Genomic DNA, 113,085 nt, shown 5'->3' with positions numbered 1-113,085 from the left:
TCTTCCTTTGTGTACAGAAGAGGTAAAAAATGTATACAGGTTTGACAGGTTTTATACAGCCTTTAAATGTAAAACTACGAATTGCAGATGAGAACATGCACATTAGTAAATTATTAAATGTGACTTTTATCCACTAGATGGCAGTGGTTTTCAAGCACCATTCTATAACTTAAAAGGGACATATCATGAAAATCTGACTTTTTTCATGTTTAAGTGCTATAACTGGGTCCCCAGTGCTTCTATCAACCTAGAAAATGTTAAAAAAACAACCCAGTAACTTAGTTTTCTCTGCAAGTATGTGAAAAAATAGGTCATTGAAATTTGGCTCCCCTTGTGATGTCAGAAGGGGATAATACCTCCTCTTAATCTGCACTATCCAACCACAGCACTGACATTTAGTGCAGAGATCAGCTCATTTGCATTTTAAAGGACACACCCAAAAATGCCAAATTTTTGCTCACACCTACAAAGTGTCAATTTTAACATGTTATAATAAATTATCTATATGGTATTTTGAGCTAAAACTTCGCATACGCACGCTGGGGACACCAAAGATTTATTTGACATCTTAAAAAAGTCTCCATCAGACACATCACATTTCCACGTCAAAGACTTGAAAAACACAAACACAAATTAATTTACAGATCTTGTTTAATTCCAGTTTTCCCATTTGTTTGTACATATATGTATATATTTATATATTACCTTCAATGACAGTTATGGTAAACGGGGTGAACAGAAGTTAAAAATTGTACTGTAACAGTACATCTAAACAAGTCATTATCATCTCTGCTTACAATTAAATATGCACAAGGCAAAGTCTACTTTTATTTACACATACAGAAGGCGACCAGTTGCCATTTATATACAGTCAACTGAACAATGCTGGATAATTACATCCCTTCGCTGCCCGAGTTACGGGTCATTCTGGTCCAAACTTCATCAGTACTAACATTAGTTTCATTAAAAGTTACATAAGTTGCTCTGCAACCACATCAAACATACGTCACATAAAACGCTCTGCTGTGTTACTGCCGCAGTAATAACTCTATTGACCGGTTAAACATTTCAATGCCTTAGAAACGGTTAGTAAAAGTTAAGGAACGTGACTGACAATGATGAATGGTTTTAATTTAACAATACACACTAAAGAGAGAGAGAGAAGTATTACTGTTAGAGGGAAGACTCATCTGGATAACAGCAGGGAAATAACCCTAGAAACATTTTGATGGGTAAAAAAAACAGTTTGCAGATGCTCAAGGTGACATCACACACATGTTAAAGGAAAACACCACCGTTTTTCAATATTTTACTATGTTCTTACCTCAATTTAGATGAATTAATACATACCTATCTTTTTTCAATGCGTACACTTAATCTTTGTACAGCGCTTCTTAAATGTGTTAGCATTTAGCCTAGCCCCATTCATTCCTATGGATCCAAACAAAAGTTTTATTTTGTGCCACCATACTTACTCAACTTTAAATAGGGGAAACATGGAAGTGTTTGGTGGCTTCTAAATTCATCCCTGTTTGGATCCTAAGGAATGAATGGCGCTAGGCTAAATGCTAACACATTCACGACGTGCTGTACAAAGATTAAGTGCATGCATTAATTAAAGATAGGTATGTATTAATTCATCCAAATTGAGGTATAAGAACATAGTAAAATATTGAAAAACGGTGCTGTTTTCCTTTAAGCTTCTTGGCAATTATGTTAAATATAATTGATTAGGTTTAGAAATGAAACCCACACATACCTCACAAGGTAAAAGTCCATTCAGTATATTCCTGCACACTAAATGAAGTATGAAATAGCTCTCCAAAATCAAAATATCAATCGAAGACAGTTCAGACTAATAAATATCTATAACTTGAGGCTCTTTAATAGTTCCTGTAATCTCCCTGTAGGTCACCAAATATTCACCGACCCTCATGGTGCACAAAACTCTTCAACACAACACAAATACAGTTACTCTGTATCCTCTTTTGTGCTGATTTCTCTCATTCGAGCAGTGCATTTTCCAGGTGTGAGTAATAGAAGGCCTACGTATATATGCAGCGCTGGGGCAGGTAGTGAAAACTAGGGGATTGAAGCTCCCCTCAAAGGCAAGACAGCGCTCTCATAGCATATTTCTGGTTTAGCACCATTACAATGCCGTCCTTGGAAATCATACATACAAAGCCAAACATATACATCCTTCTTTTTTTCCAAAATTCCATGCCAGACATAGAATGTGGCTGATACAAGACAGATGCGTGTACAAATCTCAGAGTTTAGTGTGAACAGCTCTTCTCATCACCATTGTGACTGTTACAAATAAGTCAAAAGTGCATTTATTGCATCACAGTAACACAGACATCATATGGAATCGTATCTGGTTCACAAACCAAATAAAAATGAACCTCAATCTCCAAACTTGCATGTTGTGTTTAGGTGTTACGAGACCGTAAAGCCATTGGATCATAGCAGTAAGGGCCAGGGATCCACAATAGCTCGCCGGTGAAGGAAACTCATGGATGATGCCGCACGAAAGGGTGGTGATGTCATCAACCGTCAGTCCATGATGAAATGTACAAATGAGACTGGAAATGCTCCTCTTCTCATTGGCTCTCCTTCAATGTGGCCCAGCTACAGAACAAAAGAAAGATGTTATAATCAGGGTTCCCACGGGTTCTTGAAATCCTTGAAAGTTGGTGAAAATTCAAGGAAGTTTTTAAAAAAATACATACACAGATACAGGACATTGAAAGTGCTTGAATCTATTTTGTGCAATAATTTTTCTGGAAAAATCCATATTCCCTGTTGTGTAGGATATTATCATAAAAATTCTAGACTTTTTAAGCACACGTGCTAAACTGTTCGCTTTAAATGCTTCTTCTGTATGCAAATGTTGATTCATACCAAAATGCTTTTTTGCATAGTTGTGTTTGACAAATGAAAACGTCTCGGGTTACGTATGTAACTGTTGTTTCCCGAGAAGGGAACGAGACGCTGCGTCTCCCTTGGCATACTTCCTGCGTCCCTGTAACGCCGTCTTTGGCAATATTTCAGATAGCGATATACTTCCTGGCTCCCGCGTCACCCTGTCTTTGTCGTTAAGCCTCACCATTGGTTGAATTTGATATACACATTCAGACACACTTACCCCTGGAGGCGTCCCCAAAGTATCACCGCAGTGACGCAGCGCGAGTTCCCTTAAAAGGGAACTGTAACAATGTATCTTAAAAGGTAACACGATGTAACCTTGCTCTCACTTGAAATGTGTCCCCACATTTAGTTCTTGAATTTGAGGGTATTGGACCTGGAAAGTCCTTGAAAGGTCCTTGAATTTGAAGTTAACTAAGGTTACATAATAATGTTGCCATGATGTTCATTCAGTCAGAAAAGATGCATTTTTCTATCTTATTTTATTATTAACAAGTATCATGTGTTCCAAAAAGGGTAGAGAACTTTTGATGGACACTGATGGAGACTTAAATAATTGAGGTCCATGGTTGTGTCATGCTGAGATCACAGGAGCTCTCTGCAACCCTCAGTAAGGATTAAAAATGTTAAAGCACTTTATAAACAATTCATCAACTTGGAAGCCCGTCTGTGAGACTATCAATCATTTGAAGTCTATTTTAGGCAACATCGGCATACCATATTTAGACAAAGACCAGACCGGGAAGTCTCACACTGGTTAGTCTAAAAAACATCCAGAATTGCCTTTCGAGAATCTTAAGGGATACTCCTGCCAAAAATCTAAATTAGCCCATGACCCTCAAGCAATACAAGATACACATGTCCAATCATCTTTCAGACAAACACATTTGGAGTTACTTTACTAAATGTCCTTGCCTTTCCAAGCTTTATAATGGTAGAAAACAGGGATCAGAGAACAACTTCTGACTTTAAACCTCCCATAAAGTGCATTCTTCGTTCACAGAGGTAATCCACACGGCTCCAAGGGGTTAAAAAAGTTATTTTTTGTGTAATTGATGTGATTTTGTAAGAAAAATGGTTGCACTTTATTTTACAGTACGTGTACTTACCTTGTACATATATGGTAAATAAGTTGTACTACTTACCGACAAATGTGTGGTACTTACTTTTAGGTATCTACATGGTAATTAATTGGTATCATTACTGTACTTACCAGTAGTACATACTTGGTAGTTATTATGTAACTCTAGGTAAGTACTGGGTAATAACATATACATACTTATAGTGTAGGTGTACTGTAACTAACGAGAAACACTAGTGTACTTACAAATTGTATATACACGATAAGTGTGTGGTACCTGCAGGCAAGTGTAAGTTATACTTATACCATACGTATATGATAACTAAGAACAAACATTACTGATGTGCCATTTTGGTACTCAGACTCAGTATTTTTGTCCTTTAAACCAACCATTGACTATCATATGCATTAACTACTGGGTACATTCACTAGTACGTCCATGGTTACTGCATGGAAACAGGACTGTAAAATAAAGTGTTGCTTTTTACACAGTTATTACATAGGACCTAACACCTAAGATACAGCATCATATACATGTCACTGTGAGGCAAACCCAACCATTGACTAGCATACGCATTAACTACTGGGTACATTCACTAGTACACACTTATTGTGTATATACAATTTGTAAGTACAGAAGTGTTTGATATTAGTTATCATATATGTACACTATAAATACTTGTTATTTACCCTAACTTGCCTGTAAATACTAAATACTTATATTGTACATTTATTTGTAAGTACAGTAATGTTTCTCGTTAGTTACAGTATACCTACACTATAAGTATGTATCTGTTATTACCCAGTACTTATCTAGAGTTACATAATAACTACCAAGTATGTACCACTGGTAAGTACAGTAATGATACCAGTTATATACCATGTAGATACCTAAAAGTAAGTACCACGCATTTGTCGGTAAGTACCATTTATTTACCATATATGTACAAGGTAAGTACACGTACTGTAAAATAAAGTGTAACCGAAAAAATTATCTTTAACTCTTTCCCCGCCAGCGTTTTTAAAAAACAGTTGCCAGCCAGCGCCAGCATTTTTCACGATTTTCACAAAAGTTTAATGCCTTCCAGAAAATGTTCTTCTTTAAATATATAAACAAACAATATATCAGATGAAAGAACAGCCCCTTTGCTTTCAAACAAAAAAAAACTTTTCATCCTACCTTCATTAGTTCTCTTGTAATCACCTCTCAAACATGGGTAGGTTTCTTCAAAAACACCCAATTTTGAGCAAAAAGCTGAGATAATTCCATTTTTGCGAAGGACTTTTGATAGAGATCAGATGCAGATCGATCATTAAAACATACACAGAGTTCTTCCTCTTTCACGTGAGGCGCTACTTCCGGGTTGTATAAGTTGCGGAAGTAATAGCGGTATTGCGAAAAGACGGAAAATCTCGTCATTGGCGGGGAAGCGTTTTCTCTTAATTGATGAGATATCTCGTCAATGGCGGTGAAAGAGTTAAGTTTTATACTTTATAAACTATAATAACTAGCTACCCTAAAAAGACCTGTATTAACCCCTTGGAGCCGTGTGGATTACTTTTGTGAAGGATGGATCCACTTTTTGGCCTTCAAAGTCAGACGTTGTTCCCTGATCCGTGTTTTTTAGCGTTATAAGCTTGGAAAAGCAAGGACATTTACTAAATTAACTCCAAATGTGTTTGTCTGAAAGATGATAGACATGTGTATCACGGATTGCTTGAGGGGGTGTAATCATGGGGTCATTTTGATATTTGGTTGGAGTATCGCTTTAAGGGGTACCTCGATTATAAAAACTTGTATGCTTTAATACTTTATGGGGCAGAGTTTAGATTAATCCAGGACTAGGCTTTAGTTATATAAGGACATTTAAGTAGTTTCTACAAACAAACTTTATAAGAAACAATACTGGTGTGCACCTTGAGACAAAACAATCACATTAATATATACATTAAAGGGACACTCCACTTTTTTGAAAATATTCTTATTTTCCAGCTCCCCTACAGTTAAACATTTGATTTTTACCTTTTTGGAATCCATTCAGCTGATCTCTGGGTCTGGCGGTACCACTTTTAGCATAGCTTAGCATAATCCATTAAATCTGATAAGACCATTTAGCATCGCGCTCAAAAATAACCAAAGAGTTTAGATATTTTTCCTATTTAAAACTTGACTTTTCTGTAGTTACATCGTGTACTAAGACCGACAGAAAATTGAAAGTTGTCATTTTCTAGGCAGATACGGCTAAGAACTATACTCTCATTCCGGCGTAATAATCAAGGACTTTGCTGATGTAACATGGCTGCAGCAGGCATAGTGATATCGCGCAGTGCCTAAAATAGTCCCCTTAGTAACTTTCAATAGTGGGGGACTATAGTATAGTTCCTAGCCATATCCAGGGTTTAAATTGGGCCGGGGCCGTCCGGGGCTAAGCTCCGGCACATAGGCTGAAGGTCTCGCTCTGCTCGTGCCAGTGTACCCGCTGCGCTTGTGCGTGTGTACTCGCTGCGCTGGTGCGAGTGCACTGACGCGAAGGGAACAATGTGTTTCCATTCATTATGGGGCATACTCACCAACGCAAGTTCAACGATTTGCGCGAGTAGATTACATACAAAGTCAATGCAAAGACGCAATCAGACGCGTCCTCGCACGGGGCGATGCAAATGACGCGAATTGGGCGGCGCAATTGCCGCGGAAACACGCGCTTCTCCTTTTAAACGCGTCTTCGCGCAAGTTATGCAACTCGAGCGAAAAAACTCAGGAACTTCAAGAACGCGCTTTCACACAGGATCATTTGACAATGTAGAGACGAGAGAGAGAGAGAGAGAGAGAGAGAGAGAGAGAGAGGTAATAATGGTGCCCACGTCGAGGAAACTTAATAGAAGACTAGAAACATTTTAAGGACTAAAGTATGTATGTCACTCATCTAATTACAGTATGTTAACTGGATAACACTTCATATAACTCATTGTATAGTTTAATACATTTATGTATTTTGATTACACAAATCAAACCTTACGATTGTTTTAGCTGCTGACCAGCATAGGGAATCTCTATTGCTAATTTATTAGACATGTTGATGATACAGTACTGTGTGTTGTACCTTTTCTTGTTAATTGAGTCTTTTTGGGTAGCCTATCTTATGCATATAGAATTATTCAAGGGGGTTGATTCCTTTTACTTCATTTAAAGTTTGATCAATTGTGCATAATGACATGTGCAACAAATGGATATAGGGTGTCAAACTCATAGATTTGCATAATTTAAAATTCAGACACTCTTTATAAAATATTTGTGGTCAATCTCTGGCACAGATTTAAAGTTGAAACTTATCAAATCCTATCAGAGGTCCAGAATGTCATTAAAACACACCAGTGGCGTTGCTGTCATCAGTATTAAACATGTTACCCCTTAAAGTACCCTCCCCGCAGAGCCCCCCCACATAACAAATCCCAATTTAACCCCTGGCCATATCTGCTTAGAAAATCGCAACTTTTAATTTTCCGTCGGTCTTAGTACACAGTGTAACTACAGAAGAGTCAAGTTTTAAATAGGAAAAATATCAAAACTCTTTGGTTATTTTTAGCGCGATGCTAACGGTCTAATCAGATTCAATGGATTATGCTAAGCTATGCTAAAAGTGGTAGTGCCAGACCCAGAGATCAGCTCAATGGATTGCAAAACGGTAAACATCAAATGTTTAACTCTAGGGGAGCTGGAAAATGAGCATATTTAATAAAAATAAGATCCGTCAGAACACAGTGTTTTTTAAATGAAGGCAGCTCAAGTCTGGGAAATGTTACATGCATATTTTTTCTATAAGGACAGGAAAAGACTAAGTGCGCTCTCCAGCTATTGTCAATTAAAGAAACATCAAAACTGTAAGTGTGTTGGAGATGCAGTGAAGCGCATCCACATGTAAATAGCATTGCAGTCATGCAGACGGAAGACTGAGCTTTGGGGATTTGGCTGGGCTGCTCAAAAGCGTCCTGTGAGAGTCAAAGACTAAATACAGCCAGTAGAAATCAAGGAGATTTGGTGGAAAACAAGATGCAGCTGGTCTGCATTCAGCCAGAAGGACACTGAACCAGGCCGACAGCCAAATGAACCCAAATATGATGAAAAAGAAATGCTCTTTTCCTGTGGTTCCCCCACTCTCAGTATTTATGTTTAAAGGGGCATTGTGTAACTTTTAAAAGGATCTCTTGTCAGAAGGGCAACTTTATAATCAGTGGTGTATAAAGACCTTACATAATGAACTGTATTGTTTTTATTACCTTAGAATGAGCCGTTTTTATCTACATTAAAAACACTGCCGGTCTCCTTCCATGGAAGTCGCCGCCAGGTTTCTACAGTAGTCCTAAATGGACAAACTGTTCTACAGAGTGCGTTTCGTCCCTACGCCACCTCAGACGACGACATGTTTGTCTTGTTGCAGCCACCGTGTGCGTTTCAAAATTTAGGGGTGAGCTCAGCTGTGGAATGAGCTGTTGATTGCAATTTGCTATCTCACCACTAGATGCCACTAAAAACACACTACTACTTTAAAGGCGAATTGTGTCATTTCTTTGTCACAATATGGAATCATTTGGTTCACCAAATGCTCCCCATGTTTGCCAATCTCATGGAGTTGCATGCATTCAGTTTAATAAGGTAAAGATTTGGTGTACAGCCGTGAAGATACTCACCCACCACTCCTGGTCCTCCTCACCATCTACCACAATGATTTCTCCCTCGGAAAAGGTCAGCTCATCCGGGTTATCAGCTACACAGTTATACACGGCCTTCACACGCTTTGGCTTCTGCTCGTGACACACATGGATCAGATTTGGAAACACAAGATTGTCAGTTGGTATGTTATACCCTGCTAGTCCAGCCTTGCTCATAGTTCACTTTCACAATAAGCACTGTACCAAATGTTGAAAAGAGATTTGCTTTTTGTTTAAATGGTGCCTTTGCTATACTGGACATTATCCATTAAAAAAAGGTTTTCTTGAAGGTGAACGTACCAGGTAGGTTTTCCTGGACATGTGGGTGGGGGGCAGAGACTGGCCAATGGTGATTTGCGGACATCCGGGAACTTCTTTAGCTTTTCAGAATTAAAGAAAAACAGGAAATGACCTCTTAATAATAGGGCTGATGAATTGACAATATTCAGTAATAAAAGTAGTGTTCAAACAATGTCATTATCAACTAGTTTGGTCTGTGATGTCACATAGTGCCCCACTGCAACAGTATGAGCTGTGCCTGAAGGAAAATTATGTCATTATTTACTCACCAAACCTGTGTAAATTTCTCTGATTTTCTGAACACAAAGAAATAAATTTTGAGCAATGACTGTAACTAAACCTGTTTCTTACTTGATTACAAATGAAGAGTTTCGTTGCAAAACGAGATAACCACCATTTTTTTAATTGTTCAGAAATCTCGTTTTTTGGTTGTGCATTCCAATTAATTTCAATGCAACTGCAGTTGGTTTGTTTTGATTTAAACCTTCATAACTTAAAAAATACAGCTAAGTAGCACCATAAAACAAAATAATAACATGATAACATAATAATTAACATGTTTTGACAAAATGTTAAAAAATGGATTTATCTCGTTTTGCAACGAAACTCTTCAAATGTCTTCGTTCGTGTTCAGCAAAGCACAGACATTTATACAGGTTTTTAACACCCAATTCTTGGGTGAGCTATCAATTTAACTCTTTCCCCGCCAGCATTTTTTATGATTTTCACAAAAGTTTAATACCTTACAGAAAATGTTCTTCTTTCACTCTTTTCCTGCCATTGACTAGTTAACTCGTCAATGAAGAAAAAATGCTGTCCTGCCAATGACGAGTATTTCCGGCTTTCCGCAATACCGCTATTATACTTATAAAACTCGGAAAATACTTATAAAACGTGGAAGTATCGCCCTAGGGCAAACAGCTTTATGTCCGTGTATGTTTTGAGGATCGCTCTGAATCTGATCTCTATCAAAAGTCCTTCACAAAAATGGAATTATCTCAGCTTTTTGCTCAAAATTTTGTGTTTTTGAAGAAGCCTACCCAGATTTGAGAGGTGATAAGAAGAAAACTAATCAAGTCAGGATTAAACTTTTTTTTAAACAGAGGGTCTGTGATTTAATTTGATATATTGCATGTTTATATATTAACTCTTTCCCCGCCATTGACGAGATATCTCGTCAATCAAGAGAAAACGCTTCCCACGCCAATGACGAGTATTTCCGTCTTTCCGCAATACCGCTATTATCAACTTTTTAAACCCGGAAGTATTGCCCTATGGCAAGCGGCTGCATGTCCGTGTCTGTTTTAAAGATCGCTCTGAATGGGATCTCTATGAAAAGTCCGTCACAAAAATGGAATTATCTCTGCTTTTTGCTCAAAATGTGGTGTTTTTGCAGAAACCTACCCATATTCAAAAGCTGATTACAAAAGAACTACTGAAGGTAGGATGAAACGTTTTTTTTTGTTTGAAAGCAGAGGGTCTGTTCTTTCATTTGGTATATTGTATGTTTATATATTTGAAAAAGAACATTTTCTGGAAGGCATTAAACTTTTGTGAAAATCATGAAAAACGCTGGCGCTGGCTGGCAACTTTTTTAAAAAACGCTGGCGGTGAAAGAGTTAAAAGAAGAACATTTTCTGGAAGGAATTAAACTTTTGGTGAAAATCACGAAAAATGCTGGCGCTGGCTTTAAAAAAAAAACACGCTGGCGGGAAAAAGTTTCATATAGATGGTTTCAGCAGTAACAACAACATATACAAGCGGCTTTCGTGGTCAACACGTAACTTCGATAAACTCCGCTAAGAATAAATAACAACAAAGTACTTTAAATTGGATTACCTAGGAAACCAAAACATTTGTTATTTTCAACGAGGTAACTAGACAGACCATTAAAAAAACTGAAACCGGAAGTGAAGTTCGGACCAGACGCGTATCGCATCACCGCACGTGCGTCCATTTAAACTGTCTATATTAACATATCAAATGAAAAAACAGACCCTCTGCTTTAATAAAAAAACAAACATGTTTCTTCCCGTCTTCATTTGTTTTTTATAACCTCTTAAATATGGGTACGTTTGTTCAAAAATGCTAAATTTTGAGCAAAAAAGAGCAAAAAGCTTAAAATTTGGTTGGAGATCAGATTCAGAATGATTATCAAAGCATACATGAGGTTAACAATGAATTAAATCAGTTTTCAGTTTTTTATTAGTTGGGTAAGAGCAGCTTCTAGTGGATAATAGCGGAATTACAGATTACCTTACATTAAACTCGTCATTAGCACTATTCGGACAGGATTCGTTTTCCAAACAACGTTTGAGTTTCAACATGGCCCCCACGACGTCTGTGATTTTACGTACCGATTCGGACGGCATTAAAATTCTCATGCTATTCCAGATATGGGAGTGTCTGTTTCATGCATTTTGGAATTGCAGAAGAGCACGTGCTCTGGATACGCGTGTTTGTAAGGTCTGATATTTTGCTTTAAATGTAAAATTATTATAGAAAATGTAATTTATTAATTTAATTTTAACAAATCAAAATAACTTAAACAAATACTACTAAAGTAACCTATTGGTTTTATATAACTGTCTGCTTATAATAAACCCAAAGAAATAAAGAAATAATAATTAATAACAATTTATTATTATCTTTATTAATTAACATTACCATTCCGAAATTGACCAAAATAAGGTTGAGTTTACCTTATACTGATATTAAGGTGGCCAGTCTTAAGAGTGTTTGATATTCAGCTCGTCTTCTTGATTTAATTATTTTATTTCGCCAAATGTAAAAAAAATCCATATCTGAATGAATGGGATTCAGGAAGTACGATATATGCACGTTAGTAAGACCTTATGGCAGATCACGTTCGCCAAAACACGACAAGAACCGCGTTTTCAAAAGATATTGCAGGCAAACACAGACATTTGCATCCGGACGGGATTCAATTTCTCAGAGGACCTCTGAGTTCTGCGAAAAACATTAGGTAAATTGCTCTGGAATTTTTACGGAGGTCGTCAGAGAAAAACGGAAACATTGCCGATTCGGACAGGATTAAAACACAGAGGACCTCTGAGAAGCACAATTTTCTCAGAGGTCCCCCTGTAAAACTAATCCTGTCCGAATAGGGCTATTGGCAGGGAAATGTTTTCTCTTAATTTAAGAGATAACTCGTCAATGGCGAGGAAAGAGTTAATAAAGACATTCGTTCAACACTATTTTCATAATCAATTATTATTGATTAGTCGATAAGTTGTTGCAGCCCTATTCAATAATGCAGAAAACATTTTATAAGCCAAACACCAACTTGATAGTTAAAATGTTTATTTTTTTGACATGTACCTGGTCTCTCGATGGATCCCGAGCGCACCAGCAAGCTTTTGTTCGGGCTCTTTTCCGCGCTGCAACCAACAACATAAAAATTCACATTTTTATGTGCATACAGCGTACAACGTTTCCTTCCATTCCTGCAATATAGAGTTACAAAGCTAGGATATTTGAACTTGGGTCATACTGGGTAACACCATTAGTAATCCGTGTGCCCTCCTTGTCTCTGGTGCGCGTGTGAGTGTTTGTGTGTGTGAACCAGGACTTGAATAAGAATGAATGACCTGAAGAAAGCCGCAGTTCCCTACAGGCATTTTCCACCTCTACAATCAGAGAGATATACTCACCTTTGACTCACCGCAAAGAAAGTTCAACTCGAGGACTTGTGACTAACAGCAGTTCGATTTTTGGTCTGACTCTATCACTGGTTACTGTTGTGTTGACAGAGGCTGTGTGTATGCGCATGTGGTTGCGAGTTACGCAGTATTCTAACCTTGTAGCCCAGCTGATGTTCTGACCAGGAATGGTTTTGGGCTGTATACTCATTGCCTCCATCATACTGCCAGCTTTGGGCTTAGAAGGGGGAGGACCACCTGGTGCGAGGACTGCGGGGAGATTAAGGCATTAGACATGTTCAGAATTACCATCCACGATAGTAAAATAAAGCCAACTGTTATGTCGATCAATCATTCTTAAAAAAAAAACGAACTCACCAGAGTTGGATGTGACTCGTAATGGGGGCGCTGGTGGGTGCATGTTCGGTGGGTCAGAGGAAGATCTCTGCCTGCCTGTCAGATCCAAAGTCCCAGGTTTCCAACCAGGTGAGCCCTGAGTAATTCCAGGAAGACCAGACGGCTGACCTGTGGAAAAGTAAGAGAGTGAATGAGAGACTATGAGAGACTCCATTCAATACACAGTGTTCACAGGAGAAGTCTGCTTTTGTTTACCAGATGTGTGCATGCTGCAGTGAGTTACGGTTAACTGGATGTCGCCGCTGATGCATTGCAAGTGAAGATTGGCAAGCTTTTTAATTAATTCCCTGTCTAGGGATTGTGGGACTGACAGAGTGACATTATGCAAATAATATTTTTTTCTTTCACCAATGTATAGTTTTGCTTCCAAGGACATGTTGGAGGCTATATGAACTGGTTGGAAACACAAGGCACATACTGCCAAGCATTTGAGTTGAGCTCCTGTCCAGAGACTTTTGGGAGCACACATTTAGGTCAGCATCTTCACACGACCATTGCCATGGAGCTTTGTGGTGTAACTGGGTACGGTTAAGAATTCAGGAACAGGTCAAATGAGATTTCGGCCATTTTGGATCAGACAACTTCAAGGCTAATAATAAAATGTGGCCTCTTATGTCCTGAAACTTAAAGGGATATTACACTTTTTTTTGAAAATATGCTCATTTCTCAGCTCCCCAAGAGTTAAACATTTGATTTTTACCATTTTGGAATCCATTCAGCTGATCTCCGGGTCTGGTGCTACCACTTTTAGCATAGCTTAGCACAATCAACTGAACCTGATTAGACCATTAGCATTGCGCTTAAAATAACCAAAGAGTTTGGATATTTTTCCTATTTAAAACTTGACTCTTCTGTAGTTACATCGTGTACTAAAACCAATGGAAAATTAAAAGTTGTGTTTTCTAGGCGGGTATGGCTAGGAGCTATACTCTCATTCTGACGTAATAATCAAGGACTTTGCTGATGTAACATGGCTGCACAGGCGTAGTGATATTACGCACTGCCCGAAATAGTCCCCTGCCATTAAAAGTAACCAAGGAAACTATTTTTGCGTAGTGCATAATATCACTACGCCTGCTGCAGCCATGTTACATCAGCAAAGTCACTGATTATTACGCCAGTTTAAGTTCCTAGCCATATCTGCCTAGAACATTGCAGAGATCAGCGAAATGGATTTCAAAACCGAAGAATCAAATGTTTAACTCTAGGGGAGCTGGAAAATTAGCATATTTTCAAAAAAAAGTGGAATGTCCCTTTAAAGCTCACGTAACACATGCTGTTTCTGCTTATCTATCATGTTAATCTTGAGTATGTATAGAGTAGTATTACATCTTGCATATATCCAAAGAGTCTTTAGTTTGATCAGATTTATAAAAGACAGATCAGCTTTCCAGATTCTTTTTGAATAATCCCGAGTTCCTGGAGAGAGCGCACAAAACATTATCCCACTATCTCTAGATTTACTACATGGTCATGCTGATTACATTATATGCACTTATGTGCCGATTGCCAATAAAACCCAGACATTTGATGCAGTTTTACTCCCATCTAGGGGTGAAATTGTATTTTGCATTCAAACAAATAGTGCTCTCTAGCGCCTGCTTTTCCAAAAAAGTGTTGCAACTACGGTAGCCGTTACGTACCAAGAAGCTATGACAACATGTTTCAGCTGGTTCACGTGACACTGGCTCTGAACGAAAAATGCGTTGTGGCAAACACGTTGCGGTAGGCTAGTGCTTTTTGTCCCTCTTTGCTATTACAGTTTGTTAATATGGCGGAACGACATGGAAGCCTCCTTGGACTTTCCCCGTTCAATGGAAGTAAAGAGAAGAAATTCTAAGCTTACAAAGAAAAGTCGGATCTTTGACACCCATGAGGAAATATTTATGAATAAAGACATTGATTTTGACTAAAAAAAAAATATTTAAAAAGCTACATATTGTCCCTTTAACATCTGCGTCTCATGACCTGGTTGGGACCACCCAATTTCAACAAAATCCAGCGTTAAACAAACACACGCGCACAACTTTGCTGCAACTCAACATAAACATCCTATATCTATTGTTTCCATAATGCTGGGTTTACTGTGAAGCTGAACAAGCTTAACCCTTTCAGACCCTGCGTCCACTGGAATGGACATACCATGTTTTGTGGTTCAAACCATTAAAAATGCTAATCAACCAATCAAAATAAGGCACACTGAATAAACACAGGAAAAATCAGGTCTTAAGGAGTTAAAAATTTCCCCTTACAAACAACAACACACTTCTTTGCTGACGTTGATTTCGTGCCAGCTCTTGGTTGGTGTGTGTGTGCGCTAATCTGGTTAAAGTGCCCATATAAGGACTTCCACTGTACTTCCTGCACTGAAATTGCCCATATAGGAAATAAAGCAAGATTGTTACGTATTAATCTTTCATGTTACTCTATCATACATCCAGTTGCTTTTTTGACACTTTGCCTATATTTAGCATGAGGAATCAAACTCACCGCAAAGTGAGTATTTTTTGTGTAACTTTTTTTATTTAACGTTAAAAAAATAAGAAGTTTTGTATCAAGTATATTTTAAATTTCAATCCATAATCACCTGCTTTCTCTTCATCATTTGCTAAATGAGATGAAGTAAATAGTGAAATATGAAATACTTAAATTTCGAGGTGTTAGAGGTGCAAGCCATATTTAAAAAAAAAAAAAATACCAAATGTCCTTTTTCAATAGAAAACACATGAAAAAATAATTCCAGACTTGGAAAGAAGTTGTTCTTTTATGTAACATAAATGCAAAATGCGGACTGGCTTCACAATGAAATTCGTATGACATCATCGACACATTTATTTTTAAAAATGTATTCATTAAATACATTTAAAAAAATAAATTTGTTGATGATGTCATATTGGACCCACCAGGTCCACAGGCATGGCGGAGTTTAAGAGGTTGAAGTGCTTTCTGCAAAATGTAAACCCAAAGCGTATTTCAGTGATTGTGTGTTAAAATAAATTGTGAAATATGACATACCTATATTTCGAGGTGGTAGAGGTGGAGCGGAGCTGGACAAAGTGACGGGTGAGTTGGTGTTGATGATGGTTCCATAAGTCTCGTTGTTGACCAGGTTGGGTATGAAGCTCCGCTGCTTATCTTTGACCAGACTGGAAGTGCTGGGCTGAAGAGAATTACTTCCTGGTGTGTAGCAGCTGATGGGTCTTTCATCCCGTCTGTGAGGGCTTGACTGTTGAGACAAAGGTCAAAGGTTAAGACCAATCTGACGCAAACGAGACACTTCCTTGAGGTTTTGAGTTCATTCTTACCTTCTCATCTAGATCTTCATCACTTTCATCCAGGTCCTCATGTTGAAGCCTCCACTCGTACTCTACATGTACATGAGCGTTGAACTTCCCCGCAAGTGCCTGGTTCAGCTAAAGATACATTTACAGTAAATTAACAGGTTTCATTCCTAAAGCCAAGTTAGCCCAAAACTAGCCCAGTTGCGTTTACAGTAGCTTACCAATTCCTCGCACTGTATATGTTTGAGTCGCCTGGCGATGTCAAGCGGGGTCTCGCCTGCCTCATTAGCTAAACACACAGGATAAAACACTTCTTAGACAGTTTATGGGGTCACACTCACTAAGATGCTGTTAAAATTAGTAAGTAAGCCTGGGAGATTAGCATTTTCTTCTCTACCTTCAGGACTACTGGCTTCCTGTGGTGAATTGTACTTTATGAATAAGACAAAGCCAAGACTATCCAGACAGCTTGCTCACAAAAGACGCTGGCAGGGAGCTGAGAGAGGAGATTCCCTGGCACAGTTTACTCTCCCACATACACACATAAGAGCCACATATGGCTCCGAGCTATATTTTGACCCTATTGTTGGTGGACAGACTGTTAATGAGAAAGATTCCTGTGCATAACAACAGGCTTGCACAAACCCTCCCTAATCACCACCACATCGAGTTTTCCCAGAAGTCCGCAAAAAAACATGGTGTGAGAGTATCCTGAAGAGCACCGCTAGACAAAACAATAAATCTCGGAATTCAAAAAAGACTCCAGAATTTTTTTTTTACCGTTTGTGGCATTTAGCCCATGTCTATTAGACTGTGGTCATCCGTATCCAAATAATTTACAAAAATTATTCTTAGCAGAATTGTGTACATTATTTCTCTTATAAAAAACAAACCAAAAAGACTGATGACTCATAATGAACAGATGTTTGACCAATCAAATGCTTTCTAAAATGAGTATGCCCCTCCCCCAATATCACCTGTAATAGAATTGTCTATTAGTAACCCCTTACATGGCGCAAATCCCTTTTAAGTGGGGGGGTCAGCATGTGATGTACACCTTCAAATTAATATAACTCTGGCATTTTTTGTTAAGAAGCCTAATCTTGGTCTTGTTTTAAAGACAACACTTTAGGGTTTTTCACAGAAGTGTCTGGAGGTGAAATCTTTAAAAAAAAATTTTTATAGCAGTTTAAATTTATTTTAAGAAATAAAAATGTCAATAACAATAATTTTATAAAAAAAAATTTAAACATGTACAAATTTCACAAAAGCCATAAGTCTTAAGTTGTTGTGATCCAAATTTTAAGTTAAAATCATGAAATCTGGTTTGTGTCACATTTTTTGTGGTTTTACCAACAACGGCCACTAGGTGTCAACGGTTTGCTGCATACTCTTGTCACAAATTAATAAATTACTGTCACTGCATTATTATTAATGCAAAAATGTTTTGAAATATGAAAATTACATTCTTATGCTGCGTTCACACCAGGCGCGGTAGAGGCATCTAGCGCAAGTGATTTCAATGTTAAGTCAATAAAAAGATGCGTTTACGACCCATCTGGAGGTCTTGCGACGCGAATGAGGTGTTTAGCGCGGGGTTGTAGATGCGATTCGCCTCGTTCGCGAAAATTATGCGAATTGAGCGCTGCCGCTGGAAACACGCAAGTTGAAAAATCTGAACTTACAGCGTTAACCAATCTGGAGCTTGCTCTATTAGTGACGTGATTACAGGAAGCGAATGGAGTCGCAGAAGCCCTTTCATGATGCGAATTTCCACGTGAATGCCTTGATGACTAGAATTTCACACACGGCTTTCACGCACGAATGAAGAAAGTAAACTCAAAATGCTCAAGCATCTAACTACGTGCGGTAGACTCGAATTTGACGCCTCAAACACGTCTGGTGTGAACCCACAGTTAGAGCTTACCAATGATAAATAGTTTGTCAACATTTTTGAAGATTTATAATAGGATATAGTGTTATGAATAAATAATAATTAATATGCATTTCTATGTGGGTGGAGTCATGTTACAAACTGTCACTACATTATTTATATCATCAGATGACCTTGAAATATGAAGCTACATTTTGTAGCTTTCCGGTGATATATAGTTTGTTGTGATACATAAAAATGTAAATGCAAAATATTTAAGTAATGCCACTTAAGGTAATACAAAAAGAAAAAGGACCGAATCTCCTGTTTCATTAAAAAACACATGGGAAAAGATTATTGGCAACTAATCTCAAAGGGACTTATTTTACATAACACAAACGGAAATTTCGGACTGGTTTCACCATTTATGGATTTTCTGGCAGAGTTTAAAAGTGCAATGCACTTTTTTGAAGAATCTCTTTACAGAAATGCAATATAATATAAACAACCATATAATTAGTGGTGTATAAAGACCTTACAAAATGAACTGTATTGTTTTATTACCTTAGAATGAGCTGTTTTTATCTACATACACGTGGGTCCCCTTACATAAAAGTCGCCGCCATGTTTCTACAAAAACCCTAAAGAGACAAACTGTTCTACATAGCGCGTTTCGTCACTAAGATTTCTCAGACGATGACATGTTTGTTCTGTGGCGGCTACCGTAGCTTCTCTATGCGCTTCGAAAAGGAGGGATGAGTTGTGGACAGAGCCACACTGCTAGATGCCGCTAAAAGTCCCACATTGCACCTTTAATGGTGCGTTCACACCAGACGCGGAAGAGACGGCAAGCGCGAGTGGTTTACATGTTAAGTCAATGCAAAGACGCGAATAGGCATCCTGCGGCACAGTAAGTGCTAATAGCGCGTGGGGTGGATGGTGCATTCCATGCAAATTGAGCGTTGCTGCGTGATCCACGTGATTTGAAAAATCTGAATTTCGGTGGATTTTCGTACCACGTTAACCAACCAGGAGCTTGCTCTAGCAGTGACGTGATTACAGGAAGCAAGCGGAGGCAGAAAAACAAAACAACAATGGAGGACAATCATCATTACTACACAAGAAATCTTTGTACTTTTACATGAATTAAAAGGATCTTGTTTGGAAGAGTGAGAAGGTCGAACAATCTGGTAAGTTTTCTCAATTTGAGCTATATAAGCACCGTCCATGACGCGAATTTCTGTGTGATGTCTCGAACTGTGTTGGGGGGGGTAACGCATTACAAGTAACGTGCATTACGTAATACTACTGTTCTGAAGTAAAGAGTAAAGTAACGCATTACTTTATAAATGTACACATTAATATTTGAGTTACTTTTTCAAAAAAGTAATGCAAGTTAAGATTAAAAAATATATACTATATTAAACTTACTGTAGTCACATTGTGCACTATGCGTAAACGCCTGTGTGGGAACAGTTTGAGTCAGAAACATTTTTGTGATTAAATATGCAATTACTGAATGCAGAACTTTTCAATCATAAAAAACACCTGCAAGGCCTGAAAGAGATCAAGCCTCAGCCAAGAAAAAGCAACGCAAAAGTAACTAAAAAGTAACGTTTTCATTAAAAGTAACTAAGTAATGCAATTAGTTACTTTTTTTCGGAGTAACTTAATATTGTAATGCATTACTTTTAAAAGTAACTTTCCCCAACACTGATCTCGAATGACAAAAATTTTAAGCGCGGCTTTCACACGCGAATGAAGTGCATAAACTGAAAATGTTCAAGCCTCCAACTATGCGCGTTTTTTGCCGCCTCTTCCGCGCCTGGTGTGAACGCACAAGTAAGAGGTTCCAGTGTTTTCCGCAAAGGTAAACCCAAAGCGTATTTCAGTGACTGTGTAGTTGGATTTACTTACCAATATCTATAGAGGCCTTTCCTCTCAGCAGCAGTTTAAGACACTCACTGTTGTCCGTCAAGCAGCAGTAATGCAGCGCTGAGCTTCCTTTAACCGTTTGCTTATCCAGGTTCAAACTGCAGAGGGAAACATAAAATGTTCCTGTTTTATAAACATAAAACTTCAACTTTCTTCTGCAGCCACAGCTATAAAAGCCACTTTAACCATCGAAACCAGCATGTTTAAATAGCTCTGGTCACACAACGACAAAAAGGGCATTCATTTAGATGTATTTGGAGAGCTGTGACAGTTGGTCAGCAAAGAATGGAAATAAAATCGGAAAGTAATTTCGGCTGTCTGGGTCGTGCCTGTTTTGGGTGAGGAAGTCCACGATATGAAGGGAGGTCCTGTCCACCAGTCTGACGGCCAGATGAAGAGCTGTCTCGCCTTGTTCCTACCACAGCAAAGCAAACAGAGACATGAACAAACAAACAAACAAACATAACAAAGTGTTATATTGAAGCTTGGTTGCTTCTTGCGTTTATGTATGCGCTACTGAGGAAAAGTTTGGTGATAAATGTGACCATGTCTGTGAAAACCCAGCTAAACTAAGCTAGAAGTTTTGTAAAGCCAACAACTAAATAACTGTCATCCAATCAGAGGTGAGATAAGCTTACATGTCCATTGGCCAGAGGAATAGGCTCCATTAGATCCACCCCCTCAGCGTAGACCTGGATCAGGGAGAAAATATCTCGGGCTTTCACTGCGTCACACAACGTGTGGAGTTTGGAAAGACCATCGGGACACTTCTTTCGAGCGAACCGTTTCTCTGTGTATTTTGCCAGGATGAAGTCTTTCCTCGCCTGCCTGTGCCATTAAACAGAAGATGAGAGGGGATACGTTAAAAATAAAAAACAATGCAAAGGCGACACATTGAGTTACAAGACAAATTCCCAAAAAACAACTCTGGCTTACATGTCACTGGACGGATTTGGTTTGATCACATCTTCCGCCGTCAAACAAGCCTCCATGATCTCATTAAACCCAGCGTTCCCCACGTTCTTGGCCAGCTGAACACCACAGCACACCACGTACACACAAACACATGCATGAAATCAACCGTACAGCAAAAACTAGTTGCATTCAACATCCCCAAACTGCCAAACGTGGTGCATTTATTCAGTCAATTTCATCCGTTTTGTTACTTAATTATATTCCAATCAGCGTAACAATGTGTCTTGGCAAGCAAGTTTTGTGTAATTGCCGTAATGATCCTAAATGGCTCAAACATTTAAGTTGCAATCATGCGTGTGTAATGACTCCCAAAGAGTCTGATTTTTATAACGAAACCATATAAAATTCAAAAAAATTCATGCAGATTGAATCAAATCAAGTGCAAACTGCAAATAAACCCAATATTAAAATCTGAAGAGATAAGCTTCTTAAATTGAACATCAAGCACTAACCAAGAGTTCAGAGGTGCTGAGGACATCTAGCGTTAAAGACTGGATTCTGGAGTAGTGCACGCCCAACTCACGGTGGATCCCAGAACACTCGATGCACGTCAGGATGCCCAGGTTGGTGGACAGCCACGTTGGACCTGAGGAGGAATAAAAGATGCTCACGTCACATGCTTGCAGAAGAAAGGTTTTCACTCAAAACAATACCAGTAACATTTCAGTAACATCTAGAAGAAAGTAGCCAATGACAAGACAGATTGTTGACACCATTTACATGATGACAGGGAAGTATACTGTTATGCCCCAATGAGACCATAAGCGACTAGCAGTAGCAGAGCGACTCTCATTCATTTTAGTGGAAGTTTGCTGACTTCTGGCGACACGAGCGAGAGGCACCGTTGGCAAACGAATGGGGCATGTCCAGTGAAGCTACAAAGTTGAGAAAAGTTTAACTACCAATGAGAGCGAAGCAGTAGAGTTCACATCATCCGTCTCTTGTCAGTTACTGGAGTGGACGGTACTCATTTGTTTATGACAACCAGATTTAGAAACGTCTCTAAACGACCTAATTGAAGGAGATGAGTGACACACAGCGACAAAGTCGCTTGTAATAGGTACGGGCATTACTGTGCGTGCACACCGCCAGCAACCAGCAATGGCTGAGCGACGCGATCTCATTCATTTCAAAGGAAGCTTGGCAATTTTCTGCGACACTAGCAAAAGCAACCGTTGGAGTCAGGAAGTGGGCGTGTTCAGCTATGCAACAAAGTTGAAACCTTATAAGTAAAGTTCAACCTTATGCAAGTGGAGTTCACACCGTCTCTTGTCATTTACTGAAAGGACGGTTACTCATTTGTTTATAGTCGTTATTAGGACAACCAAAATTAGTAACGCCTCCTAACAACCTTATTGAATGAGACGAGTGACACACAGCGACAAAGTCGCTTGTAATGTATACGAGTGCGCACCATAGACTGTAAAAAAGATGGAAGACGCAATGTCGCTTCCTTCCATTGTAATGAATTGAAGCCAAAAATGTCCATGGGCGCTGCCATGTTATGTAAAAATGTCAATTTGGAGCCAGGCCCACGCACAGAACGGTATCAAACTTCCGCCCAAACACTCTCCCGCCCAATTCAACCATGGCAATCTTAACGACACACCCCATTTCTATAGCATAAAATTACTAGCTAAAATGAAACTTGGCACAAAAATGAACAATTGAACATATATTAGCGTCATAACAACTACCTTAAAGGACCAAAACCATCTTTCGGAAAATTTTATTGGAAGTGTAAATAATTTTTTTATCATTTAGAGCCGGGTCCCGTTTGCATGGAGAGGACCGGGTTTATGGGTGTACTGCAGCCACCCACCAGGGGGCGATCAAAGAGTCAGCAGTTTCACTTTTCAAGATGTTTGAGCCATCTGAAAACCAATGAAAACGAAGCAGTGTTCACGTTCCTAATCAGTAACTAGAGTGGATGGTACTCATTTATTTATGAAACCAGATTTAGAAACACCTCCATACAATTTTTTTGAAAGAGATAACACAGCGAAAAAGTAACACAGCAACAAAGTCGCTTGAATGTGTACGAGGCATTACTGTATGTGCAGTGATTAGCAATTGTGGAGCGACGCAATCTCATTCATATCAATGGAAGCTTGGCGACTTCCAGCAACACGAGCGACAGTAACCATTGGTGACTGAAAGTGGGCATGTTGAGCTATGCGACAATGTTCAGAACAGTTTAACTTTATGCAAATGATGAGCAACTATCAATAAGAACGAAGCAGTGGAGTTTCCATCATCTGTCATTCATCATTTACTGATATGACAGTTACTCATTTGTTTATAGTGTTACTAGGACATACAGAATTAGGAACGACTCCTAAGTCATTTTACAAAAAAGTTGTAAAAGAAACTAAACTCAACCGAACTTAGTAAATAGACAAATACTTTTGTGTTTTTAAACCATAATTAGGATGACCACATGTGCCATTTTTCAAGGAAGCGTCCTGGCCAGGATTTTGATTGCGTCTTCCGGAAGTCATATTTGTTGACCGCATACGTCATCGAGGTTTATTATTTCAGGTTCTATTTCAGAAAAGCAACCATTACATTTCAAGGTACAAATGAAACTACAATTATATACGTTTTAAACAGAACCTCGATGACGTATGCGGTCAACAAATACGACTCCCGGAAGACGCACACGAAATCCTGGCCAACCCCCACTCATGATTTTATTACTTTTATTACTATTCATTCAAATTCAACCCTAGCCAACTTCCTTTACAACCAGCTTCCGCTTTGTTCTTCCTCTGAGCCAATTCCAAACAACCCTTCCTGTCAATTTCCAGGTCATTTACCGGGAGCTCCGCAGTCACAGCAGACGTCGTTGCCGGCCATCCGCTTGACCTCACCCAGGATGGCCTTGGTGAGCTCCTGGACGATGTTGTTCTCGCCGATGTGCTGGTCGCCTTTAAAAGCGTTATTGAGTGCCTCCTCTTTGCTGTTTTGCAACACTGAGATCCATCTGAGAGGAAACCCAGGGATTATGAGAGGAAATATAGAGCAGTAATGGCAAATAAAACAAGTTTAAGAGAGTAATAGTGAAGCTTTTGTGACAGTTTCCCATTAAAAAGATCAAATATGAACTCACATTTGACACTCCGGCTCATCTTCTGCCTGGAAATGATATGTTCTGTCATCTAATAAATAATAAATAAGAGAGTTGAATGAAGGAAAAAACTGATTATACCTATTGTCAAATGTTTTGTGATTTACTGTTTTCTATAAAATCATCCTACATAATGTAAAGAGCATTTTGTGAAAATATAACCTTGATATATTTAATACTGATTCATCTTATTTTAGGATTGACATCAATCAGTAAAAATCTAACTTTGATGCAAGACTTTAAATATACAATGTTGCCACGTCCAAACAAAAACGGTAATACTATTTTTTTTCGTACCTCTTTGTTAGCATAAAGCCAACAATTTAAATAAAAGCCTGTTAAGATACTCCCTAACAGTACTATAGCTATACAGAGGATCCTGTTGTTCTAAATGGGTTTTATAAAGCAGAGATAATTCCAGTAAGCAATAAGTTGTACTTGCTGAAGGGCAAACTTTCTCATAAGAGTAAAACTGTAAAGAACCACTGGGAATGAGGATAAACTGAGGAAATAAAAGACAGGACAGGCTGAAGATAACCTCCAAAACTCCCACTCATGACATAACACGTGAACTTGTTTTTCTCTCTGGCGTCAGTTTCCTGTGCCCAGATGAGGAAATACTGAAACATGGGAGAAATTCCCCAGCCCGTACTAGTGTTTCCTCACAGATAACACTAAACACTAGGTTAAATTGGTATTTCTAATAAACACGCAACAGCTCAGAAGACAGCATCAACAAAACCGCCTAAACCAGCTTAGCTGATTTAGGCAAGTCTGTGAACCAACACCAGGCCAAGGATTTGTAAACAGTGGTACAGAATCTGACCATCTGAAAACTATGATGTTGCCCTTTGCAAAAAAGTGCTTCCGGGTATAAAAATCCCACTGTTTTCCTTATAGGGGAAATTATTATTTAACTTATAAATGTTTAACTCTTTCCCCGCCCGCATTTTTTTTAAAGTTGCCAGCCAGTACCAGCATTTTTCATGATTTTCACAAAAGTTCAATGCCTTCCAGAAAATGTTCTTAAAATTATAAACATACAATACATCAAATGAAAGAACAGTTTCATCCTACCTTCATTACTTCTCTTTTTATCACCTCTTAAATATGGGTAGGTTTCTTCAAAAACACAAAATTTCAAGCAAAAAGCTGAGATTTATTGCATTATTGTGAAGGACTTTTGATAGAGATCAGATTCATGGCAATCCTCAAAACATACACGGACATAAAGCTGTTTGCCTAAGGGGTACTTTTGTTTTTTTTTAAGTTGCGGAAGAGCACTGTCTGGTGGATAATAGCAGTATTACGGATTGCTGGAAATACTCGTCATTGGCAGGGAAGCGTTTTCTCTTAATTGACAAGTTAACTCATCAATGGCGAGGAAAGAGTTAAAGACAGACTCACTGTATGCATATACATGGTTGTTAATGGCATTTGCTTCTGTTTCTGTTCTGTTCAGCATTCGGCATTAGTTCAACATAATTTAAATATATTATGTTTGACAGATCAATTCTTGGTAAAGAACTACACTACCCATGATCCTTCGGACTAGACATTCCGACCAATAAGAAAAGCAAGGCAAACAAAATTTTTGAATCAATTAAATTTAAAAGTTATTAAAATGAGCCTAATGTCTAACTTATTGAAATAAATCCTAATGCTATTTGTTGGAAAAATACAAATGTGTTAGAGAGAGAGTCAATTTCTTCTTTTCCCTGACTTTAAAGGGGACATTTCACAAGACTTTTTAAAGAGTACGTATGTGATGTTTTAAGACAAATACCATATAAATGTATTATAACATGTTAAAATTGACACTTTGTAGGTGTGAGCAAAGACGTGCCGTGCCGTTTTGGATGTCCTTTAACATGCAAATGAGCTGATTTCTGCACTAAATGGCAGTGCCGTGGTTGGATAGTGCAGATTAAGGAGCGGTAAATATCCCCTTCTGACATCACAGGGGGAGCCAAATTTCAATGACCCTTTTTTTTTGACATGCTTGCATAGAATGGTTTACCAAAACTAAGTTACTGGCTTGATCTTTTTCACATTTTCTAGGTTGATAGAAGCACTGGGGACCCAATTATAGCACTTTAAATGCAAATGAGCTACTGCCATCACCAACAGATAGTGAGCTCTTTTAATTAAAAATAGATTTGATTCCTGTGAATACAGTTTAAAACAATAGTATCTTTAGCAGCATTAGCGCTACAGTGTGCTAACAAACACATTTAGAAAAGCTTTTGGTAATATTAACCAGTCAATCAGTGACTGTGGACGGGGCATTATCAGTGTGATGTCACAACAGGATAATAACAACAGCATGTCTAATGAGACTGCTTTGATTTAATGGGGATTAAAAAAGAAGGAGTGGGTGGATTTTTTTCATTGTACGGTTGTTGTATTGCCAACAAACATTTATGTCTAAACCTTGTAAATATGGATTTTTCATAAAATGTGCCTTATAAAGAGGTTTTACAGAGCTCATGCATCAGATTTACAGATGTGTGTGTGAAGTAACAGCGATGGCTGTAACCGTACGAGAGATGAGGTCAAAACTCTTCTTCTCCTCTGGGTTGTGCTTCACCTGACAGGTAAGAAGATTGAGTTTGGCAGGAGGTCTGTTAGCCTGAGTCACAGAGAAACAGAGGAAAAGAGACAACATATCAGTTACCAAAAAACCATACTAAAAATAAGTCTTATATTTTAAGTTAAGTTTTAGAATTAGACTAAAGATTGATGTGCTGTTCATGAAGGTGCACAAAAGCATCTGTCGTATCCCTCCTGCCAGTTATTTTGATCTAAAGAGCACTGTGGCCAAAGCAAATGTCTCCATAAAAGACCAAAGAATGGCTGATGTTCTGAGAGGCTCGTATTGGGAATATTCAGAAGCATTCAGCCATTGAAACAGCACTAATGAGAAAAGAGGCTCGTTGGCTTGGAAACAAGACTTGTACCCGGTGTTAATGTGTGTTTTTTTTGTGTTCGGGTTGTTTGTATATCAACATCAAGATTAAGGGCCAGATTTACTAACAGCTTGAGCAAGTGCAAACCATCATTTGGCGTTAAATAATGACTGTCGGGATTTACTAAAGACGCGCAGTGGATAATTAGCGCTGAAAAGATGTGGTCTAGTTATTTTTGCAAATTACCTTATTGCATATGCATTTCTAGGAGTTTCCTTTTTGGACGCTAAATTTATGGGAGGAGAGTATTTAAATGATTCACGCGATTTACTAATGTTTACGCGTGTGATATTACTGGTATTTGCCGCATTATTTAACGTGGAAAAAAGCACGTTTTAAATCATTTCGCGCTTGAAATGGCTGAAATTGTTGCTAATGGCAGAGGCATCGCAGAGATCAGAGAGCGCGTGGAACTAATTAGAGGATTTTTTTAACATGTATCAGTTTATTTGGAATGCCAGAGGAACATATTATTCAAAAATGTTGTTTGCCAGGCCATGTTATTTTTATATTTGCCGGAGCAGTTAAAAGATGAGTCACTAGATGAAGTCAGGTGTACTTCTTTTAAACCTTCATTTTTTGTCCTCCGGTTATTTTTAGTGGCTTCGTTAGCTGGGATTTCACACCCCAAATTTTCTGCTGCGATGTCCGTGGTGCTGAACTGAAGCACATCAGGCATAAGCAGGTCACCTGCACCTCATCAGCTCTGCTTATTTGCGACCCTGAACTAATTTGTGCTGCTCTTAGTAGACTGCGTTGGTCATTATGGAAATCAGCCATTGCGCCTGTGTTATTTAATTCGCACCTTTTTAGTAAATAACCCGCAGATATTACCACTCCCATCAATTTTTTGGAATTGTGCTCGTATATTAATTTGCCCTGTTTAGTAAATCTAGCCCTAAAGATCTAAATGTCATAGGTGAAGTTAGGGTGGGGAAAGGGGGGCACTGCCCCCACAGACCAGAGCCAATTATAATTTTGTCTGATCTACCAATGAAATAGATATATTAAAAATCATATTTTATTTGTCTTATTTCAATAATTTAATGAGTAGACTGATTAACTTATGCTTTAAAACTATTTTAGCCTTTTAAAGACACTATGCAGTTATTTTACCTTAATATAACAGCTTCAAAGTTATTTCAGTGGTAAACAAAGTCATAGTAGGGCGAATCATCCTCCTGTTGAAGCTCGGGGAGGACGCCGCTAACAAAACCACCAATGCAAGCTTGAGAGAACCGCCCCTGACAAATCTCGGGTAAATCACGACTTGCTTTACGGCAACGACGTCACACACGTTAGGCTTGTTCAACTTTGTGTGGCGCTTCAAGAACCGAACGCCGAATTACGTCAAAGTACCGCGAGAATGATCCGAGACGGCACTTTAACGTCATCCGGCTGTAGGTTCTTGCAGCGCTGCATGAGGTCGATCAAGCCTATAACAACAACTGCACGTGCGAATTTGAGATCTCTTATTTGTTAACTTGTTAGCGGTCTATGTTATATGTTGTTGCGCTTGCTTGTAGTATGTCATGCGATTATCATGACAACAGTTGTCAATATCTCACATAATTATCAGGACATAAATAAGCCTAGAGGTTGTAAATAGTGTAAACATGCACAATTTGAAACTATTATGATAAATAGCAATAATCATGTATAGTGGCATTATAATGAACAACGTTATGAAATAATGCAACGTACACAATTAACTTTGTCATGGCATTTTGTAACGTTTACTTGTGATTTAGCTGCAATCATGTAAAAACTTTATAAGCTAGCAAACGCGGTACTTTATTATTATATGCACTCTACACTTTGAATAAACTTCTTATTATCCTATTACCATCATCTGTAGTTTAGTAGACTATGCAGTAGCCTAATATTTGTATGAAATTGTGAAACATTACCTGGTCATTATCTTCGAAGTACTAGAGTGGGAAATTACGACAGTTGCAAGTATTCTCCAGCGACTCTAGGGGTCGCTGTTTGACAAAAACGCCGTAAATGCATAGAGCGGCTTTAAAAACCATGAAGCTGCACTCTCTCGCTAATCTCAAAGTATTGCAGTGCCCTTGTTTGCTGGTAGGTGTCCCCCCAAACACAAACGTGAGACTTCACCTATGCTAAATGTACTAGAAAAAGCATGCTTTTAATGCTGTAAATGGTTTCCATTTCATTTATTTGATTTTAATCACCTCTCAGTCTTTGTAATTACAATGACCTAAATTGTCCAGCGATATAACAAAAACATTTGTAGAGCTATAATTATATAAACATGTTGTTGCTCAATTAATATGGTATACAGACTACAAACATAATAGTTATTTGAAAGTGAGGTCAGCAGTTTACATACCGTCCCATGTGAGATTGTCAAATAACCATTCTTCACTGTGCATTTTCTCTTCTGCCAAACTTTCCGTAGCCTGGGGACCGAACAGGAAATGACATCATCATCCATCAGCGAATCAATTCACCCATAGCAGACTCGAGTCAAATAGTCAATACATGATAAATTACATAGTACTGTTTGCTTTATTAAACATGAACTAAATAAATAAGCTATTTAAATGCACGTTCTGTTACTCTACATATTTAGTTTTCTGTAGCTCAACTGGTAGAGCATTTTGTTATCACACACATACAGATAAAATGTATTCTTAAAATGCACTGTCCGTCACTTTGAATAAAACCATGTGTCAAATTAATACCACAATTACCCATCACTCTTTTTGTAAAGATTCCCGCTGCGTTCTGTCCCGTGTTCTTTGTTTCCCTGGGGCTGGTGAAGACTGTAGGTGGCGCTCTGCCTAACCTGCGAGTCCTATGTAAACGAAAACAAAAATGTCTATACTCCGCAGGTAAAAGCAATAGCAAGAAAATGCAGACATCATCACCAGGCAGAAGAAATGGAAAGTCACTCCAGTGAGGAAATGGGAACAGTGGGGTTCAAGTGTCCCCAGAGAGCTGAGCTCATTTTGAAATGCACTGCTTTGGAGCACACGGCTCTGAGCCAGTAATGACAATGCTCCCATTTTAGTAATAATGTTGTTTTTTAGCTGAATGGAAGCCAGAATGGGTTGAACCCCGACAGTGTTCCCTGAAACTCCTGGCTTATATTTAATGCCACGGCACTCTTGGTTGAAGAACAGCCGACAGCGGCAGTCTTATTTAAACTGCATTTGAAACTTTAGCATTAGAACCAATCAATATCATTGGAAAATGACTTTTTTAGGCATAAAAGCAAATGTTTGTGTGTAAGCAGATGGCAGAAAGTGTGTACCAAGATGACACTTACTCTCCTAGACTTCGTTGCCAAAGGATGGTAAGCATTAAAGAAGAGAAAAAGCATGAAACCTATTGCACAATACTGGTACAGTTTACTGGTACAGTTTTTATTAAAACACTAAAGCTCTTGAATCTAGCTAGAATCATAATTTTTACAATCTAAAAAGAAAAATTATGCATTATAATTAAGCAGAAATGGATTAAATGACTACATTTAAAATAAAACACAGCCTTGAGTGCCTTTAAACTTAAAATAAAGGTTACTGCATTTTAATATTGCATCATTCTTCTAAAGTAAACAATGTAGTACAGTATAATCGGATGACAGGACGGTAAAATCTTTGAAAACAACTAAAAACGGTGTATTAGAGGCGGTTCACATTTCGCGTCTAAATACGTGCGGAAAATGCAACCGTCTGTTGGTTTTTGTCACATGACCTGCGGTGCGCTTGCGGCATTCTAGAAAGTTGAAATGTTTTTAACTTGAAACGGTGCAGACCCGCCTGGAAAAAACAAGCGCGCCGCTTCCATTATGAGCGTGCATACCGCGCGCCTATATTTGAAATAACAAACTTGAGCGTGCAAAAGAAATGCGAAATGTGAATCGCCCCTTATCCATGCCAGGCCAGTAGACAGCAATGTTACTTTGTAACCCTAGACAAAAATTAAGACAAAAAAATCTACGTATCGGGCAACTTTGTATAGATAATGCGGTAGGCTTGTGGCGGACTTTTGAAAAGGGAGTTGCGCCGACTACCAAAACACATTGTAGCCAATCAGCAGTAAGGGGCGTGTCTATTAAACGACATTGTTGCCTGGGTTGCGTATGTGTGGGGCGGGTCTATCAAAAGAAGGTCCAGATTCTATAGACCCTTTGCAAACACGTGACCTAGACCACGTGACGACGCCATGCTGGACGGCAAAATCACTGACGCACTAGGTTGATTAGTAATAGACGAGCGGGATTTTTGATTAGTTTTAAACAGTTTAAATATATATTACACTAAAATACATGGCTTCTTATATTAAGGAAGTTGTTGTGCCGTTATCGTTCGAGGTAGGGCATTTGGTAGGTCCTCACAAAAAGCGCTATTTAGAGAAGTTAGAGATAGCGGGACTGGATACCGACCCTTACCTTCTTCCTCCTTCAATTTTCACGGACCTCATTAAACGCCGAGGCTGCCCGACTTCAGCCCGCATGATTTGTACCACTATGTGGTATGTGGTAAACGGGATATCCCCATAAGTTACAGTGGTGCTGATCTTAAGGCTTTTAAAAGTCTGCAGAGCTGCCAACTTCTGAGTTCAGCTTGGAGTGAGATTTTTTTTGGGGGGTGGGGGTTTGTGGTAATAATTTTTTAATTAAGTCCTAACCATTTGCCAATTGATAATAGTGTGGATTTTAGCTATTTCTGAGTTAAATAGTTGGAAAAGACTGCGTTAAAATGGTTCACAATACAAATCGAATCATATTTTAGAAATTATATTGAAATAAAAGCTTTTACTGAGTTTAAATGCCTGAGATTAGAGTCTTTACTATTATTTTATACACTTCTATTATGCTTTCCTTCTGATAAAAGTGCCAAAAAAGTTCTTAAAATCTAATGAATAGGCTACTGGTCTCTGTATGTATAACTGCAGATAACAGCAGCTTTGATTCAGTTTATCCACTGAGAGAAGCGTAAAGTGATGATTTGTGATTGGCGATAGAGGGACTGTCACAATCAAATAAACCAAATGAGTAGTTTATATTAAACTAAAGCAACAGACAATGTGTATGTCAAGACCATATAATTATATTTCGTATATATTATTGTTTATAGATGTCAAATATCAATTGACTTTTTTCTCTTTTTTTAAAACCTGTCACCGCAAACATCACGCAGGCTTGTACTGCTTGCAAACATGCACACGCGAGTGATGGTTGATTAAAAATGCTGTTTTCTGAGGGTGTCTGCGTGCGTGGAATCCGGGCAGGTCTCTGCTTTTCATCCAGACCTTGACGCTTTGTGTGTTCGACTGGTGTGGAGCTGACTGATCGGCGTATGACATCAGAGTAACGCGAGAGCAAAGGTAAAGGCGGACCCTTTTGTAACATTTCGACTTGCTCTCGCGGTACTCTGGTGTCCTCGCTGCCGAACTTCCTGCGCAGCGCCACATAAAGTGAAATGCTCTTTGACTCTTTGCAGCAAAGTACCAGCAACATGAGAAGTGGTGGCACGCAAAAGACAGTGAAGGTACGCTAAAATATAAAAGTGTCAGTACTGCGAGCACTGGTTTAGCTACTTACATCGTGAAAATGGATGTGTGTCGTGAGAGCGTGAGAATGGGGTCAATTGCGTGGGTCTCACGGTGAATGCGAGAGAGTTGGCAGCTATGATTTATGGTGTCACTGCAGCATTAAACAATAACATTCATGTAAAATAATGTATTTATGCCACTTTTCTGTAATGGTAGGTGCATCATAGCAACACGAAATAACCATTTTATGACCCTAACGAACACAAACACGTACTTGTTCGGCTTGCCGTCCGTTTACAACATAGCACTTCCGCCGTCCATCATGGCGTCCATAATTCGCGCGAGTAGAGCGTGACGTCACGTGCAAGGGGTCTATTGGGGTAGGGGCGTGTTCGTTTAGGTGATTTCAAATGTCAACATTGGCTTTCAGAGATCATGGACCCTGCCTTTAATGTTAAAAACTTTGCAAGCACCCAGTCCTGACTTATGGTTGTCAAGTACTTGCGCATGCCTGTAGATCAGGGGTGGGGAACCCTGGTCCTGGAGGGCCACTGTCCTACAGAGTTTAGTTCCAACCCTAATTAAACACACCTGAAAAATCTAATTAAAGTCTTCAGGATTACTTGGAAATTAAATTCAGGTGTGTTTGTTTAGGGTTGGAACTAAACTGTGCAGGACAGTGGCCCTCCAGGACCCAGGGTTCCCCACTCCTGCTGTAGATTGAACACATAATACGCATGCGCATGACATCACCATTTTTAAACATTTGCATTTGTCATTTACACTGAAATGGTAACGCTGTTGTTTTCAAAATCTTGCACTTTCAAAAGTTTGCATTTTTAGGACCTGAAAGCACAGCTGTCGTGTAAATAAACAGCCAAAACGCATAAAATTTGACGTGTAAACTACCCTCTTAAAAAATCGCTACCAAGTTTACAATGCCTTGAAATTATAAATCATTCTAATTTAGATTTAATCCTGCATTGTAAATTTAGTATAATAAACCACTAAATGATGCATTGTTTTGTGGATTGTGTTGTATTGGGTTCGAGAAAGGACCAACCTCCTTCTGCTCCACCTGCAGAGCTGTCTTCAGAACGTCCCGTAACTGGGTTAACTGTTTGCGCTCTTCATCCTGCACCTGTTTGATCTGAGTAAGATGATGCAGACAGTAGAAATAAATATTGTCACCCATCATTGCTATAATATACACATTTATTTTGCAAATTGTTAACACAATTTATAATATCTAACAACTTTATTTTTAGAAAAAAAACAAGCATTTTCTATAGCTTTAAAACAATATGCATTGTAAAAAAGCACTACAAAAAATAAATTTGAATTAACCTGAAAAAAATATGCTTTTGTAGAGATAGAAACAGAATCTAAGGGGCATTTGTGTGAACCTATGTAGTAGAGGTCTTCTTGGGTCCAAAGAAATGTACCCGACCCGACCCACTTTTTACCCAAACCTGACGTGCATAAATATTTTTTTTAATAGAAAACTCGACCCGAGACAAATCCGAGAAGATTAGACCCCGAGTCCGACCCGAGCCAGTGACAATTTTTTTAACTCAACTGGACCCGAATGTAAATGGCACCGGCGTGTATGCAGTCTGCAGTTCCGCACCCACTAGTCAGAGAGAAAAAATCCAAATGGCCTCGCAACCAATTTGGCCTGCTGCTCCATTTGTTTTTCTTGTTATCTGATGACAACACCACGCTTACTGTGGGTTCACACCAGATGTGAGTTCAACGATTTGTGCTAGTAGATTACATACAAAGTCAATGCAAAGACGCGATCAGACGTGTCCTCGCGTGGGCCGATGCGCAATATGGGCGGCGCGTTTGCCGCGAAAACACGCGCTATTCGCCTCAAACGCGTCTTCGCCCAAGTTGAAAATATTCAACGAACGAAAAATTCACATGACACAAAATTAAATCCCGCGAGTAATCTAGAGCGAGTAACGCAATGCCCCGCATTTGGAGTGTACAAAGCGTTAAAGTGTGTATTCAAAATTGATTGACATGTCTGGCCAAATGAAAACTAAACTACTGCCAGCCACACAATCTCACAAGCACTCTTAGCAAACAGAGGAGTGTTTGAAAATGACTCGATGCACACACACAAGATAGTTTGTGTCTTTTTGGGTTAATTCGGCAAAATTGTATACCCGACTCGTGTCTGAGGCACATGTGAAACTTTTAGACCCGAACCTGCTCAGGTCTCTGGTCGGACCTCAGGTTTTCAGATCTAAGTGTACCCGTGAAGATCTCTACTGTGTAGGGTAACTGTGAGCAGCCCATTCATAAAGATTCATCTTCATTTAATACTAGTCACTTACAAAAAAGTTTTTTTTACTTTTAGTAAAATTTTGTTTTTTGCTTTTAAGGTATTAAATACTTAATTAGTATGGCTTTTCATAATGCTTGATACAAACTTTCTAATATTAGAGCTTAGATGAGTCTTACCGAATGCAAGTCTGTAGCGAGTTTTTCTATTGAGGGTTTTAGGTTGTCCACTGCTTTTAGACCATCCTGAAAGAAACTACATCAAAAGACATTACGTCAGATATAATCCTATAAAAACATATCACATTTATTCACCTTTACATAATGGCTTTGTCTCAAAACTTAGTGGGCTGCCAACCAATAAGTACTTTTGAGCAACAAGGGTCGGTGCACATTTGGAGAATTCCTTCAAACATATAAAATGTGCCTATGATGCTCTTATAAACCGTCTAGGTTGTCAGCTCAATACATTGTGACAGACCTATTATTTTATGACGGATATGACCAGACTCACTTGCACTGTGCATGAAAGTATTTGATGAGATTCTGCAGCAGGTCGACCCCCTTCTTGATCTTTATTTCGTTGACTTTGAGAAGGTACTGTAAGAAAACAATAGGAGACACTGAATTACACACGGTGCACAGGAAGCTCCTGTGGAATTAAAGCAACATAACAGGAATCTCCATCAAAGAGAGATCCTCCTCTGACCTCACACATCTGAAGCTGGAAAAACCGCCGCTCTTTCTCCATCTCCTCGGCTATCTCGGCTCCGCTGATCTCCGTCCGGATCATTCCATGCTGTCGGGCGTGCTCTTTCTTCTCCTTCTCTATTTTAGAACTGCATGAAACACACACAGACAACCTTAAAATTGAGGCGCAAACACACAAACGGGAAACACAAACTCTTCCATTCATGCAACAGGGCATTCTTTTCCATATGCTCCAGCGGCATATTGTACCCCACATTACGGAAGCAGCACTTCCTCTGTGGGGAAGGAGAGATCGAAAGCGTCAGCCCTGTTCTTCAAAGAACGTGGACTTCAGAGAAAGCCTCATGCATTTAGCTCAGGCCTTCCAGATAGGACTTTTAACCCCAGCAGGCCATGAAGCAGGCTAACAGTCTGTTTCTGGAACTTCGGCTTTCATGATCTGACACCTTGCAGGAGATTTGTTACCAGGAGATGGCTAAAAACTAGATGCCATTCCGAAACAAAAGATTTTTAGAGATATAGAAAGGTAAAGGCAAATGACAGACTGTGGTAAAAAGCATCGAGCGCATAATTAAGTGCTGTGTTAGCATGGGGAGCTGCCGTGAAGCTTCATTTTGAGTTTTGCGCAAAATCTAAAACAAATTTTAAAAAAAATTAAGTTTAAGTCTCAAAACGGCTTAGTTGTTTTCAAATAATCAGTTAAATAATTTTTAAATATATTGTATTCTTACAAGAAAAAATTCATCTCAAACGCATTGATAAGTCAGATTACCGCCACAATATGTAAAATTTTCACCACTAGAGGTCGCTATTTCACAGTAACAATTACAAAGGGAAACCTAATGACATTATGAAGAAGAGTAGAACGATTGGAGATGTTGGGTGCATCCATAGACTGTAAAAAAAGATGTCCGTGACATCACCCATAGGTTTCAGAAGATTGTATTTGAAGCCTATACATGGATTTCTCTGCGACGTCATCACTGCTTGCGCACGCAACCGAAAGGCAGAAAGAAGAGACATGCCTTGTTTTGTAGGCTAGTTGCGCTGTCAGTAAGTCAAAATGCCAAGGAGTTGTTGCGTGGTTAATAGTACCAACAGAGCCAGTGCTCGGTGCTGATTTTTAACATACCAGTAGATGCGGCTATTACGTTACTAGCCTAACATGATCATCATTGCGCATCACTCGCGGATATCCGAAGATGGGTAAACAGTGGATGAAGCTGAGGTGGCTGGTTGCTGAAACCACGCCTCCCTAACTCGACTGTAGTGACAGCAGTGGCTGTTCAACCGTCAATAAAGTGGCCACGCCCTTAATTATGCCAAACTTTAAGGCTTAATATAATTTAAACGGATAAGTTACAGAAAAATTCACACCCCTCACAGTTGTCATGAAGGACAAAATTAGGTATACAGACCAGAAACCATGTTTGTACCAGGCTGTAACATATTTTTTCTGCTCTAAAGATGGGCATGGGGCTCTATGGGAATTGCAGTTTAAATCACTTTGGGTGCATCCCAATTCAGGGTCTGGATACTTTTTAAGGCCGCGGACTTTGAAGGCAAGACTCGGTAGCCTCTAAAGTCCATGAAACAAACTGAAATGAGACTGTCTAGCTTACAGGGGTAGTTGTGTCAGACTTTTAAAAAAATGGAGCCTGATTTTTTTTATTTTATTTAAAAAAAATATGACACACTGATGCAGATTAAACTACCCAACAGTATGTAAAATTTACCAACCTTATAAATAAACAAAAGTAAAACGCAACACGCACAATATTGCAGAAATAATATTAATTCACATCACTAAAACAATTTATAATAATAAAACAGTGACAAGGACCTTTCATTTGCAACATATACACTTTTATTTAACTACAGTTCCGATTGTTTATTTCAAAATACCCAGCTGTCACAAGCGCATTGAATCTTGGGATAACCAAGGCTGTGAAGCATCACGGCCCGGGATGTCATTGGCCTTCAAATACAGCATTGGAAGTCCGCAGCCAGTGAATTGGGATGCACCCGTTGTTTTCACCATGCGGGGACATATGGAAAAAACACTAATCAGTCCCTCCAGAAAAACGCGATTGTGCGATCGCGCGATATACTGCATAATCAGCCAAAGTCCGCATATTTATGCGGGCTGCATTTTTTCCAAATACGACGCACTGTCGCCGCATTAATTACATATTTTCACGCACAAAATATGCGAGGCTTGCATGATTTCATAATCTCCGCATTTTGGTAGCAAAAAGTCACATATATATTAGCAGAAAATTGAAAAATGTTGCATTTACTTCCCAAAAGCGCAGCCGTGTCCTCTATTGCCATGGGAACGTTATGAAGTGACGTGATTATGTGACGTGAACATCATTGCAGCTTTTGCAAGTTTCCGCAGTTTTTGCAAATTCCCGCAATTCCATCGCATAAACTGCATAAATATCCCGCATATTCCATCGCATTTTTTAAGAAAACGTGCCGCAAAATCGAGGATTTTTGCCCGCAACAATCACAAAAAAACTCAGCGTTTTTCTGGAAGGACTGACTAATGGTGTTAACAGATGAGGTAATTAATTGATGTTATTACTGTAAGTTTAATCACATCATATTTTGTCATCGTAATAAATTAGCCATTATTGGAAAAACGGAGGATAGCCCAGATTTTAAGTTCCTAAAAGGGAATTACAAGGGAGACAAGGGACAAGCCATTATTTAAAACAGGAATTTCTCTGGATTTACAAATCCTTGGGAACCTTTGGGATAATGCAAGTACACAACTCCATGAAATACATCATAATGTGCAAGTGGCTTTTGGATAATTTATAAAATGTTACATATTGTGGCTTTAATTTAACTGAATCGATTTATTTTAATAGTTTGTTTCAATTAATTATTGTCTTATTGAAGAAAAACAAAAATGCAAAAATGCAAAAATGCTTATAGTTATGAATCTGTACAAAACTGAAGAAATAGTCTAAGCAGACTCCTCCATGCCAGGACATCACCTCCACAGGTGACTTGAAAGAACAGTCCACCATTTTCTGTGACAAAATTAAATATCAAACCAATTAACTGCAAACAAAATGGTGGAGCGTTGCTTTCATCGGTGGAAAAACAAACCACACAAACAGGCAAATATGAATCGCGATTGGATGCTCTACACCTACTCCCCTAAATCATTCTATCGCCTTACTTTATCACATAACACAACAAAGTTTAAAGCATTTTCATCAGCATGATTTAAAGGCTACACAAATAAAGGCTGCCGCACAAACTGAGCTTTGCGTAAAAGCCAAAGCCTTGCGCAGACACAGAGATCAAAGTAAACTCAGACTGTATCGGTGGTGACGACGAAAACCAGTTTAACGGAGTCAGGGCCAGTGCCGCATTAGAGGAGGGTTTCGCTTCTTTCTGCCTGGAAACATGAAGGCATTTGTCACAAACTAATATGAGAGATTAAATCTGGTATTGGTGAAGTGAAGCATGTATTTGACTGCCAATGATGAAAAGCAACAATGACTACGTTTACATGCAGACTCATAATGCGATTATAATGAGATTCTAGAAATATTGCAATTACACTTCATCTCATGTAAACACAATACTTCAATCAAAATAATGTGTTTAAGCTCATAATCGCAGCAAGTATAATTCTATTAAAATGTGTGGCAGATACCGATTTTAATCGCAATAAATTGCCATGTAAAAACTGTAATCGCATCTGTACCGCACTTTTGTCACGTACATTAGAAACTGTTTATACATTGTAGTAAAATCCTCTTTGGTCAATCAGATCACGAGTGGACAAGAGAGACACATTCACGTTTACACCTGGATTCTCTTGTACACTTTCAACAAGTTCTGTCCTGATTACTGAGGGAGAGTCTATGGGCGAGTCCCCCTCTGCTTTCATTTAAACGCTAGCGGGAGAAATTACAGGTTTTAATTGGAGCGCACTAATATTATGTAAAATAAGCTTAATAAAATAAGCTCACGCAACTTTCACACGTTCGCAAAATGAAACAAAAACAAAAGAAGTGGAGAGCTGCTGCTTTAGTTTTATAGTTTTATCAATGAAGGCCTAAAGATCGCACTGTACACTGTGTTTGCGCAAGAAGTGAAGACCGATGTAAAAACATTCTGCTCGGTACATTACATTAGGGGCTGTTTCCACTTGGTATTAAGATGTGTTTTCGTCGATCGGATCACAAGTGGACGAGAGAGACACATCACGTTTACACCTGGTATTTAAATCCGTCTCTTTTGTCCACTTACGACCGCTTCTGTCCTGAAAACTGTGAGGGGGTGGTCTGTCGAGACGGTGGGCGAGTCCCTCTCCTGTAATTTAAACGCGAGCGGGAGTATTGACGAGTTTATATGGACGCAAACTAATATTATGTCAGACTCCACTGCTTTTGTTGTAAGTAAACATGCTGCACAGTGTTTTGTACATGTATATGTTAGAGCTTTCTCTGAATTTTTAGCGCAATTGATGAAATAGGATCGCGCAACTTTCACACGCTTGCAAAATGAAACTGCGGAGATCAGCCGCTTTAGTTTTATCAATGAAAGGCTAAAATAGCGTGTGTTCACGCCAGAAGTCAGAAAAGACGTAAAACATTGTTTTCAGTACCTCAGATTAGATAAATGGGCGGAATGAAGGCAGTCCGTGTGGCTGTTCGAACACATTCAACCACATGTGCGTTTACACTACAAAAGCAATCTGATCGAAAGGGTTTTTCAACTACCTTTGAATGTTGTTGAAAGTGGTCGAAAGTGGAAGCATTCAAAACGTTTTGAACACCGTTTACACCTGGCATTAACGTCGTCCACTTGTGATCCGATCAACGAAAACGCATGTTAATGCCAAGTGTAAACAGCCTGTTTGATCAATAGGCAGAAACTAGTAGGCGGTCTTATGTGGCTGCTCGAACACATTCGACCACATGACCTACAATACACAAAAAAAACACACAATCTGGCCGAATGTGCTTTCAACTACCTATGAATGTGGTCGAAAGTGGATGAGTTTAAAAAGTTTTACAGCCTGTGTACACCTGTATTTAGCGTCGTTCACTTGTGACACATTTGTCAAATTTCTGTCTTCATCACAGCACCAAATAACAAAATGTGTCTCTGCTTGTAATTTAACGTAAATAAATTAAAACAGTTAACAATAACACTCCCATATGTGAGTGCTGTGCATTTATGGCTTATGTGAATTATAACCACAATTATTAGCGAATGATCAAAAAACAGTAGTAAATATCTTACTGCGATTAAGTCCTTAGTCTGGTTATTGGAAATAATCACATTATTGGGCTACATGTAAACGAAGTCATTGATATTTCTAAAGACAAGACCATATAAGGCTCCTGGCTTTAAAGGTAAATCAACTACCCTCTTAAAAATAAAGGTGCTTCATGATGACATGGAAGAACCATTTTTGGCTGAATGGTCCATAAAGAACATTTAACATCCGCAAAACCTTTCTGTTTCAAAGCACCTTTCTGGTTCTTTGTAATGAATAAAGGTTCTTCGGATTATAAAAATCTTTGACTGAACGGTTCTTATGGCATTGTTTTGCACCTTTATTTTTAAGAGTATAGTCAACTGATGTGTTATAAAAAATATATTACCCTTTCAGAATAAAATGTCCCTTGCAGCTTGGAAAATATATAGAAAGTGCTATATAAATGTCATACGTTGTTACATGCAAACATTCAGTGTGATAGGATAGAAAAGGCATATAGGATGTGAAGTGGCAAGATTGAAAGGTCATTGTCCAGCGTGTTGGGCAGCAAGTGACAATCTGATCACTTCTTTCATACACACACACACACACACACACACATTCAATCTCTAAAATTAGGAAATATATCTAAGCAAACATGCATGAAAGTAATGGATTAATGGTGGAGATTTTTTAAAATGTCTTACACTTTAGTCTCATAGTCTTTCCAGGCTTTATCAAAGGGCTTCTTCAGATCCTGCAGGAGACAGAAAGGAAATTTATTAAACATATGACACAACTTTCATATTTAAAGCGTCACCCATATTAAAATGAAAAACTGGGCAGAGCAACAGGCTTTAGCATCAGCATAAGGTCTTATACACATTAGGTACGTTTACATGCAACCAAATAATCTGTTTGTGATGGCTCAATCGTATTGAAAAGCCTTCATGTAAACACCTTAATCTATACGATTGAGGACAATAGGATGCAAATTTGGATCGTATTGAAGGGGGTGGTGTATCTGTGATCCAATCAGCAGGAGAAAAGTACGCATGTAAACGGGTGAATCGTAGTATTTTCTCAATCGGATGCAAAAATACCTTGTGCACATGCACAGAAGTATTGTGCTTCAAGTTCACGTGTTACATTTACCCATTATATCACTCACAGAAACGTGCAATAGCAAGGCAATAGCATCACGCCCATTATTAAGGTAAGTGTGTTAAGGTTTACTAAATTCTGCAGCGTTTATGTATACTTTTAAAACATTAGGCTACTTAAAGTAATAAAATAGTGTTGTGCCTTTTGAAAAGTGTGTTTTTATTACACATATCTGAAAACTTTCTAACTCCGTTTTGACTTTTATGCAGAGATAAAGCGTGAACTCGATGAGAGATGCTGTCCGCAGCGTAGCGTAGCGGAGATCATTCACCAGCATGACAGAACAGCGCAGTATGCGCTCCTTATGATCTTGTCATGAAATAAAATGCACCCGTGTGATTTCACGGATAGAGAAATCACGGATAATTTGCAAACTTCAGATGCTGTGGAAATATACGTCACCTGTCTTTACAGAACCTCTAAGGTATGTGTGTGAATGTACACACAGATTCTGGAAAATCATTAGCAGTGTGAATGGACCAAAAATCAAATCCCGAATGCAGTTTCCATGTATTTTCCATAATCTCTATGTGAAAATTGCTAAAGATAAAATTTGCACTCATCTGCCAAGCATAGTGCATGCCATCAAACATGTAAGACATTATGTCATGCTTATAAAGAAAGTACCTAATGTAACGCCAGTGCTGACATTTAGTAATGACATCATTTGAAATCATCAGGGAAACTCTCAGCTTATGCAAACACAATGTTCCAGTGCATTTCTCTAGGAATTTTACAGACAGATTACACTAATAACAGAAGCCTGCGTCTGTAGAAGGGCTTCTTAAGCTTCCTAAAATCTAAATTAATGTACTTTCGTAACAGATGTTAGGAACAGCTTAAGTTGTCGCATCTAGCCAAGCAAAAATAGCTGAGAAAAGGAACTTTAAATAGGCATATCCACAATAAAACTATAAAGGATTTTTCCATGATGAAAGCATAAGAACATTTCAAGATGATCAGCCAATGACACTCCACATACATTGATATGCATGACACGCTTGTGGTTTCTTGTGTATAGCCAATCCATATATTTTGTGATACGATGATGTCATCACCCCACGTCTAGTCAGACGTTTAATCAGACACTGCTACATGATGTAACAGACAATGTCATGGCAAAGTGGGTGGTCGTGAGCATAAAAGCCACATCAACACTAAATCAGAGCTTTCCCTATCCTATCTTTTTCCACATTCTAAAAAAGTCTGTAAACACAGTGGCATCTCATGAAATATCTGCCTACATATGAAACCACTGAAACCCACTTAAATTGATGTAGTGTACATGCCAGACCAGTATGTGGAGCTGTAATTCTGGCACAGAGATGAACTAAAAACATAAAAGATGACTTGGAGCATGCGCATAAACCTTGTTGTTATCCATAATCATTTGCTCATCGCTCATTGTAGTTGCAAAAGAGCATGTTGTTGCCCGCCATTGCTGTTATTGCTGTTGTTACATCACGTAGCAGTGTCTGACTAGGGTCAAAATGTGGGGTGATGACATCATCGTATCACCAAATATATGGATTGGCTATACACAAGAAACCGCAAGGGTGTCGTGTGCAGATTTATCCACTCTGGGACCAGGTTACAAGAAATAGCAGTTTCAGATTCCCAAAATGCTTCTGGATGACCATTTTTGCGTATACTGCTTAATGCATCTCAAGGTGGTTGACCTCTAAGGGGGCGTGCACACACTTTTTTACGCGGCTGAAAACACCCGGCAGACGCTGACCCCATTTTGCATGGTATTCTATTCATATTGACCACATTGATTGATTGATTGATTGATTCTTTATTTGTCATTTTCATGTTGTACATAAAAACGAAATTGTGTTTCACACATCCACCGTTCAATAATAATTCAGTGCATTAATAACTAATAAAAGAGCACACTTTAAATATAAATATCCTAAAATACACTAAAAGAAGGCTAAATAAATAAATAATCTATTTTCAGTACAAATCACATTCTCTGGTTAAGCAGTCTAATGGCTGTGGGAAAAAAACTGTTTAGTAGCCTGCTGGTTCTTGCTCTGATACTTCTGTATCTTTTACCAGACTGAAGGAGTATGAACATGTCATGTGAAAAGTGAGTGAAGTCTTTAATAATGCTGTTTGCTCTCATTTTACAGCGTTCTGTGTATATATCTTCTATGCGTGGCAATGGAGCACCAATGATTTTTTCAGCAGTTCTCACAATCCTGTTCAGTTTATGTCTTTCTTCTCCCGTACTGTTTCCGAACCAGCAAGAGATGCAATATGTGAGAATGCTCTCTATGGTGCCTCTATAGAACATGGTCAAGGCTGGAATAGGAAGCTCCACCTTCTTCAGTCTACGGAGAGAATGAAGACGTTGTTGTGCCCTCTTGACTATAGCTGTTGTATTTTCACTGGAGGTTAACTCATCAGTCAGATGGAAGCCCAGGAACTTGACACTGTGTACTATGTCCACCTCAGAACCACTGATGTTCAATGGGAGATGGTGCCGATTACTAGTCTTCCTAAAGTCAACAACCATCTCCTTCGTTTTTTCAGTATTCAGGACGAGGTTATGTGTTTTACACCATACTGTCAACTGCTCCACCTCCTCTCTATAAGCCGACTCATCATTGTCAGTAATGAGGCCAACAACTGTGGTGTCGTCAGCGAATTTTAAAATGTGATTGGTGGTAAAACTAGCAGAACAGTCATGTGTCAACAACGTAAACAGTAAAGGGCTAAGTACACACCCTTGTGGTGATCCTGTGCTCACTGTGGTTGTCTTGGATATATATATATACATCAGCATCAGCCACTAAAAAAACTATTCAATAAACAGCATATGCTAATTTAGCATGTGTGCTATCATTGAAACAGAGATCAAAGGAGAGACAGAGATCATCCACCGAAAGCAAGCCTTATTTAACATTTTCAGAGGATTTTATATTAATGTTGTTGAATTTAAAATCGCTCTTGAGGTTTAAATGAGAAAGATCTTCGTCGTAGGCTCATTATAGGAAAGATATCAATACCAAAAGAGCACTTCAGGGATTCAAAGAACGGCCGCTCAGCAATCCGGCCTATTAACTGAAGAGCACATGAGGGTGATTCTCACAAAATCCAGACTTAAAAGGTGTCCAGTATCAGATTTTTTAAAAAGCCCTTGAAGCCATTTTTTTGCACATGTAAGATTAAGGTCTGAACTTACTACCATTATTTTTAGAGGATTTAAAACATATTTCCTATAGAATTCAGTGTTTCCCATACATTGATTTATTTGTGGTGGCTCACCACAGAATCAACACTGGCCCCCACAAATAGAATTTTCATGATTCCCATTTACATTTTTATTTCACTATTTAAAACAGCTTAATTCGGCTTAAAATATAATGTGATATATAATACAGATCAAATACAGGTACAGATCAAAAAGTAAAAGTGAAACATATTTCAGGTGCCAACACTAGATCAAACGCAAACACGACACAATGACGTCACATATATGCTAATTGGCGTGTGATGTCATCACCACCACAGTCTCTCAAAATCCTCTGGGAAACACTGGAATTATTTACATTTTTTAGATTATTATCATTATAAAAAATATAATTACCGCAACATGATATTACATAAAATGTATGCATTTACAAACTCATGTTTCCGTAATGAGAACTAAAAAGTTGTCTAGATACTATGACAAACAAAATTTCAACTTTTATCTGGAGAGAAAAAAATAAGAACTGCTTACCTGGTAGCCCTCTTGAGTGTCACAGTCAATTGTGTCCCTTCCAACAATTTTTTTAAACGTTAGTTTCTTGAGGGCTTAAACCATGATTTAAAATTGTTGCGGAGGATGAGAAAATTGGTTTTGGACACATTTAAATTCCTTATTATTGTCTCTACTTTTATCAATAATCACCAAATACCACATGTTTCTTTACTGTAAATGTTTATAGTATAATATGCACTAAAGCTTTTTATTTTTTAGAGTTTTTAATTATAAATATTTCCATGTCAAAGAATCCAAATCCAGTCATGGACATGTTGCGGTAATGAAATTCTTTCCCTTAAATGTGGAAAAAACAACAAAATTGGTTTGTATGATGTCGTTTGAAATCTTGTGCAAAATAGTACACAAAGAGATGTTTGTAACTGTATGCTTCTTATTTTGATACTCTTACTTTGCATTTACTTTTTTATCAAAATGTTTCGTGATTTTATGATTTTCTAATTTCGCGAGAATCACCCATGAGTTCTACAGAAAATAGTGTTCATATTACTGAACGGCAGAAATGATAAAGACTGTTTAAACTCATGTTGCTTTGACCGACTCGTATATCATCGTTTCTACCATATGGCACCAGGATGCATGTTTTTAACAAGCTGAGTCAGAATGGCGTCACCTGGATTTTCAGACCACATATCAGCCAGAGGGCTTGGAAAAGCCTGACTGGGGGTGTTTTACAGTTGAATGAGCGTCTACAGAAAGGCCAACGCTGAAATCACACCCTCTGAGGCCGACAAAACCGTCTACTCCAGCAAAGTCAGTTTGATTGACTGAACAGGGAATGTCTCGTTCACACACACACACACACACACACACACACACACACACACACACACACACACAGTAAAACAATAGAGGCAGCTGAGGAACAGAAAGCACAATCATCAGGTTGATGGGTTTTTGTATGATGTCAGCTTGTCTGCTTTCCGCCAGCTTAAGCTCTTCCGACCCAACACACATCTCAGGGTCAGATTCAGAGGGGACGGTGAGGTCAGGCACATGACAAAACACCCTTTAACAGGAAAATAAGGCAATTTTTAATACTTAGATTTCCTGCATTTGGAAATGATTGTACCTTGTAAATGTAAATTAGTATGCATATTTTCTTAATAGCAGAACGCTGTCTATTGTGTAATTGTTTGTAGTGGAGTGCCCTGTCTCAATATTTTCTCAAACATGCCATGTTGTACGCGTACTGCCCATGCGGTCTAAATTTTGGGCTGCACGTGGAATGACCGCAGACCCTCCTGATGACGAAAATGTCATTTTTATCTCCAGGCAGGTATCTTTTTTACTTGGACAAGTGAATGACATATTTACTTGTCCCAAGGACAACTACATGAGAATGCTTAAAGTGGAATTGAACCCTAGACATTCTAGCCTGTTATTTATTTCTATTTTGCATTTTACTTGAGAAAAAAAATAAATTTGCACGATTTCGATAAATTTGATTGATAGCCTGTTGAAGAGGAATTTTCGTAACGGTCTTTAAATGAATATTCCATTTTCTTAAAACAAAAATCCAGATAATTTACTCACCACCATGTCATCCAAAATGTTGATGTCTTTTTCTTTGTTCAGTCGAGAAGAAATTATGCTTTTTGAGGAAAACATTGCAGGATTCTTCTCATTTTAATGGACTTTAATAGAGCCCAACAGAGTTTTAAAGAACTATAAACGATCCCAAACGAGGCATAAGGGTCTTATCTAGCGAAACGATTGTCATTTTTGACAAGAAAAATAAAAAAATCCACTTTTAAACCACAACTTCTCGTCTAAATCCGGACGTGATGTGCCAGCGTGACCCCACACAATACGTCATGACGTCAAGAGGTCACAGAGGACGAACGTGAAACTCCGCCCCAGTGTTTACAAGTGTTGAGAAAGAGGACCGTGCCGAAGTTGTTGTATGTCAAATGGTCCGCAAATGTGCGTTTTATATATGTAACACGTGACCTCCCTACGTCACTACGCATTTACGTTAGGTCGCGCTGGACCGGACCTAGACGAAAAGTTGTTGTTTAAAAGAGCATTTTTTTTTCTTGTCAAAAATGACAATCGTTTCGCTAGATAAGACCCTAATGCCTCGTTTGGGATCGTTTATAGACTTTTGAAACTCCGTTGAAAAAAACTGTTAAGTGCTGAGTTAAGTATTAAATGTTGGGCTCTATTAAAGTCCATTAAAATGAGAAAAATTCTGGAATGTTTTCCTCAAAAAACATAATTTCTTCTCAACTGAACAAAGAAAGACATCAACATTTTGGATGACATGGTGGTGAGTAAATTATCTGGATTTTTCTTTTAAGAAAATGGAATATTCCTTTAATGTACTCAATTAACCAGGATTGAGTCATTAGCTCCACCCACTAACCACTGATCAATGCAGCCTTCAGGCTTGTTCGACTTTATGCGGCGCCGGCAAAAGTTCTGCGAGAGCGATTTAAAAGCGAACTCATCCGTATGATTTCTCGCGGTACTTTGATAGCATCCGACTGTCGATTCTTGCACCGCCGTATGAAGTCGAACAAGCCTAACAGCTTCTTTTACCCCTCAACCTGCCCTCAAATCAATTCAAGTCAACTTGAAGTTAGCTAGCAGACGATTTTTTATTTATTCTTTCGCAGAGTTTACCGGAAGTTACGTGATGACTACGAAAGCCGCGTGTTTATGTTGTTACTGCTGAAACCATCTATATGTGATGAAATATAGTGTTGGAGCATAATGTTGTTTTTAGGGTGGAGTTCCGCTTTAATGTCAAGCCCTGGTTATGTGTGTTCGAACCATTGCTCTACCACTGAGCTATACCAAAGTACTTATTGTCTATTATTGTATGATGTCCATACACATTAAATTGACTTCATTTAACAGCCTGTTGTTCCAAAGACAGGTAACAAAACTAAACGACCTTCTAATAACCCCCCAATACATTTCATTTCAAAGACTCACTTAACATACTGACAGGTTAAATGAAGCACAGGTTCAGGTTAATGACCGGAATGATGGCATAAGTTGAGACCCACAATCCTCATCCATTAGCTCCAGTCCCTGCTGAGCTCAAATATCGAGCACAATGCTGATATAGACCGCTCTGAAATCATTAGCACTCCATAACCGCTGCTGAAATAAGACAGCTGCCTCTGTCCTTCCAATCACCTTTACGGAAAGCTGACGTAAAGCAGGATTTATTTCTCTATATAAGAATCTGTTATGACTCAGTAGGGGTTGATGCCAGACCAGCCTTTTAACCTAATTGTTGCCTAAAAAAGTAAGCATGAGTAACAAAGTTCTGAACAAAAATTGTGTTAAAAGGTACAATCACACCTCTCCAATGCTTCTCTGCAACACAGCTAGAATTACTGACCATAGTTAAAATCTTAAAGGGCCCCTATTATGCAAAATCCACTTTTACAATGTGTTTGGACATAATGTGTTTTGGCAGTTTGTGAACACAACCACCCTACAATAAAAAAAAAAAATCCACCCCTTTTTTTAATCCTCATTAAACCAAAGCGGTCTCATTACACTCATGAGGTCACATTGATAAAGCCACGCCCACTTACAGTCCTGCATTACCATAGTTTCCACCCTCAGCAAGTTGTTCTCTGTTTACTAGTAGAAACTATTATCTCAGACTGTATTAATCAGATCTATTTTAACTGAAAGGGCCCCTTGTCTGTTTCTAAGGGAGTAAGGAGCTGTAGCTCATTTGCATTTAAAGGTACAGACATTAAAACAGCGCTTTTTGCTCCCACCCAAATAGGGTCATTTTGGACATGCTATAATAAATGATCAATGGGGTATTTTGAGCTAAAACTTCACAGAGACATTGTGGTCACATCTAAAACATATATAAAATCTTGTAAGAAGGCCATAATAGATGCCATTTAAGTTTGAAATTTTGCTATAATCCCTAACCCCATAAATAAGCATTAAAGGATTAGTCAATTTTCTTAAAAGAAAAATCCAGATAATTTACTCACCACCATGTCATCCAATATGTTGATGTCTTTCTTTGTTCAGACGAGAAGAAATTATGTTTTTTGAGGAAAACATTCCAGGATTTTTCTCATTTGAATGGACTTTAATGGACCCCAACACATAACAGTTTTAATACAGTTTAAAATTGCAGTTTCAACAGAGTTTCAAAGGACTCTTAACGATCTCAAACTTCTTGTCTATCTCTGGTCATGTGACGCGCCAGCACAACCTCACGCAATGCGTCATTACGTCAAGAGGTCACGGATGACGTATCGAAACTATGCCCCAGTGTATACAAGTGTGGAGAAAGAGGACCGTTCCAACGTTGTATGTGGAATGATACTAATTTATGTCTTTGTGTCAGTTTATTGTTTAAAATGGTCCGCAAATATGCGTTTCATATATGTAACACGTGACCTTTTTGCATTACGCAATTAGGTGAGGTTGTGCTGGCGCGTCACAGGACCGGAGATAGGCGACAAGTTGTGGTTTAAAAGTGCATATTTTTAATTTTTCTTGCCAAAAATGACAATCTTTTCACTAGATAACACACTCATTCCTCATTTGAGATCATTTAGAGTCCTTTGAAACTGCAATTTTAAACTGCATTAAAACTGTTAAGTGTTGGGGTCAATTAAAGTTTATTAAAATGAGAAAAATCCTGGAATGTTTTCCTCAAAAAAATATAATTTCTTCTCAACTGAACAAAGAAAGACATCAACATTTTAGATGACATGGTGGTGAGTAAATAATCTGGATTTTTTTAAGAAAATGGATTAATCCTTTAATATCCGTGATGCCGTAATGCTTTCTTTGAAGTACAACTTGGCTAATTTGGTGGTGAAAGGCAGTGATATTCAGAATACAACCTTAGATGAAGCTTATCTCAGTGTAAAGGTATCCCTGAGTGTCCATCAAGGCCCAATTACGGCTCTTTCTGGGGTCTCTCTGATGCAGTTAACTGTTCTTTTCATCCTTAACTACGCATTTAAGGAATCACATCACCCATGCAGAATGTCTTTTTCAGCCCCATCACCAATAGAAAGACAGAGCGGGGTCTCCAAGGAAACCAGACAGGGATCTGAACCGAGCACCTCATTAGGAGTAAATCACATCAGGCTCCTTCCTAAGAGCTAGAAAGACAAGTGTCACGTGGTGCAGAGAAGGTCACGAAGGTTATGGTAAACATTAATGAATGTAGATGTCTAGAAGGACACTGTGAGAATCAGTTCAGCAGAGCGTCTAACCAGCTGTCTTTCACACAAGTAAGCTCATGTGAGCATATACACACAGGAGCATTCGAGTAACAGGGGCTTTTGCTGAGGGGAACCTGAAAATTGATAAGCTGACATATTGCCACCACATTCTGAGAGAGATGCGAAACACCATCTACTTCCCCCCAAAACTGTTCATAAAATTATTCAATATTATTACCACTCATCTGCTGATGTTTGAGGGACCCCCTTAAATAATATGATTTGTTACCGCCACAATAATGCAAGAACGCACATACATCTTGCAATGTGTTGGCCAGCTGTCCACACCTGTGTTCGTGCATTGAGTAAAGTACATTTGAGTCCAAACGTGTCATTCCCAACACTTATCAACTGAGGCCTGTGTAAGCCAAGGAATATTATCTATCCATTATGTATGGACTTGTTGATGCACATGCTTGAGACATCCACTGGTCAATATGATGCTGATAAACTGCCAAAAAGCCCAAGAAACCCGTTTATAGGCTTAAAGTAATGAACTTACCCCTTTAACCCCTTTCAGATCTCCCTTCAGCAGACTGTCCAACGGAAAGGTAATGATGTTATTCATGTTCTGAAACTAGAGAAAGTGATGCATTAGATAAATCTCTTCCATTCTTCCCAGCAATGTAATTGTCTTCCTATAATGGTTATCATAACCGTGTAAAGATAAATACACAACGGCAAAGAAGAAACATAATTATCTGTCACAGCAGGAGAGAAATGAGATGGTTTAAGTGAATAATTCATGCATGCATAGCAACAGTAGGGCCATTATTCATCCTGTTTGCAAATACTGACAAGAAAATAACCCCAAAATTACAATATAACTGGAAATGTTCAGCTTAAGTTTATGTAAACTGTAAAAAGTTGGATAAACTTAAAAAAATACTTCAGTTTTTCCTCACTTTTCACTTTAAAGGGATAGTTCAACCTAAAAAAAAAAAAAGTAATTAATGACTCACCCTCATGTCTTTCTAAACTCGTAAGACCTCCGTTCATCTTCAGAACAGTTTAAGATGTTTTATATTTAGTCCGAGAGCTTGTTGACCCTTCATTGAAAATCAATGTACGGTATACTGTCTATGTCCAGAAAGATAATAAAAACATCATCAAAGTAGTCCATGTGACATCAGTGGGTCAGTTAGAATGTGTTGAAGCATCGAAAATAAATTTTGGTCCAAAAATAACAAAAAATAAGACTTTATTCAGCATTGTCTTCTCTTCTTTTCTGTTGTGAAGTGCTTGCGCGGACTAAAGCCACGTGACTGCAGTGACGCAGATGATGAGTTATTCTCAGACATGTTTGCGAAGTTTTTTTTTTCAAACTAACAGCGTTCGTTTCCACAAAAACAAAGCAAAAAAAAAACAAAACAAAGCTGAGGTACACCATTTGCGTCACTGCAATCACGTGACTTTAGCCTCGAGCATGCGCTTTTACAACAGAAGCGGCAGAGAAGACAATGCTGAATTAAGTCGTAATTTTTGTTATTTTTGGACCAAAATGTATTTTCGATGCTTCCACACATTCTAACTGACCCACTGATGTCACATGGACTACTTTAATTTCCTTTCTGGACATGGACAGTATACCGTACGTAGATTTTCAATGAAGGGTCAACAAGCTCTCGGACTAAATCTAAAACGTCTTAAAATGTGTTCCGAAGATGAATGGAGGTTATGAGTTTGGAGCGACATGAGGGTGAATTGAAGTCATTTTTTTAAATTTAAAACGATCCACGCTAAAGGGATAGTTCACCCAAATATTGCAATTCTGTCAACATTGTGTTGTTTAAAACTTGTATCAATTTCTTTATTATGTTGAACACAGTAAGCACACAGTTGACGGTACCCATTGATTTCCATAGTATTTGTTTTTCCCAAAATTGTGCTCACCATCATTTATCAAAATATCTTAATTTGTGTACAACAGAATAAAGAGTTTTCCTTTTTGAGTGAACTATACCTTAAAATTGTCTCACTTCGAGTGAAATATTTGAGTTGACAAAACTTAATTTTTTAATTGTTACAAATTCAAGTAATTTGTTTAAGTAGATCCAACTTTCACTTTCTAGAGTCTTGTAACCGCTAGGGCACAGTTGTGAAAGCTGATCCACCCTGAAGACCAGTAACTCAGGATCAGATTTTAGACCCAGAGGTCGTTAACAGCTTATACAAAAGCTGTTTGAAATTCATGGGATTCTGCAGACATTCATAAACGTCCTCACCAGGTTCTTGAAGAGGGCTGTAAGCTCCTTGGTGAAGACTGAGAACTTGAGGAAGGCTGATCCCAGGTCAGGGTCATCCCTGTAGACACAGTTCTCTCCAAACTTCTCCAGAGCTTGGGTGTACTGCTCCTCGTTCTCCACGTGAGCTAGAAACAGATGGAAAGTGTCAATGTAGTATACAATACAATTTGTAAATGGGATAAAAATCAATAGTTCAACAATTTCATTCAATTACCAAAATTCATTAACATTTTTTATCAACATGGTTGACAGTCAGTGGCGGCCAGTGACTTTTTTTTCAAGGGCGCACAATGTGAAGCTCGTCACAACATCTATGTAGCCAGTCGTGTGTGGCTCGTCATTTCAAAATATGTGATATATGATAAAAGAGACGCTCGCGTTTGCCAGATACTCGCTTAATCTCTTGTGTAATCAGAGTTTACTGTTAAGGGAGTATTTTGTGAACGTGAGCATCTCTTTTATCATAAACCATTTCGACGTGTGTGCAGCAGCCACTTATTTTGACAAGATGCATGATGCACATGGTTCACTTGACTCAACGAACACATATGGGTGATTCTCACGAAACCATTGAAACACCACGGCACTAATGATTTTAGCTTTAAAATGTGTAATATAGTAACATTAAAAAACATCAGAATTAACACAATACTGTGTTCTACCTTGCACAATGTGTGATTTCTACATAAGAATTTATAATTGTAAATTTTATCTAATTTTCTGCTGAAATTCTCATTACCGCAATGTGTCCGGCTGTGTTTGAACATGCGTTATGTTGTAATTTAATCAAATTAACACAAAAATATTAAGAAAAAAATAAATGGATGTTTTGCTAGACTACTTTAGATGACAGAAAAAATATTAACTGAATATTCATGTATAATAATAATGAAGAAAAATGATGTGTCCATGCCTGATGTTCTCATCCTCCGCAACACTTTTTAAGAACAGTTTAAGCACACATACAGAATTTTAATAAAGTTTGATTTTGAGTGACCAAGCACATGGACCAGTTACTTCAAGATGGCTACCAGGTAAGATCATTTTTTTACAGTTAATTTGAAATATTGTCTTGTCAGAATGCTTACACGACATTTTGATTATCATTACCGCAACAGATGCTTAGTAAATGTTAATTTAATTAATAGAAGCATAATACTTTGATTTTAAATGCATGTGCAGAATCTCCAAATTATGTTCTTTCAGGTTTGTCATGTCATTTTGAAAATATGTCAGTGTTGATGTTTTCTGACTGTTGCGGTAATGAGATTTTTTAGGACTAATTTTTTAAATTATGTTACAAAAAGTGTTAAATGATAAGTAAAAGTTTTTAAATTAATGTTCCCATTTACTCCAGACTTTGTTTTTCAATGTCTGGTGGGAAAAAAGTAAATTTAAGCAATTTTTTTGACATTTTTAAAACCAAGTTTTCGCGAAAATCACCCATATATTGAAATGACGAACAACACACGACACTCCAAACACATATTTTGAATTTGCGTCCCTTGATTGCTGTCAAAAAAAGTTCAGCGAAGGCATCCCAAGGATGACAGCAGCAATGACAGCGTTCTTAATATGACAAAGTAAGTGTTTTGATTAATGGCATTAATGTTTATTTTTTTAATAAGTGTTTACCACTAGTCAACTATGAATATAACATGGCAAAGATAAATGCACATTTATATATTGATTCAATAGATTTATAGCATTTTGAAAAAAACTTGTAATGGATTTATTGCATTTTGTGGAATTTTATAATAAATCTTTGAAAATCAAATTATGGATTTGAAATTTTTATGTTATTATAACCTAAAGATGCTATGTGCCAAACTCTTCATATAATGTCATATAGGTTATTAAAAGACATATTTATATTTAATTTTTGTTTAATATTAAACTGTACCTGTCAAAATGATTTGCAGCATCCATGTTACCGTGTATTATTTGTTTTTAGCGCTTGTTATCTGGGAATAACAAACTTGCAAATGTCGCGACTGTCCAATAAGAATTAAGCATTCCAACGAGCCGAGTAATAAATGGAAATAAACCAGGACAACTTATATCAAACTTTTGAGCAGTTTCCTGTAGTATCAAATGTTTGGCTCCAATCTTATCATTCTTTCCTACTGTTGCTTTTTTTCCGGTTAACATCTTTTAGCATTATCTATTAAACACCACCTAATCACATCAGCTCAACAAAACCACTGACACACACACAGACAGTATATGTATTGTTTCAGTAAGCCTTTTTCACGCTGTCCATTGTTACTGTATGATAAGACAAACAAATCCTGATGGAAATGTAAACAAACCAAAAATGCAGAGCTTCCTCCTTTTCCTATCCAATTCCCAAATGTCGTCCTCTCCAGGGCTAAAGCACAACCCCTGGGTATGTTTCAAAACACGGAAAACAAGCAAGCATGTAATTCGCTTGTTACGGCGCCGTCATGCGCTGATGTCGCAAACTCCCCATAGTTTGTCCGTAGGGAAAATGTGTAATTTACAAGTACAAACATGTTGTAAAGTGCCGGGATTCTTGTCAGTGCGCAAACCAAACAAATGTGGCAATTGCCACCTGAAGCTTCTTCATGTCTCCCTTGTGTGTGACCTTCTTCTCACAAACGGGTTACCGTTATCAGCATTCCTTGCACAATTTCTACAAACAAAGACCTTCACCAAGAATAGCCTCCCTCGTCCACACTATGTTTAATGACTCAATGCCCTCTAATGAATAATACATAAGGTTATTTATTTTTTCTCACATTGTGTGTCTAAATACAAAAGGCACAAAACTACAGGAAGTGACACAGTTGTGTGCTATATCACTCTCTATCTGGTCCATAACTGTGGTTTTTGTGGCAAAATGCAGACATCTGTGCCTTTATGTGGATGTGCAGAACTGTAGTATTGCCCAGGTCACAGGCTAATGAAGATAATGGGTATGCAAAGGTTGTCCATTCAAATGTACCCACTCAGTACTGTTTACCTGATCAGGAAAGTCAGAACAAGGCTTTATTCATCTTCTTAAACATGTTTCTGCTATATGCTCATTGACTGTTGGGCTTAATGAATGACTACACCTGGCTCAATAAATAACTGTAATAAATACAGATGAGGGCACAAATGTGCAATATCTGCATTAATTATCTCCAGCAGAATCTGCTTACGTGAGTCTTTTGGGACCGCTGACTGCTACTGACCGTAACCCACTTAACGGTGTATTATCCACAGGCCCATTGTTAAACAGCCTGGATTGTCTACATAGAAGGTTAACTAAGGCAGCATCGCTATTAAAGGCAGGGTGCATGATCTCTGAAAGCCAATGTTGACATTTGAAATCACAAACACGCCCCTACCCCAATAGAATTTGGACCTTCATTTGATAGACCCACCCCACACATACGCAACCCAGGCAACGATGTCGGTTAGTAGACACGCCCCTTACTGCTGATTGGCTACAAGTGTGTTTTGGTACTCGGCCCGACTCCCTTTTCAAAGTGTTTTTCAAAAATCATGCACCCTGCCTTTAAAATGGATCCTAATAACTTGATAATTTGATAATTTTCAAATGAGGAGCTTAGATGCAAAAGCCACTAAACGCCATCTTCGTCAAAAACGAGATAATGATATAAACCGACTCCTCATGGCACGTATAATGCTTCAAATCAGCTTAATCCCAGCCTCAGGCCATTCAGAAATATCGTTTTGTTGCCAGAATCCATTAAGAGTCTGACCAAATATAATTAATAAGAAATTTACAAGAAAATATGTCTGACGCACTTAGCAAGTTTTGCATCTGAGCTCTTTAAGTCTTTAAATGGCCACTTTCATTACACTAATAGCACTCCTCGTCCAAGTGCATTGGGGATGTTTAAAGAGCTATCATTTAGCCTTACCCTCATGCCATCTCTTCCTTCCTTCAGTTGACCACAAATGAATTTTTTTTTATTAAATATTATTAAAATTTTGCCATGTTACCTCAAACAGGACTCAAAATCCAAAAACACATGCATCCATCATCAGCATAATCCAAATCACTCCAACTGGTTTATGTCTTCTGAAGTAAAATGATATACAATTGTGAAAGAAAACTGTTAAAAAATTTGAACTTATTTAGCAAATTATATGTTGCATACCTATGGAAAAATTCAGGTCAGCACGGTAAATTCAAACATGGGGGCAGATTAATAACACTTAATCTCATTATACTCATTAAAAAGTCAAATGATTTTTTGTATGTATCATTTCTAACCAGAAAACCTTCAGAACTGTTTGCTTGCCAAGACACATTAAAAACTAAAGTCACTATGAACCGAAGCATCTGTCAAATATTTAACATATTAATGTTAGACTCTTCAGGAACAGATAAGACAAAACAGATTTTGAAACAGAAACAAAAGTCAAGTCAACTCTGTCTCCTGCCCCTATGAGGATAGTGTCAAGTTATCGGTGAAGGAAAGAGATTTTGAGCTGTGAAAAAATTATGAGCAGTGAAGATTTGTTTCTTCAAACCCTCTATAATGACTCATATCACTGGCTTAAAGATCTTACTGACTTCTTAAACCTGGTTTTTCACCAACAAGATGATGCTGGAGAAAGTGCCCAATCCAAGTCATGTTCCACACATTATCTGAGCTGGAAAAACTGGCTTTGTATTGGCTTTAAATCATGCTGGTCTCTAGCCAGGAATGTCAGAATCCCTTACCGTTTATCCAAAGCAACTTACAATGCAGTCTAGTATGAGCATTCATTGAAAATCAAAGCAAAAACCTTGTTGTTAAAGCAGTTACTGGAACAAGAAATGAAGGGACGATGCAAATTATGGTCTTAACGTAATGCTGGGCAATAATTCGCTAACAATAAATTTTGATAATCCCCAATAAACTATAATGACAGTTAAAGATCACAGATAAGTGATCGATAATGTTTACGCACCATGCGTAACGCTGTGCAGGCATTTTCCAGTCCGCACTTCTGGATGCCGCACATGGTCTTGGTTTACAGTTAGACTTGGAGTAGTGGAGTAAGATGAGGCAAGTTGTTCGCTGCTAGTGTTTGGCGAGATCCCCCATTTTAAGGTCGTCCTATCGTCAGCCTGTGAGATCGCCAATACACGACAGTTTCAGGGGGCGGGGCAGTAGTTCACTCATTTATTTATTTGTTCATTTTTACTTATTTATGACAAGCCTCTCTAATTCAGGTCCGAGCAATAGTCCAAGACGCACGCATTGAGTCCACGTGTGTGCAAGAAGGAATACAAGCGCATTACAAGCTCTCTCATGCAAAGTGAAGCCCACAAACCCGCTCATGCAAGGAGAAGCACCCAATGCATGTGTTAATGTGAAACTATGATGATAATAATAATAATAATAACAACTATCGGCACCTATTGTCATAAAAGCCCGCTATTAGCGATATGTCTGATGTTCGTCGATACAAAATAATATTATCTATCGGCACAACCCTATTTGCTGCGTCTGAAACCGCCTACTTCCAAACTATATAGTGTGGAAGTAGGCAGTTGCGGATGCAGTGACTCATTCATTAGTAGGGCCCTATGATTTCCGCGATGCGGAAAACGCGGACGGAATCACAGAATCCAAGCATAAAAATTTCATTTACTGTACACCGCGTAATGTCAATTGACAATTTGGCAAATTTTGGATTCAGTCATTTTTAAAACCCACTATAACTCATTAATCAGCAAATAAAATGTCAGAAATGCGTGGAAACATTTTCCTTTTGTGTTATGTTGGACGCACAAGTAAGTTTCGTCAAAGCCCGGAACACAGCAAACAAAAGAGGTAAAGTATACTTTCTTGTTCGCACAGCTTTAAAGTATATTTACAGGACATTCACAAATTCAGGAAAGCGAGCGACACACATCTTCAGCTTATAATGTGAATGTACCTTAAGACGTAACGCGATGCTCTTGACATCTATTTACCAGGAATAGAGAGTTGTCATTTATCGTGATAATTATTGGAATCGACTGATACAGAAATTTTTTTGTGATATTTATTAGGGATGCACCGATACCACTTTTCCCACCTCCGATCCGATTTCGATACTCGAATTTTGCGCGCACACACACACCACACACATCATGTGTATAGTGCTTTCTGCTACATCTAGTATCATTTAAATGTAAAAATCAATCATTTAAAATGATTTACAAGTTACATGAAACATTAGTAATTATTAACCATGGCAGTTTTTAGGAAAAAATAAAATAGGTACGTTTGATCAAAAAAGTATGCTAAATATATTTTCCTTAATTACACAGAAATGTCACATTAAAAAAGCTTTAGTGTGCAGATGGTTATTTTGGGAATTATGCACTTGACCGGACCTTTTATGCACATCCCGGGTGCAGAAGTGATGCGCCTAAATCATATTAAGTGCATACTGCGCTTCCTGGGTGCAGAATTGATGCTCTTGAAGCATCCTCACATGGGAATCCTCGCTCCGCATCGCAAATGAAAAGTTAAGTTCATAACTGTTAAAACACAAAGAGATTAGATGCATCGTTGCTCAGCACATACTGAATTGCATCCATCCAACAGCTTACTGGGACTTTATAAATCAGATCTTTAAAACAGCCTACAGTTATTGTGTGTGTGCGTGTGTTGAATGACGCATTTCAGCCGTCCGCTTCACCAGTGAATTAACCCAGTTTGCAAGTAAGTTACAGTGTTTCTTTGAATTTAAATATCTCTAAATGTGCGTTTGTTCCTTCACATGAAGCTATTGAGTGTATTAAAAGACTTTGAAAATAGTGCATACAACGTTTATGGTGCTTTAATAATAATAATTGTCCTTTTAATAGCTTGTCAGTAACAACCATAACGCACAGTATCGAATTGCATCGGTCCTGTAAGTCCGATATCCGATCCAGCAAAAAAGGCCGGATTGGCCCCGATACCGATCCAGAATATCGGATCGGTGCATCCCTAATATTTATATATCTTAATGCTAAATAATTAAGCCTTTCTGTAAAATTTAAAAGCCCTTGGACTTCAAGCCCATGGTCTACTGGTCTGAGGGTCTAGACTCTCTGAAGCAATTTAAGCGAAGTGTCTTTTAATGTATCCGGTGAAATACCAAACTCAGCAGGTGTCTGAAGTCCTTGTGAAGTTCTGAACATTACAGCAAATCTTGTGATCTCCACATGGTTTCACATTCACACCAGGACTCTTCACACGGAGGCCAGTATCCACCCGATGCCGCCACTAATGTTATGACAATAAATCTCCAGGCCAGGTGGTGTCTATAACCTCAACACAAGCTGTGTTTGGTCTTCAAACATCCTTGTCTTGCTTTCTGCTGCAGTGAGCCGATTAAGCATTTGGATTGTTTTTTGTTTTAAAAGCGACATTTGAGCTCTGCACATCTTATATTTGCCTCCAGCAGTAAAACGCTGACTCAGATCTGTTTTCTACTTTACAGTAATCCAACCCTTGCAGGCGGTTTGCCATGGTGTGGCCTTCTGACTGACAGACTGTTGAAGGAAAGCGTTACTGTCTATTGATGCTTCACTTGTTGTTCTTAAATGAGAAACTCATATGTGTGAATATTATGTAAATTAATATTGGTTAAATTATCTCTAAACACCCTAGTACAAACATAGTAGGCTGGTAATGCTCTAAATCCAATGTTCATGCAATGCAAACATCCAGAAGAATCTGTTATCTGTATTAGGCAGTGCTTATGTGGTCACAAACAGTCAGCCATGTGACCACAGACAAGATTGTGAATTCAGATGAGACTGGGGCTGATCCAGGTGAGTAATGCTTTAGTCACTTAAACACAACCTGTGTATAGTGTCTCGTAAGCTTAAAAAAATCCCCCTTCATAAAACACTTCTGGAGTTTATTTTAAGCCAACGGTTGCTTGCGGTTTTGATCCAAGTAAAGTGTGAAAAAAAATTAGCACCAATCACTTGGCTATGTTGACGCCTAAGAGTGAATAAATGTAGATGAGATTTACAAGTATTTCAACAGAGAGCTTGTTTACACCTGGCATTAAAGGAGTAGTTTACCCTAAATATTTAATAGTAGGAATAAAAAATACAATGGTCAAGTCTTTGGGGACCATTATTGGCTGAACTACTGCTTTAAGATGCATTTTGGTCGATCGGATCACAAGCAGACGACACTCAAGACAGGTGTAAACGGGGTGTAAAACGCTTCGACACATTCATAAGTAGACAAAAACGCACATTCCCACTTCTCTACAATCACATTCATAAGTAGTCGACCGGATTGCTTTTGTGGTGTAGATGTGCATGAGAGATTCTCACGAAATCCAGATTTAGAAGGTGTCGAGCATCAGAATTTTTAAAAAGCCCTTGAAGCCATTTTTTGCACATTTAAGATTAAGGTCTGAACTTACTATAATCATTATTTTTTTAGAGGATTTAAAAAATATTTCCTATAGAATTATTTAAATTTTTTAGATTATAATTATCAAAAATTATCATCACCGCAACATGATATTATATTAAATATATGCATTTACAAACTCATGTTTCGGTAATGAGAACTAAAAAGTTGTCTAGGTACTATGACAAAATTTCAACTTTTATCTGGAGAGAAAAAATAAGAACTGCTTACCTGGTAGCCATCTTCAGTGTCACAGTCAATTATGTCCCTTCCAACAATTTTTTTTTGTTTGTTCCTTGAGTGCTTAAACAATGATTGGAAATTGTTGCGGAGGATGAGAAAATTGGTCTTGGACACATTTATATTCATTATTATTGTCTCTACATTTACCAATGACCACCAAATACCACATGTTTCTTTACTTTAAATGTTTATAGTATAACATGCACTGAAGCTTTTTATCTTCTAGATTTTTAATTATAAATATTCCCATGTCAAAGAACCCAAATCCAGCCATAGACACTTTGCGGTAATGAAAAATTTCCCCTTAAATGTGGAATAAAACAACAAAATTGGTTTGTTTGTATGATGTCATTTGAAATAAGTTGCAAAATAGTACATGAAGAGATGTTTGTAACTGTATGCTTCTTATTTTGATAGCATTTACTTTTATTATCAAAATGTTTCATGACACCTCATAAGTCGCGAGAATCACCCGAATGTGGTCAAATGTGTTCAAGCAGCCACATAAGACTGCCTACTTTGCATTCAATGATCAAATGTTATGTACTATGACCAATGTTTTTACATCAGACCTGACTTCACACAGTGTACAGCACAATATTTGGGCTTACATTGATAAAACTAAAGCGGCTGCTCTCCGCCTTTTTCATTTTCGTTTCATTATGCGAGCGAAAATTGCGCAAGCTTATTTCATCAATTGCTCTGAAAAATCAGAGAAAGCTCTTACATTTATCTGTATAAAATGTTGTGCAACACGTTTACTAACAACACAAGCAGCGGACTCTGACCTTATATTAGTTTGCGTCAATTTCAAAAGCGTAATTTTCTCCCGGTCGCGTTTAAACGAAAGCAGAGGGACTCGCCCCCATGAACCACCCCCTCAGTAAAGAGCGATTTATAGTCGTGCGTAAGTTCCTATCCGTAGCCTATGCGTAGCTCTGCGTAGCCTGATGTGCACCTCGCAAAAATTTTAACAGCGCGTCAGATCTACGCAGACCGCAAGTGCCATGATTGGTCCACCAGAACCCCTCCCGTCAGGTAAAAAAAACTGCGTCATAGGTATTTCCGTTTGTTACGGTGAAAACAAAGATGAGCCAAGTTGAGGAGTGATTTAACTCAAACTGCATCAAAAGTTGCTGTCTATTTACTTCCATCATTGCTGGTCTTCTCAAATCATACACAACAAGTTACTGTTTCTTCTTCGTTTGTGGGTTAACTTGCCAAGCTTCTTCTTCTCTGACGGTCGCGCTACTACTGTGGTTACACATGTGGATACTGCCTACCAGTGGTTTGCGCGTGTGTTTGCACGTCGACGTGGAGGACTACGCAAAAGTATAAATGAAAACCGACGCGGAACCTACGCCGTTGCGGCTACGCCGTAGGACCTACGCACGACTATAACGAGCCCTTAATGAGGACAGAAGCGTCCACTTGTGATCCGATTGACCAAACTGTCTTTTAACACCAGGTGTAAACAAGCTCTGTTAGCACATTGCAAAGGAATCAATTCCCAGGGAACTTACACACACACACACACACACACACACACACAAAATCTACATCCTACACAAAATATCATCTGACATTACTCTCCACAGTAAAGCAAACAATTAAAATATAAAATTATGCATTTCTAAGAGTATAAAAGTATCTATACAACTATTTCTGTTTTTCTCTCTGCTTCCTTCAGCTCACTGTCAGGCTCTGAGCAGTATGCATAAATAATCCAGCGCTGTCAGACAGAAGTGCTTGCTTCATGGGCTGAAGTGAGAACGCTCGGCTGTGTCAGGAGTGAAAGTTGATCTCTCTGACCTTGCTGGAAGACGCACCCATACGCTTACTCAGTTTAAAGCTCAGAGTAAATGAGATGAAACGAGGCTGAATAAACATGGTAAACGACGTAAACACGGTGCGACTCTGCAGATACGGAGATTTGAGATATTAACTGCCCCGCATTTTAAAGTACAGCTGTGTTTGTTTAGGAACGTTTGAGCAAACACACCAAATGGAGCTAAATGGAGAATGGAGAAGTTCACACAAACCCTTTAATTAGCACAACTGACAAAATGTGTCTCCTTCAAATATACCTGTGTCTACCTTTACATCCACAGTACTTCACACACAAAACCACACACTGAGAGAGCAGTTAAAAACAATGGCTTAATAATACAGTGGGTTTTTTGTGGGGGGAAATTTTACGAAAATATAGATACATTTGAGTATTTTTTTTAAATTTGTAATACTCTATTGATTGTCATAAACAAAATCACATAAGATGAATGGCTGTTGTTTCATTTGGAGTTTACTTTCTGACCAATAGGTAGCATTCTTTTTGTCTCTGAACTGACAGGAAGTACTAGCAGAGGGCGCCACAATTTTTTATGCTAAGGTTTGCATATGGTAGGGTGTTCTCAATGACAGATTTCCTAAAATTATATCCTACTATATTCCCCAGATAGAAAGTAGGGCAATATATCGGCCCAGTTTACAGGACTGCAATGTATCGCAACATATCAGAGGCCACTTCAAGGTTATTGTTAGTTTTTCTAAATTTAGTATTTGTTTACCGTATTTTTCGCACTATAAGCCGCGTTTTTTTTCATAACTTGGCTGGTGCTGTGTCCTATAGTCAGGTGCACCTTGTAAGTCAGTATGAATTAATTTTGACATTTATGAGGCAAGAGACATCATTACCATCTACAGCCGCAAGAGTCCGCTATATGCTACTCCTGTATTTATGTAATTCAATGGATTCAGTGATGCGGAATGACGAGTCTGCGAATTTCACGCTAGTTGGCTTGTTCGGTTAATTTAGACTATTTAACCTTCCAGGTAAGTTCTGTATGCTATGGTTTATCGTTTAAATAACTAATAATATTACTTTAACGTACAGATATCCATTCAGCCTGCTGTTCTGTCTGTTATTGTTTAGTTAAATAACTTGCCTTTCCAGATTAAACGTCTGTTCTTCGGCTTGGATTTTGTGAAATAATTTTCTAAATAAACGCGACGTATAGTCCACTGCAACTTATATATGTTATTCTGTCTTAATGATGCACTTTTGAATGATGCGGTTTATACTCCGGTGTGGCTTATAGTCCGGAAAATACGGTAAGTAAAATTATCATTTTAATTCCATTCTGCCAACTACCAAAAACATTTCTGCCAAGTTCCTGATAGAAATTATTTTTTATTTGCATTTATTTACTGAAAAACTTAAATGAAAACACCACAGTTTTTCAATATTTTAGTATGTTCTTACCTCAACTTAGATGAATTAATACATACCTTTCTTTTTTTTAATGCGTACACTTAATCTTTGTACAGTGTGTGTGAATGTGTTAGCATTTAGCCTAGCCCCATTCATTCATTAGGATCCAAATAGGGATGAATTTAGAAGCCACCAAACACTTCCATGTTTTCCCTATTTAAAGACTGTTTATGAGTAGTTACACGAGTAAGTATGGTGGCACAAAACAAAACGTGGCGATTTTTTAAGTGAATAAAAATGAGAACTATATTGTATGGCAGAAGAGCACTAACCCCCCATTCAGACAGCCAGCGACCTGCAGTAGCAGAGCGACGCGATCTCATTCATTTCAATGGAAACCGGGCGACTTCCGGCGGCACGAGAGAAAGTGACCGTTGGCGACCGTATTGGCGTGTCCAGCGACGCGAGAAAGTTAAGAAAAGTTTAACTTTATGCAAATGTAGAGCGAATTTCAGGAGCGACTACCAATGAGAATGAAGCAGTGGAGTTCACATCATCCTTCTGATGGTACTCATTTGTTTATGACAAGCAGATTTAGAAACGCGTCATTGAAAGAGATGGGCGACACACAGCGATGACATCGCTGGCTGTCTGAATGCGGCGTTAGTTTGCAGCACTTTGACCTCGGTGCCCAGTTACATCATCAACTTCTGACTACTCCCCTTCTCGCACAAAATTCCATCAATATTACTGCGCTCAAGGTCGAAGTGCTTACAGCATCTCATTTTGGGAAATCTTATCCATACACTTAACACTATCAGCTAAAATTGGGAGTCACTTAATTCGTCCCACCCTAACTTCTTGTTTTAGTGGAACTTACATAAAAAACATTGACTCCACAAAAATCTACAGCTTTGATGAATCTCATTCTTACACAACTACAACAACATTGTTTTTCACTTTGCTTGTGTTCACTGCTGATTCTACTGAAGTCATGATAACAGACAGGTGTTAATGTGAAGTGGGGCAAAAATCACAGCAGTGAATTCCACACTCCCGCAGTGATTATAACACACAGTTACTGTTTTCCCCAGGTGTGAAGTAGACCTATTTCTACAGAGCAGCATGTGACCCAGCAGAGCTGTTAAAAACATCCATTTACCACAGTTTGGAGCTTTCTGATGAGGAGACCTGTCTCTTTCATGTCAACCGTGAGAGATTTACTGCCCAAGCTGTCTAAAACCATCTAAGAGCAGATGTCCCTAGCCCTTTTCACAGAGACATTACGGAAAATACACGGAAAATGTATTTACATCCGGGATTTGTCCGGGATCATTTGATTTTTGGTTCACTCTCACTGCCAATGATTTGCTGGAATCTGTGTGCGCGTTCACACAGATACTGTAAAGATCCCGTAAAGACATGTGCCGCTTTTAAAGTTCTGCACTTGGTAGTTTTTTCTCTGCAACGTCTATCATCCGTTATTTCTCTCACCAGAAACCACTGCGTGCATTTTTGTTTATAATAAGACCATAAAGGAGCGCGTGACGCGCTATTCTTTTATGCGGCTGAATTATCTCTGCTTCAACGCGAATAGTGACAAACTCCATAATATCTGCTTCAGTCCAGTTTAAAGACATTTTTCGTTGTGAATGTTAATCTGCATGTAAACCCCTCATTTTAAAGAGCAAACTTCATGTTTCCATGAAGCGCGCGTTCTCACTGCGGGATGCCCCTTACGGCATTGTTTTTGCGTCTTATTCACACTTTTCGGGTATCTAACAGCAATGTTACTAGTACCTCTGTCCGGGACCGATCCCAGAACATTTACGGGACGTGTTTGCATTCACACAGAAGCCTGTCTGCCAATTTTATGGGTATTTTTTGGGACCAAAGTGCTATGTAAATGAGGTTCCTGTTTCTCACCAATAAAGGCACCGTTTAGAAGCAAGAAATTAATCAAACCTTCACCTGGTGTCACCAGGCCTATACGTAGACCATTTTTGTTACTGTGGAAGAACATTTAATGTTGCATTAAGGCTTATGCAAAAAAAGCTTTTCTAATGCAACTACTTGATTTTTGGCAGCTACCAACTGATGCACTATAGCTATATGTATTCAGCCATCCAGTGCATACATTTAATACATTTACAAGTTTTTCAGCATCTGATATTTCACAGAAAATGGCAGGCATTGATGCTTAGTTTCGATAATGTCACAGAGATGCAGTATTTATTTACAATTTTTGGGAAGTCAACCTACAAACAGTTTACTTACAGTTTACATTACACTTTCAGAAAAAGTATTTTACTGACCGATGCTTAATGCAGTGGTGCTAAGTAACTATACAAAAATATTTGGGTGATTCTCATGAAATCCAGATTTAGAAGGTGTCCAGCATCAGAATTTTTAAAAAGCCCTTGAAGCCAATTTTTTTGCACATGTAAGATTAAGGTCTGAACTTACTATAACAATTATTTTTATAGGATTTAAAAAATATTTTCTATAGAATTATTTACCTTTTTTTAGATTATCATTATCAAAAATTATCATTACCGCAACATGATATAGACTGTTTCATCGGACGCACGTGATACACGTCTGGATCCGAACTTTACTTCCGGTTTCATTTTTTTAAAGGTATGACTAGTTGCTAAACTGATCTCTTGAACAAAATGCCTCGTCAAAAACAACAAATGTTTTGGTTTCCTAGGTAATCAATGTGTTGTTTTTTTGCTTGTTATATAAACAAACTACGTGTAAAGTACTTTGTTGTTATTTATTATGAGCGGAGTTTACCGGAAGTTACGTGCGGACCACGACAGCCACTTGTTTATGTTGTTACTGCTGAAACCGTCTATTATATAAAATATATGCATTTACATACTCATGTTTCGGTAATGAGAACTAAAAAGTTGTCTAGGTACTATTACAAACAAAATGTTAACTTTTATCTGGAAAAAATAAGAACTGCTTAACTGGTAGCCATCTTGACTGTCACAGTCAATTTTGTTCCTTTAAACAGGTTTTTTTTGGGAAATGTTAGTTCCTTGAGGGCTTAATGATTGAAAATTGTTGCGGAGGATGAGAAAATTGGTCTTGGACACATTTATATACCTTATTATTGTCTCTAGATTTAACCAATGATCACCAAATACCACATGTTTCTTTACTTTAAATGTTTATAGTATAACATGCACTGAAGCTTTTTATTTTTTAGATTTTTTTAATTATAAATATTTCCATGTCAAAGAACCCAAATCCAGTCATGGACACGTTGCGGTAATGAAAATTTCCCCCTTAACTGGGGAAAAAACAACAAAATTGGTTTGTTTGTATTGTTTGTATAGTACATGAAGAGATGTTTGTAACTGTATGCTTCTTATTTTGATAGCATTTACTTTTTTAACTTGCTACAAGCTGCTAAAAAGTTGTCTGTTATGCAAATAATGAACCTATGCAAATACGACTAAAGTAAAGTTCGAGGTGTGTGGACCAGTAACATGCAAATAAGAGAAAAAAACAGATTTGTTTCATGCTTGGTGAACTGCCAATCAAATAAATGTACCAGAGCAAAACTACATAAAAGCCGGCAAACAGGAAACAATAACAGTCCCAAGCTCCAGGAACCCCATCAGCATGTATATGGGCGACAAACACACGGAGGGAGAGACACAAAAGGGTGTGTCCCGCCACAGCTGTCCCCTGGGGTGTAGGAGACAGCTGTCCTGCCTGAACAGAGCCAGCAGTGTTCCTGGAAACATCCAGATCAGCAGAGCTCGCCCCTGTGTTCTCGGCCGGGCCTCCTCTTGTAGTTGAAACAAACTCAGTGTCTGAATGAGCAGTGTTGTCGAAGCTAAAGCAGGCAGCACAATGGAGAGGCGCCCAAGCTTAGTACTGGCACAGTTCTCTGGTGCAAGCAAATAACTAGAACCATTCAATCTAGAATCACTCGGAAACACTCCGGAGCTCCTTATGTGCTACTCAAGGAATGTGGTCTTTCCCATTGGATCGACTAAAAGAACCTGTCAACGTGGGTTTGAGTCCAATTGTCTTCACAAAGACCAAAGCAACACTTAGTAAACACCGCACCCATAGTAAAATCCCACATAACTGTACAAGTACTGTATGGTGTTCAGAAAGACTTTATGGCGCTTCAAAGAACATTTGGACTTTTAATGAGGATAAAACGTTGTCAGATCAGTGAATTTCTTTGCCAAGGGCTCCAATTTTTATTTAAACTAAACGCTGGTCCATCAAAACAAGCATGAATAATTTAATTTAATTGAAGAACACACTCAGACTGAACATCCTTAAATACTATAATGCGCTCACATCATTTTCAAACACGATTGTCCCCCCCTCCCCACTCCTCCACTTTATGATCTGTACCAGTGTACGCTTATGTCATTAAAAGATGCAATTGTTTTGAAGAAAACTGAAAGAAGTGCGCAGTAGAGTTTATCGTAATTATAAGTTAATGGCTTATTAGATGTGTTTGAAATGTGCTGCGCAGATCGTTTGGCGTATAACAACAAATAAGAGATTTAAAAGCATATTAGAAGCAGTCTGCTCTCCATCACTCTTGTGCTGCTTTAATGTTAAAGGGACATTCCACTTTTTTGGAAAATATGCTAATTTTCCCGCTCCCCTAGAATTAAACATTTGATTTTTATCGTTTTGAAATCCATTCAGCCGATCTCTGGGTCTGGTGGTACCATTTTTAGCATAGCTTAGCATAATCCATTGAATCTGATTAGACCATTAGCATCGCGCTCAAAAATGACCAAAGAGTTTCGAAATTTGTCCTATTTAAAACTTGACTCTTCTGTAGTTACATTAGGGGTTTTCACACTGCGCTTAACCCTGGGTTATCTTCATTCTAAACCCCGCTTTTAACCCTGGGTTAAGGAGCGTTTCACACCTGTAATTTGAAAGCGGTGTTAGCACCGCTTTTTACCCAGGGTTATGAAACCCTGCTCTGGAGCAGGGTTAGCACCGCATTTGTGGTGTTAACCCCGCATTGTGGTGCCAAACGCATGCAGTGTGAAACGAAGCAGGGTTAGAATGTTATGACCCTAATTAAACACAGCTGAAGCAGCTAATCAAGGCTTGATATTACAGACAGGTGTGTTGGAGCTGGGTTGGAGACTCCTGACCCAGGGTTTAGGAATGCACAGTGTGAAACGTCAAATTATGAATACCCAGGGTTATCTCTTAACCCCTGGTTAAGTTTGAACAGTGTGAAACATGAAAAAAATAACCCAGGATTCCGTTAACCCTGGGTTTAGAATAACCCAGGGTTAACAATTTCAGGTGTGAAAAGCCCTATAGTGTACTAAGACCGACAGAAAATTAAAGTTGTGATTTTCTAGGCAGATACGGCTAGGAACTATACTCTCATTCCGGCGCAATAATCAAGGACTTTGCTGCTGTAACATGGGACCTGAGACCACCTCTGCAAAGCGTACCAGGGTACGCTCAAGCGTACCGCAACGTGGAACAGTACGGAGCGATCACACTAGCCAAACGAACCGTACTTTGAAGTCAAATGTACTCGGTTATGGAAAGGTTCACATAATGTGAGTACACCCTTATTGATTGCACTGTAGTTTAAATAATGGATAACAGTGAAGTAGTAAAGAGGCTGAGATCACTTACCCAGACCAGAGGTGTAGATGGCCTTAACTGACTTCTTCATCTTGTAAAGAACACTGCGGTCGACATCCAGTGCCTAATCACACAGAGAGAAAACAGAGATATATTTAATTCAAAGTCTGTTCACCAACCATGTGACATATATAACTGTAAATACTTTTTTATCAGTCTAGTTACCACTAATCTGACTGGCTAACTACACACAACAAGGGCACACTGTTTTAAATACGTTTTTTTATGTTAATCTATAATTGAGGTATAACAATAATAGAAGCAAGCTGTCATAAGCAGCACCAAAAAATACAGTGATTGATTGATTTAGATGTCAGTCAGACACCTTTTCCTGTCAAAGTGGTAAAAAGCACCAGACATTTCCATTTCCTACATTACATATACGATACAGCATCTCAAATCTTATTTATGATTATCAGTGCTACTGTAACTACACGTATCAATCAAAGACTCAGACTTTATATTCTGATATAAATCACACAGTAAGGCAGGAAGTCCTTCACAGTTAGAACAGCTACAAACACAAACTCCCCTCTGTCAAAGCTCGTTGATCCCAAAAAAGTCCAATCAAATTGACAGTGTGCCTTCTGTGTAAACGCAAACACGTCCCGTAATTGTTTCTGACCTAGTAACATTGACGTGACATTTACAGAACGCGTCCTGTGTGAACAAAAGGCAGAAACGATGCCGTAAGGGGTGTGACACGACGTGTCATCACAATAAGGAGTTATGGTTGACAGAGGGGTTTTAAATGCTGATATCTGCAAACTGGAAAGAAGCAGAGATATGGGAGTGGATATTAAACCACAAAACTGTATGACACTTGCATTACATGTGAACGGCCCCTACGCTAATAGGAATTTGTTTCTCTTTCCAGGTATTGTTCTCGAATATGAGGACTGAGACTTACAGACCCAGTTCCTGCTGCCGTGAAGTTCATCACACCACTGACCTACCCTACCTGCAACATTATGGCCAGCCAGGGGCGTCGCTAGACCCCTTTTTACTGAGGCACGTGCCCCAGTGTAAATCTTTTGTGCCCTGGTGTAAATCTTAAATTTGAGCAGTTATCTTGTATATTCATTTACAAAGATAATCGTGACAAAAACGGATCTATATGCAATGTAGTTATGTTTGTTACAATGCAATATAGTTTTTTTATGCAGTTATGTTAGTCACTAACCCTAACTGTAATCTGCTTCTTATGTTGCTTATCCCTATCCGCACTGTAACTGAGATCGATCGGCAGCATAATATATCTGCACCTTATGCACTTGTTTGTGATCAAACAAAAAAAAAATGCACACACGGCACAAGGTTTTTCTAAAGAGAAATTGCAAATGATAAACAAACTTAAGATGCTTTGGATGAACTGGATGTACGATTGCAAATACAATGTTACGTCACGTGTTTTAACAGGATCTTTACGAGATGTGTGAATGAACCAAATATGACGATCCCAAACAAATCCCGGACACATTTTCTGTAATCTGTTCTGTAAAGACTCTTGGGTGTGAGCGTTTTTGTGTATGTGTGCAAAGAGCAGTCCCTGCTGTCCAAGTCTGCAGGTGATTCATTATTCAAAAGCAATCTCCTAAAAATATTCATACACAATCCGTGCTCAGCAGGAGCAAGGGAAGTCTGCAGGCAGGCCCAAGCAGCTAAACCTGCTGTGAGCATTCACAAAAGAGGATTCCCTGAGGAGCACTGCAGGACACATGAACCCAAAAGTACATACAGCAATATGCCAGGTGAGATAAGTATTAGGCATATGCAAGTAATAAAGTCAATATGGCATCAAAACTTAATGTACTTTCCTGGAAAATTGTCACATAATATATATAGTTAAATGTATAGTTCACAAAAAAATAAAAAGCCTATTTGAGTTGATTTATTCTGTGGAAGACAAAATAAGATGGTAAGCAATTGACGGTAGGGGAGAGCGGGGTAAGTTGTCACACTGTTCATAACTTCAAAACTATTACATCTACATTCAACACTGGACTTGTTTGTATAGATAAAATCTCAAATTGGTTTTTTTGTATCACCATAGCTTTTTGTATCAAATTACAAGAAAATCTAAAGGATACTAAAATATGATAACAATCGAAACTGATAAACAATCGAATACCTGCAGAAAGCTTTAATAAAGGGAACTAATGTATGAATGTGATAGTTCCTCTGCTGAAATCCAATCTTCTACTAAAGCAACTGATATCAGATCTGGTCACACGATCAGACATGATTTTCCTTTTTATCTCAGACTCCCGTTCCCTGCCTGTATTCCTGTATCTGTTACACTGGCCCTATTTTTGGCCCCGTTTTCACAAGCAGCCTTAACTGTCACCAAAATGGAAAAGGTAAATCCTAGTTTTATTAAAAGGGCTTTGTACTATTTATTTTTCAAACATTTCTCCTGCGTGCTTCTATGCCTGACGTCTGGCCGTGTTTTATTTTGCTGTATTGGGTTTCAGAGCACCGAGCAGAACTGATGATGCTTTTACATATGTTGAGGAGGCGGCAAGTGAATCACCCAAACCAAGACGTCTGACAAAGCAAAACGATAGCTTACTGAGAAAACAGTCAAGTTATTAATATACTGAAATAATGCAAAAAGAATGGAAAGAAATTTCACACAAATACCACATTGTTTGGTAATACTATTAACGCTTTAGCAGACCCAGCTGAAGTCGCGGCCTGCAAAATGAAATCTTGCAGCCAAATATTGTTTTATACTTTTTTGTAGTTTATATAGCCTTATATGCTAGAAATGAGCTGGATCTGGTTTGCTGGTCTTACCTGGTTTTTATGCTGATCTCCCAATCCCACCAAGCTGGTCTTTACCTAGCAATATAGGGCTTAACTGGTCACCAAGCTTTCCTGGTCTGATCAACCAGACCAGGCTTAAAGACCAGCTTAAGAGTCTTTAGTTTTTGTTTATTGGATTTATAAAAGACGGATCAGCTGTACCGTTTCTTTCCGAATAAACCCGAGCTTCTGGAGACGTACCATAGATGGAGCGAGTCCCGAGCAAGCAACACCCACAAAACATTATCCTACTATCTCTGGATAAATTGCGATTCACTACATGTTCATGATGTTTACATTATATGCAGTTACATGCCGATTGCCAACAAACCAAAGAAATTTGATGCAGTTTTACTTAACGCCTGCAACTCATAACCTGGTTGGGACCGCCCAATTTCAACAAAATCCAGCCTTAAACAAACATACACACACAACTTTGCTGCTACCCTGGATAAACAAACTATATTTTTTGTTTCCATAATGCTGGGTTATTCGGGAAGCTTAACAACAAGCCTAAACTTTCCCTCACAAACAACAACACAGTTCTTCGGCGACGTTGATTTTCTGTGAGCTCTTGGTTGGGTTGATGTGTACAATATAAGTGCCCATATAAGGACTTCAACTGTACTTCCTGCAAGGAAATTGCCCATAAAAAACAAAGCAAGATTGTTACGTATGAATCTTTCATGTTTAAAAAAAACTGCGAAGTGCATTCGGCACAAAAATACTCTATCATACATCTAACTGCATTTTTGACACTTTGTCTGTGTTTAGTATAGACGGTTTCATCGGATGCACGTAATACACGTCTGGATCCGAACTTTACTTCTAATTCGTTTTTTTAATGGTCTGACTAGTTGCTAAACTGATCTCTTGAACAAATGCCTCATTGAAAATAACAAATGTTTTGGTTTCCTATGTAATCTATGTGTTGTTGTCTTTTGCTTGTTATATAAATAAACTACGTTTAAAGTACTTTGTGGTTATTTATTTTTAGCGGAGTTTACCGGAAGTTACGTGCGGACCGCGACAACCGCTTTTTTATGTTGTTAATGCTAAAACCGTCTATAAGTGGTCTCCAACATGGTGCCAAATCACATTCTATTAATAGCCTCAATTTTATTATTTATAAATTACTTGGCTGTCAAATTTACACGTTAATAACGCACAATTTCTGACCCTAGACTTAGCACCTTGTTGGATAAATTGAGACGCAGTAAAAATTTAGAAAATTTAATTTCGAAAAAAAATAAACAGTAAATAGTCATCAAACGTCTAAAATCATATTTTTTTGTACGTTTTCTGAGAGGTGTACCATCCTAAATGATTAATCTGATACAAATGATGTGCGTCAATCCACTTGTGTGTCTGAGACTTTGGTTTCGATTTTAAAACATGCAAGAATTAGAAAATAAAGTGCAGGACTTGCTTGATGTTAAAATACTTATTTAGAGACTCGAAAACGATCTTCCTCGTGCAGACTAACACATCTGCATGCACACCGGCGCACGACCCTGATATATGCACATATAGACAGAATAACAGTTTTAAAAATATCTGTTTTGTCAAACATTCACGCAGATATAATCTGTTATGTCTTATGTCTGTTATGTCTGATGTGTCACATTATATTAGATCCTGATGTGTCACATTATATTAGATCCTTGCGTTACAGTAGATCTTAAAACTGTCTGTCTCAATGTCAATCAAACAATAAAAGAAAGAAAAAAGTTAACATAAATTTATATTGTTTTTGACTTTGTGTTTGTAGGGTATGGGTATATAATTTAAGGTAAATATAAAACAGATAAAATGTGTGATTAAGCGATTAATTAATGACAATCATGCGATTAATCTAGATTAAATAATTTAATCGATTCACAACCTTATTAATTACATATTTTTTATATTAGCTTGACATCTTCTATGTATGTTAACATTATAAACAATGATAAAACATATCAACAAGTAAAATAAAATAAAATCAAGAAGAAAAATAAAAGTATTGAGTCAATTATATCAAAAAGTAGCCCTCCAGTAAAAAAAAACATTCATTTCACATTATTTCAGCACAAAAGCCAGCCTTATGCAGCTGGTTGCCAGGAACTTACTGTAGAAGATAAAGACTGAAAATGTTTCATGTTCATTTAACTTTGAACAAACTGTTGCCAGTAAATAACATAAATGTAAAATCTACAGTAAGTTACTGGCAGCTAGTATTAACTACGAACCCCAAAGACCGGTTAAGCAGTAAACCATGTTACTTAATTTGTCATAAAACTCTATATATCTTTTCTAAAACTTGAGTTGGCCACAAAGGCGGCATCAAAGCTTTTATGAAGCCTCATAAGTGACTAATTTAGACTCTACCCATACAGTTTAGATCTGTAGGTCAATTTCCCCTTTTACATGTCTAGACTTCAAATGTCTAGCTGTATAAACTACGAGTTTCCCTTTCATGTTGCGAAATAGATGCATTAGAGTGATGGGCATTAAAATCTGACAGTCTGATCGAGTAGCTCTCTGTTATCTGAAACCGCCATAAGACTCCATTTATCTTCATCTCTGCAGGCCCTGTACTGCTTTACTTTTAGAGAGGGTAAATAATCTCATTTTATTGGTCTGTGTAAGTGAGGCACTCAACAACATAACCCACACGTAAAGACGAACTTGATATATCCACTTCTGTGAATGCCTGTAAAACATCTGGTTCATTACAGAAGGCAAGTACTGTATGAGTATCACATAGAGCCCTTGAAGGGGTGGTAAACCGGGGTCCATTTAAAAATGTGTGCATTCTTAAAAAAACATTTTATTTTTCACATGTTACCTTTATTCAACATCGCTGTTTCTATTGTCCTAAAAATGGCCAGATAAGTTCCTGGTTCTATTAAATACGCTCAGAAAACACTGCCCCAGTGTGTTGCGAGTCGCTAACCACCTACCACACGTTGTCCGGAAACATCACACCTCTTTCCATTACGGGAAAGAGGTGCTTCAGTGTATTGTAAACAATGGCATCAATATTACCTTTTCAACTTGAGCCTGAATCAGAACCAGGAAATATTTGTGAAGAGGATCCAGCAGAACATGTGCATTACAGACTGCAGATATACAGTGATCACTGTTGACTGTATAGCACCGTTAGTTTTGTCTTTATAGAACGAGTGCAGCCAAATATCTGTCGCCAGAACTATGAGCCAATACTAAAACATGTACTACATTGGCCGCACAAAACACAGAACTATGTTTAGTGTGCCTGTAGCTATAGGAACATGTGAGAAAACCACATTAAAGCTCTAATAAAAGATAATTGATCACACAAATGCCAACAAACACCAATTTTCGATGTTTGCTGATGGGATTTAAAAGAAGTTTGTAGGTGTTTGTCCAATAAGTATGAATTAGCATTATCGATTCTTAAGATCTTGAATTGATTATCATTGTTTGATTCGATCCGATCTGATCCGATCTTCGAGATTTAGATAAGTGTTTTTTGAAAAAAGACTGAAATGGTGCCAGATAGGGGTGCGCGGAATGACCAAAAATCTATTCCACGGAATGAGCCATTTTATTTCACTTTATTTCACGGTTTTTCAGTTTATATTGTTTTTGGATTATAAAAATGTGCAGTTATTTGCCACTCACTATAGCTTTTAACTGCTCACCACAGTTTTAAAATATGGACAAGTTTGTAGGTGTTTGTCCAATAAGTATGAATTAGCATTTAGCTTACTGGCTAACGAAGCCAAACAGCGTCGCCATTTGTTTACGGCATAAAAGCAGCTCAACATGGCCTCACCCCCTTTGTTGCGTGTTTCCAGAAGCAGGGTTTGTGTACATTTTAGGGTTCGTGATGTCCCTAGGGCTGTCAACGAATATTCTAAATTCGAATATATATTCGAATAGTAAAAAAACGAATTTCGAATATGAAAATTAATATTCGAATAATTTATTATTATTTTTTTTAAAGCCCGCGGTAGTAGAGGCGTGGCTGTCTGCTTTGTGAGTGGGCGCACTAGTTCGCCTGGTTCAGGGACAGGTCAAAGTAGTCACACTGTCTGTCACTGTTAAAAGTTGACGCGTCTTGCATGGAAGATGGCAGAAAGTCGACCGCAGCAGAGAAAGTGATTTTAACCCCCAAAAATCTAAAAAGCTATGTCTGGAAGTACTTTGGATTTTGGTCGGTAGGAGGTAAAATTGTTGAGCCGCGAGATAAAGTTGTTAGCATAACATACCATCAACATGATGTCACATCTCGAAAATGTGCACCCAAATGAGCATGGCATCTTGTACACACTGCTTAATACTGTTCTGTACACACACACTTCAGTAATTTACGGGACTGATAATCGCATTCTACAACCGCATTAACTCCCGCAAACTGCAGTGACAACCGCGTTTACAGAAACTTTGCATAGTGTGTAGCCTACATAACCGAACTGAACAACTATTAGTTAATAAAGTGTTTAAACGTGCATCATGGACATGACAGGTCTCTCTTCTGAAGAAATAAATTATTACAAGGGGGAAAAGTCTTCTGTATGTGCGGTACAGAGAATGACAGAGGCACAAACGTTTGCTGCTCAGTGTTGCCAGATCTTGAACTAAAAAAACAGCGAACAAGAAAAATCCAATAATAAACCAAAATAAATCCAAACGCTTTACCTCAAAGATCAAAATATTGGGACTGGCACCTTCACATTTTAACAACACCAAAAAACTTGATCGCTTCATGAGCCAAAAGCCATAAACGGTTAAGCGCTAAAATGGTATGTAAGTACAAAAAAGACGAGGACCTGGCAACACTGCAAGAGCGCGCGCAGCCTCACAAATGCGTACAATACACAACGACACGACTGAGGTTTATTGCTAAACATAATGCTGTTAAATTATTTTCATCAAAGCTGTGAGTGATAAGCACGTGAGACGGCAGACCGTTGCTATGGTTATCTCTGTGTCAATCATCACATTTTCACATTTAAATGCGGTTGTCACTCCTGAAAGTTTGCAGTGTGTACGAGACCACAATGTGTGGAACTCCAGCTAAACAGTCACTTATTTTGCATCGCCCGCCACAAGCTATTTGTCTGCAACACGACAAGAGGTCATAACGGAGAAATTAATTTCGTTCATTTGTAAGGACATGAGAGACCGATCAGTGTTGTGGGTGGAGCAGGCTTCAGGGAGTTTTGTCAAGCAATGTAACCGAGGTACCATATCACTTTGATATCTCTTGATTTACTTGTTTTGTGTATGTAATATACGTTGTCAAATATGTTTAAACTTAAATAGACTACCTAAAGAAGTAGTTATGTCTCTTTATATTAATTGTCCTGTTATTGACGTAATGCGTCGTTAAACGTCGTTAACGTCGTTGAAAAAATGGGCAACCAGATATTCGAATAGTTCGAATATTCGTGTTTTTTTTAGGGAGAATATTCGAACGTCATTTTTGAGCAATTTTGACAGCCCTAGATGTCACTAACTCAGAAAGAAGCTTACTGTAATTTAACCTTTGGAAAGTGATTTTTGAGAAAATATCTACCTTCGGATTGAACTTTGAGCGTTGTAACCTCGCAGATGTTGTTAATGCTCAAACAGCAACATTACACACCAACAAAAGTTATAAGCTAAAATCATAATTAAGGACCCCTTTAAACTTCTTGTACTGTTTGTTAGCACTAACAAGTGTGTGAAGCAGGATTCATCACTCAGTTTGTATAAGGTATTTGCATAAAGTTTCATTTTAAGCTTTATTTGACTGCAGAATGCAGGGCGCAAAGGTGCAAAATGGGACAATGACCAAAATGGTCTGCTTTATTTGAAACTCAACTCGAATTAAAACCACTTGGTAGAAGTCTGTGAAACCATGACCTGCATGTGGGTTTGATTTCCGTTACCCATGCTCCCTCTTTTGTTTTACTGCTAATAAAAGGTGTATGAATGATAATAGCATAACTGCATCAACCCAATATACTTTTTGGTAAGACCATCCATACATGAAATAAAGGATAAAATGCTGCCAACACTAAAAATATATGTATTCATGTGTCTTTAACAATAGGACTTTATGGAGCCAAGATTCACAATCGAGCTGTTATGACAGCACAGTAGCATTTACATGCCTCAACATTAATCTTCATCAGTCTTAATTCAAGTCCTTGTAGAATTAAATGGGGTCCTTGAAGAAATGCAGAAGCCAGAACTTACCAGGCTAAGTGCTCATCAAACTTAATCCATCAATGTTAAAAAAGTAATGAAGGGAGCCACATCAAATGAGACGTGTTTATCTCTGTCAGTATTTAGCCTGTTATTTTATTATGTACTTGAAATACATTCTGACAGGCTCCTGTGTGCTAGCTTTTGGGCTGTTTAATAAGCATGCAGAAGCAGACAGAATGTTAAGTCACTGTTTCTGACTTATGAATGACTTAATGAATTACACACCTGCCACATACTCACGCTTGGCTGAGAAAATGCCTCACTCAATTTCAAGGTCTTCTGTAAAAGCTATAAATTTAGGATAATGGACAAGTTCCCTGCTGAAAAAACCAGCATACCAGCAAGGCCAGCATATGTTGTGTTTTGGTGCTGGTTTGATAGTAAACACCAGCTAAACCAGCATCAAACCAGCATCAGCACCAGCATTAGCACCAGCTAAACCAGCACCAGCATTGGTCATATCAGCATATGTTGTGTTTTGGTGCTGGTATGCTGGTGACCACCAGCTAAACCAGCATAGACCAGCATAATTCCCATGCTGTTTTTTCAGCAGGGTTAACTCTCAAAGTCACAAAACTACATACAAACAGGGTGTGTGCAGTATGCAGTGTAGTGAATCTGGAGCCATTCAATTGGGTATATGCAAATTTACCCAAAAATGCTAGGTTTGCTTACACTATCAAAAAAAATAATAATAATGGTTGTCACTAGTTGTCACTGGGACGGTTGTCACATAACTTTATCTAAATGGTGCATATTAGGAGGACCTTTAGAGTGATTCCCAAAAAGACAGCTTAGGACTATTTCTTGATCATTTTTCCTGGCAGTGTATTAAATACCGGGTCAATTGAAATTTGATGTCACAGCTTTTAACCTGCTTTTGAGTCTAGAATGCAAACTAGCCTGAATGATACAGCATTTTCACATTACCATATGACCACAATTACATTTACATATCAAAGCTTATTAGGTATTGAATAACTTGACCCACCCTGATCAACGGTGCTCCTGTAACTCAACTGATAAGAGCATGGTGCTAGCATTCCCAAGGTCTCAAATTGCTAACCAATAAACCCTGTTAAATTGGATAACAGTGCCAAATATACAAGATATTTAAAAAAAAGTTTACACCAAACTGACTCCAATGTCCCCAACTGTCTCACGTAATGTGCTGAATCTGCCGAAAATGCACCAGTTGGGACTGACTCATGCCAATTAGGGGTGTGATGGATCACAATACGGTTTTTGAGACACGGATCTGATCATTTTTCGGATCAGCAAAAAAAGGGATGGGAAAAATCTAATAAGAACAAATAAAGAAATTACAAACATTTATAAAAAAAGAACAAAGTTGATCATTAAGTAATGTCTAAAATTAGCATTATGTAATTGAATCAAATTAATAATAACACTGTCTTTATAGTATGAATTAAATATAATTATAATTTTTTAGAGCTAACAAAGTGATTTTCTCTTTGTTTTAGGTTGTTTGATTAACAATAATAACACAGACTTAAATAGGTTAATTGGGGTTACTGTCTCTTTAAGATAAGCACAGACTGGTTTCTGCCTGATCGATACATAAACTTGAGACATAAACAAATGTTTTTATTAGAAAAAGAATACTGTGGAAATCATTTTGTTTGCATGTGCCCTGTCAAGAACAGAAAGATTTTACGCTCGATTGCTTTTGGAAACGCGTCTCCCCGTGTATGCACTTTGAGTGCACTTAAATGCTCACACACAGACGGGGGGTGAATTCCAAACGGCGCTTCATAAACAGTTGCTCCACATAAAAAGGTTACGCTGTTTTTCATTGCTCTATTTGTCAAAAATGTATTTTAATCGACTACAGTATAAGACACAGTAGCACAACTCTCTCTCTAGTCTACACATCAAGAGTTCTGATCTTTAAAGGGCATAGAGATGATCACGTCTGACTGGAGCTGGACCAGACACGTTCAACCCCATATGCGTCTGTGCGTACAGAAAGCTGCTCACTTCAGCTTGAATGTTAACATTTGCAAGCCTTTAAAACACGTGCAACTAATAAACGTTCCCTATTTAAATTTGCGTATTAATCCGCCATTCGCATGCGAGCCGAACCGTGGGTTGTGATCCGTACAGATACGTCACATCACTGGTGCCAATGGTGCAGAACACACCACAAAGACTATACGGATTGTTGGCTTGGTGCATCCCAGATATTAAAAGGTCAAATAGCAAAAAGACCCAGTTTAAATCCCAGGGTCTAATACTTATATTAAGTGACCTTTAAAATTTAAATGCTAGAAAAGCTCTTATATTTTTGCCATTTTAATTGCGTTTAATTCCTTACCCAAAAGTGTCACATCGTTATAACCAACATCACTCAGGTGATAATGGGAGATGCAGCATCTGCCACAAAGATGACACATTCCTTGTACTTGGCATTATTATGCTGTTCTGGCACTGATGTTCTGAACAGCTTCACGCTGCACACTAGCATCTTTCATTTGCTTTATTTCCACATTGCCAAAACATTACAAAACCGAAGGTTTGATGACTATCCCAGCACAGTAAAATAGGGACCTTCAAGTCAATATGACGTCAGGCACCATCTGTCCTGCTTGAATCTGGACAGCAGCATGTCTGAAGGTGCCAGGCCATGGCTGGGGTGACTGTGTCACTCTATATTCCCCATGTTGGCGAGAAAGAGCCAGGTTTCAGAGCTGCTCGGGCATAAGTGACCCTAATTTATGGGTCACCAGGGAAGAGCCGCACAAGGGGGAAACTTTCTCCTGACAGATGCTACCGTGTGACAATGGAGCAGATCAAAACCTTAGTGCAATGCAGTGTTGCTTCAATAACATCACTCTTTTTGTACACTAGGTAGTAATATCTTTAAAATTAAATAATCACTAGAGATGCTCCGATCGATCGGCCGATAATGCTTGCTATGTTTCTCAATGAAATACGGCGAAATGCCGCTACATCCAAAAGCCAGGGGGCGCTCTCGTGCAGAAACTCAAAATGCGCTGTAGACGAAGAACAATACACACGCAGCTGTGATGACACGCAGCTCCATGAAATGGCTGAAGGATATATTTATATTGCTGTTCTTCAAACCTTTTCAGGTATTTTCATCATAATAAAGAATATGTTTGATAATTATGTTTGACGAGTGTTGCTTTTTCAAATGCATGTTATAAACGACTCAAACTAACAGTGATTTTAGATCGATAAGGACTTACTGATCAAAAGCCATAGTACATGAAATAGCTGTAATAAGATCGGCTGTCCGATTCAGAATAGTGATCGGCCACGTATTTTTAGTGGAGATCGGCATTGATCGGAGCATCCCTAATAATCACTAGACAGTTGCAAAACCTAGTAAATAGAGAGTTGGGCTTGTAACCCAAAGGTCGCTGGTTTGTTTCTCACAACCGTTAGATAGCAACTGTTGGGGCTGTGATGGTTGTTATAACCAATGCACCATCGCGGTGGTGCAGCGCACTCACATACACACTCCTAAGGGCTCATTATAGTTTTCCATAGGTCCTACGGCATAGGCACGATGGCGTAGGTTGTGCGCCGGTTTTCATTTATATTTTTGCAATGTCATCCACATCGACGTGCAAACACACATGCAGACCGCTGGTAGGCAGTATTTACGCGTGTTACCACAGTAGCAGCGCAACCGTCAATGAATAAGCAGCTTAGCAAGTTAAACCCACGCGAAGAAGAAACAGCAACTTCTTGTGTATGTTTTGGGATGGCCAGTAGTGATGGAAGTTAATAAACAGCGACTAATTTAGCAGTTTGCGTTAAATCACTCCTAAATTTGGTCCATCTTTGTTCTCACCATCGCAACGAAAATACCCATGATACAGTTTTTTTACCTGACAGGAGGGGTTCTAGTGGACCAATCACAGTGCTTGCGGTCCACATAGAACTGACCCGCTGTTAAAAATTTGGCGAGTTGCACGTCAGGCTACTCAGAGGCTACCGATAACCTATGGCGTAGACCTTACACACGACTATAAATTGGACTTTAACCACCACAGTGATTTGGTCCATTACTATCGCTGTGTTAAAAATACTGCCCCCGTCACAGCCTTAGCAACTGTGGTGTACTTAACCTTAACCCCAGCACCCATGACTTATCATAGATGCTTAAAATTGTTTTTATGCTTAAATTTCTAAGTTTTCCAATACAGCAAAACAAAGGTTTTAAACAGCACAGACATTGAAAAGTCTTTGACAAAAGGTTTTAACAAAACCAAACAGATCATTTTCTCTTACAATAGCTTATAAGAGAATTTATAAAACTGTCATGTTCGGTTGAAAACCATACACACCAAAATAACGTGTGTAGGCCCTGCTAACCAACATCTGAGAAACAGCCTGACCACAACCGGCCATTAGCTCAGGAACAGCTGACCGCTGCAAGCCTCGAATCTGCCATCTGACCCTAGTTAAGCCAGGGATTAAAACAAAGATTTAAAACATTTCCCCTAAATTGAATAAGGTTTTAAATCTTAAAGCTTTTGTAAATTGTGAATAGGCTGAATCCAAGACTCCATATATCCAAAAGACAGTGTATTATTAAAAGACATTGCAATTCAGTATTTTTAAGTAAACAACTTTCAAGAAATGTACATCACTACAATACTTATGCGATTAAAAGGCTTGCAATGATTTCAGTAAACAAGTCATGGGAATTCTTGAAGTGCTAAACCAAAAATAGCCAAAGGGAAAAAAGCTGTAGTTTAGTGTACAGCTATTCATAAACACAGTCCTGCCCAGCTGCTGAACTACTATTGCATTCGCACATATTTGATGCTGGTATGTCAATCGTAAGCCACACCCCTCCCCCTCCATTCCCACCTACCCAAAGCAAGAAAACAAAAGCGACTGTTGGGCGCAACACATTTCTAATTTATCATTTTACTTCCTCTCACTGCATGCCTTCTAATGTAACCCAGATGCGAGTGCCGCCCACTTTGAAGTGCAAATGAGAAATCAAGAGAGCGTCGTCTGCGGAGCACGTGTCTGGCTCCCGTCTGGTGTCATTTTATTCCCACTTTCATCCCCGCCCCAAACCAGACCAAAAAGAAATCCAAACAAAGTTGAACTTGGGCCAGAAGGGGCCGTGCGGAACGCAATTATCCAATTCATTGGGGATAAGGAGCCAATTAATATCCAGGGTTGACGGAGGCACCAGATGTTTAGTTTGACAAACAAACTTACTTAACAGGCAAAAGGGTGGTGCAGTTTTGGGCCGCTTTCCTTCATGTGTGATATCTGACACCACTGTAGCCTTTCTGAATGAGAACCACGAAAGAGGTGTGTTATTATGGAGCAGTCGGATACTCCAGACAGGCAATAAACTCCACCCTGTGTGGTCCGGTGATGTGGGTGTGGTGGCTGACTCGCAAGTGTCTAATTTGTCTCAAACCTGTTTAATTTATCTTCATGTGAAGAATGCGTTGTGTGGCAATATGAGGAGCAGCGCTACAAAGTGCTTGTGTGAGAGCTGCTTATGCACGGTATTATATATATGCAAGTGATCTGGAAATTTCCTGAAACTCCCTTTAAATTTTGGAACAGGTCGAACAGATGTTTTTGAGCAGCGGAAGGGAACTCGACCTGGTGGTTTGCTCTGTATTTTAGTGTGCACACTCTGACTCAAGATCAGATGGAGACATCCGCGTAGTATCAGAGCTCATGGTTTACATGTGATCTGTTATAGTAAGCAGGTTAACAGCCAAATAAACGTTGAACTCTTGATAGTTACAACAAAATCATGAAATATTTCTCCAATGATTTGAAATGCTAATGAAACCAGTGCCACTTAAATAAGATCTGCTCATGGTTTCATTTTGCATTATTTTTGAAAGGGGTCATATTATGAGATTTTTTAAAGATTGGTGTCCCCAGAGTGTGTATGTAAAGTTTTAGCTCAAAATCCCCCATAGATAATTTATTTTAGCATGTTAAAATTTCCACTTTGTAGGTCTGAGCAAAAATGTGCCGTTTTTGGGTGTGTCCTTTAAAATGCAAATGAGCGGATGAAATGCAAACACTGATCACAATGATGGTGGTTTGTTGAAATTGAAACCCAACTGTGCTGTCAATTATTTTTTCTCTCTCTCTTCCTTTAAGCACTGAATGGCGGTGCTGTGGTAGTGCAGATTAAGGGGCGGTATTATTGTAATTGGACTTGCTACTGTCACAAAGGAGACGAAATCTGAACGACCCAATTTTTCACATACTTGCAGATAATGGTTGTCCTTTTTTACATTTTCTAGGATGATAGAAGCACTGGAGCCCCAATTATAGCACTTAAACATTAAAAAAATTCGCTATGACCCCTTTAATAGTTTATATATGCTTGCTTGAGAAACATGTTTAGTCATTCCATCATATCTCACTGGGTCGAAACACAAGTACACAGTTCAACTTTACAGATCTGCATTTGCGTCCATTTAACTTGGGTACACAAACGTGACAGCATTGATCGGTCACCAAAATGATGACCATGTAGGTTTTAGGGGTGTAACGGTTCACACTGTTCACGGTTAGTATCCCGGTTTTATGGCCACGGTTTCGGTACTTGTTTGGCACGGTTCAGAAAAACATTCTACTGCCAAACTAAAAGAACTCTCTTTAAGTTAGTAACAAACTTCAACTTCAGGGTTAACTTCAAATTCAAGGACCTTTCAAGGGCTTTCCAGGTCCAATACCCTCAAATTCAAGGACTAAATGTGGGAACACATTTCAAGTGAGAGCAAGGTTACATTGTGATACCTTTTAAGATACATTGTTAAAGATTCCATTAGAGGGAACTCGCGCTGTGTCACTGCGGTGACACTTTGGGGACACCTCCAATGGTTAGTGCGTCTGAATGTGTATTCAAATTCAACCAATGGTGAGGCTCAATGACAAAAACAGGGTCAGGCGGGAGCCAGGAAGTATATCGCTATCTGAAATATTGTCAAAGACGGTGTTACAGGGACGCAGGAAGTATGGCAAGGGAGACGCAGCGTCTCTTTTCCTTCTCAGGGCACAACAGTTACATACGTAACAAGAGACGTTTTCATGTGTCAAACACAACTATGCAAAAAAGCATTTTGGTATAAATCAACATTTGCATACAGAAGATATAAGCATTTAAAGCGAACAGTTTAGCATGTGTGCTTAATATTATCCTACACTACACAGGGAATAATATGGATTTTTTTCCAGAAAACTTCCTGCATAAAATAGATTCAAGCACTTTCAATGACCTGTATCTATGCAAGTATATTTTCAAATACTTCCCAGGGCCTTAAAGTTTTTTACCCAAAATTCACAAACTTTCAAGGATTTCAAGGACCCGTGGGAACCCTGAAACTTTTTATGTCACTTAAAAAACATCTAAACTGTCCCAATAACAAAGTGCATTTCAGATGAGCAGATTAAAACACTGCTTTATGTTTTAGGCATGTTTATAACACAGAGCTTTCCATTTTACAATCCAAAATGTAATCTGCTGTAACCTTAAATAACTTCCAGTTGCCATGGATGTGGAAATGTCAGGTTCTATGCGTTTGTCAGTTCGCTCTCAGTTTTGATGCGAGTTTCAACATAGATGTATAACTGCTGCTAAATTACATTAAGCGAAAGGTTTCTCACTTGTTGTTTCATGGATGTAAGTGCTAGGGATAAACATGCAGATAGGCGCCAATCCGAAATGGCCAAACACATATGCACGGTTGCTTCACATTAACTTCACGTCGCGTCTAAAACCATACGGAAAACATGAACGAGACACTTTCCTCAAAGCGCGTGGGCACTTCAGAGCATCTTTTGTTTCTAAGTAACCTAAGCATTGCTTGACGCTGTGACGAGCACCCACCGGCGGAGAAAGAATTTGGCGTCTATGAACACGCACGTTAGTTAAGAACTGTATTTGATCCTTGTTTACATTTTTAGATTTCAAAATATATGTATGGCTTATATATAAGACCTATATGCATCAATGTGCACATGCACATACGTATGCGCGCATGCACAGTTGAAGCTGAAATATTAGAGAATTACTTTCCCTTTCGTGTAGTTGTTATTCTGAAATGGTAACTTAATTTCCTCTCTAGATGTATCATGGAAGTACATAGAGTGATTCCACGGCACTTTAATGGAGTCATCATCACTGCCATTTAGAAACAAGAGTAGCTTTTTCCCAGTCATGGGCTATTGCACAAAGAGGAATTTAAGGGGATGCAAAATACATTCTGCCGTCATTTACTATGACTAAAGGAACTATGGTATCCAAATTGTTGAGTTTCCATTACAGATTTACGCATTATTTTCTAAATGTCGACAAAAACCTATTGAGAAATGACGGTGTTTCCATTAACCGATGTAAAAACGTAATCGGCAACTTCATACAGTACCTTGCAGATGCAGACCGACATGCAGATGACATCAGGGCAGTTGTCTTACGAATTGCTCTTGCAGTATTTTGATGTCATGCGCTTGATGGTTCTTGTTACGCCACATTAAAGGCGGAGTCCATGATGTTTGAAAGCCAATGTTGATATTTGAATCAAATCACCTAAACAAACACGCCCCTACCCCAATAGAATCTGGACCTTCTGTTGATAGACCCGCCCCACACATACGCAACCCGGCATTTGATTTGATTTGATTGGCTATAAGTGTGTTTTGGTAGTCGGCCCGTCTCCTTTTCCAACGCGTTTTTCAAACATTGTGGACTCCGCCTTTAAGTCGAACACAACTCTTTTGTCTTGTCCTCAAACCAAACACACCGTGCCATTTTTAAAGAATGATTATGTGACTTTTACGCACACCAGGTGACCTGTAAATGTAATTTATTTCTATTTCGAATCAACTGAAAAACCACCTCACCCGAGCGTAAAAACTTTTTTGCGATATGTGTGAGTTTGTGCAAAATGTGTTTCCAAGCAGCTACTGTTGCTTGACCCCAGTGTTTGTGCATAGCAGAAACTGACATCCATCAACATTACTCTTAAAATGTTAAATATTAGGGATGCTCCGATCGATCGGCCGCCGATTGGTATCGGCCGATAATGGCATTAAATGACTCGATCGGTGCTCGCTAAATCTGCCGATCTCATAAACCGATCTTTCTGTTTACTTTTGTCATCAAAAGGATCCTGAATGTGGCTGCAATTAAAGACATTTTTACGTAGCGCGAGCATTTTAACAACCTGTTGCTCATGTGCAGCGTGCAGATTTGTATGTCTTTCTTTGCCTTTACAGAGATATGCGTATTTTCTATGAGGATCGCGCTCCGGTAAACAGCGCGAGGCGTCTTCACATCCCCATCAAACAGCGTATACAACACATATCTATCACGGACAATTGCATCCTCATGCCAAAAGTTTCTTATTTGCATGCGTCTTAAAGTTTTGAGCGTTTAAACTTTTATTTTCCTCACAGCTGCTTGTCTGCGTTCAGCCGCCGCCCACACACACAGCAGCCTGTCATCAGTGCACGTGAACAGAGCGATCTCTCTCTCACGTCTTAAAGCTGCAGTAACCTAATTCATCTCTCAATAAAATCACTCTCTGCTCTTGACTAAAGAACTTTTATACTTCATACGAATGCGTGTATATTTAATTAATACAGTAAAGTCTGTGAAGTGTTTTATTTTCAGTACTTTTAGGAGACATAAGCCTTTTTAAAGCCATATTAAATTTCTCTTTGCAGAATAAATATGTTGTGCTTATTTATTTGAGTCTCAATTAAAAAATTATATACCTAATTACTGCAAGTAATATAACAAAGGCAACATCCGTGGTATTATTTTATTTAGAAAGATTGTAACAGTTACAGTCATCAAAGAGCTTGCATATCAGCTTTAAAAAAATCGGTATCGGAATCGGTATCGGCCGATCATGAAGATTACAAATCGGTGATCGGTATCGGCTGCAAAAATCCTGATCGGAGCATCCCTATTAAATATGGTTTGCTGACGCTGCATGTGGCATCAAAACAAGAATTTCAAAGAGCTGTACGCACAGACGTTTTTTTAAAGCTGCAGATATAGGAACAGTAGGGGCCTCTGTTCTGGGGGCACAAACTGGGGGTGTTTGAGTGCCTGTGTGGTGGATTGTGGAGAGCGGGGTCCATTAATCTGATTGCTACGGTGTCTCTCTTCTCTCTAATGCTTTGACAATACACCTTGTCTAGTTCATAAGACCGATTGGTATCACAGCAAGAGTCTACTAGCTGGGACACAATTTGCTTTCACACACACACACACAATACAGGCTTAAAGCACAGGGGGTGTGGGATAAAAGCCTTTAATGCCACAGTGTCCTAAAACAGCAGCAGTCTTTTTAATATTTGTGTCGGCCTCAGCACTATCCCCAAAGGAGTGGAGCTCATTCTTAACCACATTTCCTGTCAGCCAGATGAGGAAAATAAAACTAAACTTCAGTTTCATTGTGGGTTGTTAAAACATCCCAAGGAAATTGATTTAAAAATAAAAGAGTTTTTGTGTAAACTGGTCAAGGATGATCCATAAGGCAGGTAAGGAAGGCAGCCGTAAAAAGTGCATGCGGGAATTTAATTTCGGCTATGGGAATGCAGAAAATAAAAGCTACAACACATTTAAAAACACATGAGTGTAGCATCTACTTCCTTTTGGAGCCATGTAGGCTGATAAAGTGGTTAAAGTCACTTTTAAAGTGCCCATATTATGAAAAACTCACTTTTTCTGGGTTTTGGGGTGTTATTTTGTGTCTCTGATGCTTCCACACGCATACAAACTTGGAAAAAAATCCATCCATGCTGTTTTGAGTGAGATACAGGTTTCTGAATGTCCTCTGCCTTGAGTCTCAGATTGCGCGAGTTCAAACTCAGCTCCATTGTGACGTAACTAGCCGTTTCGTCACATTCCGTTTGAATTTTCCCACCCACCACCCCACTCGCAGGTCTCCACCCACCAGGGAGCTAGAGAGAGCACAGAGCAGTCACTTCGCTGATACCTCTATGCTGTTATCATGTCTCACGGAAATAACAGTGCTATTTGGATATTATGGATTATACTCCCGCCTACTTTTAAAAACAAAGTTTAAACGCGTGTTTATTGGAACCCGGAGTAATCTTATATACAGTGTGTTACGACGCAAAGAGTCCTCAGATTGTAGGCGATAAGACGTTCATGTGAAATCTGATGTAAACAACAGACTATGTATCTATATTTCACGGATTATACGCATTTGTGGACAAAAATGGTCATTGGATTTAATTGGACTTTCATGGATTATTCACACATCTGAAACAGACTTGATTCAATTCGCGATCTTTATATCAACACAAAAGGTAAGTCGTCACGTTATATTTTGCATGTTGTCATCTTCTGTCACAAAAATACTACATTTATGGTGCTAGAGCATCTGTATCTCAAAACAGAGATCATACATTGATGCTAATGCCGTGAATTATACCTTTTAAATGTATATGTTATTGTTTGTAGACAGTAACGTTAGGCTATATAGATATTTTTTGCAGGCTATACAGCGTGGTTTGGAAAATTAAAAAAAAATATTTAACGGCTTTATTTCACAATTCTACATGAACTAAGTAATAGTGCTTTGCCAAACTAACCGAGACCGGGCCTTACCGATCCGGCTTTGAACTAAGTAATAGTGCTTTGCCAAACTAAAAGTGTTTTGCCAAACTAACCGAGACCGGGCCTTACCGATCCGGCTTTTCTGACGAGGCCAACGTACCCCCGAGTCTCTTATAACTTTACGGTCCGGACCTCCCGCTAGCTTCTAGCAATTAGCACGCGGCCCACAAGCAGTATACATCCGCCGCCGGGTCTACATTTCTGTCATTTGCGAAAATAATGCGTTTGAAAATGTTTTATAATGGGAATATGTTAGTATTGTCCAGGGAAAACGAGTGTATTGTTGAGACTGCTACATCACAATTTACTCTGGAATCATTGTGTGTCATGAGTTTCTTCTCCTGGAGTGTACTTATAAGTGATACTTTTCTGCTTGATTTGTCTGAACATAAACCGTTAATAATAATAAATAAAAATAATAACACAGTATGGTCTGTACTGCTCACGATACCACTGAGCATGCGCACGGGCACATGACGTTACTAGTGGGGCGTGATCAAAGGAGCAGCAGCTCATCAATATGTAATGACAGCTCAAAACGGCACAATCTGAAATGCACTGAAACCAAGGCTACTAGAGATGGGTAACAATCTTTTCCTACAGGCTATTTCGAGCAAACAACTTTTGAAACATGCTTTATGGAACTCATACACCTATATAACTTGTGGAAAAGCAGTCATAATATGGGCACTTTAAGGAAAAACATGTCACTAAGTCACAAAATTTGTAGGCTATCCTGCAGCTTTTTCTATCTACTTGACAATATCTTTATAATCGTTAAGGTCACAATAAAACAAGTTAAACAACATACAAAAGAAAACGCTTGCCAAAGTCTTGCATATTCCCCATTCATAGTAATACCACTGCAGCTGCATCATACTTTAAATATTTATAGTCTTTGCAGATTAGGAATAGAAAAACATGCACATTGGAAACATGAAAACTGTAATTTTGATAACAGTGCAAAAAGTCTTTGCCTTGTGCCTTTCATGAATAAAAAAAATTAGGCTAATACACTATAAAAAAAACACTACAGCCTTCACTCGAGTGATTTCACAAGGCTAAATAATATGCTCTATTAACACTAACCTTTTATGAAGATTCTCCTCTTGTAGTGTCATGGGACTGCCCTAAGCAACCAGTGTCATACAAACAACCTTAACAAACACCTTATCCCTCAAGACTGCTTTTAAGTGCTCCTTAAAAACAGAGGTAACTACAGAGCCAAAAGGGTTAAACACTCTCCCAAACACCCACACACAGAATTGAGTGTGACATCCCTGTATAAAAACATTACTAATGGACTAATTGCCCATGAAGGAAAACAAAACATACTGAAAACTTTCCCTGGCAGTTCAACTCAACAGTGTGTGTGTGACAGAAAAACAAAAGGAAAAAGTACAACACACTGACACTTTTAAAAATAAAGTTTCTTTAAAGGTTCTTCTGCTTAAAAGGTGATGCCATAGAAGAACCATTTTTGGTTCGTCAAAAAACCATTTATGGCGTTTTCCATTGCATAGTACCCCACGGTTTGGGTCAGCTTACTTTTGGGAGCTTTTCCACTGGATGCAGTACCCAATACTTTTTTTAGTACCACCTCGGTCGGGGTTCCAAGCGACACGAATTGATACCAAAACATGATGCAAAAACACTGTAGATGACTGATTGGTCTGAGAGAATCTTCACTACCAGCGTCACAGCTATAAAGATTAGCTTTACCTTTATGCCAGCTTGCGATGTCTCGAGTACACCTGTTGTCATCTGCGCTTTGCTGTAAGTTCCCAAACTCCCTTTTAGCAATGAAAAAATCCACAGGTTGTGAATCAGGAACACCATACCAGTTTTTTTCCAGACTTGCAGTTTATGCTTGCATATATGCTTAAACGCAACTTAAATGAGGCTCAGCTGAGCATGTCGACTAACGCCACCGGTGTTTGTACAGAAACTGTCATGCGAGACAGAGGTAGTGATCAGTGGCGGCCGGTGACTTCTTTTTTTGGGCGCTCGATGCAAAGTTTGTCCCAACATGTATGTAGCCAGTCATGTGTTTGGTTCCTTTATTCAAAATTTGATGTTCTGCGCATCAAGAGATCCTGTGTGCATCACAGTTTTTTTTTTTTAATCTTTGTTTCCAACATCTACTTGTGGTGATCAATTTTAATTTTGTGGCTGAAAAAATAAATTAATGTATGGGAATGTTCAACAAAGCTCTCACATGATGTGACAACAGTAGGCAGTGCAAATATAAAGACACGCCTATAATCCCTCCCACTCCGAAGTGTTACTAAACTCGATGGAAAAGCTAACCAAGCCAAAGTGAGGTGAGCTGACCCGACCTGACCCAAACCAAACCGTAGGGTACTATGCAATGGGAAAGCGCCATTAGTCAAAGAATCCCACTAGTGGGTCGCACAGCGGGATCAGGTGGGATCACTAGCTATGCGTACATGGGCACATTTTGCCTCCATCGGATTGAAATCCTTCCGATTGACAAATCCAATCATAGCGTTTACATGAACACTTAATGATGTGATTGGATTGATGTGCGTGTTTATATGACACAAGCTTTAAATCAGATTTGATCATTTGACATGCGCACATTGTACCAATATAGTTTTGCGCGGTTTCAAGATACGCATACAAATCATCCTCCTAAAATGACTGTGCATCTATTTTAGGTCATAATTAATAAACAACGAGCCCACGAAGCTTTGGGCATCGTTGATTATCAAGCAGCAGCAAAAACAAAAGCATATTTTACTTCACGTGGTGTTGCAGAGATCGTCCGCGGAGGCGAGTCTAAACACACGTGTTTGTGGATCCGAGTAGAAATCATAGACTGACCGGACAACGCTGTCTCGTATCACTTTACAGGGGATTGGAAGGAGAATAGGAACATTTTAAGATTGCCAAGACAATCACTTCATGTGACTTTCTTCAACAAAACAATCTCAAGCTATTTCCGTCGCACGTCATTACGCCAATTCTACGTCATTGCACTTGTGCATATGCTCCACACTCCAGTCCTATAGGTGGCGGAAATGCACCTTACAGTGGGTTTGCCAACCGCCACTAAAAAAAAAAGAAGAAGATTGCACATGCGCAGAGCATCGCAGTTTCAGTTATCTTTCCAATCAAGTGTTTACAAGTACTTTTGAGTAGATTACAAAAGGTATAAACCACCCCTCTCAAGCGGATTAGGTTTTTAATCGGCTTGGCTCTCTTTAATCCGATTGAGGTGTTTACATGGAGCATTTTTATTCAGATTGAACATTTAAACCGATTACAAATGTCCATGTAAATGCAGCTACTGTCACTACATAGCTGGGTCAAAGTTCTTTTGAGAAACTTTGAAATATTTAAACATGCAATAGTCAGATTTCAGTAAATAATCAATAAGAACAAAATAAATTTACAAAATAAGCATGAGAAATCTGTGATGATGAGTAGCAAACATAAGTCTGTTGTTTCCTGTCCTTGAAAGCTCATCAGTAGATCAGTCCATTTGACTTTAGTGGCAGCACTTGTCAAACAGGAAGACCTTTTGCTCTGCACTGACCACTTCAAAGAGAATCCTCTATTTCATGTCTTTCAGGGTCGAGCGCATGACAGTGTTACCAAACGTATTGGTCTGACCATAAAACCTATGGTCAGCTGTAAACAGCAAGGCCCCATTTTTTTTCAGGCAAAACACCTGTGAAATAGTTGAAGTTAAAATATAGGCCTGGTTTCACAGACAAGGCTAAAGCCAGGACTAGGCCTTAGTTAAATTTGGATGTTTAATCACCATTTATAAACATGTTAGAAAACGATGTTACTGATGGTCTAAATGTTGAGACTGGTGTGCATGTTGAGGAGTGCAAGTTATTTTCAGTTGATACAGCTCAAACATGTGTTTTAGTCTAGGACTAGCCTTAAGTCTTGTCTGTGAAACCAGGGGTTATTTTTTTTAAATATAACTTTAACTTAACTTTAAGTGAACTTAAGGCGGTGCACATAAGGACAGACACTGGCTTCCGTTTTAACATCTGCTTTTTAATTTGAAAGACTGCTAGGGAGAGTGTGTAAACTCCAGGAGACCGATGAAGGTTTAAAAAGTGAGGAAATGAAGACCAAATGTGTTTGAAAACTCTTTTAAAGAAACAGTTTTCACCCACTCCATATCCCAGGGACTAGATGTGGCCCTTCATGTCGCTTTCCACTGTGTGGTTCCATGCAGCTCGGTACCACACGGCTCAGCTTGCCTCGCTCTACTGTGGCTCGGTGTGGATTTCCATTGCCGTTTGGTGCCGCTTCAGAGTGGTTGGGATTTATAGACTTACGGTACATTCACACGGGGCAAAAGCGTCAGAGTTTCCCCACAGCACTTTTCAGTTCGGCGGCCCGCCAAAGCTGGGAAACCCTACCGCCTTAACTTCGTCCAAAAAAAAAATTGTATTTGTTGCACAAAAGACGTCAAGTGCATCTTGGAGAATAGCTTGGACGGGCTTCACACCACGAGCAGCACGCGCGCCACCCGGCCAAATGAGAGAAAGACGTGGTCCGTCACTGTCTGGAAGATAACTAGCCAGTTGATAGATCTCGGAGAATCACGCGTGCCACACGGCCGAAATGGTCCGTCACTGTCTGGAGGGTAGCCAGTTGATAAAACGCATGTGCGTGAGAACTGTAAGTGGACTTATGTTTTGGGTTTATTTAAGCCAGTTATTGTATTAGTCTATAGTTCTTGCAAATTTAAAGTAAGTTAGCTGGTGATCTTGTTGTTTGAGCAACATGCTAGCTAGGTTGCATGTGCCTGTTGATTAGATAAAATTGTTGAGCGCTCTTGCTCACGTTATTTATGTGCATTATTTACATGCTACAGTAGTTACACTCCTTTAAGATAATGCAGGGAACTACACTAACCTTTTCCACTGGTGGCACTTGCGCTACCAACTTTTTCAGTTACTGGCGCAAAATATGATTTGGTCGCACATATTTTTTTCAAGTTATATTAAGGCGCTCTGGATAATAATGAACAATAATGAAACTGTATTGCATACAGATATGCTTTTTATTTTACTTGCCATCTTTTAAACCACATGCCGCCTTGTTTTCTTAAATGTTGCAGTGTTTCCCACAGATCTGAAATTTACTTGGTGGTGGTGGTAGCCGGTGAAAAGGGCAATTATTACCCACTGACAAATAATGGTCTACTATACATGTGACGTAGAACTAATAATGTGTGACACAACACAATACTTTGATTCATTGAAAATTAATATTAATTTCACATTATATTTCATCAATCTAACCACCCCAAACTTTCTTTGCCATTAACAAAGCTGACACTGTTTGTCAAAGCACCACGAAAACACTTACTGTTTTTGCACTGATATATGAAGCAATTAGACCCCTTTTATCAAACTCAATATAATACAATACTATGTATAGTATATTAATAGACAGTGCAGGTCTATAGATTATAAATGTGACTGATGTTATGACTGATGTTATAATGGTAATAATTTCTATTAGATAAGCACTTTTACTGCTTCTGCTCTATCTTTCTATTTCTCTCTTGCCGATTTAAAAAGCTTAATCCACTCATTATTTCAGATTTAAAAGTCTACTTACTGTCCCGGTGACAGACTTTACATTGCTTTGCTCGTTCAGTGCAATTGGCTTGACATTAGCATTGCTTTTTGCTACAATCTCTGTCCAAAGTTAATATGGATATGGTTTTAGAAAAGATATGGTTTATTAATAATAAGATCATTAAAAAAATGTGAGAAAGCAAATGCAGCGCGTGGTCGTAACAAGAACCATCACCATAGAAACCGAAGGCACGCTGTAAATGCACTCGAGCTTTAGCGCGGTAGCGCTCATGGCCGTTTTCCGATCGACTCGGGTTATAAACACAACATTAATCAGACTTGGGACCCAAAGTAATTAAACTAGGACCGAACCGGACCCGACAGACCATTTAAAATATAAACCCGGAACCATACGGGTCCCGCGTCCTCAGTGAAGAAAGACCTCTGCTCAAGTTCAGAAACATGGAAGACACTGCGCTTGCGTCGCGTCGCACCTAATTCATTGAGAAACAGCTGAGCACGCAAACGCACACTGATAGGGAGAGACACGACGTGCTTTCACGCAAAATGAAGCCAACGTGTTGATGGCTCAGAGCACGTTATAAAACGTATTCTTAAAATCCACATTTCTGTTTTAATAAATGCTTATAGTAAATCATAGCATATTGTCTAAAACATTAGGTAGCACATTTGCGACCCATTAAAAATTAGGGTCGCAACGGCAGTTCAAAAGGTCGCATATGCGACCATTTTGGTTGCAGTGTAGCTCCCTGTAATGTAATTAATAGTGGGAAATAATCAGTTTCTACTAGTGATGCACCGATGTATCGGCCGCCGATATTCATCTGCCGATTTTTGATGAATTTGAAACCATCGGCAATAGCCCGAGAAAGGCAGATACTGATTGTTTATTAATTAACTGCATAAAGAAATCCATTATATGTAAAAAAAAAATGAGTTAATGTTGTTAATAAAATAAATGCTGAATAGCAAAAACCACCTTTGAAGGTTGTCAGTCATGCTGTCTTATTATATTTGTTTTAGCTTAATTTGTGCCTCTCTTATTATGTTGGTCAGTTGAATGTTAATTAGATCAAATCCATGTTCAGTAAAAATAATTTGATGCAGAAATAAACTAGCTAATAGACCAACTGTATAGTATTGTATACAAGTGTTTAATATCGGTATCGGCCAGAAGTTGTCTGTCTAAATCAGTATCGGCCCAAAAAAATCCTATCGGTGCATCCCTAGTTTCTACAATCTTTGCGCTATCTATCATCATTCGCCAGACGTTCTACACCATCTGCTTCAGTTTGTGTTTATTAACCCTTTAGCCTACTTCATCACGCAGCTATTCCAATTAGAAGTATCTGTTAAAAACATTTAATTCATTAATAATCTAGTATGTGTTCATTTTCTGTCATAGTTTCTGTCAAGTTTTTACTTGAGTGTTTTAAATCAAAATATTTTTTTATTTTCATCATAACAGGTACGCCCCCCGCCCCTTTGATTGCCACACACCCCCAGCCCACTCGCTTAACTAACACATTTTCTGTGGGAAACCCTGGTTAATAATGTGAAAAATTAAATACTTACTAGGGATGCACAATATATCGGCCGACATATCGTTATCGGCCGATAACTGCTTATTTTTAATATTATCGGTTATCGGTCTGATAGCAAAATTAGGCCGATAAATGATGGATTATTTTGGTTTGTTGAACCACTTCACTTGCTCATTGCTGGCCATGTGAAGTTTTGATTGGTGCTTTCTGTGACATAGCACAAAGATGAGACGTGTTGCGGGCTTAAGAAGACTATGCTAATCTAGCGCAAAGACAAGATGTCCGCGGTCTGGGAGTTTTTCATATATATATACCGGTTACCGGCCCCCAAATATAAAGAGTTATCGGTTATCGGTATCGGCGCATCCCTAATACTTTTACATTTAATAAGAATAGGTTAGTAATGCATCATTTTGACACACATAACACGATTCTCCACATTATGCAAAATAAACGATTTACCACATTCACATTATTGAATCACCACAAAAAGCCAAGCCATTTTTAAAAAACTCTGCAGGATTTGTTTTTTTTTTTGCACAAGCTTTCAGCATCAGCACCGCCAGCATTAAAAATTCAGCTGCTGTAAAAATAGCAGCGCTGCAGAGCTCTAGAGAGCCTGTCCAAATGTGGCCTTGCAGGTGGCATTTGCACAGTATAAAAATTCCCTGAAGACACTTTATTTCAGGAATCATGGATTTTTAGTATAAGGAATATACAGCTGCAGGTGAAAAAAACATTTAATCAATGTGAGACTAAGTGTAAAGAAGAAACATGAAAGATAGACACAAAGATCAAAAGGACCCACAAACAAATCCCAAACAAAGCCCTTTTCACACAGAGATTACGGAAAATACATGGGAAATGCATCTGGGATTTGTCTGGGATCGTTCGATTTCTGGTTCATTTACACTGCCAATGATTTACCGGAATCTGTGCATGCATTCACACACAATACCGTAAATATCTCGTAAAAAGACACGTGACGTATTTTTTTCCACAGCGTCTGAAGTTTGTTATTTATCTGTGATTTCTCTCTCTAGAATCTATGCATGTGCATTTTAGATCATAAGGAGCACATGATGCGCTGTAAGGGTTGCTGGTGCTGGTGAATGATCTCAGATTCAGCGCGAATAATGATGAGCTACACATTTTAAACATAAAATATTATAAATTACTAATTCCTACACTAAAGCTGGCAATCAAATCTTTTACAAAGCTGCTCGCCATTGGTTAAAGCGACAGTGTAATACGATTATCAGACACCTCAGGGGAACTGACAACCATCCTTAAAGGGCACAGCAACAAATCAATGCGGGAACTTCATTAATGAAGAGGTAAAGCTTGACAGTTAACAATGGCACTGAAAGGGGAGTAGTTCCTGGTAATCTGTGACAAACCCCCGGACCGGGGCCTCCCTGCCCCCATTAACACTCAACAAAACAAAGGCCAGTGCACTTCTGAACCCCAGCAGATCAATGCACTCTGCTCCACCCAATTAATGGGATTTCCTCAAACTCACTCTTCAAACGTGTCATTGGGAACTCCGGAACCTTTGGCCTTTACCGTACGAGTCACTGCAGGATAAAGACATCCAACTTGGCGGGAAAGGATCGTGACTCCAAGGTGGATCCAAGATACTGACAAGTTACTGCCAGAGAATTATATTGCAGGACAACTACATCAATTTACTTAATAATCTACATGCATTTTTTTAATTTGTCTAATCTGATTATTATTTATTTATGCTTGTTCAAAACAAACACACTTTAAGGAGTGTAATGATGATCTGTGATTTAAAAAAAGAGCTGAATTATATGCACAATATTAATTACAGCAGGATTGATAAGCTTTATGAAATAAAGTGAGGATCACATCTCAGATCAGACTACACCTCTCTGACAAGGGGACTACTGTGGTTTTTAGCTTGTTGTGCATTTTAATATTAATTCCTAGGTGCCTAAAACCCCTACACTGTACCTGTTCCATCAGAAAGCTGTTAGTTTCATCTGAATTGCTTGTGAACTCAGTGATTATAAAGTAATCTGGGATGTACCTTGTTAAAACAGCCTAGACCAAATGAGCTGGAGATACCAGTGTATTTTGGTCTGTTTTTCTGAGCACCCAATATGGATGCACTGGTCACGCTGGTCTACCTGCAACAAGAACCAGCCTAACCAGCTAGTAATAGTAACCAGGCATAGTAGACCTACACTGGCCACCTAAAAAAGTTTTCAGGTGATCTTTTTGGTCGAAAATGGGAACGTTGGTTTTGGCAGAAAGAAAAAATGACCAAAAATATATACCGAAAATAAACGGCCCTGTGATAGACCGATATATCGGCCGGCCGATATATGGCTGCCGTGTTCGCCGATTTTTTCCCGGCATTATTTACAGACAGAGTGCTGGAAGCCGCAAGCGATTCCAGGTCATGTGACTAAAAACAACCAACCTTTCCATGACAACATCAAAAGATGGTTCCATAGCACCCTCACTTGTTTTTACTAGTTCTATAAGTTCTATAAATGTTACTTTTTTTAAATTGAGACTTGTAACATTTGGCATCATCATGGTGTCATTTTTATGATGTAAATTGAGTAAGCAAAAACAGTATCGGCTCCAAATATTGGCTCAAGAAAATCGGCAGCCTGTATCGGTCATCGGCTAAGGCTGATGAAACAAAAATCGGTATCTGCATCGGCACTGAAAAATCCATATCGGTCGATCCCGGCCCTTAGTTCACTGACAAGCTGGGCCATATCGCATACATATCGCAGGTGATACGTCCTCGATAATTAATGTGAAAATGCCCCGATTGTCAGGGAACTACGGCTTTGTGTGAAAAAAAATTTAGCGAGCGCGGAGAAGTTTAACCGTAGCCATGATCATAACGATGCTAGATGCCAAACACACACCTGGGCTTAGACTAGGCTAGACTGGCTGCCAACGCAATGAAATGGCATCCACAGTGGATCTAATAGGGTCTGATACAGAAAATGCAAATACGGTTAGGATACTGAAAGCAAAGACCCTCTTCAGGAAAGCCTGCAAGCTTATCATAGCAATGCTGCTATACAGGGAAGGAGACAAGAAGCCGTTTTTAATAAACAGATTAAAATGTAAAATTTCTGGCAAGAAACTGTAACTGACTGTCGTTACACTCTAAACACCTGCAACATCTATCACTGATCATTATTGATTGGCTGAGGCGCTACACCAGGACAAGTTGACTGTTGCGTGTTTTCTAATGGAAGGTTGCCATCTCGATAATATAAGCATTTTTGCTGAAAGTATGCCGCAGGTCTTGCTGCGGTGGAAACGTAAAAAGTGCCATTCATGTGCTTCTTGGATATAATTACATCAAACAGTGTATCAACGACTCTGAAAGCGAGGTGAACAACTAGAAAAATAAAACTTGATGATAATAAAACTTTTATTTTGACATGTCATGGACGCATGGACTTACAGGCGACTGTTGCAGAGTGCCCATGTGAGGCGGAGTTATACACTGTTAGTCATTATGTTTCATTATGGGATAAGGGTGGGCGGTATGAGCAAAAATTCATATCCCAAGGTATTTTTCACTCTTCAGTCGGTATAGTGGTATTACGGTATGTTGCCATATGAGATAAAACATTTTGGAGTCACACTGTAGTAGTTAAATTACTGGCAAAATTTGTATTTTTAACCTTATGTTACTAACAAGTGAGGGATTGGACATTAGACATGAGTGTTTTATCTTTTCCCATTTTTTCCTTTAAAAGTGCCATTGTGTGGATGGGTGGACTCATCTTCTTATGCATATTGTCACTAATATGGGAAGTATGAAAGTATGGAAATTAGTATGGTCATTTGCTGGTAGGCTATGTGCCTTATTACAATGTTTTACGCTACATCCAACAACTTTAAAGCTGTGTGCTGTGTATATCTTGTGTCTGTTTGATTTATAAATATACAAAGAACAAGATTTTCTTTTTGTTGTTAATATGAACATCTGATGGAAGATGCCATCCCACTTTAAATTATTATTAATCACTGAACGCATTAATAAATGCAGTTTATTAATACAAGTTAGTTATATTAATAAATGTATTTATTGCATTTAATTTAATTAACCAGCAGATTCACAGTGCCAAAAACACTTCACTCATACGTTTTTATGCATAAATATGCACTATGTATTGTTTAATAGCTTCTCTAATTAATAAATCTGCATTAAGAAAACGAAATTTAAGGCTGTTTTTAATGTGTTTGGTATGTTGCTTACGTTATCCGCTAAAGGACTCGGAAAGCGCTATTCATTTAACTGTAACTCCTCAACCATTTGCGCCATCAAAAAAGGAATGGTTCCTAAAAGAAGATAAATTGCACTTTTTGGCAAATTATGGTTTATTACGGTAATTTCTTGCTTTCCGTCCTCAATTCGCTGCTGTTGTCTGGTGGAGAGCGCGTGCAGGGCGCAGTAGAGAGCAGATCTGAGTGAAAAGCGAGTAACACCGTTAAACGCCTTTGAAGCAGTGAGGTAAAAAAGCCTCCTAAATGTATAACACTGTTAACGCGCTGTTGGTGCCTTGGGACTCGACAGCCCGACTGTTTAAGTTGATTTTCAATAAAGCAGTGTTGATTTTGTTCGCTTCTGGGTCCTCTTATGTTTCAGAACCTGGTAATGCTTAGGTAAGCCACGGGCTTGTTTCTCGCCAAACTCGCTGTATACAGATCACAACACCTGAAATATAGTCTTTGGCAGGATTTGCGTGCACTGTGATGTGCATCCTCTTAAAAAAAATGATGATTAAAAATGGATTGAAGTGCGATCGGAGCTTTTCGTTTTGTGTTTCTGTGGACAGCGCATCTCAGGAATGGAGGTATGACTTTTAAGACTTGGGTAGCTCCCGTGGGGTCTTAAAAAATAACATTCAGAAAGTTAAATGTAAGTCCTAGGATGAAGATCTGGGCGTTTTAAGGCCTTAGATATAACTTTCTGAAGGTTAGTTTTTTTTAACACCCCGCGGGAACCCTGATAAGTGCAAAAATAGAATTTAAAATATGTAACGCCGGTATCAACGGTTTTGCAAAATCCATATCATGGCGTGACACAATACCGGTAATTACTATCATACCGGTTTATCGCCCACCCCTAGATAAATTGATGATTTCATCAAAGCACCAACTAAATTGTAAAATGAGTCAATCCCACTAGCATGTTATTTAGACAAAATAAAATCTTTTAATTTGAATGAAGAAGCTGGCGTTTTTACGCACACTTTTATGTCATTGGCTAAATGCCACTGCAGTAAAGACTTATTGCACTATTACTCTTAACGATTATTTGATTGATTGATCGTTAATTTAAACAGTCATTGAATATGGGAAATTCCATAAATTGACATCCCTAGTGTAAGCAAACATACGCATATGGTCGAATGCACGGAAAAGTAATGGTTATTTGACTCGAACGTGTACACAGACGTTCGATGTATACGCATTGCAACATAATGCAATACATCTCCTGGGCTACATACTACATTCTCCTGTAGGCACATGTGGGACATGTGCGTACAACGTACGTGGGGTTCAAAAATCCAGAGGTGCATGTTAAGTACGCTCGCACTCTTCTAAAACAAAAATTGCATCACGCACACTGTACGCAGAACCTTTGCGTAAACGTAAAACACTTTGGCCTTTATGCGACAGGTGATGACGTCACTGAAGCCCATTTCATGCATTTTGACGTAAGCATAACAGAGGCGCACTGCCATGCTGTGTCTTGCCTGTTGCTTTCATTAAAATGACTGTGTATCTTAATTATACTTCGTATTAACAAGGCTGCTGAGTGGCTGCATTACTTTACCACTGTTTTGCAAATATAGTTTTCTAAACCTTTACACTATTTAGATATACACAGATTGTGGAAAATGCACTGAAGGCAATTTTATGGGATTAACACACTGGGCATAAGAAAAAAATTTGTTTGGTTCCGGTTTCCGACCGACCCTGCCAATTTATGTGCGACCCAAATTTATTTTATGAGCTTGGGGAAGAAATAATACACATTAAATAAATACACAAAAACTTTGAGGCGAACTATAATTTACCTTTTAGTACAGCACCGTTTTTGTAAAGCACGCGATGCAACGTCCTCTACCAATGCTAAAAACAAGGCAGCTATACGGTCGTTAACACAATCGTTCACACATCGTTGTCGTCACTTACAAAGGCACTGGTAACTTTTGGTGTGCATTCGAGGTGCTTTTTCGTGCACAGCAACGTAATCTTTTGCGCCCGCCGAAAGTTGTAACTTACAGACCAAAAAAGACGAGCTGAACAACGATATGCAAGTGGGCTTTTCTCTTCCAGAGAGGACAAACCAAGGCTCATTTTTGCGGTCAGAAAGTGAATTATAATATTTGAATTTATGGTATTATGACCAGGGCTTGACATTAACACCCGCCAAATGCGGGTAGATTTCGGCCGTGGCGGGTAAGACAGCCAATCCCACTAGCCACTTTGCCAGGTTGAATATAATTTTTTAATTGTAGTTTTCTTAAAAGTTATGCGAAATGATAAACAATACGCAATGCGACAACTTCCATGAGCACTCTGCACCCAGCGCAACGCAAAGAGACCGTTTGTTGAGAGACGCGCACGCGATCAGCGGGGCGTTGCGGACCAAAGCGTCACCTTCCAGAGAGCGCGCAAGAGCTGATGGATTTGCGAATGCACAAGAGGACGCAGTCTGAGCGCATACACACTTCGGGAAAGATAAAACAATTGCATGGAAGTGATTGATTAGATATAAATTGCGTGCAAACTCTCAGGGCAAGAGCGAAGAGAAATTCAGCGCATACCTGAATGCACACGAAATCAAAGAAAACCCGCCAGCTGAGAGGTTTGCGCATCATTTTAATGTTACAATAATGCCCTCTCAACATTTGTCATTAAAAAGTCTTAAATCACTTTTATCAGTAACCATGATCAAGCTTATAAAATACATCTGCATAAACTAGCTGACAGTAAAATTAATGTACATTTCTTGACAGTATTTACTGCTGTTGTTAATAAATATTTAAAGTGGTTGTCGAGGGGTTTTGTGTTTATCTTTTCAGTTAATCTTCTACACCCCTGCTCCACTTTTAATATATTCATTCTATGTAAATCTATTAAAGGGATACTTCACCGATTTAGCATTCAGCTTTGTATCTGTAGAAACCCGGCAGTATTACTGAATGACCATGTTTCCCTCCATCATTTCCCCCTGAGAGGAGAGATATCTGCATTTTGGTTCTGCAAAAAAGTCCTCCGATGATGCAAAAATCGTCATATTACATCATCGGAGGACTTTTTTGCAGAACCAAAATGCAGATATCTCTCCTCTCAGGGGGAAATGAGGGAGGGAAACATGGTCATTCAGTAATACTGCCGGGTTTCTACAGATACAAAGCTGAATGCTAAATCGGTGAAGTATCCCTTTAATGCCTTACTGGACTGTTTTTATGCACCTAAATATATGATATGATCTATACTGATATACCAGCTAATATACCAGCTAATAAATGTTGTCTTAATTTGGGTAGTCAGACTGCATTTGAAATTCAGTCTGCATCTAATTTAGCAAGTAAATTTGCTCAAATTAAAGTCATTTTAGGATGTGCCAAAGTCAAGTTTAATCATATAAAATTGATTTTACCAGCAACAAAAATTTGGCCAGTGAAAATGCTGAGTGGCTAGTAACTTTGAAAAACTAGCCACTTTGGCTGGTGAGCAAAAAAGTTAATGTCAAATCCTGATTATGACAAAAGAGATAATCCGTGGAGACGTGCTGCGCTGCGTGAGACAAACACGCAATATAGCCAAAGTCACCTCATATATCCGCTATTCAATTTAAAAATGTAACAATTTCCTACCTATCCCTTGCTGCCACTGAAAAAAATAAAAAATAAAATAAAATAAAATCCCTACCGACCCATCACCTAAACCAGTGCTTCTCAAATAGTGGGGCGGGACCCCCAGGGGGGGCTCGAAGCGACACCAGGGGGGGCGCGCGAGACCCCAGGGAAAATACTTTTTCAGGAAGTGATTTTTAAAGACATTACACCCCAATCATGATGTAAACCGCTTGTGTTATTTATTGATTATATTTAATTTTTCAGTATCAAATGGTCAAAAAATATTATACTTTAAATAAGGATTGATTTTTTTATTTCAGGCAAATTGATGCATTTTAAGTCTTTTCTGTTACAGACTAAAAAACAATGTTAATAAAGTTATTCTTTGTTGTAAGTTGATCGATATTTCTTTTTTTGTGTTTTCTTTTTGTGTTTTCTCAATGTTAATAAGGATACAATGTTTTGCAGATGTGTAATTTTTTAGGCAAATTATACTATTTACAGTCGCGGTGGAGAGTTGGGGGGGGCGCGAAATGTTTACCTCTTCCTAGGGGGGGGCGTGACAGAAAATAATTGAGAAGCACTGACCTAAACTGACAACCAACCAGAACCAAACTTTTTTTTTTTATGCCCTGTGTGAAACGGGCTACACACACTGTCAACATTTCAATGGAAGCATATCAAGATATATCAAGCCACATAAGGGTGGGAAGCACTGTGGCCTTATATGTGTTTAAAACACTTTCTAAACATAAACTGGGATATGAAGACTAACCTCCGAGCTATTTTTTAACTTGGCGACAGAAAAACTAGTGGTTTTTGTCTTGGGAACATATTTCAGACATCTTAGAATAAATACATGCTAATTAAACTGTACTATGTATCTATCTTAGTATAATAATGGCTACTATTAGCTTAAAAATACAAAACAAATATGTTTTTGGCTTACAAAAGTAAAACACATTATAAATAGGATGTCTGGCAGTGTTGTCATTCAGATCCATCCTTGCAGCTAGCAATACATCGTGTCTTTATGGCTGTGTTGTGGTGGAGAGATGATTCAGAGATCATATGAAGCACTGATGCTTATTGATTTTGAACACAATGCCCTTAACTGACCTCCAATCATAAATCAACATCAAACTACCACTCCATGAGAGGGACAGACAATTAAACTAAAAGCACCAATATGTTTTCCAAGCAAAAAATGTGCATGAAAGAGTGCACTAAAATTGTATGGTCTTAAAACACACATTTGCAAGATGACATAATGCTGCGTTAACAACAGCCGCGGTAGAGGCGTCAAGCGCGAGTGATTTCAATGTAAAGATGCGTTTACGCTAGGGCTGAACGATGTGAGGAAAAGTTGCGATGTGCGATGACATTGTTTAATGTTGCGATGACGATGTGATTTGCGATAAATATATATATTTTTTCATGTTTTAGGGGCCATTCACAAACACGTGGAAAACACTAGACACGTAGGTTATTGTCACATGACCTGCACACTGCGCTTGTGTCATTCTGAAAAGTTAAAATGTTTTTGAAATACCTGGAAAAAACGAGCGTGTCGCGACCGCGGCGCTTCCAGAGCACACATACATTTCAAATAATGAAACCGCCTACTTCATGCTATATAGTAGGCAATGTAGTGCTTTTTGCATACTATATAGTATGGTAGTAGGCGATTTCGGACGCAGCACATGTCTTCAGGACTAAACGTGATAGGTCAAACGTTTATTACATGCGCTTACTGTTTTCCCTTCATTCATCGCGTCAAGGCTGTCTGTTGCGATGTGTTCATCGCGTGAGTTCATATCGCGATGACGATGAAAATTCGATGTATCGTTCAGCCCTAGTTTACGCACGTCTGGAGGTCTCGCGGTGCGAATGAGGCGTTTAGCATGGCAGATGGGAATCCACCTTATTCACACGCCTAATTTGTGCGAATGACGCAAATTGAGCATTGTCGCAGGTAAGGCGCAAGTTGAAAAATCTGAACTTTGGCGGAAAAAAGCACCGCGTTAACCAATCAGGAGCTTGCTCTAGTAGTGACGTGATTACAAGAAGCAAGTGAAGTCACAGTAGCCCCTCCCATGACACAAAATTCCATGTGAATGTTTTGAATGACTAGAATTTCACGCGCAAATGAAGCGAGTAAACTCAAAATGTTCTAGCGGCCAACTACACGTGAATAGCGTGTTTTTGCCGCCTCTACCGCGTCTGGTGTAAACACACAGTTAGACTTTGAGGATGCAATTTAGTAATGCTAAAAAGCAGCAACACTTAAATGCAGATGTATTGGAATAACAGTCTACATAAGAGTACTGTGTACACACATTACGCATACCGTACAAGAGTGGGTTTGACCTCAAACTCAAAGTACGATTCGTTTGGACAAATGTAGGTTTGACCTGTGTAGGTTTAAGTATGGTTCGTTTGGGCTAGTGTGGACGCTCCGCACCGTGCCATTGAAACAATTCAAGTATTTTTGTTGCTTTGCTTAATTTCCCTAGTGGGCCAATTTTTACAACTGCTATCCTAAATTGTTATCCGTTAAATTGCTTTAAATGGCAATAATGGAAAACGTCATTCTCCAAAACGTCCCTCTATCTTGTCCCGTTGATTATCAGGCAAAGCTTCAAGTAAATTAGTCTCTTAAGTGGCTGGAACAATAAGACCCTTGAGAGAGGCATTTTTAAATGTGATAAGACAAAACTGAGCAGCCCATCCGAGATGCAAAAAGTTGCTCTCAAAACCAACAAGCTAGCTCTGACAGTAATCCTTGATGGTATCCAGTGTAAAATTAAACACAAAACCACAAACTTACAATGATTCTACAAAACTTCAAATTGGAGGATAACACTATTTATGTGCCTGAAGCAGTGACCACAAAGCCTAAAGAGTGAAAAAAACAGCATGCAAGAGGAAAACCAAAAACAATCATTCAGCTGTAGACTTCCTGAGTGCCTCCAAGGACAGTACACAGTTACCCATTGGCAGAATTACCTTGAAAGTACAGTATTCACTTAACCAATGTGTTTAATGTCCTACTTCAACCAAGCAAACAAACACACAATAGATTTAAGACCTACATTATCACCAAATACATCAAATTGTTCATTATTACCCATCAGGTACATTTTATCTAGTTAATCTATTTAATTTAGTATTAATATTTTAGATGTCTACTAATTTTTTTTAAGGTCCCTGCAAAAAAAAATCTGTTCATGTGGTTTATCCTCATTTTTACTGTGATTTTGAAGCTTTGATTGTGTTTATAGTGGGCAATATAACATGTGTTCATGTTTCACATGTAAAAAAACGCGGTATTTTTCACACAATTTACTTATCTGCATAGCGCTGTTTTCACTGTCCTCAAAACAGGCTGATGTCTTCCTTGTTATGTGAAGTCCCTCCTTCAGAAATACGTAACAAGTTCTGATTGTGTAGTTTGTTTAGTGTGCTGTGATTCGATAGCAGCTTAGCTTAGCAGAGCCGTTTGAGCCAAAGCTGGTGACTGACGTATTCATGTGGGCGGGGTTTAGTCAACGAACTGTTTTACTGACGTCATTAAAGCAGGAAATAGAGGGCTGTAGTCCAAACCGGCCGTTCGTTGTAGGCTTTTAAAGAGGAATTCTATTGAAGAAAATATATCGCCTTGCAGTGAACTTTGAGCTTTATCATTTTACAGGTATTATTTTTGCTATTATAGCAACATTACACACTAACTAGGGTTTAAAAATGGTATCAGGAAGAACGTGACCTTTAACTTTCAGGCTGTAATGCAGGGTTCACACCAGACGCAGTAGATGCAACAAGCATAAGTGATTTACATGTTAAGTCAATGTAAAGAAGCGATTAGGCATCCTGCGGCGTGGTATACGCGGTTAGCGCGGCATGAATGGCGCGTTCCACACAAATTGAGCGTTGCCGCGAAAACGCGCGAGTTGAAAAAATCTGAACTTGTAATTGCCGTGTAAACCAACCAGGACCTTGCTGTAGTAGTGACATGATTACAGGAAACAAGCAGAGTGGCGGAGTCTCAGCAGAGTCTCAGAAGCCCCTCCCATGATGCGGATTTCCGTGTGAATGTCTCAAATGACTAGAATTTCACGCGTGTATGAAACGAGTGAAGTCAAATTTTCAATCGTCCAACTATGCGTGAATAGCCGAAGCGGGAGGAATTCTCGACATCACCAATCCCAGGAAGTAAACTGTTGCCTACATCCGTGTGTTTGTTGTAGTCCGAGAAAAGAGATTTACATTGGAGACGATAACTCGCGTCATCGTTTCCTATGGGGTATGTACCTTTTGCATATCGTTAACATGTACTAATACACACTTACACACCAAAGGAACTTTAAAAACGTGAATCGGATAATAGGTGCTCTTTAACAGAAATTGTATGACTAAACTGCATGGTACATCCCAGCATAAATGCACCATCCTATCAACATACTGTAAGAGATAATCATATAGCTACCATTTCAACATCACTGCAAAAAAACAAAATCTCAACACACTATGTTATTGTTCATTTAATTCTTTACATTCAAAAGCAAGTGTAATATAGGCTGCAGCATCTATGGTGACTATAAGCTGAAGCTGTGATGATTGAGGTCCCACAGGAAGCTGTCTCCATTCAGCACAACACAAAAGCAGCACAGCCTATCAGAGCTGGGAAAAGCTATTTATATCTCACCAGGGCGAGGCTTTAATCATTTACTAAATGTTTTTATAATATACACTGTAGACACTGTCAACTTTTGACTGCTACACTTACATATTATGAAAGACAAGAACCATATCTAAAGGTCTGATGGTGGACAATTAATGCTACGTAAATCAATAGGTTCAATGTAAGGTGCCTTCACATAACAGGTGCTGGTCAACTATTACTATTACTAGCACCATTTTAGGACTATTATACGTTTACATTTTTCTATTCAATGTGCCGTTTATCCATAACAGCATCATATTTGACCTTAAGGTGCAATGAATGAGCAAACATATTTTACCTCAGAGTTTTGTGTATTTCATCAAGAAGATGAGACAATGCAATACAACACTTGACTGATAATGGGTGAGGCAACAACAAAGAGGGGCGAGGATTTGGCTCCCCAATAACTCACTTAAGTTACCCAAGGGGGGCAATAGCTGACTCCACTGGTCTGCTAACCACACAATAAGCTTTTAACACGCGTAAAATAGCAGGTTAAATAAACTTAAATCTCACCTCCTCGAGTGCTGCTACGGTATTTCTGCAGTGAGTCATTTTGGTGGTGAAGTTTGAGGCGGTGGGCGATTTATAATCTTCATTAGTCTCCGCCACAAACTCTGCAACTGTGATCTGATCCGGCATTTTAATTTCCTTTCGCAAAAACCACAAATCTGTTTTAATCCTTCCAGTTGCCGTTTGCGGTACACCTATCTGTCGAAATTCAGCAATAAGATGAGGAAATGCAACTCTGATGAGCGTCCTGAAGTCCGAACATCGCTGTGTTTCGTCCTCGGCGGATTAAGAGAAGTTGGAAATTAATACGAATAGTAGCCAACTACGGAGAAGTGCAGGTTGTACGACGGGAAATCTCTGTCCCACGGTGTTGGTTCACACTTCATGCAGTTTAAGTGCAGATACTGTCCACTCGTTTGATGATAAAGCGATCAGATGATGTGTTTGTCATTTGTTAAGGTACAGTAGTGTATCTTGTCGTGCTGAGATTGCTGCAGGGCGCGCGGATCGATAAGAGCTCTCGCAGCGCAATTCAATGAAGGCGCAGAAATTGACAAAGTAAAGGTGGAGGACATTCAATGGGAAAGCGGTAACCAATCAGCAACAGGAGCAGCTGGTTCACAGCCAATCGGAATGTGAGTAGGGCGTGGTCTGTCTGTAGATTGCCTTTAGGATCGTGAGCGCCTCTCTTAAGGTGGAGAAGGGAAATTTATTGTGCGTGTAAATACAGAAATTGATTTTCAAGGTATTTTTGATGCTATCAAAAAAAATCTTTAAAGAAAAGTTGTGTGGATTTTTTTAAATGAACATTTAATTCTTAAAATGTATCGTATTATGCATTGCATGTTTACATTTTTAAAGTCACCATGAAACCAAAATTGTTTTTTTTTTTTTTGCTTTTAGTATTTATATCTATAAAGGAAGGTAAAAGCATTCAAAACGAATAGTCTTTCACCTCCTCTAATACAGATAAATTACTTTAATGACATCATTTTGCACTTCAGCTTCTCATCATATTCCTGTGAGGTAAAGCTATTTTAAAAGGGGGAGGAGCCTTGATTTATGTCCCGTCCTAACTTCCTGTTTCAGGGGGAAATATACATAAATTTCAAGCACTACAGTGAGTCTATTTTTGTTTATTCAAATATAGGCCATTTTTAAGTTATTCTTGCACTTCATGATTTCA

The 113,085-nt window shown here is 38.6% G+C and overlaps 1 protein-coding gene across 4 annotated transcripts; it reads right to left on the bottom strand.

Moving 5' to 3' along the window:
• Positions 1 to 1,660: 1,660 nt before the first annotated feature.
• On the bottom strand, positions 1,661 to 112,472 carry LOC141362525 (arf-GAP with SH3 domain, ANK repeat and PH domain-containing protein 2-like). 4 transcript variants are annotated; one of them, XM_073864739.1, is made up of 29 exons: positions 111,903 to 112,472; positions 70,942 to 71,014; positions 53,422 to 53,567; positions 51,699 to 51,773; positions 41,734 to 41,783; positions 39,128 to 39,208; positions 35,789 to 35,918; positions 35,594 to 35,679; positions 35,260 to 35,335; positions 33,851 to 33,937; positions 29,979 to 30,082; positions 29,615 to 29,684; positions 26,834 to 26,921; positions 24,272 to 24,320; positions 23,979 to 24,145; positions 21,612 to 21,745; positions 21,121 to 21,215; positions 20,823 to 21,012; positions 20,514 to 20,599; positions 20,167 to 20,282; positions 16,598 to 16,665; positions 16,401 to 16,508; positions 16,111 to 16,321; positions 13,057 to 13,203; positions 12,837 to 12,948; positions 12,359 to 12,483; positions 9,017 to 9,096; positions 8,696 to 8,809; positions 1,661 to 2,631 (listed from the first exon to the last, which is right to left on the bottom strand). In XM_073864739.1, the coding sequence occupies exons 1-29, from the start codon at positions 112,026 to 112,028 to the stop codon at positions 2,557 to 2,559; spliced, it is 3,069 nt and encodes a 1,022-aa protein (XP_073720840.1). In that variant the 5' UTR covers positions 112,029 to 112,472; the 3' UTR covers positions 1,661 to 2,556. The 4 variants fall into 4 exon arrangements, with proteins under 4 accessions (XP_073720840.1, XP_073720841.1, XP_073720842.1 ...); XM_073864740.1 differs by having other exon boundaries at positions 12,359 to 12,417; positions 111,903 to 112,471; XM_073864741.1 differs by lacking the exon at positions 39,128 to 39,208 and having other exon boundaries at positions 111,903 to 112,471.
• Positions 112,473 to 113,085: the final 613 nt, after the last annotated feature.

This window comes from Misgurnus anguillicaudatus, unplaced genomic scaffold (genome assembly GCF_027580225.2).
Source record: "Misgurnus anguillicaudatus unplaced genomic scaffold, ASM2758022v2 HiC_scaffold_28, whole genome shotgun sequence".
Classification (NCBI taxonomy): Eukaryota; Metazoa; Chordata; class Actinopteri; order Cypriniformes; family Cobitidae; genus Misgurnus; species Misgurnus anguillicaudatus.
This window is presented reverse-complemented; position numbering and strand designations above follow the sequence as displayed.

Coding starts and splice junctions, on each gene's coding strand:
- LOC141362525 (XM_073864739.1), bottom strand. CDS start 112,028: ATGCCGGATCAGATCACAGTTGCAGAGTTTGTGGCGGAGACTAATGAA. Junction 20,283..20,513: donor GACTTCCTCACCCAAAACAG/GCACGACCCAGA, acceptor TTCCCTCTGCAG/TTTGAACCTGGATAAGCAAA. Junction 12,949..13,056: donor ACGAGTCACATCCAACTCTG/GTGAGTTCGTTT, acceptor ATCTCCCCGCAG/TCCTCGCACCAGGTGGTCCT.